The 144,179-nt window shown below is 41.7% G+C and overlaps 2 protein-coding genes across 3 annotated transcripts in view; both read right to left on the bottom strand.

Annotated features, from left to right (window-relative positions):
• LOC135786297 (von Willebrand factor A domain-containing protein 7-like) overlaps positions 1 to 9,981 on the bottom strand; it is a 15,117-nt gene extending 5,136 nt beyond the window's left edge. Inside the window, exons 1-9 of the mRNA XM_073814258.1 lie at positions 9,937 to 9,981; positions 8,944 to 9,156; positions 4,133 to 4,414; positions 3,413 to 3,503; positions 1,815 to 1,943; positions 1,490 to 1,676; positions 986 to 1,155; positions 378 to 490; positions 1 to 19 (exon numbers count right to left, since the gene is read on the bottom strand). The exon at positions 1 to 19 is cut by the window's left edge and continues 98 nt beyond it. Of these exons, the coding sequence (XP_073670359.1) occupies positions 1 to 19; positions 378 to 490; positions 986 to 1,155; positions 1,490 to 1,676; positions 1,815 to 1,943; positions 3,413 to 3,503; positions 4,133 to 4,414; positions 8,944 to 9,135 (1,183 nt within the window). The 5' untranslated portion in view covers positions 9,136 to 9,156; positions 9,937 to 9,981. The remainder of the gene's footprint in view (positions 20 to 377; positions 491 to 985; positions 1,156 to 1,489; positions 1,677 to 1,814; positions 1,944 to 3,412; positions 3,504 to 4,132; positions 4,415 to 8,943; positions 9,157 to 9,936) is intronic.
• A 23,127-nt stretch (positions 9,982 to 33,108) lies between these two features.
• On the bottom strand, positions 33,109 to 142,040 carry LOC135746600 (von Willebrand factor A domain-containing protein 7-like). 2 transcript variants are annotated; one of them, XM_065265217.1, is made up of 16 exons: positions 141,907 to 142,040; positions 118,930 to 119,136; positions 101,260 to 101,541; positions 63,678 to 63,771; positions 62,173 to 62,301; positions 61,843 to 62,029; positions 60,921 to 61,090; positions 60,344 to 60,456; positions 59,485 to 59,601; positions 59,145 to 59,348; positions 57,304 to 57,436; positions 56,969 to 57,121; positions 52,188 to 52,277; positions 51,689 to 51,960; positions 42,150 to 42,443; positions 33,109 to 34,813 (listed from the first exon to the last, which is right to left on the bottom strand). In XM_065265217.1, the coding sequence occupies exons 2-16, from the start codon at positions 119,113 to 119,115 to the stop codon at positions 34,349 to 34,351; spliced, it is 2,889 nt and encodes a 962-aa protein (XP_065121289.1). In that variant the 5' UTR covers positions 119,116 to 119,136; positions 141,907 to 142,040; the 3' UTR covers positions 33,109 to 34,348. The 2 variants fall into 2 exon arrangements, with proteins under 2 accessions (XP_065121289.1, XP_065121290.1); XM_065265218.1 differs by lacking the exon at positions 101,260 to 101,541.
• Between the last annotated feature and the right edge of the window lie 2,139 nt (positions 142,041 to 144,179).

Below are 144,179 nucleotides of genomic sequence, written 5' to 3'. Positions count from 1 at the left end.
GAGCTCCGCCCAGTGCCAGCTGAAGAACGAAAAAACAAACAATAAAAACAGAAAGTACAGGAATTTTAGCATTCTTTACTTTGAGACTTCATAACACATTATTTTAAAGTTAATTATTCGGCAGTTAAAATGCAGTCTTATAGTTGAGCGCCATAAAGCAATGTGAGATGCAGTGATGTGCTGGAATAAAGCCTGCTGGGTTATTGTTACTCAACCATGAGTTGAAACAACCCAGCTGGTGAGTTAAAGCAACCAAGCAGTTGGGTCATTTTAACCCAGCAGTATGTTCTGTCCAATGTGACCAAACCCAGAGTTAAAACATCCCAGCACTTTTTAGAGTTTATATACAGTACATACACACACGAGGAAATTCCCACCTGGAGTCCAGATAAGCACATTTCTGGTTCATCTCCTCCGCCACTAGCTACGAGGAAACTTATTGCATTTTTGAAATTCTCTGCATTCCGAGTCCTTGTAAGTGGTCCAAAATCTGTTTTAATCAAACATATACAATATTTCGTGAAAGTTTTACAATATCTCCTCAAGTGATATTATTACAGAAATAAAATTTGGATATACTTTGGAGTAGTCACAGGCAGGTTAGCATTTTGCTTATTACAGACCTGTGCAATTTTAGAATAAGTATTTAGTGTATTGGAGAGCAAACCAAGTTTCACTTAAAAATATACAAGAATTATATAGCCAAATTATTGTTACAACACACATTTCTAGTACACAATAATAGTATAGTACTAGTGAACTTTTATCAGTTTATGGAGCCGACTTCGATTTGACAGCAAAAATTCTGAAATTTAACACATAATTTTAGGAGTTTAATAGTAATGTTATATAACTGTGATAACCTCAAAACAGTGTGAACTTTATATGTACGTTTACACAACACATGACTAGACACCACCAAAGCAACACCGCCACACATTTTTGAAGTAGCCAGGTCATATATAAAATAGTTCAACAGGTCTACCTGGGTCATTAAATGGAACTAGGATAAATTCTGAAGGTTTCTCTGCTGATGCTATCCTGCTGTCAATAATGTTAAAGGACACTCTCTTTGCCTCTTCGATGTCATCAGACATACTGCCTGTGGTGTCAATAACAAAAGCCAGAACTGAGGTCATGTTCATCCCCACCAATCTGAGAGAAATAAAGTAGGAAATCAATTACTTTACACACAACAAAACAAAGTGTCATTTGCAAAGGTGAGAAAACTTTTTCTCCTTTACAATTGATATACTTCTATTTTTGTTTTGCTCTTAATTCTAAATTCTGTTTAATTAAATTGAGCATTTCTCAGAATCAGTGTCAATCTGTCTTGCGCATTTATTTGTGTATTTTCTATACATGCTACCGCATAATTCCACCACTACTGAAAAGATTAAAAGCTCAGAAATCAGATGATTTCATTAATTTAATAAAAAAATCATTATGGTTTATTAAAAATGAACATCTCTGAATAAGGGTCCCATACTGAAGAAAGGCCTGGTTGCCTTTGGCCAGTCGAATGTCTTCCAGCAATTCCATGGTGGCTCTTATTGCCACGTCTGCAGCACGCTGGTGATAGATGCCATGACTTGAGGTGATCTCATCTTTATTGATACCTCCAGTAGGTTCTTTTAAACTGGTCTTGTCACCTTTGCCACCGTGGCTACACTTGCCTGAAAAGAAATCGAAGGTTAAGTCTGTTCATCCTGAAATGTATTGATGTCATGAGTGTATTAAAGAATTTTATTGGCTGATGATATCCAGAGCAGCTCTAAACCCATACTAATATATTGGAGAAAACACTTTCTTACCGTCAGGTTTGGATGAGGATAACACACCAAAATATCCTGAGGTTATGAGGTTTTTCTCTTTTAATTCTGGGAGAATATTATCATTGCAATTATCTCCATCGCAGTTTCTGCATGTTTTTGTGTTGATACCTAGACATGTGTTTGTTTTGTAATAAAAACAATGAACACAAAAGTGAAACATTATTGAGATGTCACCTTCATTTAATTCAAAAGATGTACAATAATAATTGTTGACGGCTTTTGTGCTACATTGTCAATTTGTACCACAAGCTGTGCGATTGAGTAGAGGCGGGGACTAATTTGCATATTCATTGATCCACGTAAACTTAATAAGGCAAGGCTGTAGCGTTACTTTCAAGCTGTTTAAAAGCATAAAGAAATGACAGTCTCAGGAAAAAAAACTTTTACATATGCTATTATGATGCTCAAAGATGAGTTTTAAGTGATGAAATGATTACATGCAACGAGAACACTTTTGTGCACAAAGAAAACAAAATGAACGATTTTAATCAACAATTTGTTCTGCTCCTAAAGTGTTCTCTTTGATTTATAATATTATTATTGAACTACTGATGAAACATGAACTTTTTGCTTTTAGGCAATGTCTTTCATTCTTATCTGGGGAAAGAATTGTGAAACTAACTAAAGTCAACGGGGCAATAACACCTAAAAGAAAATTCTGAAACTGAATGAAATACTTCATATATTGTATGCAAGTAACTGTTAATTACCCATTTTAATTATGCCATTAACCAACGTTGTGTGTTTAGAACCAAAAAGGATTTTTATGTAAAATGTGAAAAATAAAAGTTAATGTGGGAACAATTCCCACTATACCTTAGCCTGGGTTTCCCCATGCTGCCTTGCGCGCAAATTTATTCACGCTCCAAGTCTAGCATGGAAACTCTGGCCCTTTTTTGCCCCTGAAATAGGGAACCAATCACAGAACGGGGGAGGCGGCAGCAAGACGATGACGACGTCTATGCGGCACACTGAGGCAGTTTTGTTATTTGTTATAATACGGCAACAGACGCGAAGTTACTTTTCAATGCCTTTGATAGTGTTTTTAGTAGTTTTAAACGCAAGTTTATTTAAAAAAGAGCAACTTTTGGCGTTAAACTGGGCTATTAAATATCCAAGAAGTATTTGTATATGGCAAGACATGATAAACACGGAGTTTTAAATAGGACCAACCTGCTAGGCATCGTCGTCGACGAAGTACATTTAACTGGTAAGTGGTATTTATTAATATCATTATCATTATGCGTGTACTGTGGTTGTCGTAGTGCCACTAAAATTTGTTGCTTTTCAATACAATATACAGCTACCTGTTTAGTTGCATAGCTTTCAGCTGCACTCGTACCCAATAAAATTAGTTTACTTTTGAATTGATGTCACTCTACATACGTCATCTGGTAAAATTTAAACGATTGGCTATGAGCTACATACGGGCACATTTGATAGACATTCGTAGCGCTCAATAAACGGCTCTGGGCATTCGTAAACCACGCCTCAAATACGAGAAAATTAGCATATGGTTCCCAGACCACGTCTCATTCTCTATGAGACTGGTCTGGTGTTAGCCAGGCTAACTATACCTGCTATGTTGTCGATTGCGTCCCTGTTGATGAGTTTGCTGAAAGGAACACTTTTATCCAGTTCCACCCAGTTACTGTGGCTGTAGAAATCCTGTACATAAAAAACACATTCATTTGCTGTTGCATTTTCAGAATGCAACAAATAGACATTATTTATTTGTTGATAGGGACTAGTCTGACATGTCTGATTCAAAGAGCAGTAAACTCATAGTTACTGTAGATATTAAAGTTATGCACTTAGTACTTTTAAAACCAATTAGAAAATTGCGTAAATGCAATTGCAGGAGTTGCATTTAAAAAAAAGTATAAACAAACCGGATTACAATATTTCTATAATTTCTGATGCTTACGTATTGTTGTTGTCTGTACTGTGCGTTGAAAATATCTCAGCACTTTTAGATTTTTTCTATCAAATATGTTTTACTGAATTTATTAGGACATTGACCGAATTTGCGAGCCTTTTCTCTTTATTAGGAAAGGACAGTGAAGAGTGACTAGAGACTTTTTTAGAAGTGAAGATCTTTGCATCTACTTAGTTTACTGTAGGCTACTTTAAAGTAAGTAAAATTTGTTAAATACCAATAAAATGATAACTTGCATGAACTTGCTGAACTTAAACATAAGAGCTTGATTAAATAATGCTCATTTACAAGAAAACATTCACTCAGGGTTTTGCATTTGAGCTCTTCATATATTCACACTGGTCTTGTTATACCATACCTGTAAAGTATGACATATTTTCCCCAAACTGATGCGGGCAAAAACATAGCTTTCCTCATCTATGTTGGTTTTCACTGATTTCAAGCCATCAGTAATAAGCTTCTGTGCTTCCTTGATTTTCTCAGCATCACAGTGCCGTTCAGGATGGAATTGATCTAAGTCCACAGCAGCATTCGCATAATAAGTACTGGAAATAGCTGATTGAAAGTCATTTGTGGAGTGGACAGAATGTAATCTTAAGCAGGCTTGCTGGACAGCAAATACAGTCAGGGTGTTGTCAATCTGAATATGGAGAGTGAAAACAATTGTAAAAATGCAAACTTACAAATATATATATAGGCTATATTATTAATATTTCTAATAAATATATAAATATCAATAATGCAAACTTGCATACAAATAAATAAATAAATACAGTGAGGAAAATAAGTATTTGAACACCCTGCTATTTTGCAAGTTCTCCCACATAGAAATTGTCATCGTAGGTGCATGTCCACTGTGAGAGATATAATCTTACAAAAAAAATCCAGAAATCACAATGTATGATTTTTTTAAACTATTTAATTGTATAAGTATTTGAACACCTGAGAAAATCAATGTTAATATTGTTAATATTGTTCCTCGCAGGTAACCAGCGGGGGACGGGTTGGGGCGGGTACAGAAATTATAACTTTAAAGATGCAATTTGTATTATCTGCGCCGCTAGATGGCGCCAGATCAAATCAATAACAATGACGTTGTTTAATGACGCTCTGAAGCAGCGTGGAATTATGGGATTTGTAGTCTTTAACTCAACCGCTGAAGTCCATCAATCAAATGGGAACGAGAAATCACGTTGACGGATAAGGTAATCAAGTCTTATAAATGTTGCGTTTGATAACATATTTTATTTCATTATGTAAGTTTATATGTGATGTTCAAAACGAAATTGTTAGTCATAGATGTTACAGTATTAGTCCAAATTCGATGGTTAACACAGAATTAAGTTTTCAATTTACAATCTACAATGATTTTTCACATAATGTATTGACAGTACAAATCTTATTGTGAAGCGTCTTAAAATTACCATTTATATTGCTGTACAATACCTCTTGATGTGCATATCGTCCACGGGAAGACGCGCTGATTACAATCTACACACTAATGTTGTGATCAATATAATGACATACGTTTTACCCATCGCGTAAAACACAAGCAGGATCAGAATCTCTGTCTAGTTAAATGTTGTCGCAAAGCTCTCTCTATCCAGATAATGCAACACCAAATTGATCCTCAATCTTTCTCTTGTTTTGTTCCAAACTCTTCTTGGGTCGTTTGGTTGGCCCGTACACTTACGGGAGCTGTCTTTGCTGACACAACCAGCGGCAGACGGTAAAGAGTAATCCATAAGTCCATAAGCAAGCTCGTAGTCAGACAGGCACTAAAGCATAGTTCCGCATTTGTTCACGACACTGGCGGCGTCCAAAAACTCAAGGCAGTGACTTGTTGCCCCGCTGCCTCATGAGGCCATGACTTCGAAAGGCATGAAGGCAGCTCAGAGAAAGGCTTTCAGATGCACTTCAAAGGCAGCATGTTTGATATATAAACAGAGATCTCCTTTGTGATAACTAATCACATATTTGAAAACTACAATACTTTACAATTTCTACAATTGTTACAATTTCTTGCTAGAAATGCAATTAAAATCTGTAAAAAGTGAAAATAGACCTTTATTTACACTAAATTTGTGCTCCAGTCGCTTCATTGGCCGCCATTTTATTTTTTCGAACTCGACCACTGTTGTCATGTGGTTTTTACGTCAGTAAAGGCGGTGACAAAGGGTCACATGGATATTAACCTCATTGACATGAGACTGCACTGCCCCGTGTCAATGTTTTGAATGGAAATTTTCTCACGATTTACAAGTAGTTGAAAACATTACAGATATTGATAGTAATCAGCTGGACAAAAAATATAACACTGGCCTAGTGGTTTTTGGACATTTTACTGCAAATATCTTACAAATTGCACCTTTAATGCGGGGTGGTTTGGGGTGGGTCATTAAAAACAAAATAAAAAGCAGGTATGTTATGTCTAATTCCCTGTAGCATTAAATATTATTGGGGAATATATATTTTTATATTTTATTACGTTCTTTGATAAGGTAAAAATACGAAGGCCTACGTGTCAACGTAACTTGCGCAACGTAACTTGATATCCCCAAACCTTTGGCATACGATGACCTACGATGACAATTTCAGACCCCTCCATGATTTCTAAGTAGGAGAACTTGCAAAATAGCAGGGTTTTAAATACTTATTTTCCTCACTATCTATCTATCTATCTATCTATCTATCTATCTATCTATCTATCTATCTATATATATATATATATATATATATATATATATATACACACACATTAATAATAAATGTTTTATAATAAATTAATTATAATAATAAATATCAGTTATAACTATATTTTTTTAATAATATTTATTACAAGTTCACTGCATTAATAAGGACATTGTTGATCAGAGAAAATAAACAGAAAAAAATGTGAAATTACATTTATAAAAATACATTTAGGAGACACTTTTATTCAAACAGACTTACAATGCATTACAAGATATAAATTTTATCAGTAGGTGTGTTCCCTTTTGAATGAAATCTCAATGCTGTGTCATAATAATGACATTTTGGAGAATGCTATGCAGTGTGATGCACGTGAATATTGTGTCAAACTAAGTCTATATATAGACGCAGGCGGATGAAGTCACCCGTGACGTTGCAACAGAACCAGAGACAGAACAGAGACAGAAACATTATTAATAAATAAAGCTTATATGGCCGTGGGTCACACTGGAACTTGCCTTCATAATATTGACATTCTCAGAGCATATCAAACAGATTTATTGGGGGAAATTAAGGATAAACCTGAATCCTGACATATTAGATGAGCTCAGGAGAGTGGCAAACCTTTCTCTCCTTGCTACTGAAGAAACGGCTCAATTGTTAGATATAAATTCTAAATTACATAGACAACTGGCTGGTATTAGTCCAGTCTCGAGATATGGCAGTTCGGCATTGAGATGTCGTCCTTGGCAATATGAAGCACCTAAGGCTACGGCTCAACGCCAAAAAGGGCATTTTAACCCCCCAGCAGAAAATATAATTTCTCGGGGTGACTTTGGACTCAGTAAAGATGCAGGCACATATGTCTCCTGCAATCACTGAGTCGATTCTGGCATCAGTGTCTAGGATCAGATTAGGCCAACTGTACACCATAAAGCACTTTCAAGAGTGTTAGGTCGGATGGCGACAGCATCCAGTGGGATAGGGAGGCCTGAGTTCGCACCCTCTATACAGACTGGTACACCAGGTTCTCCTTTGGTCTTACAGTTAATTTTTGTCACTTTGTCACAGAAGTGGTGATGGAGATCTGAAAAAGGTTTGGTCGAGCCAAAGCTGACCTATTTGTGTCTCGAGAGACGGCTCTTTGCACAATGTGGTGTTCCCTTTCACATCCCGCCCTGTTGGGTCTGGACGCTATAAATATATATATATATATATATGGTACAGACGTGGCTGAGGCAACGTTGGTAAGTTTTTCCCCCAAAAGCTCATCTAGCAGGTCAGCCATGGCAGATTCCCATCAGAAGGGACCTTCTATCTCAGGCAGGGGGCATGATATTCACCTCCCGCCCAGAACTTTGGAAACTATGGGTCTGGCCTCTAAAGGGGACCAATTTGTAAATTTGGGTAAATTCTAGAGCCCTCTCTACCAGAAAAAAAATATGGTTTAAAATGGAGAATATTCGCTACTTGGTGTAGTGACAAACATTTAATTCCAAACTGCCCAGTGGCTTCAGTTCTGGTATTTTTACAAAACCGTTTTTTCATCCGGTTTATATCCATTTACCATCAGAGTATATGCTGCCGCTGCCTCTGCCTTTAACCCCTTTTTGTGTGGTAACAAAATTTAGAATTTTTGAAGAAACCTACCCATATTTGAGAGGTGATAAAAAGAGAACAAATGAAGATAGGATGAAATGTTTGTTTAAAACAGATTGTTCTTTCATTTTTATATTTTGTATGTTTATATATTTTAAAAAGCACAGGAGAAGCTTGTGCAGTGCACCTTCCTGGACATGCCCTGGCACTCCCGAGAAGGCGCACCCCTCACTTTAAAGGTCACGTTCTTCCTGATCCCATTTTCCAAACTTTAGTTAGTAATAAAGCTCAAAGTTCATTGCCAGGCTATATATTTTCTTTAACAGATGTCCCCTTTCAAACCTTACGAAAGCTAACGACTGGTTTGGAGTAGTCTCTACTTCCTGGTTGTATGACATCAATATAAGAATTTTTGGCTAAATTCCACCCACAGGAATATGTCAGTCGCCAAATAAGCTCAAACGGCTCTGCTAAGCTTAGCTGCTGTTGAATGACAACACACTAAACAAGCTACACAATCAGAACTCATTACGTATTTCTGAAGAAGGGACTTCATAGAACAAAGAAGAAATCAGACCATTTTTAAGACAGTCAAAGCAGCCGTAAATATTGCGCACTGGAAACACAAACAGTCCAGCAGACAGTTTTTCTGACGGTGTGCACTGTGCTAGGGATTTTTGGATAGTTTATTCGAAAAATCTTAAATAGTGTGCCTTTAAACAATATAATAAAATTATTTCACAAATTCAGTTGAACATTCAGGCTTTAAACCAATAATGGTAAACAAATTTGGCTTGCTGTCAAGCTCCATCCCTGAGTTCTGAAATAACCAATACCCCTTGCATCTCAATGGCTTATACCCCTAAGTTCTGCTCTTACAGTTAGCTTGAAGTCTTGCCCCTCCGCATTGGCTATGTCACGGCACACTTCTGCAGTCTTGCGGAGAATGGCCTTCTCAGTGATTTGTCGATGGGTGAAGGAGCCCTTGGAAGTTAAGGGTTTGAAAGCTGTTGCCCAGGGGGGCTGAAAGGCCCCCCTGATGAGAAACAGGAAGAACAGCAACAACATCATGACTGTCCACAAGCGCAGGTCCTATGGGAAAATTTACAATTAAAACATATAGCATTTTTAGCATGCAGTTTCAATAAATCTACCAAGAAAGCAGCTTTAAATAAATGTCCACACTGGCTTTGCTGCAAGATTACTGGAGGATTAATTAGTCAACAGAAAGGTTCACAAACAGCATTAGGTCACTTACATAATAGTAATTAAATAAAAAAATAACACTTCATCCTTGGTAAATGAAGTAATGTAAACAAGACTTAACTTGATAAAAAATCTCAAAAATGGTCTGACACATGCCAAATGTGTGTGTTTACATAGCTTCTAGATCAATTAATATAGAACCATATTTACCTAAAGTATGCTTTATGTGCATTTGTGTTTGTTTCTGTAAAGTTTAAAGCCATCCGCTAACAGTTTACCTAATAGTCAATTCAATAGGTTACACGTTTATCACGGCTGAAAATGAGGTGTTGAAAACACAGATGATCTGCTTCCATCAAGATTTTTTTTTGTATGTAAATAGTCAATAAAATTATTTCAGTAAATAAAATAAAAGCATTTATATAATCTTTGTAATTTTGTTTATTCATTTTACAAGGTCTTGCGTCAACCAAGCTATATTTTTATAGAATGTAAAATGTGTAAATTGTTTTAAGTAAAAGATATCTTGGTCAAGGCTAAAAAAGTATCATTTTTACTTTTATATTTTAGGTTTTATTTTTCTATTTGAATCATGCAACTAAATCAGATATCATTACAAGCACAAAAATCATTTTTAGCCAATAAAATTTGATTAGGCTACATTACCTTCTGTCAGATGTTATGTGTAGAATATCCTAATCTGACTGCACACAGTAGCCTCTTTCCCAAACAATATTTATAGGGGATGAATGTCACAAATCTGGTTATGAGCCTGATGTACAGGAACTGCCTAAATGGAAATTAAAATAGAGCTGTGAATGTTTTGGAGTAAATAAGGACTGGTTTCCCTAATTAACATTTTCCTCATGTTAATCATCACAGGCCATGTGTTTTTAAAAATAAAATTTGTTACATAAGACTCACTCTTAAAAATAAAGGTGCTTCTCAAATCGTTAATTTCTTGTATTGGTGAAAAAAAGTTATTCAGATTATAAAAATGTGTTTAACAAATTGTTATCTTAGAACCTTAAACTAAATTATTCTTTAAAGGGACCAAAAAAGGTTCTTCTATGGCATCGATGTAAAGAACCTTTAAGAGTACATGATTTTAGTTAAATACAATAGTTGTACTCCTTATGCACAAACTTGTTAATAACTACAATAATTTTTAATGCACCTTTCAGTTTCAAAAGTCTCTAGTATATTTAAGCTCATTCCTAAAATTGACAAAGGCAACGAACTGCTTAAAAAATACTACACAAAAAAATGCAGGAAGTGTGTGTGTGCATGGGCTCGTGCATTTGTGAACAATAGAACCCTGCCCAACGGAAAAAATGTAATGGTTATAATGTATTGTATGGATACAAAAATTCATTATTCATTAAGCAGCGGTGGTATTTGCAGTACATTTAAAAAAAATGAAATGTTGGGTTTAATAAAAATATCGGATCAATGTCACCATGTTCTACGCAATTTGTTTAAGTTATCTTTTATAATTTAAAAATCTTTATTATCAAACAATAATTTAGTTCATTTTACAAAAGAAGTTTAAGTAAACGTAACAAACCTTAGAGGAGGCAACCAACAATAATTGAGTTAATTGTACATGAAAATGTAATTAATGATAACATTTGGATAATGCCATTTTAAAACTTCACACCCTTTAGTTAGGATTAAATAAGTGAATAACACCAAATCAATCAGAGTGCAGCTGCTCAATACAACTCATCATATAGACCCTTTTTTAATTACAGTTTATCAAACTTATCACAAACATAGTTGAAATGCAATGTTACATATCAAAATGTTTGTTTATTTGTTTGTTTTGTTCTAAAATATATTAAAACAAGTTCATTGACTCATACTTGCCCACTTATTACTCACGTACCTGTAAGACCGGATGTTAAACAATCAACTTTAAGTTTGTTTATGGAGAGACACTGTAAAGCAATAAAACTTCAGTGGGTGCAAATAACCTAAATTTGACTCTCAGGGGCTGTTTACACTTGGTATTAAGATGTGTTTTCATCGATCGGATCCCAAGTGGACGAGAGAGACACATTACGTTTACACCTGGTATTTAAATCTGTCTCTTTTGTCCACTTTCGACCGCATTTGTCCTGAATACTGTGAGGGGACGGTCCGTGAGAATGACTCTCTGCTGTCATTCAAACGCTAGCGGGAGTTTATATGGACGCAAACTAATATTATGTTGGAGTCCACTGCTTGTTTAGCAAGTAAACATGCTGCACAGTGTTTTGTAAGTTTTTATGTTGGAGCTTTCTCTGAATTTTCATCGCAATTGATGAAATATGATCGCGCAACTTTCACACGCTTTCAAAACGAAACTACGGAGAACACCCGCAGTAGTTTTATCAATGAAAGGCTAAAAATAGCGATGTTCACCGTATGTTCACGCCAGAAGTCAAAAAAAGACGTAAAACTTGTGTTTAATACCTCAGATAGATAAATGGGCGGAGAGAAGGTGGTCGCGTGTGGCTGTTCGAACACATTCAACCACATTTGCGTTCCGCAACTCCAAAGCGATCCGATCGAAAGTGGTTTCGACTACCTCTGGATGTGGTTGAAAGTGGTCGAAAGTGGACGTCATCCACTTGTGATCCGATCGACGAAAACGCATGTTAATGCCAAGTGTAAACAGCCTCTCAGGTGGAGCTGTTACAGACATGTTCTCCTAATCTCTTCATCACAAAGGTTTTTACCCTGAACAGTCTTCTTAGCCTTTAGGCTCACATCACTGGGTATCTGCTGAGAATATATGACCTAATGTATATATTAGGTAATTATAAGATTGTAATTTTATATTCATGTGTGTTTTTTTTTTAAAGGTCATGGTGCGATGGGTAAAATTGTCTAATTTCTGTTATGTTAAGATAAAGTGTATCAAAGTTTAGAGCTTAGACATAATCTGTACTCCTGTGAGAGGTGTCACCTTGTGGGGATGTGAGCAGAGAAAAAGGCAGGACACACTGCTTGCCATCACAAAAAGGGGATTTTTATTGTCTCCCTGAAACTTAACTGGGATCCTCCTCATGGAGAGACCTTAGTACAACAACCAAACCAAACAAACTGACTTAACCAAGGAGAAGGAACCCTTTATAACTAAGGGTTAAACCAATATACACACACATAAGGAAAATATACACAAACATAAGTTCAAAATTAATCTTAACATAAATAAACAATCCCCAAAACAAATATAAAAACAAACACAAAAATAACCAAAATACATTTCCAAAAATAATATTCCAGACAGACACAAAACAATGACTCACTCATATTGGATGGACTATGCCTACACTACCCATAATCCTCCAAGATAGCATATAATAGCCGTTTCTCAATGTCAAGGAAGGATCCTCAGAAGCCAGAATTTCGAGGATGCTACGTCATCGACGTCCGTCTAAGGACTGTTCCAATGTCGAGGATCCTCGAAATTTCAGCCAAGGACTGAATCCTTCATTCGAGAAATATCCCATATACAGGAAAGGACGCATATTTGTATCCTTCGCGCTCTTCACGCGCTGAAATCACCCACAATCCTATGCACGCAGCACCGAAAGCACACCTTTTTTAATAACGCAATGAGGTGCACTTGCTAGCCTGTTCCATTTAACGTGTTCTCCGAATGCTTAAGAGGAGCCTCGCCGAGCCTCTGAAGGAAGTGACTTGTAAGGACAAGTCCTGCCAAGGAAGTATCCTTGACATTGAGAAACGGCTAAGGAGGAACAGGAAGCCGCGCATCCTCTTATCTTTACTCCAGGAAAGATGCAGCAGTCATGCACCCTGAAAACCAAAAGGTAAGAGAAATACATCATCCAACCTTTAAATAAAATAAAATGAAAACTTTGTGTCCTTTCTTTGATCTAATGTGCACCCTTAGACCAGAAAGTAACAAATTTATTTTTAAACAACCAAACAAAAAGAAAGCATAAACATGTATTCAAACAGTAACCTAAACAATTACAAAACACAAAGACAATTTATGACATCCTCACACACCTCTTGAAGAGATAACAGATGGTTAACAATCCCATTTGGTGCTCCTTTAGGTCACGATAACCTGACCAACCAAATCTTGATTTGCAACTTTAAGAATTCTGGACTAATCTGTGTATATACTGTAAGGTGGCTTGGCAAGAGACTCTGGGAGGCATTCTGTAACCAGAAGCTCCCACACTTTGTGTGTGTATTCAAACATGATGGAAGAAATCTTTAACAAGAATCTTCCTACACCACTTGGTGTGTATTATATCCATTTTGGAAGTACTCTGTACTGTAGGGTCTATTGCCAGGTATGACTGTTGATCATTTTAAATCATTGGAATTGAATCATATTATGCATTGTATTCTTTATTGATGTTTGAAGCTGGAACCTGCCTGGTATAATAAATTGTTACATTTGATTCATTTAAATTCTTCAAAAATTGTAATAATTTATTTTAATTCTTCAGAAATTAATATTATTTCCAGTAGATTAGGAGGAGTCTGGTATTAACGCAAAATAAGTGTCAGGATTGGATCATACTAGAGATTTGATGTTGAATAGAGCATGTGGCACATTCGCCAGGACTATCAGATTTATCTCTATCAACTGACTTAGCCAGTTGCATGATCGTGACTAAAGTAACTCTTTTTATGATCAGAGCAGGCATGGGGCGGCAAGATGTAAAAGTATTAGTTTACCCGGCCACCTCTGACTAAGATTGACAATTTTGTTTCCGTGATATACATGCAACGGCCGACGTTTACTCTGTGCGATATCGGGTCCCTAATGAATGAATAACTAAGATCATGAGAATTTTTAAATAATCCAATATCTAAATTATGATCAAAGGATAATTGACATTATGTACTAAATTTCTATTAATTTGGAGTCAGATTATAATTTAAACACAGAGATTAAAGAAATAAATTGAAAACTAATACAAACTCTTTTACACACACACACACATATGCACAATCACCACCCAGTACCCACATCCCTCACCTTCGCCACTTTGTACCCCCCAGCCTGACAGGCGGGTCTATCTCCACCTCCCATTCCCCCCTAATGTGTTGCAAGTCATGTGTTGTTCATGTTGTACGGTGTACGTTTAGCCTTTATCAGACAGAGATACAGAATTTGAGGAATAATACATTGTTTGGAGATTGTTAATGGACATTTCTGAGTGGTAAGTTTCTGTGTGTGTTTTTTTTTCAGTATGGACCTGCAAAACATAACTTTAAAGAACCCTAAACCAACTTTTTTTAGTTAATGATCTGTAAGAATGATGCTTTATTAGTGCTGTTCATTGATTTTTGTAATTTTTTTGACATTTGGATATAAAGTGTTTCAATACTACAATATATGGTGTAAAAACGTCTGAGTGCTGCCCTCTTCAGGTTGAACGGTGGCTACTGCAGTTAAATTTTCCTATTGGATGTTGGGTCCAAGAAATGACTCGTGATGTAAGCAGGTTCAAGCTCACCACGCCCTTGTTACGATCTCACCACACACTTAGTTCGTCCCCTCTATCTCCGTTGGGATCTGCCCACTTTTCTTGCATTTTTCAAATATTGCTGTGGGTGGAGTCAGGCTCTGACCAGGGGTTTAGTTACTCTTTAACATCAAGAGTAGCCTAAACGCTAGTGTCACAGGTCGGGGCGGACCACAGATGTAAACAAGCTGCGCCCCTTCCTAGTTTCCACCTCGAGGAGGTCCCAAAGTCAACCCAATGACCAGACAACACAAGCGTAGGTATTCATTTAAAATGAACTTTATTTAATTTATTTAAAATGTAATAGGGAAGGGGGAAAGGGTAGTTAAAAGAAAGGGTCTCTGTCTGCTCTCCAGGTGGACCGTGCCAGAAGGGGGAGGGAAAAAGGAGGCCAGGTGCCGGGGGTCCAAATGGCACCACTGAGGACAGGGGGGGAAGGCAACGGGGCGAGGCTCCTATGCCTTGATCCCGTGGCTCCCTCCTTTTCTCCTGGAGGCAGATTAAAAAGACAAGAACAGTAAGTGGTGGCTTGGGGTCGTAGATGCCTGGGGGAACTCGTCCCTTAACACTTCCTGGCGACGGTATCAGGTAGGTCTTTCTCTAGCGGCCAGGTTCGCACCCTTTTCGTCCTCAGGCTTTTCACTATAAACACAGAGTATTTCCTGTCAGTCACTACAGCTCTTTCTCTCACCCAGGTGCCCGTGGCAGTGCACACCACCAACTCTCCACCAACGACGGACTCGGGCTCTCTCCTTCTGTGGCCTCCCCACGGTAAGTATCCCACAGCCGTTGAATTCAGGCTCTCTCTCCGTTTAGCTGTAACACAGAGGGTTAATTGGCAGACCTGGGACTTTTGCTCTCACCTCGTTGGCTCGTGGCAACATACGGTAAGTACTTCACAGGTACGGTACTCAGGTTCTCTCCTTCTGCAGGCTTTTAGCTGTGACACAGAGGATTATTTGCAGACACTGGGACTTTCACTCTCACCTCATTGACTCGTGACAACATGCGGTAAGTACTTCACAAGTACGGTACTCAGGTTCTCTCCTTCTGCAGGCTTTTAGCTGTGACACAGAGGATTATTTGCAGACACTGGGACTTTCACTGGTTACTCTGGCAGTGCATTACATAAGCAGAGGCAGGTTAACTTTAGCTGCTGTATCTCTTCAAATTTACTTCGATTGGTAACAACTTATGGTCATTCAACAGGCAATTACAACATCGACTACCACTCGTGGATGGTGGACTTACGGGGACTGCAACCCAAGTGATGGATACACTCCAAACCTCAAGATGGTGAGGCGTCATGGTACAGCCTTCCCAAAGGCCTCCAGAACTGCGAGGGGGGAAATCTCACACCGTCATGCCGAGCCGAACGCTGCCCTCTCCTCTCCTTCACCTCGACTACAGAGAACTGGACAGGGGCGCACCTTTGAAGAGGCTCCGTGACAGGTGAGATACGATCTACGCCACCCTTTCTACAACAGTACCGTGTTCTGCATACATACAAAGCACTTGTTAATCATTGGTTTACTCACAGCAGTCGAGGGCAGTCGAGGTCCTTCACCACCGTTCCACAGAGTCAGGCCGGATCCGAGGGATGACCATAAGAATACTACGCTTGGAGCTTCAATACAGGGGCACACACACAGCATAAACAGTAGGTTGGTTTACTGGCTCCCACAGCCTTTCGTTCTCCCACGGCGAATTCAGTGAAGGGCCGGGGCTACTGACAATACAAACACAGCATCACACTGCACTACTTCAAAGTGTACTCTCACAGCAAAGGCACAGACTCACCCAAAGCACTCGATGTGAACATTAAGGTCACCGCCCCGTCTTCCTTGAGTTACTCCGGGGACCGATTGGTGTTGTAAGTGTGGGCCAGTAATATACACGTCGCTGCGGCGGCCCCAGAGTCATCTCTTCCCAGCTCTCCCACCACTCTGCTCCGTGGCAGGGCCGTCAACCTATTTACTGAAGACTCCCAACACAAATTGAACAAGGTGACTCCACAGTACACACTGAATCAGACACTGAATACTCACAATAGTTACACAATTTCCTCCGTTTGTTCTCCTCTCCTATAAACAGATGAAATACTCTTCGCCTGTATACAAATACACTGCTCTTCCAGCAACACATACGGTGAGTCGTTCCTCTTCAACACTTGTCACACAGCAGTGATGCACATAAATTCGTTCATTCCTGAAATCTTCATATAAAGCACATACTCAGCCTCTGGCTCTGTTTCCTCTTCTGCTTCGTCTCCAGTAACCAGTAATTTCCTACCGCTACCAGCGTGACTGTACCCAGATTTTTCCCTCCGCAACACCGGAACGGTTTGTTGACACCACACGGCCACCACAACACCAACTAACTGCAACAACAAAAACGAACGACTTCTCCGTGTTTAAGGCGGTCTTTTTTATCCCTCTCCTCCTTCGCATCTTTCAATCCCCAGCCGCCACGTTTATGAGTCACTCCTGCGTTTAATCGGGCTTGATTTCGTCTCGCGGCGTTTACCTTCCCCACCTTTGGTTCTGCCCCCTTAAAGATCGTCACTGTGTGACACTAGCATATAGCAATAACTTAGCAGTCAAAACTTTGTTTTTAGCATTGTAACAACATTGTAATTAATATGTCATTAAATTTTTGGGCGTACTGTACATCTCGACTTTAACTTCACAGTCTAATGTATGTTGAGATTGGCTTGTTTTCCAGTGGTCATTTGCATGCACAAGGTTTACATAAGGAGGAGGAAACAATTGTGTCGGAGGCACTGTGAAAGAAGTACACAGATAAAGTGCAACTATACAATAGTTCTCAAAACACTACACAAGACCAATGCTGCAGACTGTGGAAAATTTCATTGATTTCTCTCCATATACCCAAATCAGTCAACATTTAGAATCACAACAAAACATGTACCAGTTGTCATGCTACTACAATAGTGTGCATAACACTGTTAGCTCAGCAAACAACACACAATCAAAAAATACTCTATCCAGTACATGCTACAATTCAGTGGCGAATTGTGGGTACTTCAGCTGGGCCTTCAAAATATGCAATGAAGTGCAAATGCCTCTACATCCATAATACTAGGCTATTCGTATTTCGTTAAATCATACAGAACGTGTAAAAATTCTGAGCACGCAAAGTTAAATTACAGAATGGGCATTGTCTGCCTTTAAATGCAGTTTTAAAGTTTAAAATTACTTTAATCTAACTGATAAACACAAATACAGACTCTGCTGCTCTGTAATGACAGGGGTTCTGTAAATTTGCATTTAACAAGCTTAAATTATGTTCTTTAATTTATTTTTTAATTTTTTGGAAATATATATATTTAGCTGTGTAGGATACCTTAATCTTTTTCATAAGGGTAAATATAGCACCCTGCGTTCTCAGTGCACCTCCTTGTGTTTTATAACTGTTGTTATAAGATATCCAGGGCTCGCAAAATCGCTAGCCCGAGCCCCGAGGTCCCGGGGCTATAGCGAATTCATGTCGAAAAATTTATCTCCGCCCTGCCCATCGGGTATATGGTGGAAAAAAATATTTGTATGTTTTCGCATTCTCTCAGATTTAGTTAGGAAATTATATTGTATGTAATTCGGCGTCGTCTGTCAGTCATTACTATCCTCACGTAACAAGTGAAACTGTCAGGAAGTAAAAGTATAATTAAACCCATTATTTTTCTCGTGTTCGCGTCATTCTCCTCTGCACGCGCTTCTCCCGGCAGTGCTCTTCACGAGTACGCGCTTAAGTAATTTCGTTTTTACCTCACCCCTATCAAGCTAGCCACAACGTCAATCACGTTTTCCGCCATTTACCTCAACCACTCTCACCGCAGAAATTTGGGCCATTAGACTGTATTAATATTAACGGTCTATGATCTTCGTTTTTGGTGTTTTACGGCAGCTCGCATCCAGTTTGTTGCATGCTTAGGACTTCATGAAGGCTTACAATGTTTTGTTTTTTACCCGCCCACTTGAAATCAAAACGTGATTGGTCAATTTGCCCGTCACTCTCCACACCAAAACACATAGCTTGGCCTTCCCTGGGATTCATGAAGTCCTAACCAATGAATGAGCCAGATAATCGGGCCTTAATAGAGACAGACGATTCTGATTGGATTAGATGTTTTCATGACATGAACCTGACAGTAAGCTTAACGTTAGAACATAGATGAGAGAAAATATATTACATGTATTGTATTAAATTGAATTAAATAGAAATTTAAAAATGTAAAAACATATTTTTATTGAATACTATATTATTTATTATTTATTTATAAAAAATCTTTTTATAAATTTTTTAAGGCCTTCTCTGAAGGCGTAGAAGGCCCTGAAGGTTCCCCACTGCTACAATTACAGTAAATAATAACAAACTGACAATCTTGTACAGAAAATCCTACAGTATACATACTATACATTATCTCTTCACCTAGCTGGATCTGATCAAAGAATTTCATCAACATCACAAGCAATATCCTCATTAATAGGACAAAGTGGGAGGACCGTCTTAAATGTCGAATCCATCCTTGCACAGCAGTGGCATCGACATGGTCACAGGCATCCTCCATATCCTGAATGAGGGGTACCTGAACTGGGGTTGGAGATCGTAAACCTTCCAACGCCGTGAAGAGAAAAACTCTTTGATAGGGTTAAGAAACGGTGCCTGTTCTGGACTAAAGCAGCGCGGTGGAATGACACATTGTCCTATATGACAGTATATTGAATCTGGTGCATTTCATTACCTGCTGTGATGATGTGGTGCAATCGGTCCAAACATTTAAAAAGTGAGGTGTTTTGTAAGGGCCCATACTGGCATGATGGTGGAGAACCCCATGCTGTGAAACGGCAGTGCAAAGGGTGATGTTACCCCCATACGTTGCCCTGTTACATTGATAATAGCCCTGTGGGCAATTATATTTCTGCCTCTCTTTCTTGCTTTTGTGAGGTTGATCTATGCCTCATCAATACAGTACAGTATATATAAATTCATGCAGGTTTTCCTCAGCATCAACCTGCCAAACTAAAATACAGTGAAAGAAAACATTGTGTAGTTCAGGATAGGTCTAGTATATTGGTTCACAACATGGTCCACTAGGGTTGCACAGATGTAATTAGATAAGTTTGGTGCTCTTCTTCTTTGTGCACGTGCCCCTCTTGCTTCAGGTCTTCCTCGGCCTCTTCCTCTACCTCCTTCTCCTCCTCTGTGTACTCCATTCTTCTTCTGACTCCTTCCATTTTGGTTAAAGGAAGGTGAACCTACCTGCTGCATTTTTAGTACTTAAACCTGATTGGTGTGTCTATAATTGGCAATCATGTGTTTGTGTACAAATCATGTGTACAATTTAGAAATCATGTGCATCTGATGTGTTTAACAGATTGGCTCATAGGTGTGGTAATTTGACAGTCAGTGCTATGGAATTGCAAGTGACATCATGATATACATCTGTGTCTGATTTATACAATTGTGTTTAGTGTTTTGCAACTTAATGTGTGTAATATTTTGCAAATAGTGTGAAGCTGACAATGTGCTTACAGTTGTGCAAATCTAGCCTTGTGTTTTGCTCAAATTACCACACTGTCAAATTAGGTGTGGTAATTTGACAGTCAGTGCTTTGGAATTGCAAGTGACATCATGATATACTTCTGTGTCTGATGTATTCAAGTGTGTTTTGCAACTCACTGTGTGCAATGTTTTCAAATACTGTGAAGCTGACAATGTGCTTATAGTTGTACAAATCTAGCCTTGTGTTTTGCTCCTTCAGTTTAAAATTTTGCTATTTGTGGGAAAAGTTTAATTTTAGTGTGTAAGCAATTGTAAAAAAAAAACTGTAAGCACCTATATTTTTAAGAGTGCATAGTGGTTTTAGTTAAATACAATAGTTGTAGTCCTCACACACATATTTGTTAGTAACTACACTCTTAGAACGGATGTGTTTAAAACAACACATTAGTGTTGATTCTTGGACAAGACACATAATGCGTTGTCCCAGAATCCACACATCTCTGTTATTATTATTTAAACAACTTACTTGTAACACAAAATCAACACAAAATAACACATGTGTTAAAAACATAACACAAAAAGATGTGTCAAAAATTAACACATACTTTCTTGGAGTGTACAGAACAATAATGTTTTTAAAGCACTTTCCAGATTCAAAAGTCTTTACAAATATTTTAACCACATTTAGGAAACGAATTGCCTAAAAAATACAACACTCTAAAAAATGCAGGAAGTAAAGGAGTGTATGCGTGGGTGTGCGTGCGTGTGCACGTGTGTAATAGGTATGTGCATCTTCATAATTGATTCCTATTCGATACGCATCCTGATGCATAGCCGATACATTAAAGATACATATGAAGCAACTACCAATGTGATGCGATTCATCCCTTTATGATGCAGTGCAGATGCAACTCTAAAAACAAATGGTGCTAAATAGCACTGAACATGGTTCTTGGCTCATAATCATAGAGGAACCATTTTAGTGCTATATAGCACCTGTGAAGCACCTATGAAGAACCATACGGGGGTCATATGGCACCACTATAGCACCACATATGGTTCTACACAGGTGCTACACAGGTACTTAATCTGTGCTATATGGCACTTAAAATGGTTCCTCTATGATTACGAGCCAAGAATCACTTTTTGTGCTATTTAGCACTGTTTGTTTCTAGAGTGTATGCAATTTAATATAGTACACTCTTAAAACGGTTGTGTTAAAACAACTCATTTTGTGTCTATGTAAGCACAACACATTTAAAGTGTTGTCCCTAACTAGACACATCTGTGTTATTATAGAAATTTTGTTCTGTTGTAACACATCTTGTGTTGTCATTTTATTTATTTTAACACAAAGTCAACACACAATGACACATATAGCCTACTGTGTTAAAATAACACATAATGTTTTAAATAGAATAACAAAACAATGTGTACAAAATTAATACCACGGTAATAAAAACAACTGTTTAAATATGAATACAAGGAAATGGCATCAATTACCAGTAAATGCTTTGGACCCACCCACATTTTTTTGCTTCTGATGCTCATGGATTTGTAATTATTTTGTGGAAAATAGCTCTACCTCTGTGTCACGAATTTCAGGAGAGAACCCAAGTGCAAATATAAAGTGCACCCCCAAGTGCAAAGATGAAGTGCAACCCCAAGTGCAAAGATGGAGTGCAACCTCAAGTGCAACCTGGCGTCCCTCAAGGGGACACAAAAGACAAGAACAACATCACAGATAACAACAAGACAAGACTATAAATACATCAACAAACTGCGCTGGCTTCGGCTGCGCAGGCCCTGGCTGGGTCGACTGCGCGGACCGCATCGACTGCAATTACGCAGCCTGCTCACTGATAAAATTGACAAAACTTTGCAAGTCAGCCTAAGGAACCAATCGAGCACAGTGGCAACCCTCCTGTGAGCCAGATCAGGCATGGCGATGGCTTTCCAGAGCTCAGCAAAGAGTGCTGAGCGTTCTTGATCTGTCAGCCAGGACGGAACAAGGTGCGCTGCAGCTTGCGGGGCTGACACAGACATCGGAGCTGGGTTCATTGTTGGCAGGTTCATTCTGTAACGAATTTCAGGAGAGAACCCAAGTGCAAAGATGAAGGGGTTAACAAAAGACTTTAATTATGAAACAAGGCAAAACAAAGGCCCATGTGGGGGCAAACAGTCTGGAGCAAACCTATAAACAGGCACAAAACACTAGACTAGACTGAAGACTTGACAATAAAACTAAACTAGATACCTGACTGGAATACACATGACTAAAAAACATGAACAATACAAAATGAACCTGCACAGAATTAAGGACACAATGACATTAAATAAGGAAATCTAAACAAGGTAACAAGGGGAAAACAGGCAATGGGAATGAACTAATGATTAACAATAAGCAGGAGATTGAGGGGGCGGGGACAAGAGACCAGACACAGAAGGCACATGAACAGATACGCAAGGCCATTAGCCTCCAAATAGGCCCTGTCCCAAATGGCACACTTCATCAGTACTTTCGGTCTCGTGGCCTTAAAATGCGCGTGATTGTTTAGTCTACAAGTCCGTAGAGTGTCCCATCTGCCATTTTTACGCTCCGAAGTGTGCTCATCAGTGCCCCCTTGAACCCTTGATGCAGTTTTTGGCGAAACCTGCACTGCAGCAGCCTTCGCGCACATTACCAACCCAGAAGTCCTTGCGAAAGAGAAATCAGACCAATCAGATGACGGAAGGGAGGAGTTCAAACTGCGTGACACTTAAGTCTGTCCCAAAATACAACTCTGGTGCACCCTCTTGGACTCGCGTCAAGGGTCTCTAGGGTTTACATGATTTCATCAAAGTGTGGACTCTGAGGAGGTCCACATGTCCGGAATGTGCGATTTGGGACAGGGCCATTGATTAGAATATGGGACTGCCAGAACCATATGAAATGACACTAAAAAAACAAAAACAATATTAAAGCTGCAAGCAGCGTTTACCGGGTTTCGAGCATTAAAGCACATACAACATGTCAGATGTCGTCGACCAGGCTGATACACCACATCGCATCCAGAAAAACGTAAGAGATGGTCAGAAACGGTTCAGACAGACTATGTAGCTTACACACAGGTGCACCTATAGGACAAACATGTCACATCCTTAATGTTAAGTCATTCTGATAATTTGTTAACGAGAATTAGTTTTTCAGATTTACACCGTAAAATACAATTCAGAAATGGCCGTGTTTAGTTGAATTACAAGGCCATTGAGTCGGGTTCAAGCGATTTGGGACCTTAAGACCTTTAAGGGCATGCCTGTGTAGTTTTGCTGAATTGTACAAAATAATTTATAAAAAATAAGCTAACTCACACACCTGTTCAAAGTCATCAGCAAAAAAGGTGCTATCATTCAGTGAAATGTCTCCCTCTCTTCTCACGAAGCATTGACAAATAGAACACTGAAGGAAATGTTTGTGGTGCTTACAGTGGCAAAACTTGGGTCACAAAATGTTAAAATAGTGTAAAAAAGTCAAACGAGCCGAACCCCATATCTCTACGATGTTCTGATACAAAGATACAGCTCTTGCTAAATGGTTGCTAGGGTATTCTGATTGGTTGCTAGGGAGTGAATTGCAATCCACCAATGATTATACTCAAAGCCATGAAAGGCATAATCCACGATGACTCATGATTTTAGATATAAGGTTGCAGTATTTTTAAGTCAAAATAACAAATAACCACTAGGTGGCGCTATGAAAAACTTGTGCATGCAACGTCATGAATGTGTTACATCTAGCTAGTATCATGGCTATACACTTAAGTTTAGTGAAAAAAACTGTTGTATGACCATTGTGCTAGCTCAACGTCAAAGGTTTTGTTCAATTATGAGGCCAACTAGTGGTGCAGGCATACCATTTTTTTTGTATTGCCTCAGACTCTGCTCAGACATCAGCGTATCAAATCTGGTAAAAAAATATCATTTCGTTGCGGAGTTATAACCATTTATGTGTAAAAAACACAAAATTTGGAGTAAATTTTTCGTTTTTTGCAATTTTCGGCCATTTCTGATGGAAATTTTAACATAATGCCAATAGAACTTTTTGTTCAGAAGGTAATACAATATTCTTCCTATGGTTGTTTCGAGTCGATCGGAGGAACCCTCGCGGAGTTATTCGCGCATGTTTTTTAAGCGCTATTTTCCTGTGCAGAACCAACCGTAAAGCAAAACCTGGCATGCTTGGTATCATTGGACTCGGCAACAATTCAGGACTCCAAGGAAAAACGTCGCATGAAAATACGTTAAACTCAGCCGAAGTTATAAGCATTATTCGATTCGTATGACCACTAGGTGGCGCTGTGACGAAACGATGCATGAAACCTCAGGCCATGACTCTCATCACAAGTACCAAGTGTCGTGTTGATACTTCATTCCTGTCCCCAGTTATAGCCAATAATGTTCTAGTGCCTGCCCACAATTCAGACGTGTGGGCGTGGCATGTTGACCGTGAGTCGAAAGTTCAACTTTTTTTTGATAATTATTGATATTCAAACTCCAAGGAACATTTTAGCACTGGAATGATTCCGATCGGGCGAAAAACCTAGGACTAGTTCGTTTTTATTTTTTTCGACAAAATCGAAAATGGCGAAAAAATTTGCATACCGGAAATGAAATCGGAGATATACAATTTTTAAGTTTGGAGCCAGGGATTACAATGATACCAAACACTTGAGTGTAGGATGTCCGGTTTAGGAGTTATGAGCCCCAACGCGTCGGGCATTGCTATAGCGCCACCTATGGGCCGATTTGGCTGATTCACTGTATCTGAGTAGCCTGCTAATATACAACCAGTTGACCAAGTGGCAAGTTTCTACGACTTACGGTTTGTGCTGGGCGACGCGTTTTATGGCGGAAAAATAATAATAATAATAATAAATATAGCTGCAAGCAGCAATTGCCGGGTTTCGAGCTTTAAGGCAACATCAAAAGCGTCAGACGTCGCTTACCAGGCTGAGCAGTTACACCCAAACACAGCCACAATGAACGATAGACCACCTCGTTCCAGAAAAACAAAAGAGATGTTCAAAAAAGGATCATACAGACAATGTATGCTTACACACACGTGCACCTATGAGACAAACATGTAATGTCCTTAATGTGACGTTATGAGGATAATTTGTTAAAGAGAATTAGTTTTTTAGATTTATAACGTAAAATACAATTCAGAAATGGCCGTGTTTAGTTGAACTACAAGGCCATTGAGTCGTGGTATGGTGCAATGGTGCAAACAGACTGCACACGTGTACATAAGACACAAACACAGCAGCGCAGCAGACCGCAAGGACCTACAGTGAACAGCAAACACAGCCGGAAAGATAATGCTTGTCTTATTTAATGTCTTCCTGAATTGTGTTATGATAACCCCAGGACTAAGCATAAGGCAAAACTGAGCATGTTTGGTATCGTTGGAGTCTACAACAATTCAGGACTCCTGTGATAAAAGTCCCATGAAAATACGGTGACTGCAGCCAAAGTTGTAGGCGTGTAAAATATGCTTCCGAAACTGCAGGCTCCCTCAGGTCCTGACTGCCATCAGAATTACTAAGTACCATGTCATTACGCATACGTTTGGTAAAGATACAACCTTAAATACATTAGTTATCAGCAAAAAACGGCTCTCATTCAGTGAAATCTCTCCATATAACCATTTATGTGTAAAAAACGACAAATATTGAGGTAATTTTTAGTTTTTTGTAATTTTCGGCCATTTCTGATGGAAATTTTAACATAACGCCAATAGACTTTTTTGTTCAGAAGGTAATGCAATGTTCTTCCTATGGTCGTTTCGAGTCGATCGGAATAACCCTCGCGGAGTTATTCGCGCGTGTTTTTTAAGCGCTATACTCCTGTGCAGAACTAACTGTAAGGCGAAATCTGGCATGCTTGGTATCGTAGGACTCGGAAACAATTCAGGATGCTAAAAAAAGCAACTCCCATGAAAATCTCTTGACCACAGATAAAGTTATAGGCGTGAAAGTTGTAACCATTGCATAATCACAGTATTTAGTGCCATTTTCCCCGTTATAGCGCCATCTAGTGTCCGATCGGCAAGCTTTTTATATCACGACCTTAGACCGATGGCCTACACATATGATTCAAGCCCCATGATGGTATCTCAAACGCCTCTCGAGTTATGGCCGTTTAAATGTTTTAAGCTCCGCCCAGTTCGGTTTTTGGCCACTCCTTGCGTGTTTGAATACAAATTTCAACTTTTTTTCGATAATTATTCATATTTCCACTCCACAGAATCAATCAGCTTTCGTTAGGTTCAAATCGGATGAAAAACCTAGGACTAGTTCGCAAAAGTAGGTTTGAACGTTATCGCCAATAACTAACGAACCGTTTGATTGACAGCAACGCTTCAAGAGGCAAAGTTTTTCGTCATGAACCGATCTATCATATGATGTCATGTTTGTGTATGTATGTCAAACGTCACGTGATACAGGCACCGAAATACGGTATTACGCCCCCTAGTGGCCAAATGACACCATAATTCTTACAGACCTTCTGGAGCAGTACAGGAACAAGCACAGTGAGTGTCGTTCCGATCGACCTTCGTTAACCCTGTCAAATCAGCCCTCACACTTCATTGGCCGATGACGGCCATGTTTTTGCAGATACGCCAATGTCCTTCTAGACCCTCATGGTACATTGCACAAAGACACACCATACCAAATATGAAGTGTATCGGGCTTACGGTTGTGTAGTGATAGCCATTTTCGACCCTCAAGCTTATTATAGCGCCACCTAGTGGCCAAAATCCGCGTATTTTTTCCTGTGACCCCGGAGTGAGCTGATACACATGTGTACCAAACCGCGTTAAGATATCTCTAACCGTTCACGAGTTATAGCCATTTTCCTGGAGATAGTCTACTTCCGGTATTGAATTTTGGCGCCCCTTAGTGACACTGAAGCGAAATTACACATTCTGTTCGATAATTATTTACCTACTCACTCCACAGATTTCTCCTGCGTTGGAACGATTCCGATCGGGCGAAAAACCTAGGACTAGTTCAGTTTGGCTTGAAATGCATATTATGCAAATTAGCGAAAAAATTTGCATACCGGAAATGAAATCGGAGATATACATTTTTTAAGTTTGGAGCCAAGGATTACAATGATACCAAACACTTGAGTGTAGGATGTCCGGTTTAGGAGTTATGAGCCCCAACGCGTCGGGCATTGCTATAGCGCCACCTATGGGCCGATTTGGCTCATTCACTGTATCTGAGTAGCCTGCTAGTATACAACCAGTTGACCAAGTGGCAAGTTTCTACGACTTACGGTTTGTGCTGGGCGACGCGTTTTATGGCGGAAAAATAATAATAATAATAATAATAATAATAATAATAAAACAGACAAATACAATAGGTTTTCAGCACTTCGTGCTCGAAACCCTAATAATTAAAGCTGCAAGCAGCATTTACCGGGTTTCGAGCATTAAAGCACGTCAGAGACGTCAGACGTCGTCGACCAGGCTGATACATCACATCGCATGCAGAAAAACGAAAGAGATGGTCAGAAACGGTTCATACAGACTATGTATGCTTACACACAGGTGCACCTATAGGACAAATATGTCACGTCCTTAATGTTAAGTCATTCAGATAATTTGTTAACGAGAATTAGTTTTTCAGATTTATACCGTAACATACAATTCAGAAATGTCCGTGTTTAGTTGAACTACAAGGCCATTGAGTCGTGGTATGGTGCAATGGTGTAAACAGACTGCAGACGTGCACATAAAACACACACACAGCAGCGCAGCAAACCGCAAGGACCTACAGTGGACAGCAAACACAGCTGGAAAGATAATACTTGACTTATTTAATGTCCTCCTTAATTGTGTTCTGATAACTCCAGGACTAAGCATAAGGCAAATCCAGGCATGTTTGGTATCGTTGGACTCTGCAACAATTCAGGACTCCTGTGAAAAAAGTCCCCTCAGGTCCTGACTTCCATCAGAATAACCAAGTACTGTGTCATTACGCATACGTTTGGCGAAGATACACCTTAAATACATTAGCTATCAGCAAAAAAACAGCTCTCATTCAGTGAAATTTCTCTGCTCTCTACTCACTTTTAAGTGAAAATAACAAATAACCACAGGGTGGCGCTACGACAAAATTGTGCATGCAACGTCAGGTCATGACTTTGTTACATCTAGCTAGTATCATGGCTGAACACTTTAGTTTAGTGAAAAAAACAGTTGTAAGACCATTGGGCTCGCTCAATGTCAAAGGTTTTGTTCAATTATGAGGCCAACGAGTGGTGCAGGCATATTATTTTTTGGGTATTGCCTCAGACTCTGCTCAGCCATCAGCGTATCAAATCTGGTGAAAAAATGTCATTTCGTTGCGGAGGTATAACCATCTATGTGTAAAAAACACAACATTTTGAGGTAATTTTTCGTTTTTTGCAATTTTCTGCCATTTCTGATAGAAATTTTAACATAACGCCACTGGACTTTTTTGTTCAGAAGGTAATGCAATGTTCTTCCTATGGTCGTTTAAAGTCGATCGGAATAATCCTCGCAGAGTTATTCGCGCATGTTTTGTAAGTGCTATTTTTGCTGTGCAGAACTAACCGTAAGGCGAAACCTGGCATGCTTGGTATCGTAGGACTCGGAAACAATTCAGGATGCTAAAAAAATAACTCCCATGAAAATCTCTTGACCACAGATAAAGTTATAGGCGTGAAAGTTGCAACCATTGCATAATCACAGTATTTAGTGCTATTTTCCCCGTTATAGCGCCATCTAGTGTCCAATCGGGGAGCTTTTTATATCACGACCTTAGACCGATGGCCTACACATATGATTCAAGCCCCATGATGATATCTCAAACGCCTCTCGAGTTATGGCCGTTTAAATGTTTTAAGCTCCGCCCAGTTCGATTTTTGGCCACTCCTTGCGTGTTTGAATACAAATTTCAACTTTTTTTCGATAATTATTCATACTCCCACTCCACAGAATCAATCAGCTTTCGTTAGGTTCAGATCGGATGAAAAACCTAGGACTAGTTCGCAAAAGTAGGTTTGAACGTTATCGCCAATAACTAACGAACCGTTTGATTGACAACAACGCTTTAAGAGGCAAAGTTTTTCGTCATGAACCGATCTATCACATGATGTCATGTTTGTGTATGTATGTCAAACGTCACGTGATACAGGCACCGACATACGGTATTACGCCCCCTAGTGGCCAAATGACACCATAATTCTTACAGACCTTCTAGAGCAGTACACGAACAAGCACAGTGAGTGTCGTTCCGATCGACCTTCGTTAACCCTGTCAAATCAGCCCTCACACTTCATTGGCCGATGACGGCCATGTTTTTGCAGATACGCCAATGTCCTTCTAGAACCTCATGGTACATTGCACAAAGACACACCATACCAAATATGAAGTGTATCAGGCTTACGGTTGTGTAGTGATAGCCATTTTCGACCCTCAAGCTTATTATAGCGCCACCTAGTGGCCAAAATCCGCGTATTTTTTCCTGTGACCCCGGAGTGAGCTGATACACATGTGTACCAAACCGCGTTAAGATATCTCTAACCGTTCACGAGTTATAGCCATTTTCCTGGAGATAGTCTACTTCCGGTATTGAATTTTGGCGCCCCTTAGTGACACTGAAGCGAAATTACACATTCTGTTCGATAATTATTTACCTACTCACTCCACAGATTTCTCCTGCGTTGGAACGATTCCGATCGGGCGAAAAACCTAGGACTAGTTCAGTTTGGCTTGAAATGCATATTATGCAAATTAGCGAAAAAATTTGCATACCGGAAATGAAATCGGAGATATACATTTTTTAAGTTTGGAGCCAAGGATTACAATGATACCAAACACTTGAGTGTAGGATGTCCGGTTTAGGAGTTATGAGCCCCAACGCGTCGGGCATTGCTATAGCGCCACCTATGGGCCGATTTGGCTGATTCACTGTATCTGAGTAGCCTGCTAATATACAACCAGTTGACCAAGTGGCAAGTTTCTACGACTTACGGTTTGTGCTGGGCGACGCGTTTTATGGCGGAAAAATAATAATAATAATAATAATAATAATAATAATAAAACAGACAAATACAATAGGTTTTCAGCACTTCGTGCTCGAAACCCTAATTACACAAACATTAAGTAGACAGTCATCACTCATCACCATGCTATAATTGATATGATAGGAACCCTTTCACGAATGGAAACCAAACTTTGTACGTGAACTTGGGACTCCAATGTGAAGATGCACAAGATAAAAAAACTAAATTGGCGGCACCAGAGCAAGCACACTTTGAGAGTTCCTCCGGAAATGCATTTTCTAGTTTAACCTATGCTGTTTACTTCAACCCATTATGCAAAACTTTCTGGGTTAATTTAACCCAATGGGTCCCTTTGTGACTCAATGTGGGTTAAAAATAACAGCATTTTACAAAGTGTTTTTTTTTTTTTAGTTTTTTAACTACCAACGAATCAGCTTTATTGTTGCACATGATAACAGGGAGGGACGGCTATAGAATTTCTCAGTTTTTTTCCCATATCGTACTAGCGCAGCATGCAGAAACAACACTCGAAAAACAACTTCTTTTACATGTTCGGTGACAGAAAGGAGCTACAAAATTAAACAATTTACTACATGTAGTACAACTAATGTAGTATTTCTGATCACATGTCCATGTAATAAACAATACGTTGGGAAAACGAATAGATCGATTAAAACACGCATGATTGAGCACAATAGTGCAATCAGACGTAAGGATGAGAAATCTTCGGTAGCTAGACATTTTGTTGAAGCTAACCATTCTCTATCTTCTCTTTCTTTCACTGTTATTGAACACATAAAAGCGGCACGTAGGGGTGGAGATATTGAAAAGAAACTTCTGCAAAGAGAATGTTTCTGGATCTCTACTCTCAAAACCTTACATCCGAGTGGTATGAATGAAGAATTGGATTTCACATGTTTTTTGTAAGAGAAATGTTTATTGATTGGTTACCTGTATGTATATATGCCCTGTTTTTTGCTCTGCTTTTCTTTTTCTTTTTCTTGCTCTATATTGTATTATATGATATATGGTTGATTATTGAGCATTATTTTTCACTTTTGTATTTTTCGCTTTTGGCTTATTTAGTTTTCTTTATGGTATTATTAGTGTATTTTGATATATAATAATTTTTTTTGTTTCTTAAAAATTTGAAGTTTACTATATTTTTGTCTCTCGTAGTACATTATACATCATGGTTTGGATTGATAGGATGTTCTATTGGACATGCTTACGTAATATATTCACGAACATAGCCAATGGTTGATTGCCAGTAATGATCATGGGTGTATCCTTTTCCACATACGGAGTGATTGGTGTAGGAACCTATAAGAGGCATTAGCGCCTTATGACGTGTTTCGAAGTTGTGACACTGATGATGGGCTAAGCCCGAAAAGTTTGTCCTTGTGTTTGTTATGCCATGGAACTTGCGCCCTTGCGTTTAAATGGAATGTTGGATAGCGTTCTGATTGGTTTATTTGATGTTACGCCCAAACCACACCTATGATGATATAATGAACCTACTTCAGACCAACCCCTTATTGATTTGCGCCTGGCGCAAGAGTTATATCTCCCGCAGGGAAAATAGCAACAGCGCCCAAGATCCGCCCACAAAGTCACTTGCGCTTTGCGCTTCGCACTTGCGTTTCAGATGGTTAAAATAGGCCCCCGAGTGTTAGAGCACAACACCTTATCAGGTTAGTTAACCCTTTTACGCGTAGGTTTAAAAATCCTATCTGTCCCCATGGTTTTCATGGCGACGCATCAAGCTCTTCACCATGTGCATTTACAAACAGTTTATGCTAGTTTGTACGGTAATTCATTTTTGTAAAAATTTGTATAATATCAGCATCAGTACATACAATAAACTCTCCAAAGTCAAACATTTTTACTTCGAATGTGCAGTAAATTATTAGCTATTATTAACTTTATTTTTTGATTATTTGCAAATGCTTTGAAAAGTGTTACTAGTTTAAAACACTGGTAAAACCGCATCACCGTTTTTCATTGATATGTTGACATTTCTCTGCATTTATGAACTCTACATTTTATTGTGTTGTTTGTGATACAAATAAGGACCATCTAATGCCTTAAAACACTGTATGAAAAGCGCTTTTAGTGAATATAAATGACAGGCACTTCAACCGCGTTTTCCTCACTGTGTGTCAAAAAAGCCGATTTAAGTATTTTTTCTTGTCTGAAGTTCGGTAAAAAACACATAATGGTTTTAAAATCTTGTTTAAGAATCTGTTGATGAGAATCTCTTCCAGCACACCTATACTGTATGTGTGTGCTGAGTTTGTCACTTTACATTCAAAAATCCCACACAAACATTACAGCGTAAATGCTAGGATTGAGATTGATTTTAAATATAACAGATAATCTAGATACATTAACCTAATAAGTTTTTTTAAAACATGGTAATGTTTTAATGTTTTGCTTTAGTGTTTAACAATCACTGAAATGTGGGAAAAATAAAGAGAAAGCAGTAGATAGCATCCTTCTTCAGAAAGAGTAGCAAGAAGCAGCCAAATGAATCTTAGTAAAATACATTTCAGTGGCCTACAAAATTGACATTATTTTATATATATATATATATATATATATTTGTCTTTCTAGTAAGCAAGTAACCTTGTTGACCTAAAGGATAGTGTATATTTAATAAAAATCTAGTTAAGTCTAAGTGTTTATATGGCAACATTTCCACAAATGGACAAGCAGGTGTTATGTCAGGATCAATGCATTTATTAATCATCGTTATCATACTTTTATTCCACTGATTTTTTATATATATTAATTAGACAAAAACAGAGACACTTTTTATCTGAATGATCACAAAAGAAAAATCTTTGATTATTGTACATTTAGATGAATGGGTAAAATTTTATACACAGAATTACATTAAAGTCATAACAGCCAGTGCTCTTACATCTAATCATGACAGACAGACAGTTTGTAAGAAAAAACATCCACAGTAAGTTTACTCAGCATGTTAACACTAATATTCTATCTTACAGTTTTTCTCAGTCACTCTGGTAAATTTCTCAGATCATCTTAGACATTTGCAAAACAGTGAGTGCATTTCTCAAAACAATTCGTACAAATAGCAAAACACCATGCATGGATTACCTGCAAAAATCCTCTTGTTTAAAATCCTTAGTTTATCTCATTTCAGTCAAATTAGTCATGTTATCAATATAACAGTTTACTCTGGAGGGATGTTCTGATATAACCTATAGATAAAGTTTTGATGACAAAAAAATAAAAATTAAATTATAAATTGTTACACCTTCGTGTATGTGGGAGTTTGATTGCAAGAGACTGGACAAAATTTACATTTATGCTTTTACTGTTTGTACTGTAATTTGTTGACAGACCATGTCATTGCGATACAGTAAGGAAAATATAGCACTGCATAGCACAAAGAAAATACTAGAAATGTGACAATAGGACAAGCTCCTTAGGGAGAACTGTACATGCAGTGCTGTAGGAATTGCAATGCAGTTTTCATATACCTCCTGACGTTGCTGTTTGTTAGAGAAAGTCAAGATTCACCTGGGAGCAATTTATAAATTCAGGACAGATTTAGAAAAAAAGTCTAATGGAAATGTATAGAAATATGCTTTGGCATGACAATTTATTTCACTTTTTTGCATGTAAAGACTTATGCTATCAACTTATGCCTAAATGTTGTGGGGGGTGAGACTATTCAACAGAGACCCATTAAAACACATTTTGATCAACATGAAACAATTAATAATGTAGGAAACAGCAGAGAATTGTACATAATCATTTGCATGAATTTTACAATCATTTGCAACTTCTTCAAAGAAAGGAGAAACTGCTTTATTGATGTGCACAAGTGACACGATGTGAAAATTTAACAGGTAGTTTTAAAAATTTAAATTCTGATCTGAGAAATGTACCAAAGCGACTGAAAAAAACTTTAGTATCCAGTATAGGCTTTTAGTTTCCCTTTACCATATAAAGAAAACAACTAAGATGAAAAGCAAAAAATACTTAGAGAATGACACGAAACCTCCGCTAGACATGGCGGCCACTGAGGGCTTTACTGTGGTGTTTGTGGCAGGCATTAGTGTGGTATTTGTGGTAGGTATTGCTGTGGTTGGATTTACAGATATCTTCTTAATAGAAGTGAAACATGTACCCACATTTCCCACCCCATCCACAGTCACTATCTGCACCTCCTGAGAACAGCAGGAAGCATTGTAGAAAGCTATGGTCACATTGGTGCCATTCTCACTCATTAGTTGACTTGTACTGAGAGAGCCATTGCCGATGTTTATGAACACTTTGGCTATGCCTGTACCATTACCATCCGTCAGGTTTGCAGAGAGTTCCCATGATGCATTGCTACACACCACAGGGCAGTCAGCTTTGATCCTCACTCTTTCACAAACAGGTTTAGAGACATCAGTTATCTGTCGCAAAACAAGAATAATTTAGGTGAATGAGTATATAGCAGTTGTGTTTGTTACGGTTTAAAAAAAATGACATGGTAAAAATTGTTAAAAAAAAAAAATGTAATGTCAGAAGGTACAGAATGCAAAATCTCACATAAAAACAACTTCAAGTCTTGTGGGTTGCACCAACAAGGATTAAATTAAGAGTTTAGGGATAATCTAGGGTTTGTTGATCATATTTTAATTTTAATTCAAGCTGTGTTGCACCACTTAAATTTAAACGTCACGGTTACATATGTAACAACTGTTTCCTGATGGAGGAAATGAGATGTTCTGTCGATGACGACAGTATGGGTGTGTGCTCTTGAGAGCTAATCTTGTCTGACTTGTATGTAAAACGCCAATGAAATTGCGTGAATGGTATTTGCATACCAGTCTCCTCCCACCATTCATTCGCTTGTGTCTGAGGAGCTCGATGAGGCTCAGCGGAATGAGCAGTGTTGTGGCACGTGGTTATACGTAACTGAGACGTTCCCTTTCTGTCATTCACTCGACGTTGTGTCGATGACGACAGTATGGGGTCCCTATGTAAAACGCTACAACTCTGTCTCATGTCTTGACCTCAAAAAGCAATCATAGGCAAGTACAACGTGCAATACTGTTGCTAAATGACATCAAAACCTTACAGTAAGGTACAAGGGGGTCCTCATCCGAGGAGGAGGAACTGACCCCTCACCGGTAACACCAGCGGGGCATTTTAAAGCAGATAGCATCAACTTAGCCGCAGGGTACACCTGTTAGGAAGAATCACATCACAAAAAATGTGTCAAGAACTCACACAGTGGATGAGACACTTGTGCGGGTACACCGCTGGGTAATATTATCCATGTGAGATAGTGGAGACAAATGACTGGATATGAATCTAAGTACTGGAATAATTCAGAGGATACTGAACCAATAAAGACCACTCTGCTCGGTCTATATAGGATAAAACCGCTGATGGAAAAGGTACCAACCCATTCGATAGAAGGGTATGTTGGTATAGGACCCTACTCACCTAAGCAGGGGAAAGCTTGCTATGCAAGTGAGACGCCTAGTCAGTCACCGGGCTAGTTGTTGTTTAGAGGCAACACCTCTAGTGGAGTGAACCCTCACTCCAAATGGGTACAGCAGCTCCTGGGAGCGATTGCTTCCACAATCCAGTGCGCTAACCTCTGTTTGGAGACAACATTCCCCCTCTGCTGTCCTCCAAAACAGACAAAGAGCTGGTTGGAAGTTCTTATGTTCAGTGTGTGATCCAGGTAAAGGTGCAGTGTGTGTACCGGACACAACAATGACAGGGTTGGGTCATCTCCCCCATTGGGGAGCGCTTGCAGGCTCACCACCTGATCCCTAAAGGGAGTTGTGGGAACCTTGGGCACATAGCCAGGCCGAAGTCTCAATAAGTAGCAACAGAGAGTGCCTGTAGGTCCCCCACCCCCAGGCCCAAAAGGACCACCGAAAGGTCCCAAGGGGGAAGAGGTGCGGTCTGGGTGGAGTTATCCTCCTTACGCCTCTCAGAAACCTACAAATCAGGTCGTGCTGTCCTAACGACCTACTCTCAACATAGAAGTTATGTGCTGCAAAAGGAGTCACATACACCTTGAGTGTAGAGGGAGAGAGACGTTTCTCCAACCTTTCCTGTAGGAAGGACAATACCACACTGATGGCGCACCTCTGTGGTTCCTCTCCATGACAGGAACACAAGGACGAGAAAAGACGCCACTAAAAGGCATAGAGCCGTCTAGTAGAGGGGGCTCTAGCTTGAGCGATGGTTTCAGCCATAGTGGGTGGAAGCCCCACTAGAGCGTATTCCCCCCTCCAGAAGCCAGACATGGAGGTTCCAGAGGTCCGGCCCCGGGGGCTAGATCGTGCTGGCCCCTGAGACAGAAGGTCCTGTCTCAAGGGAATCGACCATGGAGGAGCAGTCACTAGTAGAGAGAGCTCTGAATACCAGGTCTGGTTGGGCCAAAGGGACGCTACCAGAAGAACCTTGACCTTGCTCAGAACCTGAGCAATGAGGCTCACTGGGGGGAAGGCGTACCTCCTTAGATGACGTGGCCATGGGTGAACGAAGGCATCCATGCCCAGGGAACCCTCTGTCAGGGCAAACCAAAGCGGACAGTGAGTGTTGTTCAGTGAAGCAAACAGGTCGACCTGGGCTTCACAAAACGTCTGCCAAATGCTCCGGACCACGTCAGGGTGAAGTCTCCACTCACCACATGGCGTGACCTTTTCCGCAGGAGGCTTTGGCTGCTGGGGAGCAGACACCAGACGGAACTGCGACGGTCGAAAGGTGGCTGGGTCGCACCGGGGCAAGATGTGTAAATCGCCTCCGTCTGCTTCTTTACCATAGCGAACTGAAGAGCGAAGTCCTCTACAGTGTCACCAAACAGCCCTGCTTGCAAGATGGGGGCAACGAGAAAGCAAACCTTCTCGGACTCCTTCATCTGCACAAGCTTAAGCCACAGGCAAGATCTCCATGGATTCATCCTCTGAATTAGACAGCAGAATGTTGCCCTCCAATGCTGCAACACATAACTCATCCTCTGCCCTGCCCGGGATAGTAACGGTGAGACTGCTCGAGGACTGAAACACCGACTCATTTCCCGAGCTGAAGGGGGAAGACGAGCGTAGCGGGGGGCAAGCGGGCTGCAGGTATCAATCCGGCAACGAGTCGCTTGCACTGGGTCCCATATCGCCCGCGCTGCTCGCCGTAATGACGGGCGCTGAATGAACAGCAGCCCTGCCAGCATGGGAAGCAGATGCAGTGACCAGCGGCTTCATAAAGAAAACCACCAGCCATGACCATAACGTCTTCATGGGCATGCTCTAGCAATGAGAACATGCCCCCTCACCAAACGCTGCCTCAGCGTGCTGGCGACCCAGACAGCTAAGACAGCGACAGCAGGAGAGAGATAACTACCACATCCAAGAACACAGAGACAAAAAACATCCTTAAAAGGACGTTTCACTCTGTGTTGGAAATTCGCTCTTTTAGACACTGTGACTAAATTCTGCTGAAGCGCCAGGAGATGGTGTTTTCAAGACGAATTCGCTGCCACGCCGTATCACCAACAGTAGTTTTCTTCCTTTTTAACTGGAAAGAGAAAGATCACCAGCGAGCTCCGAAGAACAAGAGGGAATGAATAGGCACATTTTGTTTCCTTATACACGCAAGTGTGGGCAAAGACTGGTATGCAAATACCATTTGCGCAATTTCATTGCAATTTTTCTGCCGTTTTACACACAAGTCATACCAGATTTGCTCTCAAGAGCACACACCCATACTGTCGTCATCGACACAATGTTTCGTTCCCTCCATCAGGGAACCGTGATTACATCCGTAACAACAGAAAGGGAACAACAATTAACAAATCTTTGATTAAAACTTTAACCTAGTTAAAACCTTTATCTGCAATTTTATTTTGTTTGATGAATTTTCCTGTGTAATTAAACAGCAACAACGTTGACGTTGTCATTACAGTTTTTGCTCATTATGTCAAAACTCTACACACAAGCCATACAGATATAGCACATGGAGATTAACAACTCACATCTATGCCAAAGTGAAACACTGCAATCAAAACTTAACACTCCTTTCTAAAAATGAAATTCTTGCAACAAAACACACAAGCACCATTTGAATTACTCTTTCATATCACCAGCAACACACTGATTCGCTTTATATAAAACACTGCAGTCTTTGTGTCTCTATTTTTACAGTTTTTTACAATCACTTTGCTACTATTTTCAGAACCTTGATGTCATTTTTCACAACTCTAGATACAAAACTCAAAACGGTAATCACTTGTAACACAGGCTGTCTAGTGTTCAAAACATTGCATTGTGCATTCACATCTTTAAAGACATCTTGCACTTGCACAATCATTGTTTCAAAACACAAATTTACTGTGAAATACCATGGAAACATAACTATAGATCACCCACACACAAGCAACTGATAGTTTCACTAAGTCATTGTTTGTACAATCATTAAGTATTGTAGAACAAAATTGGTGATACAGATTTCATTATGGTACATGTAGAGCAAATACATATCTGTAAAAGTTCTGCAGTAGTAGAGAGAATACGACAGACACATTGGAATCATTGAACAAAGTTTGTAATGTATTGATGAAAACACTACAGTACAATCACAACATAGGTCACATCATTTCACAATCTGCACTCAATCATCAGTAACAAGTTGGCAGAATTGGACAAGCAATTACAAGGGCCTGCATCTATACAGTACAGTGATAATTGGTTCATGCTCCATGCTTATTGGTTACAATGAACCTCATTATCTTGAAACTTTCATGATTTTCAGTAAACATGGAAGATTCTTTGTCTGTTTCCATACAACTATTACGAATAATGCAACAGTTACTTATCATTTTGGGCAGTTGTATTGATTGATAGTTAGATCATTGTAAGAAAATGAATAGACACTTATTTGAAATGTGATGTGTGAATAGCCTTTTGAAACAGTAGTAGCCTACTTTGATGTTAAGTTGTGTCATATTGAACATGTGATTTTGGTTGAATGAACAAATGATCCAAGTTTTATGTGTATTGTATCCAAGCAATTGAGAAAAGAGTTAAGAGTTTTGAAAAATGTGCATTTTGATCTTTGGTTGTGAGTTTTGTGTCTAGAGTTGTGAAAAATGACATCAAGGTTCTGAAAATAGTAGCAAAGTGATTGTAAAAAACTGTATTGTACTTTTCTCGGACTCAGTCTACTGTAAAACTCAAAAGTATTATTTCTGCAGTAATCAAATAATCAAACAAACATTATTACAGAAATAAAGAAAATAGAATCACAAATCATCAAATTTAGCAACAAAGCAAGAGTAAAAACAAAAAACAAACTACTGGATAAATTGGTATTGGGGAAAACATAATTGTTTTGTGTATGTGTGTGAGTGTGTTTGTGTGTGTGTGTGTGCGTGTGTGTGTGTTTGGGTTGGTCTATGTGGTTTACGAGGACATGAATAGTGTATAATGATGACATGTTTATTATGCTATAAACGCGGTTTACGGGGACACAGAGAGTGTCCCCATAAACGGAAAAGCTAAAAAAACTTTCTTAATGGTAGTTTTTCATAGATTAAAGACTGGCAACAGGCTTTTGTGACATTGAGGTTAGGGATTGGGGTAGGTTAGGGGAATAGAATATAACAGTTTGGACAGTAAAATGCATTGCATCTATGGAGATGTCCCTGTAAACCACATACACCAACGTGTGTGTGTGTGTGTGTGTTGGAGGGGGCTTATGGATCCTGCCTTCTGTTCGGATCTGGCCACAAGACCTTGTCAACATCAGAGGCGATGTCCTCGTGGGCTAGGCTTCAGGGAAAATATCTTCTTGTGTGCTGAATCCACCCTTGGATAGATCTCACCTCAATATCTCTGCATGCCTCTTCCATTGCTTGCAGAAGAGTCATATGGGGTGTGGTTGCTGAACATATACTGCAAATACTTGTTGCTTTACTTAAAAACAACCAATCATGACTTTAGGAGTGGCCTATAAATAGGCCAAAGGTCAAGTAATAGCTTCTGGACAATGGATGCCCATGCCATTGTCCATGAATACATTTATGTGGATGAGGTGGGCTTTTATCTCAATAAAACCAGAAACAGGGAAAGGAATGTCATTGGACAAAGGGCCATTGTCAATATCCCTGGACAATGTGGCAGAAACATCACAATGTGTGCTGCAATTTCACAAAATGGTGTCCTGCACCATCATGCCACACTTGGCCCCAATAACACTGATCACATCATACAATTTCTGGAAACTATTCATGACATGCTTGTTCAGGGTCTGCAGAATAAAGACAAGGCAAGATTTGTCATCATCTGGGATAATGTCAGGTTTCATCATGCCCGTCAGGTCCTAAACTGGTTTGCTATTCATCCCCATTTTTCTGTCTACCTGCCTCCATATTCACCATTTCTAAATTAAGGAGTTTTTCTCCACATGGCGCTGGAAAGTTGGATATGCCATACAAGAAGGTTCTTTCCACGGTGTCTGGCAAGAGAGAATATAGCATGTGAAGTGGATGAAGTATTGTGGACGAACCAAGCCCGGTGAAAAGATGGAGATTCACCCAACCATTCCCACATGCAATCACATACGTTTGGTTTTACACTACATGCTACAACTACATATTTTAATTTTTTTTTTCAAACTGTGTACACTAATACTATACTTACAACCACAAAAAGCAAAAAATAAAAACATAAATAAAAAGTCTGGTTTCAATTTTGCTTTTGTTTTTACTTTATATATTCGACGGCTATCTCCGAATTACATTCAATCATATACATGGGAGCTTTTTAAAGAAGAGCTTTAGGTTTTGAATAACAGTGTGTATATGACTTATTAAAAAATATAACATTATGGTAAAGGTGTTTACAATGTTTGCTTTTTATTTTGACTGTGGTGTTTCATTTTGAAAGAGATGTGATGCATTTAGCATCTTGTGTACAATTCTTGAATTTGTGTGTTAAGTTTTGAAAAAAGGAGGAAAACTTTGGAAAATGTGTGTAAGCAGTTGAAAAAAAACTGTAGTAAAGGGGCAGGTATAAAAGTGTGAAATGGTTATGGTTGTTGAACTGTCATTGGTTAGGTTCCTTTACACATACAGTACAGTACTTTCAAACTGTACGCAGTACTGTAACATCACAATGGTATTCCTTTACATATACTTCACAGCACTACCTATATTTGTATGGTAGACTTAATACAGTAATACTGTAGAATGATACAAAATCATGTGACACAAACAGTATTTGAGCAATTCTGCGTGCAAAGTTCTCAAAATGGCTTACATAAGGCCTATTTGTAGTACTAAGGCTCAGTCCGATTGCTTTTCTGTTTTCTGTGCAAGTGATTTTATGTGTGTATGTAAGTGCCTACAATTGCCAGATGAGTTTAGCAGTTTAGTGTTTTCCCAATGATAACAGGTGATTTCCTTTTTGAACAAAGTGTCTAATGTAAGAAAACGTGTGTAGCGTTTCACAATAAGTGTGTTGAGTTTAAAATTATGGAGCAACATTTACTGTAAAATTAAACCTGGATCAAAATGACAATTTAAATGTTACCCTGATTATTTTTAAACAAGATTTAAAGTTGGTGCAACCGAATAATTAAATAACCCTTGATTTAAACCAGTTTTTAGCCTAATCCTTTTGGTGCAACCCACCCAAATCGATGTGGTTTGTACTAAGTGATTTAATTTAAATTACTGTATATCTACAGTAGCAGCTGTAAATGACAACTGTTGATTGTCATTCTTGTTTTTACCTCATCCATGACGGTGAGTCGCAGTGTCACATAATTCAGGTCACTGGACCCTGGAGCTTCTGCTTCAATGATGAGAGTGACATCAGTCCCAGACACTGTGTTGATAGGAGGGGTCAGCGTTGCGGTTCCCTGAGTGCTTCCTCCTTCCTCCACACTCAGGGAACTGGGGACAATGACGTTGAAACCACGGTCATTCCTGGCACGTATGGTGTAGATGCCTGCACTTCCATTACTGGCCAATGTGAAGGTGACATTCAGAGGGATTCCAGCCTGTAAAGTGCTCTGTGATTCGGCCTGATAAAGGTAAGAATGTTAGAATGTAGCGTCATATTTTGAAGTAACTGGATTTCACATTGTTTAGAAGTTTTAGATGATTCTGTAGGAAGTATATTTATGGTACACTTACACAACAATGATTGTCTGAAAAAACGGAAAAGTTCAACAAAAAAACATCAGGTGATTTTTTTGGATGTACAATGATGTAGATTTACGACTACAAAACCCCATTCACACAGCACTTTGATCCCAGAAAATTTCTGTAAAAATTGGCAGAGAGCCTGTGTGAACACAAACATGTCCCGTAGATGTTCTGGGATTGCTCCCGTAAAGGGGACCTAGTAACATTGCCGTAACATTTACGGAAGGAAGAAATATTGTCGTAAGAGGTGTGCCATAGTGAGGCATATGGAAGAAAAATAATGACAAAAGTTTTTGAATTAAAATAGCCTGTTGAATTGTACTACCTGAAAAAAATGCATTGTATTAACCGTACTTGAATTTTAATGCATTGTATTTTTATGTTTTTGAATTAAAACAGCCTGTTGAATTGTACTACCTGAAAAAAAAATGCATTGTATTAACCATGCTTGAATTTTAATGCATTGTATTTTTAGGTTTTGCATTTTTAAGGGCTGAAATTCAGCATGCGTGTATATTTTCTGTATTAAATATTCAATAGTCCACATTCACCTTTTAGATTTCACTTTAAAATATTCGGTCTGTTTAAAAATACAACGTAAAATATTCAGCAGGCAATTTTCAGTCCATTTAAATTCGCGTCCAAAAATTCAAGTCCAAAAATTCAGTCGTACAGATTTCAACATTTAACATCCGGGAACCGCAGGAAAAGCAGTAGAGTATCGAGTATAAACTCATCTGCTGTTAATCGATCTGGCCAGCAGGTGGTGCACGTGTTCGCCAAGACTTTGTACATGCAAAATTATTTATCCACTGCAGCAGTGATGAATGTTGGCTTTTATGTTCAGTTTTAGTAAAACAACTGTAATACACTCATACAGAGAGTGTGTTGTTTGGTTATGTTATTGACAGGATACTAAACGGGTTTTAAATGCCATATAAATTAAATAGGGCCTTTCTGCCTGCTATTGGCTTCGTTTCTCAAAAGCTAAGTTGATTGTAGATTTTATTGGTGGCAATCTACCTTCTTCTTATGCCTACGAGAAACGTACACGGTTTTCTAATTCGTCACCTCAGTTTATAAACCATACTCAGATTATTAAACTGTTCAATTTACAAATCGTGCGCGCGGATTAATAAACCATACGCACAATTAAACAATCAGTGCTCTCATTTGCAATCCGTATCCACAAATTCATAAACAATTAATAAACCGTGCACACGCTTTCGCAATGGTTTTGCAAACTGAGTCCACTAATCCAGAGGTCCCCAACCACCGGGTCGTGGACAAGTTGCCACATATCAATCCACTTCAATACAGGGTCGCGCTCCCTCTTTTTCTTTGTCTCTCTCTCTCTCTCTCTCTCTCTCTCTCTCTCTCTCTCTTCTCTCTCTCTTTCTCTCTCTACCAGCGCATCGGCGATCACATTGCTGTCATTAGAGTTCAAGCATACAGTACTTCTAAAACACAATCGATCAAAGAATTGCAAAGGTATGACTTAATGAATAAATGAAGACGTTCATTTGATATCGCAAATGAAACTAATTGCAGGCTTTTGAAAAACTTAAAAATTACCCTTAAACTCTTAATTAATTATACTTAAACTCTTTTACTGCCGTAATAAAATTTTAACAGATACACTTTTAATGTAGGTTTGAGAGGAACCTAAACAGTCATGTGTCAAACATCAAAAAGCATAAACGCGAGTCCCGTGCCTCCGCGCCCAACCGCAATTTTTCTGGCATCTCTCCTCCTCATCTTCTCCTTCACTGCACATTGTTTTCCTTCTGTTCTGTTACTTGAACTTGGGGCTCGAGCCAGACCAAGATTCGAGCTGCCTTCAAGAACAGCAAGCCAAGTTCATTTACCGTTATTTATTAAGACTAAATGGGCAGGCAAACTCGTGAAAAAATGAAAGTAAAGAACAGTGGCGGATGCAGAACGGGACATATGGGTGGGCATGGATTAAGTCCGAGTGGGGCTGAATCTATGGGTGGCACTTTTGAATAAGAAACTATAACAAGTCTATAAAATTTGTCAAAACTTCAGGAATCACAAGCGTATTGGTGAGAACACTAATTTAAACAGCATACACACACACCCGAACTGCACATCACATTTTTGACATTATTGATATACTTTAAATTGTAATGCAACATGACATTAATTAAGCCTTTTTTGTAAAAAAAAAAATATTGGACTGTCATAGCCTACAAAAAAAGAACCTGCACACAGTGACAAGAAATATAAATGAACAAAAAAAAAACTAATACTTTTTAAAATAGCATATTAAAACTGTTTAAATAAATTAAGCTACTAAATGCTTAAAATGGAGCTTCTAACATCATATTCTCTTCATGCAAATCACTAAAAATATATTTTCGTTCTCACATATTTAATTTAACTTACTAAATTGCTAGAATAATGTTAGACTCTGAAGTTAAACGAAATGACATATACTTTTTGATGAGCATAAGAGCAAGCGGGTAACCTACTCGTGAAGAGCGGAGCCGAGGAGCGCGCATATCAGACGTGAACACGAAAGGAGTAATGGGTTGATGGGCGCGGAGGCACGGGACTCGCGTTTATGCCTTTGATGTTTGACACATGACTGTTTAGGTTCCTCTCAAACCTACATTAAAAGTAAAAATATTATTACTGCAGTAAAAGAGTTTAAGTATAATTAATTAAGAGTTTAAGGGTAATTTTTAAGTTTTTCAAAAGACTGCAATTAGTTTCATTTGCGATATCAAATGAACGTCTTCATTTATTCATAAAGTCATACCTTTGCAATTCTTTGATCGATTGTGTCTCTAATGACAGCAATGTGATCGCCGATGCGCTGGTAGAGAGAGAGAGAGAGAGAGAGAGAGAGAGAGAGAGAGAGAGAGAAGAAAAAGAGGGAGCGCGACCCTGTATTGAAGTGGATTGATATGTTATTTGAAGTTGGCTCGTAAAGGACAAAACACCTGATTAAACTATAACGTAGCTATTATACATTTTTTCAGGATGTTCTTGCGACCGGTGGCAACTTGTCCACGACCCGGTGGTTGGGGACCTCTGGGTTAGTGGACTCAGTTTGCAAAACCATTGCGAAAGCGTGTGCACTGTTTATTAATTGTTTATGAATTTGTGGATACGGATTGCAAATGAGAGCACTGATTGTTTAATTGTGCGTATGGTTTATTAATCCGCGCGCACGATTTGTAAATTGAACAGTTTAATAATCTGAGTATGGTTTATAAACTGAGGTGACGAATTAGAAAACCGTGTTCGTTTCTCGTAGGCATAAGAAGAAGGTAGATTGCCACCAATAAAATCTACAATCAACTTAGCTTTTGAGAAACGAAGCCAATAGCAGGCAGAAAGGCCCTATTTAATTTATATGGCATTTAAAACCCGTTTAGTATCCTGTCAATAACATAACCAAACAACACACTCTCTGTATGAGTGTATTACAGTTGTTTTACTAAAACTGAACATAAAAGCCAACTTTCATCACTGCTGCAGTGGATAAATCATCTTACATGTACAAAGTCTTGGCGAACACGTGCACCACCTGCTGGTCAGATCGATTAACAGCAGATGAGTTTATACTCGATACTCTACTGCTTTTCCTGCGGTTCCCGGATGTTAAATGTTGAAATCTGTACGACTGAATTTTTGGACTTGAATTTTTGGACGCGAATTTAAATGGACTGAAAATTGCCTGCTGAATATTTTACGTTGTATTTTTAAACAGACCGAATATTTTAAAGTGAAATCTAAAAGGTGAATGTGGACTATTGAATATTTAATACAGAAAATATACACGCATGCTGAATTTCAGCCCTTAAAAATGCAAAACCTAAAAATACAATGCATTAAAATTCAAGCATGGTTAATACAATGCATTTTTTTTCAGGTAGTACAATTCAACAGGCTGTTTTAATTCAAAAACATAAAAATACAATGCATTAAAATTCAAGTACGGTTAATACAATGCATTTTTTTCAGGTAGTACAATTCAACAGGCTATTTTAATTCAAAAAACTTTTGTCATTATTTTTCTTCCATAGAGGCATGCATGTCATTGCAACAAGAAGTTAATGTTCAGCTCTTAGACACAGAGGATTTAAATGCAGCTCAACATTCACTATGAGAAATAACTGGACTAAAGCAGAGATCAGAGAGCTTGTCACTATCCACGCTCAAGCTGAGATCATTCACCAGCATAATAGAACAAAACGTCACACGCTCAATCATCTTATCATAAACAAAAATTCACATGTGTGGTTTCTCGAGAGAGAAGAAATCACGGGTAATAGATCAACTTTAGACCAGGGGTCTCAAACTCAAACTGGCTCAAACTCACTCATATTAAGATGAGTGAGCTGCATACATACTGTAGGCTACTTTAATCTTTTGCCCATTTCAGTCCAGGACTCTATATGTCTTTACGGGATTTCCAAAAAATCATTGGCAATGAGAATTAACCAAAATCAAACAATCCCTGGACAAATCCCGGACGCATTTCCCTGTATTTTCTGTAATCTGTTTGAAAAAAAGTTTGAAAAGGGCTTAAATGATCGTCAACTATACTGCCGTCCAAAGCCAAAGCGCAGTAACTACATGCTTGGTCAAAATTGAGTTAAGGCTTGAAATTAGCTTTATGACATCTGTTCTGTCTTGTGACAAAGTCTCCTGGTTAAATTTTGTCCCGTTTCAAAGAAAGAGGATGTCAAAATTGCAGTAACTACAAAATCCATGCTAATACCAAGGCAAACCGCAGTAAGTGACGTTACTGCATTCTGGCTTTGTTTCCCCGGCTTTGACACCGCAGATACTGTGCTTTGCCCCAATCGTAATACACAACAACAAACAAACCATGGCACAATGTCGCGTCCAAATGATGGTTGAACTCGCGTTAAAACGCAAATAAACAAATACGGGTAAGGAAGATAGCAAAATAACAACTCATACTAAGGCAAATTACAGCTTTATAAGTAGTTAACTATAGCCAGCTGCTAGCAAGTTTTGACCTACCTGTGCTTGTCCATTGAAGGCAATAGGGGTGTGCATTTGCACTGTCCTCACAATTCGATTCAATTACGATTCATCAGGTAACGATTCAATTCAATTTGATTCTACGATGCATTGCGATGCATCAAAATTCTACTGTACACAACAAGGCAAGTGCAACTATTCTTAACAAAAACGGAAGCTTAGAAGCTTTAAGACAATGACAATTATATACCTGAGATGAGAATTTACACACAGCATAAGTCTTGTCTAGTTGCCCATTAACTTCGTAGAATCCGAAATGTGCCCATATGTCCACTTTCCATGGAAAAGGGTGCGTTTTTATTTACCCGTCTATCACTGTCATCTCTCTCCGCCTCAGCCATCTTGATTGTTGTTGTTATGCCCCCGGAAGTAATTGAAACAACTTTATTGTCCACTCGAGGCCAGAAAATAAACAGTGACATACATAATCGATTATGGCACTTTGCTGCATCGATGCTGAATCGTGCATGCCCGCATTGCGATGCATTGCCGAATCGATTATTGTTGACACCCCTAGAAGGCAATATCCTCCGACAATAATGATATAATTAGATTCAGTAGCATTGGTGTTTGTTTATTCGAACATCTCTCCACTTTTTAGGCAGCTAATCCAATTGTATTGACAGGGGTTACTCCTTTGTTTGATAAGAGTCTGGTAAAGTTATATTGTTAGGCAAAGTTAACGGCGCCCAGTCAACCTGACGAGCGCAGCCGGGACGGCAGAAAGCACGCTAGATGAAAAAGTACACTTCCATAATAAGTAGGGATGTAACGATTCAATCACGATTCAATCACGGTCCCCATTAAAAATGCCTGTCTGAAATCGTTTCTGAATCGCAAGGCTGCGATTCTTTGTTTTATCCACAGCTTGTGCGTGTACTACAGCATTTGGTCAGTAGGAACTCCTAATCAATCTAAAGTTGTTTATAACGTGCATTTAAAAAGCAACACTCGTTAAGCAAAATCATTCAAAATATTCTTTATTATCATGAAAATACTTGAAACAATTTGAAGAACAGCGTATAAATATTCCTCTGTAGACATTTCCTGGAATAGTGTTTGCAATGATACTTCTTGTGTGGCACAAAGGGAGTTTCTGCATGAGAGCGCCCCCTGGCGTTCGGATGTGCCGGGATTTCACCGTAATTCATTCAAATTCATTCATTGAGAAAACGCGCATTTGCACGGTTAATCGTTGCACCCCTAATAATAACTGCTCTTTTTCCACGCAATAATTTTTTAGGCTACTTAATATTAAAACATTTTGTTCAGTACTTCTTAAGCTACTCTTCAGAATATCTAAGTTTACATAACTGTGCTACTTTGAGACAACATGAAAATTAAAATGTGCATACTGTTAGTTACAATAATGTCTTTGGGACAAACATGTTCTTCTATTTTTAACTTGTGTTAATTTGTAACTACTGTTTTTAAAGCAAACCTCGTCTAATGTAAATTAATAAATAAAAATTAATAAAATGAGTAAAATACTCTTTGTGGTAAAAGGAGCATCTTTAGCCTTCACAACATGCAAACATCAATAAAACTATTACAGTTATTAAAAACAATCTAAATGTATTAAGAAGCATGAGAAGAAGTTGAATGAACACAGTTAGTTCGTAGATACTGCACTTTGCTATTGCAATAGTGTTTTAGTTGTTAAAGGTCATTAGTGATGAGCGAGTCACTCGAAACTCGGATCATTTAACCCGATCCCTAAAATGACTCGAGAACCATGAGTCCTAGTGACCATTAACCCGAGTCAGTTGAGTCCTCTCAGATTTTGCATTAAGAATGAGAAATTGTATAAAACACAAAGCTCTTCAAATGTTTACAACAGAATTACAACAAATAACTCTACATAAGCTGCCATAGGTTCTATAACTTGCAACAACAAGTTAATTTACATCTCCAAATGTCAACTGGGGGTACCGAGTGAGCAAAAAGCTGCTATTCCGGATCGTAATTTCCTGCAGCTCCGAGTCCGAGTACAAAGGGATGCGTGCGCGCGACAATGAGTTGGTCGGCGGCTCGGGGATTCACACAGAGAGTGACTCAACTCAGAGCTTGAATCCTGGACTAGGAAAAATGAGCCTTGCTCGTGTTATTAACCCACTGACTCATGTAGGCTAATCTGTTGCAATATTTGACTGGCACAATGTTTTGGGTAGAAGCTGCAAATGTTTAAACATTTTAAATCCGAGGACTGCTGCTGGAAAGATCCGCCACCGACGGACATACACAGCTCCTCTTGTTGACTGAGTCACTCAGAGTGACGCGAGTGGTTCACTCACAGGACCCGTGCAGGAGCGGGCGTCTCTGTCTGGGACTCAATCACAAGATCATGTTCTTGCGTGGATGAGTGACTGTGTGGCTGCATTAACCGAAACCTATCGTGGATCTTTTAAGTCAATCTGAAACAGGACACGTTCCTCTCACATCCAAGTCAACAAAGCCTGACATCTTCTAAACGTGGTGTTGATATATTTGTCATTATGAAATGAAACTAAACACACCAAACTTTTACAATTATGTTATTGATAATGTTACCACGGACATGCATGTTTTTTACGAGTTCCCCAGCCGTTTTTGCGAGCAGAGGAGTCGTAGACTCGTAGCTGCAAGTGTGATCTGAGTTGCTTGGTTGGCATTAGTATGATTTAGCGATTGGAATTGGAAGTGACTCGAGTGACTCGCATAACCCGGATCATATTAGTGAGTGACTCAGAATAACCCGAATCCTTAAAAAGATCCGGGTTGACCATCACAAAAAGGTCATCCAAATGCAGAGTGCAGTATCTGCATTTTGGGAGTCAAGGGTCACATCGGTGGTCATGGTTTTTTCTATAAAAATTTCTTCCTAACAAGGCATTACATGAATAAATAAAGCAACAAAATTTTTTAAACTTTGTTGGAAAAACATTAATAATCTGGTATCTTGAGTATCTTGAGTAGTCTTGTTGGCCAACATCGTTGTTATCGTATGCCTGTAGACTGACCCAAAATCTGCATGGATGTGATTCCGTTTTTTCTTACAGATTTGCATTTTTGTTTTTTACACTATTGGCGGCCGATGCGAAGTTCATCACAACATGTATGTAGCCTGTAATGTGTGGTTCCTTTTTCAAAATATGCGTTCTGCGCATCGAGAGATCCTGTGTGCATCAAGTGTCTTGTCAAAATAAGTGCCTACTGCAGATGCGTCTAAAGGGTTTATGATAAAAAAGACGCTTGCGTTTGCAAGATACTCCCAATAATCTCATGCGTGATCAGAGTTTACTGTTAAGGGAGTGTCTTGCGTGTAGTTTGTGAACGTGAGCGTTTCTTTTATTATAAATGGTGTTGCCACGTGTGCAGCAGGCACTTATTTTGACAAAACATGTGATGCACATAGCTTACATGACACAACAAACACATACTGTATTTTGAAAACGCAAGCAACACACATGACACTCCGAACACTTATTTTGAATTAGCACCCCTCAGATGAGCAGTCACGGGCCACCACTGGTTTACACTGAAAAAATAATGGCATCATTTTCAAAAATGTGTACTTTGAAGCCCGTTTCCGAAATTTCACATTTTCAGTACACCAAAACACCACTGTGTGTAAGGGCCGATTCACACCGGCTGCGTGGCGTGAGCGTCTCATCTGCGTGGTGGCTCCCATATTAGCAAGTTTGACCGTGCACACCGCCTGCATGACACGCACGTCTACGCGAGCATGCTAGGAATAGGACAGACGCATATTTTTTTTACGCCACACGCAAGCGTCTTGAAAGCGTCAGGTCAGTTTATCAATAGGAAACATACATAGGCTAGCAGCAGCAGCGCCACGTCAGAAACGCTTCTAGTAAGCAAGGGCATAGAAAACGCCATGCAATGCAAAAGACACGCAACAGACACGCCACGCAGCCAGTGTGAATCGGCCCTAAATAAAACAAATGTTTGCATAAAAAAGTTTCCTGTTTTTGGTTGAAAATGTTGTTGTGTAAATGGCCCCTTAATTTCTTAACTGTGGTAAATTTGCTTTTAAGTCACATGCACAGTCGACAAACATTGTCTTTAAGCTCACCGTGATTTTTATGCTAGAGGCTCTTTGTTGAGTGGGTGACTGTCTCTGGAACTGGCCAGGTGAGGATCGAGTTAGGCCATTCAACAGACCTTTCAGTTGGACTACAAATGGCCATTCTGGGATTCTTTGTAAGTGTATCAGGTAGTCTGACCCACCCAATGATTCAATGGTTCCATTAACAGTATTCGACCCTGAAGCTTCAACTAGAAATACGTCAGTCACTGTGATCAATTCACCTCCAGTCACAGAGAGAAACAAGGTGCCATTTCCACCTGTGATGACAGAAACCAACTGAGCTAAATAAATAAAAAATGTTTACATCTGTCATAGTTTATTTAAATGACTGATGATGTCATATTTTTTAAATGCTTTTCAGGTTACATGAATTTATAAACTTACAGTATGCACAACCTGAAACTATGTAATAGTCAAAGATAAACTCTGTACGTTTTAAATTAAATTTTACTTTTAGTAATAAGAAAAGTAACAAAATCATTACCACTGATAGGGCGATTGTCTTTTGGCACAAAGTCCCCTTGAAGTCCTTCAGATCCCACAAAGTTAAAGAGAAAATCAAAAGAACTCTGACCTGTGTTGAAGTGTATAATGCAGATAAATAATGTGTCACATACTGGTGAACAGAAGGGTTACTTGAGTGTAACCTCTTTCCCTGAAAAAGCGGAACGAGATGCTGCGCTGCTAAGCGCTATGGGGGAAACGTCTTTATTTGTTAACGCACTGAATATAGTGTGTAAACACGTCAATGGAATTGACCTGGAGGTATATAGCCTCTGTTGATGACGACATCAAAGTGCACCCGATGCGAGGCTATAAAATAGATGAGCACCAGCTGTGTCATCAGATCTTTTGTTTGAAGACCAGTCCTGGGACATCTACTGTACGGCAAGACAGCGCAGCATCTCGTTCCGTTTTTTCAGGGAACAAGGTTACACTCACGTAAGCCCTCCGTTCCCTATCAAAAGCTTCTCTCGATGCTGCGCTGCTAAGCACTATGGGGTGCCCCGGATGGGCATAAGCCTGCTAACAGCTTTTCCTGCAGAAAATTCAGGACTGTAGCAATCTGGCAGTTAACAGGATCTGCATTATGTGTTGTGCACCATGCTTCAAAGACACCCCATTTAAAGGCATAATTCTTTCTAGTGGAAGGAGCCCTAGCACTCAAAATAGTGTCAATAACATCAGGCGACAAGCCTGTGTCCCTCAGTTGTTACCCTTCAGGGGCCAAACATGGAGATTCCACAGGTCGGGCCTGGGATGAGTTATCATACTCCCCGCCTGAGACAGAAGGTCCCCCCTCTTGAGGAGAGATATTATCTCTGAGAACCATACTCTGTTCAGCCAACGCTGTGCTATCGGTAAGAGGCAAGAGCCTTGCTGGCAAACTCTGGCTAAAACCTGCGGGAGCAGCGCAACTGGAGGAAACGCATAGAGGCGCTTGTCCATTGCGTCTAGACCCAGGGGGGATGTGGGACTCAGAGAGATGTAAAAGGGACATTGCACTGAAGGGAGATGCACATTGCATCTGAAAAGAGGCCAAGAGGTCCACTTCCGCTCTGTAAAATCTGTTCCATTTCTGAGACACTATGTCTGGGTGGGGTTCCCATTCCCCAGTCGATAATGTCTGCCTGGCCAGTAAATCCGCTCCTACATACAGGTTCCCCAGTATGTACACTGCTCTGCGTGACAGGGACTTGCCCTGAGCCCAGAGAAAAATCTGCCTCGCTATCCTGTTCAAATTGCAGAAATACAGCCATCAGCTCTAGGCAATTAATGTGCCAACCGAGCTGATGACCCTCCCATTCCCCTTGAGCTGGACGACCACCTAAGATCGCACCCCAGCCCGTCAGGGAGGCGTCTGTCATCAGCAGTCTGCGATGACAAGTTGCCCATAGCGTGGGACCCAAGGCAAGAAACCGGGGTCTTATCCACAAAGTTAGTGTATGAAGCCTGCGGCGTGTCACTTTTATTAGCATTTGAGGGTTGGCCCTCGGATGAGACCCTCTGGTTCTGAGTCACAACTGAAACGGTCTAATATGCAACAGCCCCAAAGGAATCACCATGGGTGCTGATTCCATGAGCCCTAATATCCTCTGATATTGTTTCACAGTGAGATCCTGGGTATGCTGGATGGTTGCGATTCGTGCGGGAGACAGATGTGCCCGCATCGTAATCGAATCCCAGACTATCCCTAAATAAGTCGTTCTCTGGGCAGGAGAAAGAATGCTTTTCTTGGCGTTGAGTCTCAACCCTAGATAAAGTAGATGTGCTAACACAATGTCTTTGTGTTGGAGCGCCACCTCTCACAATTTTTTTGTATTAGCCAATTGTCCATGTAATTTAAAATGCGGATGCCCCGGAGTCTCAATGGAGCCAGTGCTGCATCCATACATTTTGTGTATGTGCAGGGTGATAAAGCTAGGCCGAATGGAAGAACCAGGAAGTATCTGCTGTAATTGCCTGACCTTCTCTCTGGAAGGGGAACATGTTCTATGGCCCCTTTCATCAGTAGATTTCTCTTGCAACGGTACGTGCGTTTGTTCCGGTCTCACGGAAGTGAATATCATGGCACGAATAAATTGGTTTCTGTATCCTATGTGTACTGCGCTTATTCCCCAAGCAGAAACGCCTGGCAGAAGTTTCCACGCTGCCAGACCCTCTGATAATGGTATTAATTTTATTATTTCCTCTTGGGGGAATGCTAAAAAACCCTGCACCCTGAATGACAGCAGGAAGACGGGGGGCCTTTAACATTGACGACAGGGGGCCTTTAACATTTAGCTGGAAACCGCCACCCCCCCCAAGCCCAGAGGCAGCAGAGGTGGAGAGGCTTCGTAAAGGCAGCGGGACTGAGCGATCTGATGTAATATGATATGCCCACCCCGCCGGCGAGCCCTACTGTAGAGAGTGGAACCGTCGGGATTGTTTCTTTCCATAAATGAAAGTGCTGGGGTCCGCCCTTGGGGCTGCTGATTGTGACGAGTTGATCCCCAAGCTCTTCGCGGGGAGCACGATTCGTTACGCTATCCTTTTTAATGTTCCTCAGCTTTGAAGGACCGGGAAGAGGTTGGGTGACCGTGAGTGACAACCCCTCCCCTTGCGTGCTGCGAGGCAAAAACTGTGTGAATGCTTCCTCATACTTTAACTTCAGTGAATTTCGTGACAACACAGTCAACCGCATCACCAAATAAACCCAATGGGGAAACAGGGGCATCTAAAAGAAAACATTTATCCTTCGCATTTATGCCTGACAGATTTAGCCATAAATGCCTCTCTGTGCTTACCAGAGCAGACATAGAATTGCCGATAGCGCGAGCCGCTTGTTTAATGACACGGAGAGACAGATCTGTAGTAGGGGTGGGCCGATCCAATACTTTGGATCGGATATCGGGTCGATTCGGACCTTTTTTGCTGGATCGGGTATTGGACAAACGGGGCCGATCCAAATCCGATACTGTGCGTTACTTGTGGTTGTTACTGTCATGCTACAAAAAAGTCAAACTATTATAAAAGCACCATAAATGTTATTATACACTATATTCAAAATCTTCCTAATATATTCAACAGCCTTATGCGAAAAACGAATGCATTAATGAAGATATTTAAGGTTACAAAAACTGAATGGTCTTTCAAAGTCTTTCATGTTGTGGCAGTTTGCGCAATTAAGTTAAAATGTACTTGAACTATTTATTTGCTCAGTCATATGTCCACTCAAAAACAATTAATAAATATTTAAAAAACTTACATTCTTTTAACTTGTATCTAATTTTTAATAAAATTCACTTGACATAATATTATAATGGAAAAAGTGGATCGGCCCAGCCCTAATCTGTAGCCCTACACAACTGGTCAAATGTCTCTTTGTGTTGTCTCACCTGCACTCAAATCCTTTAACAGATCAGCCTGGTATGCCTGTAATATTGCCATAGTATGCAGTGCAGCACCAGCCTGAACTGAAGCTTGATAAGCTTTGCCCACGAGAGCTGAAGTTATTTTACATGGCTTCGTGGGCAGGGTAGGCTTCTTTAATGAGGATGCCGAGCCAGGCGAGAGATAACTCGCGAGGGTCTCTTCCACCTGTGATATTTCGGTATATCCGCACGTCTTCACACCCACGATAGTTGAATAAATTGACGCCGTAGGCATGAAAACACACGATGAGTATGGTCTTTCCCATGATTTATTTAATTCACCATGGAGATCCTCAAAGAAGGGGAGAGGCTCATGTTTCGGGAGGCTCATGCTCTCCCTTTTGTCACTAAATAGAAACCTATTACCTAGTTTGCTTTGTTTGGGGTTCTCTGGCTCGCAAGGCCAGTCAATCTGCAACCTTGCCACCGCCCGTGTTACCACCTCGAGAAGCTCCTCGACCAACTTTTGATCGTGCGAGAAACGCTCGGAGGCTGGTTTATCAAAGTCCGCAGAACCGAGAGAGATATCATCAATGTCATCATTATAATTATCTCCCACATGAACCGAAGAAACACCGGAGTGCGCTTCGGGATAACGCAAAGAAATATATCTTAAATTTGACGGTGCGGTCAGAAAATAATCACGGCGAACACTAAGCATTTTTATTGTGAATGATTCACAATGCTCGCACTCATCAGACTGTAAAGCTGTGACCGCATGCTCCTCCCCCAAATACACAATGCAGTAAGTGTGTGTGTCGTTCTTTGCCATAGAGAGAGAACAAACACAGGACTAAGACTGCTCATGGCTCTTCTTACTCATATGTTTCTTTTAACTTAAACTCTTTAAAAATTGGAAAGAGTGAAAATCTGCACTCTATCTTGTTGGAATCTAACTCCTCACAAAGATCTCAAGTGAAGTCAAAAGGTAAGAGAGAGATTTGTATTTCAGTGTAGCACACACACATTCAGTAGTTGGTCTAAAAAAAAAGACCTGATGACACAGCTGGTGCTCATCTATTTTATAGCCTCGCATCGGATGCGCTTTGATGTCGTCATCAACTGAGGCTATATACCTCCGGGTCAATTCCATTGAGGTGTTTACACACTATATTCAGCGGGTCAACAAATAAAGACGTTTCTCCCATAGCAATTAGCAGCGCAGCATCGAAAGAAGCTTTTGATAGGGAACAGGCAACAATTCATTTCAATTGGGAAAACAGACATTTTACGGCACTTAAAAAGCAGTATTATAACTGAAACTAATTGTCCTGAACCAAATTTAGGCAAGAAAAAAATTTCACCTTTTTTTTCAAATGTCATCTACAAACAAAACATGAATCTCTCTTACCAATGATTTTAATGGTGTAGGAGCTTGCAGAGTTAATACTGATGCTCCATACCCCGGTCTGATTCTCTGAGTTGAGTTTAATTCTCCATAGATTCCCCACAGTCTGAATGCTACCTAGAGGGCCATCTGTCACTGATTCTGACTGAGACACACCTGAAAGAGACAACATGCACAATTTAACTCTTTGATACATGCCATATGGTTTAAACTTGTGCCATATTTACTAAACAGGACAAATTAGCTTGAATGGTTTTCTTTAGAATTGCCTATTACTTTACAATTAATAATATGCAGTTAGTGTCATATTGTCAAAATATACAGTATGTCTAGCTCACCTGTTGGGTTGTAGAGGGTAAAGACTGGAGAGACCCCTGTGATATACATAGTCACATTGGACAGAGATGAATCCAACACAAAAGAAAAGTTTTCTGCCTTGGCTGGATTTCTCACTACCTGAAGAACAGTCACCTTCAAAAAATATTTGTAGGTATAATTCAAATTAATGGGTACTACATGTTTATTTAATGTAAATTACCATATTTAAAGTTTATAATTTAAAGGATAATTCCAGTATTTAACACTTTGAGTCTCATTTCTGGTTTGTTTTGGATGAACTACAGTGTTGGACACTGAAATTTTGACAATGGGTAATGTCTTGACTTTTTGACTCGTTTAGAAGCGTCTCTTGAATGCTTCAGAATGGAAGTCAGGGGCCATGCAAAAACTTGTCCTTTACAGACAAAACAGGGCAGTTCTTTACAGACAAAAGTATTTATTGATTGACACATTATTGAAATAGCTATTAGACAGTTACCTTGTGTTTTATGTGATGCTCAACGTTTTCATGATTAAAGATATCACACCTCTTATAATGCGTAAGTATGTTTACATCGCCATAGAACTATAATTACAAACTTAACGTTACATATTTAGACACACGTACATACCTGTATTTTAAAATAAGATTATTTTACATAAATGTAAAACTAGGACTCGTTATATTCTTTAAAATATTGTGTATATAATTAAATGGCGCATTAGGTAGATGAACGCTTTATTTGTAATTATCCTACTTCATAAAGTTTACTATTGCTTATTGATCTGATATTGTCTCGTCGTTAGATCGCTCATGTGCAGCCAACATAAACTTGAAGAGTAACACCGCGGATGGAGCAAACATCTCTATCTTCTCATCTTGGCTTTCACCGTGCAAACAGTTCAGTTATGTTCATTATGTTTGTTGTATGATGATGCGATATAACTCCCGTCTCCTGTCAGATTGAAGTGACTTCCTCACGGTAAAACAGGTGGAGTTGTGTGACGTTAGATCCAAGTAGGCGTATTAAGGGCGAGGTTTTCTGAAGCGCTGTGGCGCTATTGGCTTGACAATGCAAACGCGTCTTGATTTTGGCTACGCAGCTGGAGGTCGGAGGCTATTGGCTCCGTGAGGCCCGTTTGAAGCCCTGGCTCGCACAGGCTTGATAGTGCAAAAGCGGCTATTGCTCGCTGATATATCACTCCACCACCGGAAACGGAAAAGGGGTCTGTTTACATGTGGTTGTAGTTTTTTCGCTCGGTTTCTCTCGGAAGAAATGTTTCCCATATTTGATGAATCAGTGACCAGCCTTAGGTTTGAAGTTGAGCTCGATTGTGACTGTCTATACGCTAGACACTGAGTTCCGTTCAGCGTCCTTGTACGGCAAAGTGGTTGTCGCCATCAAGTGGTCGAGAGTGTGATAACGCTTTAGACTCAAATATAGAGTGGAAGTATATACACGGTTGTGAGGTATCTGAAAAAATAGTTCCACTATAGCAAATAACACGGATTGAAATCATACATTGCGCCAATATATTTGTTTTTAATCATCAACGAACACCACAAACCACTCGGTGAGTAGCATAGTTTTGAAAATGAACGTTAAGTGTGTTTTTTGCAAGGCCCTTGACTTCCATTCTGAAGCAGTCAAGAGACGCTTTTAAATGAGTCAAAAAGTCAAGCCATGACCCATTGTCAAAATTTCAGTGTCCATCACTGTAGTTCATGTAAAACAAACCAGAAATGAAACTCAAAGTGTTAAATACCGGAATTATCCTTTAAATCCACAAACCTAGATTTTGCTAAATAACATTTATGTACTATACTGTATTTATACATACTGTGATTATTTTAACATACCAGAGCAGATGCAGATGAATCAGTAATAACTGCAGTGGCCTGAGACAGTGTACCCTTAGTGACCTCTATTGCCTGTCCACCAGAAACATCTGCCAAGTCTCTGTACAGCTGTATTTCTGGTTGAGAAATTCTTGTTAAGGAACGCTGAGATTGTGAGTCTCTTTTTTTGCGGGATAAAAAGGGTTTTGTCAGCATAAAATTTACCTGGGTTTTTGGAGCACACAAAGAAAAATACAGATAGAAATATACAGATAAAACAAAAATGTAACAGAGTTGATGCAACAGAGTTGATGCAACAATTAGGGCAGTGGTAACGCATGAATGAACTGCAGGCACTTACTCTTGACTTGGTGTTTTCTATCATGGCTCGAATTGTGCTTTCTAATTCAAAGTCTTTGGCTCCAGCATCGGTAAACACATAAATGTCTGAAGATGGAGGAGCTCCACCCAGTGCCAGCTGAAGAACAAAAAAAAAAAAAACAGAAAGAAACCTACAGAAATTGTATCATTCCTAACTTTAAGACTTTATAACACATTCTTTTAAAGTGAATTATTAGGCAGTTAAAATGCAGTCTTATAGTGGTTTCACACTGGGCACCAGTGCCAGGGGGCGTCTGAAATACCAGATAGTAAATGCATATAATTCCTCCAGCTAGAAAATACATATAGCTTTGCTACATCCCTTAAGTTTTAACGCGTTATAAACAATCATCTCTGTAATACAATCTCAAAAACAACAGCTATAGTGAGCAACGTACAGAGCTCTGAACACTACTATATACAAAAAAAATAAATAATAAAAAAATAAATAAACGCATATCTGACCTTACATATTGGAACACAACTCATTTGAAGTTCAGACCCAGAGGTAGTGGCAGTTGCTGTTTCTTTTTTATCCATTTTCGAATGTCCGTGAAATTAGTTAATGCAACAATTATGAAATGTTCGTACTTGCTTTCCGCAGTGCAAGAAATTTTACATAAATGTACGTATTTTATGTGCTGGGATTTAACCTGCTTGGTTATTGTTACTCAACCATGAGTTGAAACAACCCAGCAGGTGGATTAAAGCAACCAAGCAGTTGGGTCATTTTAACCCAGCAGTATGCTCTGTCCAATAGTGACACAACCCAGAGTTAAAACAACCCATCACTTTTCAGAGTTTATATACAGTACATACACACACATGGAAATGCCCACCTGAAGTCCTGATAAGCACATTTCTGGTTCATCTCCTCCGCCATCAGCTGTGAGCAAACTGATTGCCTCTTTGAAATTCTCTGCATTCCGAGTCCTTATCAGTGGTCCAAAATCTATATTCATCAAACATATACAATATCTCACGAAAGTGAGTACATCCATCACATTTCAGGAACCATTTTACAATATCTTCTTAAGTGATATCACTACAGATATAAAAATTTGGATATATTTTGGAGTTGTCACAGGCAGGTTAACATTTTTTACTTATAACAGAGCTGTGGTGATCTGTGCAATTTATAGAATAAGTGTTTAGTGTATTGGAAACTCGGTTGGGGCAAACCAAGTTTCACTTAAAAATATTAAATTATGTAGTCAAACTATTGTTTCAACACAAATTTTTTAGTAGTCAATACTAGTACAGTGAACTTTTATTAAGTCGAAGCTTAAATATAACTGTGATAACTACAACACAATGTGTACATTTACACAACACATGACTAGACACCACCAAAGCACCACCGCCACGCATTTTTGAAGTAGCCAGGTCATATATAAAATAGTATAACAGGTCTACCTGGGTCATTAAATGGAACTAGGATATATTCTGAAGGTTTCTCTGCTGATGCTATCCTGCTGTCAATAATGTTAAAGGACACTCTCTTTGCCTCTTCGATGTCATCAGACATACTGCCTGTGGTGTCAATAACAAAAGCCAGCACTGACGTCTTGTTCATCCCCACCAATCTGAGAGAAATAAAGTAAGAAATCAATTACTTTACACAGTTTTTGTAAAAAAAAAAGATCAAATGTAATTTGCAAAGGTGAGAAAAGGTTTTCTCCTCCTTTACAATTGATATATCTATAATTTTATTTATATATATGCCAACAGCTATTATATAGTAATTATATATATTATATATAATTATAGGCTCTTAATTTTAAATTCTGTTCAATTAAATTGAGAATTTCTTAGAATCAGTGTCAATCTGTCTTGCACATTTATTTGTGTATTTGCTGTCCAAGCTTAACCTGTGCATGCTAACTGCATAATTCCACCACTACGGAAAAGATTAAAAGTTCAGAAATCAGCTGATTTCATTCATTTCATTAAAATCGGTAACACTTTACAATAAGGTTGTAAGGTGGATGCCATTAGTTAATGTATTAACTAACATGAACAAACCAATACATTTGTTACAGTATTTATTCATCTTTGTTAATGTTAGTTAATAGAAAAAAAGTAATGTTAGATAATAGCTTTGATTGTTTGTTCATGTTAGTTCACAGTGCATTAACTTAACAAGATTTTAATAAAGTATTAATAATTGTTGAAATTAACATTAACAAAGATTAATAAATGCTGGATACGTGCAGTTCATAGTTCATGTTAACTAATGTAGTTAACTAATGTTAACTAATAAACCTTATTGTAAAGTGTTACCAAAATGTAATTATGGTTTATAAAAAATGAACATCTCTGAATAAGGGTCCCATACTGAAGAAAGGCCTGGTTGCCTTTGGCCAGTCGAATGTCTTCCAGCAATTCCATGGTAGCACTGATGGCCAGATCTGCAGCACGCTGGTGATAGATGCCATGACTTGAGGTGATCTCATCTTTATTGATACCTCCAGTAGGTTCTTTAAAACTGGTTGCGTCACTTTTGCCACCGTGGCTACACTTGCCTGAAAATAAATAGAAGGTTAAGTTAAGTCTGTTCATCCTGAAATGTTTTGATGTCATGAGTGTATTAAAGATTTATATTGGCTGATGATATCCAGAGCAGCTCTAAACCAATACTTCTGTGTTGGAGGGAAAGCTTCCTTACCTTCAGGTTTGGATGAGAAAAACACACCGAAATATCCTGAGGTTAGGAGGTTCTTCTCTTTTAATTCTGGGAGAATATTATCATTGCATTTATCTCCATCGCAGTTTCTGCATGTTTTCGTGTTGATACCTAGACATGTGTTTGTTTTGAAATAAACACAAAGAACACACAGTAAAAAAATCATTGAGATGTCACCTTTGTTAATTTTAAAAGAACAATAATAATTATTAACAGCTTTTGTGGTACATTATCAATTATGTTAAAGTCCTCCTGTGGTCTGAGCTGTGCGATTGAGTAAATGCGGGGAATAATTTGCATATTCATAAATCCAGGTATACTTAATGAGACAAGGGTGAAGAGTTACATTCAAGCTATTTAAAAGCATAAAAAAATACTGTCACAGGAAAAAAACTTTAACATATTATGATGCTAAAAGATGAGTTTTAAGTGATTAAATTATTGACTACATGGGGACTTTAGTATCAGTATTTTAGTCAATGATTTTACATTGATTTCAGTCGTTGACATGTTATTACTCAGTCAATATTTAAAGGAAACCTACTGTCCGATTAAAGATTTTTCATTTCCTTTTGTATGTAAATGGGTATTAGTACGTTAACAATATACAAAATTAGTTATCGTCTCCAATGTAAATCTATTTTCTGGGACTACAACAAACACACTGATTGTAGGCAAATAATTTACTTCCTGGGATTGGTGATGACAAGACCAACATTATTATAATTCCTCCCGCTTGGACTCACAGCCTGTAAGTTAACTCCTCTTATACTACGGCTCCGTTGAATGCTTGAATCCGATTGGCTTATGAACGTTCTGAGGTGTGCAATTATTTTCTGGGAAACGCACGTCAAACGTAGTTCCAGGCAGCTCTCTTGACCGCATTACAGTTCCATATCACTTTGCATAGTTAACTGTAATAACGAACTAACAGAAACAACATTACAGACGATTTTCCGAGGTAATAACAGCGCTGTTTAGAAATGCACAGAGGTAGCCTTGTTCACACAATCTCTCTCGCTCGCCCTCTCTCTCTCTCTCTCTTTCTTTCGTTCTCTCTCGGTGTCTCTGTCGCTCTCGTTCTAATAACTTTAATAACTGCATTAGAATGCTATCAACGGCTCAAGCCGGAAATCTGGAGCTACAAAAATGTACGTTATGTGGAAAATAATGTGTTTTTTGAATCATAAACCACGCAAACACATTGTATTATACCAAAAACACAGAAATTGCATGTGACAGGTTAAGTGTGTGTTTTACAGAAAAATAATCAACACCCATGGAACATTTCGCAACCAATCAGAATAAAGCATTCAACTGGCCCATGGTATAATCTGAGATAACAACATTCCTCATATATTGTATGAAAGTAATTGTTAATTACCCATTTTAATTATGCCATTAACCAACTTCGTGTGTTTAGAACCCCAAATATTTTAATGTAAAATTTAGAAAAAAAATTAATGTGGGAACAATTCCCACTATACCTGCTATGTTGTCAATTATTGCGTCCCTGTTGATGAGTTTGCTAAAAGGAACACGTTCATCCAGTTCCACCCAGTTGCTGTGGCTGTAGAAATCCTGTACATAAAAAACACATTAATTTGCATTTCGTGTTGCATTTTCAGAATGCAACAAACAGACATTATTTATTCGTTTGACTAGTCTGACATACAAAGTTAAAGGTATTTAAGTAATGCACTTAGTGGTTTTTTTTATTGCAAATTGTGTAAAAGCAATTGCTGGAGTTGCACTTAACAAAGAAACAATAAAAATTAAAACTGCAAGCAGTGATGGAAGGGCCCTCGCACACCTGACACCGCCACGCCGTGGCATGAGAAGAATTAAAGGGAACAGTAGTAAATAGGCATTTAAGCATGTAAACATAGGTGAACCATTTAAAAGTGTAGTATAATGTGCCACATTTCCTGTTGCTAATTACAAATGACAGCGAGGTAGCATCGTGTAAGATAGCATGAGAGAGAGAGAGTGAGTGAGCGAGTGTGTGTGTGTATGAGTGACTACATGTAAATATTGGCACGTAGATGTGTTCTGTCCAGGACTCTTATCAATCATGTAAAGTTTGGGACAAATCCGACATTGCATTATCATTGTAAACATGTTACTTCCTGTTACCAGCTGGTGGCGCTATGACCGTAACTGACTATTGGCATCATAAGTGACTATCAGTGATGGGAGTAACGCGTTACTGTAACTCCACTATTTTTTTAAATCAAGTAACGCAATTACAATTACTGAAATTTAAATGAGATCGTTACGCGCGTTACTCTATTTTGTAAAAAATAGACAAGACATATCTGACGTCGCAGGACTGTAGTTGGCGGCGCAATGATTCATTACACTTCATCATAGCTGACAGTGCATATAGAATGAACATGAAAAATCTAAACGGGACAACATACCTTTGTTTAAAAATTGTGCGCAAGTCATAATCCATCCGGTCTCATGTTTGTAAATTATCTTCACCAAGCAATCGCAGTATGACATCAACTTGCATTTGTAGTCCACAAAGGTAATAAATCTAAGAAATGATCATATATTCTTAGATGTTTACATCGGCTTCATGGAAGAGAACGATCCGCGATTGTTGTTTCCACTAAAATATTCACACTGCGGTGTACACCCGTGTTAAAACTCCATAGTATGTGTGAGCTCGCTTTTAGTTTTAGTTTCAGTCTCTCCGTATCCGAACAAAAAATCCACTCGCTCTGTGTCCATCTGACAAAACAATCTACTCGCTCTGTGTCCGTCCGACAAAACAATCCACGTAGCCTACTCCGTTTTCTGAATAAATATCTTCCTTTAATCCTGTGTATCATTTAAATCCAACAGAAAACAAACAATATATGACCAAAGAGCGCAGTCCCTGTGGCAAGCTTCACAAGCTGTGTTCCAATTCAAGTGCTGCACCCTACTAAGCATGCAATAAAAGGTGAGCACTTGCCCATTCAAGGCGCTCAGAAGTTCGCGAAGAGAACTGAAATGAGACGGTCTAACCTTCGGAGGACCCATAATTTGCCTCATCTGCTGCACACGGATCGTGCCTGTCAGCAGGACACAGCGGAGACGTTTCTAACTTATTAAAATAAATATGAAATCAGAAAAATTATAATTTATTTTAGAAAATTTGACATGTTGACACAATTGTCTCCAAATTTTTAAAGAGACACTACACAATTTTAACACATTTTATATTTTTGTAAACATGCAGAATATTTGTCTAAATGGTCTAAATGATATACATAAATAAACTAAGTTTAAATATTAAGATAATTTCTAACAAAAATATTCAAAGGTTGAATCTAAAGCAAAATAGGCTCCTACAGTATGTGATATATTAGAGTCTTACGTGTAAAATAGCCCATCCATATCATTTTACTCAGGGCCGGCCCTGGGCATAGGCGGAATAGGCAAATGCTAAGGGCGCCGCCGACCCCTTGGGGCGTCCGTGCGCCAAAATTATATATTTTTTTAATATATGTATATAAACATTTAACTATAAATGTTTAATTTTGCACAAGAAAACAGCAGTTATTAATGAATTATTAGTAGCATAGTATCTCGGAAGATCATGCTGTTAAATAGCTCTGTGGCTATACTGCACTGAAGCGGCAGTTTAAAATATAAACCCAGAAATCAGCCAACGTCAAGAACAAGAAAACGGAAACAACAATCAGACAGAGACGCGGAATTTACATAATGTTACACAGACCATGTTTAAATTTCAATGTTTCTGCAAAGAAATACCAACTTGTTCACTTTGTTTGGTATTAATAAGCTGCGCATTGGAGTGCTGGCCGCGGTGCTGAAGACGCGCACGGACGGAGTACTGGTGGCAGCACAGATATTTACGTGCAACCTATTGGAAACTATTATTCGTTATTATATAATTATTATTCGTTATTTTACTTTATTACTTCCACTTTAGAAGAGTTCAGCACTTTTTTATTTTAATATTTCTCTTTATATAAATACTATTTTGTACTTAAATCTATAATTTCATTATTTTACTAACCCAACTAACTCATCTGCGCTTTCCGATAGGTTGCACGTAAGGGGAAAAGTATAGCTTTCTTCCCATTGAGAAGAGTTCTGCACTTTTAAACTTTAAAAAAATATCTCTTTACAAAAAAACTTTTTTCTTATATTTAAAAGCTGTAATTTCGTTATTTTACTAACCCAATTAATGACTCCTCCGCTTTCCAATAGATTGCACGTAAATATCTGTGTATATGTGCCATCACGCGTCTTCAGCACTGCGGGGAGCAGCCAGCACTCCAATGTGCAGCTTATTAATACCAGACAAAGTTGGTATTTTTGTCCAGAAACATTGAAATTTAAACCATGGTCCGTGTAACGTAATTTAAATCCCGCGTCTCGGCCTTATTGTTTTTTTTTTTTGTTCTTGACGTTGGCTGAATTCTGGGTTTATATTTTAAACTGCTGCTTCAATGCAGTATAGCCACAAAGCTATTTAACAATGAGCACAATCTCCCGCGACACTACAACATGCTACTAAGAATTCATTTATAAGAGCTGTTTTCTTGTACAAACATTAAATATTTTAAGTTAAATGTACAGTAAAAAAGACAAGATTTTAACAATGTCAAGATCAAATGCCTGAGTAACAGGGTATTGTGTGTATGTGTGCATGTGTGTGTTTACAGAATATTTATTTAAGTTTATGAACAAAATTATTGGAACACAATTATGATTCTGTGATTCTAAAGGGCACCAGGTGAAATCTTGCCTAGGGCAGCAAATTGGCCAGGGCCGGCCCTGATTTTACTGTTTGACTGTTCAGTACTGTTCATATTTACATTTAAAAAGCAGACATAAAAGTAACTTAAAAGTTACTTTTCTAAGTAACTAATTACTTTTGATATACAGTAACCGGTAGAGTAATTCAGTTACTTTTAAAAGAAGTAATTAGTAACTGTAACTAATTACAAATTTTTTAGTAACTTGCCCAACACTGGTGACTATTGACATGTAGATGTGTTCAGTCCAGGACTCTTATTAATCATGTGAAGTTAGGGAAAGATCGGACATTGCATAATCAGTGTAAACATGTCACTTCCTGTTGTCAGCTGGTGGCGCTATAACCATAAGTGACTATTGACATGTAGATGTGTTCAGTCCAGGACTCTTATTAATCATGTGAAGTTTGGGACAGATCAGACATTGGATAATCATTGTAAACATGTCACTTCCTGTTGCCAGCTGGTGGCGCTATAACCATAAGTGACTATTGACATGTAGATGTGTTCAGGTCATGACTCTTAAGGGCCGGGTATACTTTTTTTCCGCGTCCGCGTCCGGCTCGCGCGCACGCGTCCGCGCAGCTTTCCGGGTATAGTCCCCGCGGCTACACGCGGATGGCCGCGTTCGACACTATACGCAATACAAATGATTTCTTATTCAAATTATTAGTCTAACATGCTGTCAGGGCAGCACTGATTTGGCGACATTTACAGTACATTAAAACATTAGGATAGGTAAAGAAAAGTAACTGATCCACCACTGCAAACACAGTTTAGAACAAACAAGAAGACAACAAAGAACAGGAATCAAACAAACATGCTCCACAGCTTTCTGTTCTTGGAAGAAGTAAAAGTTAAAGAAGAAAAACCATAGTGTGTGTGCAAATGCTGTCTATTTCCTTTGTATAATTGTTTATAGTGGAGTGTCCTGTCTAAATATTTTCACGCGCATTCGCTGTCGTACGCGGACTGTACGCGCACTGTCCGCGCGGTCTCAAATTTTGGGCTGCACGCGGACGGTCCGCGCGGCCGTCCGCGGACCCTCCTGATGACGAAAATGACGTCATGCGGACGGCGCGCATACGCGGACGTCCCGAGTATACTTTCGGCTTTAGCAATCATGTGAAGTTTGGGACAGATCGGACACTGAATGCCTGAGTTCCAGCAACCTGTTTCATAGCGAAACATCAAACTTTGGCTGGCCGAAACAGACACAAATTTTAATATAGAATCAAATCCTTCGCAATTTGGCATCACAAAGGCCTTAAGATGACACTCGCCAAATATGATGATGATCCGACGAAAACTGTAGGAGGAGTCAGGTAAAGTATGACTGCTGGAAATGAGAAAAACTGAGCCAAAATCTGAGAAATAATTCAAAATAGCTGACTTCCTGTTTGGTTTAGGGCGTTGCTCCAAGAGACTTTTTTGTAGGGCTTGTAATAATACATGAGCATACCGAAATTCGTACATGTAAGTTAAACACAGTCCAAGGGCTGCTTCATTCAATATTTGAAAGTGGCGCTAAAACATGTTCCTTCAGGTTGCCAGCTGGTGGCGCTATGGCTATAAATGAAAATTGTTATGTAGATGTGTTCAGGTCAGGACTCTTAGCAATCATGTGAAATTTGGGACAGATCGGACACTGTATGCATGAGTTCCAGCAACTTCCTGTTTCATTGGAAAACATCAAACTTTGTCGGGCCAGAACCGACACAAATTTTTACGTAGAGTCAAATCCTTCGCAATTTAGCATCACAAAGGCCTTAAGATGACACTCACCAAATATGAAGATGATCCGACGAAAACTGTAGGAGGAGTTAGTTAAAGTATGACGCCTGGAAATGACAAAAACTGCGCCCAAATCACAAAAATAACTCAGAATAGCTGACTTCCTGTTTGGTTTACGGCTTCGCTCCATGTGACTTTTTTGTAGGTCTTGTCATGCTACAGACGCGTACCGAATTTCGTAATTGTACGTCAAACACAGTCCGAGGGCTGCTTCGTTGAAAATTTGTAGGTGGCGCTATAGAGCCATTTTCTCACGCCTAATTCTAAAGCATACACCACATGTAAATTTTCATCACTCTTGACATCTGTGCAAAATTTCATGAGTTTTCGAGTATGTTTAGGCCCTCTAAAGTACCGCTGAAGTCGGAGAAAAAGAAAAAAAAATAATAAATATAGCTGCAAGCAGCAATGGCGGGCCCTCGCACGTTTTTTTACCGCTACACGGTGCGTCCGAGAAAACGATGCACGGTGGGCAAGGGCATCAAGTGGATAAATATCAGTGGGCTATTTAATGTTGTTACTGAGCCATTTGGGGACTGTAGGTAAAAGAAACCCCACATTTTAGACAAACGGGAGCGCTAGTGAGCCACTTAAGAGACTATGTCTTACCTGTTTGTGCACACTTAACAGCTGACAATTCTGATGTGTGTGCTGACTTTTAGGTTAATCTAAGCACGCCAAGAGCCCTAAATATGCCTGAAATAAAAGTAAAGTTTGGGGCGTTGCCATGGGACCAGCGTTTGAGATATCAAAAATCCCTTCGCAATTTATCATCTACAATGTCTCGGCATCATGTTGACCACTTCTGGTGTCAATCTCATTAATATTCTAGAAGGAGTATTTAAAAGAACATCGGCGTCAACTTAAAGGCTTAAATAAGCCTTTAAAATGAAAGTAAAGTTTGACGCGTTGCCATGGGAACAGCGTTTGAGATATCAAAAATCCCTTCGCAATTTATCATCTACTATGCCTCAGCATCATGTTGACCACTTCTGGTGTCAACCGCTTGAATATCCTAGAAGGAGTATTTAAAAGAACATTGGCGTCAACTGAAAGGCTTAAATATGCCTTTAAAATGAAAGTAAACTTTGACGCATTGCCATGGGACCAGCGTTTGAGATATCAAAAATCCCTTCACAATTTATCATCTACAATGTCTCGGCATCATGTTGACCACTTCTGGTGTCAATCTCATGAATATTCTAGAAGGAGTATTTAAAGGAACATTGGCGTCAACTGAAAGGCTTCAATATGCCTTTAAAATGAAAGTAAAATTTGACGCGTTGCCATGGGAACAGCGTTTGAGATATCAAAAATCCCTTCGCAATTTATCATCTACAATGTCTCGGCATCATGTTGACCACTTCTCGTGTCAATCGCATGAAAATCCTAGAAGGAGTATTTAAAAGAACATCGCATGCAACGGAAAGGCTTAAATATGCCTTTAAAATGAAAGTAAAATTTGACAGGTTGCCATGAGAACAGCGTTTGAGATATCAAAAATCCCTTCGCAATTTATCATCTACAATGTCTTGGCATCATGTTGACCACTTCTCATGTAAATCGCATGAAAATCCTCGGAGGAGTATTTAAAAGAACATCGCATGGAACTGTCAAAAAAAAAACACCTTTGTGACTGACACACTTCCTGGCGCCTGGTGGTGGCGCTATACCCGGGAGTCACAATAGGCACATCGATGCGATCGGAATCTTCAGACGAACAAACACCCCGCGTGTCATCACAATAAGACATTTTTTGCCTTAGATATTAGACACTTCCTGTTTCCCTGAATTCGCCATAAATTTGTCGCCTCGCCATGGCAGAACCGTTCAAGATATCAAAAATCCCTTCGCAATTTAGCAAGTCCAATGTCTCGACATCATGTTCACCACGTTTGGTGTCAATCCCATGAATCCTCTAGGAGGAGTATTTAAAAGTTCAACGCATGCATTTTTTAAACAATCCAAAATAGCTGACTTCCTGTTGGGCGGAGCTTAAATGTTAGAGGGCGAAAGTTGTTTGGGTCAATGAGATCTATATGTGTACCAACTCTCGTACATGTGCGTAAATTTTTGCCCGATCTGTGCCCTAATGTTTGTTTTTGCATTACAGGGGGCGCTACAGAGCCCCCTTGCCACGCCCGAGTTCTAGCCTTTGCCGGGTCCTAATGGCCGACGACTCTGACGTCTCTGCCAATTTCCAAGAGTTTTTGAGTATGTTAAGGCCCCCAAATTGCCCCAAAACGGAAAAAAAAAAAATAAAAAAAAAATAAAAATATAGCTGCAAGCAGCAATGGCGGGCCCTCGCACGTTTTTTTAAACGCTACACGATGCGTCCGAGAAAACGATGCACGGCGGGCAAGGGCATCAAGTGGGTAAACATCAGTGGGCTATTTAATGTTGTTACTGAGCCATTTGGGGACTGTAGGTAAAAGAAAAACCCCACATTTTAGACAAACGGGGGCGCTAGTGAGCCACTAAAGAGACACGCCTTTGTCTGACCTATTTGTCCACTCTGAACAGCCGACAACTCTGATGTTTGTGCCGACTTTTAGGTTAATCTAAGCACGCCAAGAGTCCTAAATATGCCTGAAATAAATGTAAAGTTTGGGGGGTTGCCATGGGAACAGCGTTCGAGATATCAAAAATCCCTTCGCAATTTATCATCTACTATGTCTCGGCATCATGTTGACTGCTTTTGGTGTCAATCTCATTAATATTCTAGAAAGAGTATTTAAAAGAATATCGGCGTCAACTGAAAGGCTTAAATAAGCCTTTAAAATGAAAGTAAAGTTTGGCGCGTTGCCTTGGGAACAGCGTTCAAGATATCAAAAATCCCTTCGCAATTTATCATCTACAATGTCTCAGCATTTTGTTGACCACTTCTGGAGTCAATCACATTATTTCCCTAGAAGGAGTATTTAAAAGAACATCGCATGCAACTGTCAGGCTTAATTTAACATTTAAAATGAAAGTAAAATTTGACGCGTTGTCATGGGAACAGCGTTCGAGATATCAAAAATCCCTTCGCAATTTATCATCTACAATGTCTCGACATCATGTTGAACACTTCTGGTGTCAATCTCATGAAAATCCTAGAAGGAGTATTTAAAAGTTTCCTGCATGCAACAGAAAGGCTTAAATATGCCTTTAAAATGAAAGTAAAGTTTGACGCGTTGCCATGGGAACAGCGTTTGAGATATCAAAAATCCCTTCGCAATTTATCATCTACAATGTCTCGGCATCATGTTGACCACTTCTGGTGTCAATCTCATGAAAATCCTAGAAGGAGTATTTAAAAGAACATTGCATGGAACTGTCAAAAAAATCCACCTTTGTGACTGACACACTTCCTGGCGCCTGGTGGTGGCGCTATACCCGGTAGTCACAATAGACACATCGATGCGATCGGAATCTTCAGACGAACAAACACCCCGCATGGCATCACAATAAGATATTTTTTGCCCTAGATATTAGACACTTCCTGTTTCTCTGATTTCGCCACAAATTTGTCGCCTCGCCATGGCAGAACCGTTCGAGATATCAAAAATCCCTTCGCAATTTAGCAAGTCCAATGTCTCGACATCATGTTCACCACGTTTGGTGTCAATCGCATGAATCCCCTGGGAGGAGTATATAAAAGTTCAACGCATGCATTTTTTAAACAATCCAAAATAGCCGACTTCCTGTTGGGCGGAGCTTAAATGCTAGAGGGCGAAAGTTGTTCGGGTCGATGAGATCTATAAGCGTACCAAGTCTCGTACATGTGCGTACATTTTTGCCTGATCTGTGCATCAATGTTTTTTTTTGCATTACAGGGGGCGCTACAGAGCCCCTGTGCCACGCCCGTGTTCCAGCCTTTGGATTTCTGCGATGACGGACGACTCTGACGTCTGTGCCAATTTTCAAGAGTTTTCGAGTATGTTAAGGCCCCCAAAAAGTCCAAAAGTGTTAAAAAAAAAAAAATAATAATAATAATAATAATAAATATAGCTGCAAGCAGCGATGGCGGGCCCTCGCACGTTTGTTTACCGCTACACGTTGCCTCCGAGAAAACGATGCACGGTGGGCATGTGCATCAAGTGGGTATATATCAGTGTACTATTTCATGTTGCTACTGACCCATTTAGGTACAGTAGGTAAAAGAAACCCCATATTTTAGACAAACGGGGGCGCTAGTCAGTCACTAAATAGACACGCCTTTATCTGACAATTTTGTCAACACTTAACAGCCGACAAATCAGATGTGTGTGCCAAATTTAAACTTAATCTACGCTGCCAAGAGCCTGAAATATGCCTGAAATAAAAGTAAGTTTGACGCGTTGCCATGGGAACAGCTTTCGATGTGTCAAAAATTCCTTTGCAATTTAACGTCTTCAATGTCTCAACATCATGTTGACCACTTCTGGTGTCAATCGCATGAATCCCATACGAGGAGTATTCAAAAGTTCACAGCATGTAACTGTCAGCCTTAAATATGCTGGAAAATGAAAGCAAAGTTTGACTCGTTGCCATGGGAACAACGTTTGAGATATCAAAAATCCCTTCGCAATTTATCATCTACAATGTCTCAGCATCATGTTGACAACTTCTGGAGTCAATCGCATGAAAATCCTAGAAGGAGTATTTAAAAGAGCATTGCATGGAACTGTAAGGCTTAAATATGCCTTTAAAATGAAAGTAAAGTTTGACTCGTTGCCATGGGAACAGCGTTCGAGATATCAAAAATCCCTTCGCAATTTATCATCTACTATGTCTCGGCATCATGTTGACCACTTCTGGTGTCAATCTCATGAATATCCTAGAAGGAGTATTTAAAAGAACATCGGTGTGAACTTAAAGGCTTAAATAAGCCTTTAAAATGAAAGTAAAGTTTGACACGTTGCCATGGGAACAGCGTTTGACATATCAAAAATCCCTTCGCAATTTATCATCTACAATGTCTCGGCATCATGTAGACCACTTCTGGAGTCAATCGCATGAATATTCTAGAAGGAGTATTTAAAAATACATTGGCGTCAACTGAAAGGCTTAAATATGCCTTTAAAATGAAAGTAAAGTTTGACGCGTTGCCATGGGAACAGCGTTTGAGATATCAAAAATCCCTTCGCAATTTATCATCTACAATGTCTCGGCATCATGTTGACCACTTCTGGTGTCAATCTCATGAAAATCCTAGAAGGAGTATTTAAAAGAACATTGCATGGAACTGTCAAAAAAATCCAGCTTTGTGACTGACACACTTCCTGGCGCCTGGTGGTGGCGCTATACCCGGGAGTCACAATAGGCACATCGATGCGATCAGAATCTTCAGACGAACAAACACCCCGCGTGTCATCACAATAAGACATTTTTTGCCCTAGATATTAGACACTTCCTGTTTCTCTGATTTTGCCACAACTTTGTCGCCTCGCCATGGCAGAACCGTTCGAGATATCAAAAATCCCTTCGCAATTTAGCAAGTCCAATGTCTCGACATCATGTTCACCACGTTTGGTGTCAATCGCATGAATCCCCTGGGAGGAGTATATAAAAGTTCAACGCATGCATTTTTTAAACAATCCAAAATAGCCGACTTCCTGTTGGGCGGAGCTTAAATGTTAGAGGGCGAAAGTTGTTCGGGTCGATGAGATCTATAAGCGTACCAAGTCTCGTACATGTGCGTACATTTTTGCCCGATCTGTGCATCAATGTTTTTTTTTGCATTACAGGGGGCGCTACAGAGCCCCTGTGCCACGCCCGTGTTCCAGCCTTTGGATTTCTGCGATGACGGACGACTCTGACGTCTGTGCCAATTTTCAAGAGTTTTCGAGTATGTTAAGGCCCCCAAAAAGTCCAAAAGTGTTAAAAAAAAAAAAAAAAAAAAAAAAAAAAAAATAATAAAAATAATAAATCCGAGCAAAAACAATAGGGCTTCGCACCTACGGTGCAGGCCATTCTGGCCTGCTCCTCGGTGCTCGAGCCCTAAATATAGCTGCAAGCAGCAATGGCGGGCCCTCGCACGTTTTTTTTACCGCTACACGGTGCGTCCGAGAAAACGATGCACGGTGGGCAAGGGCCTCAAGTGGGTAAATATCAGTGGGCTATTTAATGTTGTTACTGAGCAATTTGGGGACTGTAGGTAAAAGAAACTCCACATTTTAGACAAACGGGGGCACTAGTGAGCCACTTAAGAGACACGCCTATGTCTGACCTGTTTGTGCACACTTAACAGCCAACAACTCTGATGTGTGTGCCAACTTTAAGGTTAATCTAAGCACGTCCAGAGCCTTAAACATGCCTAAAATTAAAGTAAAGTTTGACGCGTTGCCATGGGAACAGCGTTCAAGATGTCAAAAATTCCTTCACAATTTATCATCTACTATGCCTCAGCATCATGTTGACCACTTCTGGAGTCAATCGCATGAATATCCTAGAAGGAGTATTTAAAAGAACATCGGCGTCAACTGAAAGGCTTAAATATGCCTTTAAAATTAAAGTAAAGTTTGACACGTTGCCATGGGAACAGCGTTCAAGATATCAAAAATCCCTTTGCAATTTATCATCTACAATGTCTCGGCATCATGTTGACCACTTTTGGTGTCAATCGCATGAATAGTCTAGAAGGAGTATTTAAAAGAACATCGGCGTCAACTGAAACGCTTAAATATGCCTTTAAAATGAAAGTAAAGTGTGACGCGTTGCCATGGGAACAGCGTTTGAGATATCAAAAATCTCTTCGCAATTTATCATCTACAATGTCTCAGCATTATGTTGACCACTTCTGGAGTCAATCACATTATTTCCTCAGGAGGAGTATTTAAAAGTTTACTGCATGCAGCTGTAAGGCTTAAATATGCCTTTAAAATGAAAGTAAAGTTTTACACGTTGCCATGGGAACAGCGTTCGAGATATCAAAAATCCCTTCGCAATTTATCATCTACAATGTCTCGCCATCATGTTGACCACTTCTGGTGTCAATCGCATGAATATCCTAGAAGGAGTATTTAAAGGAACATCGGCGTCAACTGAAAGGCTTAAAAATGCCTTTAAAATGAAAGTAAAGTTTGAAGCGTTGCCATGGGAACAGCGTTTGAGATATCAAAAATCCCTTCGCAATTTATCATCTACAATGTCTCGCCATCATGTTGACCACTTTTGGTGTTAATCGCATGAATATCCTAGAAGGAGTATTTAAAGGAACATCAGCGTCAACTGAAAGGCTTAAATATGCCTATAAAATGAAAGCAAAGTTTGACGCGTTGCCATGGAAACAGCGTTTGAGATATCAAAAATCCCTTCGCAATTTATCATCTACAATTTCTCAGCATTATGTTGACCACTTCTGGAGTCAATCACATTATTTACTCAGGAGGAGTATTTAAAAGTTTACCACATGCAGCTGTAAGATTTAAATATGCCTTAAAAATGAAAGTAAAGTTTGACAGGTTGCCATGGGAACAGCGTTCGAGATATCAAAAATCCCTTCGCAATTTATCATCTACAATGTCTTGGCATCATGTTGACCACTTTTGGTGTCAATCGCATAAACATTGTAGGAGGAGTATTTAAAAGAACATCGCATGGAACTGTCAAAAAAAATCCACCTTCGTGACTGACACACTTCCTGGCGCCTGGTGGTGGCGCTATACCCGGGAGTCACAATAGGCACATCGATGCGATCGGAATCTTCAGACGAACAAACACACCGCGTGTCATCACAATAAGACATTTTTTGCCTTTGATATTAGACACTTCCTGTTTCTCTGATGTCGCCATAAATTTGTCGCCTCGCCATGGCAACACCGTTCGAGATATCAAAAATCCCTTCGCAATTTAGCAAGTCCAATGTCTCGACATCATGTTCACCACGTTTGGTGTCAATCGCATGCATCCACTAGGAGGAGTATTTAAAAGTTCAACGCTTGCATTGTTTAAACAATCCAAAATAGCCGACTTCCTGTTGGGCGGAGCTTAAATGTTAGAGGGCGAAAGTTGTTCGGGTCGATGAGATCTATATGCGTACCAATTCTCGTACATGTGCGCTCATTTTTGTCCGATCTGTGCATCAAAGTTTTTTTTTGCATTACAGGGGGCGCTATAGAGCCCCCGTGCCACGCCCGTGTTCCAGACTTTGGATTTCTGCGATGACGGACGACTCTGACGTCTGTGCCAATTTTCAAGAGTTTTCGAGTATGTTAAGGCCCCCAAAAAGTCCAAAAGTGTTAAAAAAAATAAAAAAATAAAAAAATAATAATAATAATAATAATAATAAAAATAAATATAGCTGCAAGCAGCAATGGCGGGCCCTCGCACGTTTTTTTACCGCTACACGATGCGTCCGAGAAAACGATGCACGGTGGGAAAGGGCATCTAGTGGGTAAATATCAGTGGACTATTTAATGTTGTTACTGAGCTATTTGGGGACTGTAGCTAAAAGAAACCCCACATTTTAGACAAGCGGGGGCACTAGTGAGCCACTTAAGAGACACGCCTTTATCTGACCTTTCAGTGCACACTTAACAGCCGACAAATCTGATGTGTGTGCCAAATTTGAAGTCAATCTAAGCACACCAAGAGCCTTTAATATGCCTGAAATAAAAGAAAACTTTGACGCGTTGCCATGGGAACAGCGTTTGAGATATCAAAAATCCCTTCGCAATTTATCATCTACTATGCCTCAGCATCATGTTGACCACTTTGGTGTCAATCGCATGAATATATTAGAAGGAGTATTTAAAGGAACATCGGCGTCAACTGAAAGGCTTAATATGCCTTTAAAATGAAAGTAAACTTTGACACGTTGCCATGGGAACAGCGTTTGAGATATCAAAAATCCCTTCACAATTTATCATCTACTATGCCTCAGCATCATGTTGACCACTTTTGGTGTCAATCGCATGAATATATTAGAAGGAGTATTTAAAGGAACATCGGCGTCAACTGAAAGGCTTAAATGTGCCTTTAAAATGAAAGTAAACTTTGACGCGTTGCCATGGGAACAGCGTTTGAGATATCAAAAATCCCTTCGCAATTTATCATCTACAATGTCTCTGCATCATGGTGACCACTTTTGGTGTCAATTGCATGATCATTCTAGAAGGAGTATTTAAAGGAACATCGGCGTCAACTGAAAAGCTTAAATATGCCTTTAAAATGAAAGTAAACTTTGACGCGTTGCCATGGGAACAGCGTTTGAGATATCAAAAATCCCTTCGCAATTTATCATCTACAATGTCTCGGCATCATGTTGACCACTTTTGGTGTCAATCGCATGAATATCCTAGAAGGAGTATTTAAAGGAACATCGGCGTCAACTGAAAGGCTTAAAAATGCCTTTAAAATGAAAGTAAAGTTTGACGCGTTGCCATGGGAACAGCGTTTGAGATATCAAAAATCCCTTCGCAATTTATCATCTACAATGTCTCGGCATCATGTTGACCACTTTTGGTGTCAATCGCATGAATATCCTAGAAGGAGTATTTAAAGGAACATCGGCGTCAACTGAAAGGCTTAAAAATGCCTTTAAAATGAAAGTAAAGTTTGACGCGTTGCCATGGGAACAGCGTTTGAGATATCAAAAATCCCTTCGCAATTTATCATCTACAATCTCTCGGCTTCATGTTCACCACTTTTGGTGTCAATTGCATGATTTTTCTAGAAGGAGTATTTAAAAGAACATAACATGGAACTGTCAAAAAAAATCCAACTTTGTGACTGACACACTTACTGGCGCCTGGTGGTGGCGCTATATCCGGGAGTCACAATAGGCACATCGATGCGATCGGAATCTTCAGACGATCAAACACCCCGCTTGGCATCACAATAAGATATTTTTTGCCTTAGAAATTAGACACTTCCTGTTTCTCTAAATTCGCCATAAATTCGTCGCCTCGCCATGGCAAAACCGTTCGAGATATCAAAAATCCCTTCGCAATTTAGCAAGTACAATGTCTCGACATCATGATCACCACGTTTGGTGTCAATCCCATGAATCCACTAGGAGGAGTATTTAAAAGTTCAACGAATGCATTTTTTAAACAATCCAAAATAGCCGACTTCCTGTTGGGCGGAGCTTAAATGTTAGAGGGCGAAAGTTGTTCGGGTCGATGAGATCTATATGCGTACCAACTCTCGTACATGTGCGTACATTTTTGCCCGATCTGTGCATCAATGTTTTTTTTTGCATTACAGGGGGCGCTATAGAGCCCCCGTGCCACGCCCGTGTTCCAGCCTTTGGATTTCTGCGATGACGGACGACTCTGACGTCTGTGCCAATTTTCAAGAGTTTTCGAGTATGTTAAGGCACCCAAAAAGTCCAAAAGTGTTAAAAAAAAAAAAATAAAAAAAAAAAAAATAATAAAAATAATAATCCGAGCAAAAACAATAGGGCTTCGCACCTACGGTGCAGGCCATTCTGGCCTGCTCCTCGGTGCTCGGGCCCTAATAATCCGAGCAAAAACAATAGGGCTTCGCACCTTTCAGTGCAGGCCATTCTGGCCTGCTCCTCGGTGCTCGAGCCCTAAATATAGCTGCAAGCAGCAATGGCGGGCCCTCGCACGTTTTTTTACCGCTACACGATGCGTCCGAGAAAACGATGCACGGTGGGCAAGGGCATCAAGTGGGTAAACATCAGTGGGCTATTTAATGTTGTTACTGAGCCATTTGGGGACTGTAGGTAAAAGACAAACCCCACATTTTAGACAAACGGGGGCGCTAGTGAGCCACTAAAGAGACACGCCTTTGTCTGATCTATTTGTCCACTCTGAACAGCCGACAACTCTGATGTGTGTGCCAATGTTTAGGTTAATCTAAGCACGCCAAGAATTCCTAAATATGCCTGAAATAAAAGTAAAGTTTGGGGCGTTGCCATGGGAACAGCGTACGAGATATCAAAAATCCCTTCACAAATTATCATCTACAATGTCTCGGCATCATGTTGACCACTTCTGGAGTCAATCACATTATTTCCTCAGGAGGAGTATTTAAAAATTTACCGCATGCAGCTGTAAGGTTTAAATATGCCTTAAAAATGAAAGTAAAGTTTGACAGGTTGTCATGGGAACAGCGTTTGAAATATCAAGAATCCCTTCGCAATTTATCATCTACAATATCTCGGCTTCATGTTGACCACTTTTGGTGTCAATTGCATGATTATTCTAGAAGGAGTATATAAAAGTTCACTGCATGCAACTGTAAGGCTTAAATATGCCTTTAAAATGAAAGTAAACTTTGACGCGTTGCCATGGGAACAGCGTTTGAGATATCAAAAATCCCTTCGCAATTTATCATCTACAATGTCTCGCCATCATGTTGACCACTTCTGGTGTTAATCGCATGAATATCCTAGAAGGAGTATATTAAAGGAACATCGGCGTCAACTAAAAGGCTTAAATATGCCTTTAAAATGAAAGTAAAGTTTGACGCGTTGCCATGGGAACAGCGTTTGAGATATCAAAAATCCCTTCGCAATTTATCATCTACAATGTCTCGGCATCATGTTGACCACTTTTGGTGTCAATTGCATGAATATCCTAGAAGGAGTATTTAAAAGAACATAGCATGGAATTGTCAAAAAAATCCAGCTTTGCGACTGACACACTTCCTGGCGCCTGGTGGTGGCGCTATACCCGGGAGTCACAATAGGCACATCGATGCGATCGAAATCTTCAGACGAACAAACACCCTGCATGGCATCACAATAAGATATTTTTTGCCTTAGAAATTAGACACTTCCTGTTTCTCTAAATTCGCCATAAATTCATCGCCTCGCCATGGCAGAACCGTTCGAGATATCAAAAATCCCTTCGCAATTTAGCAAGTACAATGTCTGGACATCATGATCACCACGTTTGGTGTCAATCCCATGAATCCACTAGGAGGAGTATTTAAAAGTTCAACGAATGCATTTTTGAAACAATCCAAAATAGCCGACTTCCTGTTGGGCGGAGCTTAAATGTTAGAGGGCGAAAGTTGTTCGGGTCGATGAGATCTATATGCGTACCAACTCTCGTACATGTGCGTAAATTTTTGCCCGATCTGTGCATCAATGTTTTTTTTTGCATTACAGGGGGCGCTATAGAGCCCCCGTGCCACGCCCGTGTTCCAGCCTTTGGATTTCTGCGATGACGGACGACTCTGACATCTGTGCCAATTTTCAAGAGTTTTCGAGTATGTTAAGGCCCCCAAAAAGTCCAAAAGTGTTAAAAAAAAAAAAAAAATAATAATAATAAATATAGCTGCAAGCAGCAATGGCGGGCCCTCGCACGTTTTTTTTACCGCTACACGGTGCGTCCAAGAAAACGATGCACGGTGGGCAAGGGCATCAAGTGGGTAAATATCAGTGGGCTATATAATGTTGTTACTGAGCCATTTGGGGACTGTAGCTAAAAGAAACCCCAGACTTTAGACAAAAGGGGGCGCTAGTGAGCCACTTAAGAGACACGCCTATGTCTGACCTTTTTGTGCACACTTAACAGCCGAAAACTCTGATGTGTGTGTCAACATTAATGTTAATCTAAACGAGTCAAGAGCCTTAAATATGCCTGAAATAAAAGTGAAGTTTGCAGCATTGCCATTGGAACGGCGTTTGAGATATCAAAAATCCCTTCGCAATTTATCATCTACAATGTCTCGGCATCATGTTGACCACTTCTCGTCTCAATCGCATGAAAATCCTAGAAGGAGTATTTAAAAGAACATCGCATGGAACTGACAAAAAAATTCACCTTTGTGACCTACACACTTCCTGGCGCCTGGTGGTGGCGCTATTCCCGGGAGTCACAATAGGCACATCGCTGCGATCGGAATCTTCAGATGAACAAACACCCCGCGTGTCATCACAATAAGACATTTTTTGCCTTAGATATTAGACACTTCCTGTTTCTCTAAATTCGCCATAAATTTGTCGCCTCACCATGGCAGAACCGTTCGAGATATCAAAAATCCCTTCGCAATTTATCATCTACAAGGTCTCGGCATCATGTTCACCACGTTAGGTGTCATTCGCATGAATCCTCTATGAGGAGTATTTAAAAGTTCACCGCATGCATTTTTGAAACAATCCAAAATAGCCGACTTCCTGTTGGGCGGAGCTAAAATGTTTGAGTGCAAAAGTTGTTTGGGTCGATGAGATCTATATGCATACCAACTCTCGTACATGTGCGTACATGTTTGCTCGATCTGTGCCCCAATGTTTGTTTTTGCATTACAGGAGGCGCTACAGAGCTCCCTTGCCACGCCCATATTCCAGCCTTTGCATGAGCCTAGTGGCATGTGACTTTTACATCTGTGCCAAATTCCCGGTGTTTTCGAGCATGTTAAGGCACCCAAAGTGCACGCCAAGAGCTTAAATATGCCTGAAAATGAAAGTAAAGTTTGACGTGTTGCCATGGGAACAGCGTTAGAGATATCAAAAATCCCTTCGCAATTTATCATCTACAATGTCTCAGCATCATGTTGACCACTTTTGGTGTCAATCGCATGAAAATCCTAGGAGGAGTATTTAAAAGTTCACCACATGCAACTGTCAAGAAATCCACCTTTTGTGACTGCCACACTTCCTGGTGCCTGTTGGTGGCGCTATACCCGAGACTCAAAATAGGCACATCGATGCGATCGGAATCCTTGGCCGAACATACACACTGCGTTTCATCCCAATAAGAAATTTTTTGCTTTAGATATTAGACACTTCCTGTTTCATTGAATTCGCCATAAATTTGTCGCCTCGCCATGGCAACACCGTTTGAGATATCAAAAATCCCTTCGCAATTTAGCAAGTCCAATGTCTCAGCATCATGTTCACCACGTTTGGTGTCAATCGTATGAATTCCCTAGGAGAAGTATTTAAAAGTTCATGACTGACATACTTCCTGGCGCCTGGTGGTGGCGCTATACCCGGGAGTCACAATAGGCACATCGATGCGATCGGAATCTTCAGACGAACAAACTACCCGTATGGCATTACAATAAGATATTTTTTGCCTTAGATATTAGACACTTCCTGTTTCTCTGATTTCGCCATGAATTTGTCGCCTCGCCATGGCAGAATCGTTCGAGATATCAAAAATCCCTTCGCAATTTAGCAAGTACAATGTCTCGGCATCATGATCACCACGTTTGGTGTCATTTGCATGTATACCCTAGGAGGAGTATTTAAAAGTTCACCGCATGCATTGTTGAAACAATACAAAATAGCCGACTTCCTGTTGGGCGGAGCTTAAATGTTAGAGGGCGAAAGTTGTTCGGGTCGATGAGATCTATAAGCGTACAAAGTCCCGTACATGTGCGTACATTTTTGCCCGATCTGTGCATCAATGTTTTTTTTTGCATTACAGGGGGCGCTACAGAGCCCCTGTGCCACGCCCGTGTTCCAGCCTTTGGATTTCTGCGATGACGGACGACTCTGACGTCTGTGCCAAATTTCAAGAGTTTTCGAGTATGTTAAGGCCCCCAAAAAGTCCAAAAGTGTTAAAAAAAATAAAAATAAAAAAAATAAAAACAAAAAAAAAATATAGCTGCAAGCAGCAATGGCGGGCCCTCGCACGTTTTTTTACCGCTACACGGTGCGTCCGAGAAAACAATGCACGGTGGGCAAGGGCATCAAGTGGGTAAATATCAGTGGGCTATTTAATGTTGTTACTGAGCCATTTGGGGACTGTAGGTAAAAGAAACCCCACATTTTAGACAAACGGGGGCGCTAGTGAGCCACTAAAGAGACACGCCTTTGTCTGACCTATTTGTCCACTCTGAACAGCCGACAATTCTGATGTTTGTGCCGACTTTTAGGTTAACCTAAGCACGCCAAGAGTCCTAAATATGCCTGAAATAAATGTAAAGTTTGGGGCGTTGCCATGGGAACAGCGTTCGAGATATCAAAAATCCCTTCGCAATTTATCATCTACTATGTCTCGGCATCATGTTGACCGCTTTTGGTGTCAATCGCATGAATATCCTAGAAGGAGTATTTAAAGGAACATCGGCGTCAACTGAAAGGCTTAAATATGCCTTTAAAATGAAAGTAAAATCTGACGCGTTGCCATGGGAACAGCGTTTGAGATATCAAAAATCCCTTCGCAATTTATCAACTACAATGTCTCAGCATTATGTTGACAACTTCTGGAGTCAATCACATTATTTCCTCAGGAGGAGTATTTAAAAATTTACCGCATGCAGCTGTAAGGTTTAAATATGCCTTAAAAATGAAAGAAAAGTTTGACAGGTTGTCATGGGAACAGCGTTTGAAATATCAAGAATCCCTTCGCAATTTATCATCTACAATATCTCGGCTTCATGTTGACCACTTTTGGTGTCAATCGCATGAATATTCTAGAAGGAGTATATAAAAGTTCACTGCATGCAACTGTACGGCTTAAATATGCCTTTAAAATGAAAGTAAAGTTTGACACGTTGCCATGGGAATAGCGTTCGAGATATCAAAAATCCCTTCGCAATTTATCATCTACAATGTCTCGGCATCATGTTGACCACTTCTGGTGTTAATCGCATGAATATCCTAGAAGGAGTATATTAAAGGAACATCGGCGTCAACTAAAAGGCTTAAATATGCCTTTAAAATGAAAGTAAAGTTTGACGCGTTGCCATGGGAACAGCGTTTGAGATATCAAAAATCCCTTCGCAATTTATCATCTGCAATCTCTCGGCTTCATGTTCACCACTTTTGGTGTCAATTGCATGATTTTTCTAGAAGGAGTATTTAAAAGAACATAGCATGGAATTGTCAAAAAAAATCCAGCTTTGTGACTGATACACTTCCTGGCGCCTGGTGGTGGCGCTATACCCGGGAGTCACAAAAGGCACATCGATGCGATCGGAATCTTCAGACGAACAAACACCCTGCATGGCATCACAATAAGATATTTTTTGCCTTAGAAATTAGACACTTCCTGTTTCTCTAAATTCGCCATAAATTCGTCGCCTCGCCATGGCAGAACCGTTCGAGATATCAAAAATCCCTTCGCAATTTAGCAAGTACAATGTCTCGACATCATGATCACCACGTTTGGTGTCAATCCCATGAATCCACTAGGAGGAGTATTTAAAAGTTCAACGAATGCATTTTTTAAACAATCCAAAATAGCCGACTTCCTGTTGGGCGGAGCTTAAATGTTAGAGGGCGAAAGTTGTTCGGGTCGATGAGATCTATATGCGTACCAACTCTCGTACATGTGCGTAAATTTTTGCCCGATCTGTGCATCAATGTTTTTTTTTGCATTACAGGGGGCGCTACAGAGCCCCTATGCCACGCCCGTGTTCCAGCCTTTGGATTTCTGCGATGACGGACGACTCTGACGTCTGTGCCAATTTTCAAGAGTTTTCGAGTATGTTAAGGCCCCCAAAAAGTCCAAAAGTGTTAAAAAAAATAAAAAAAAAAAAAAAAAAAAAAATAAAAATAATAATCCGAGCAAAAACAATAGGGCTTCGCACCTACGGTGCAGGCCATTCTGGCCTGCTCCTCGGTGCTCGAGCCCTAAATATAGCTGCAAGCAGCAATGGCGGGCCCTCGCACGTTTTTTTACCGCTACACGGTGCGTCCGAGAAAACAATGCACGGTGGGCAAGGGCATCAAGTGGGTAAATATCAGTGGGCTATTTAATGTTGTTACTGAGCCATTTGGGGACTGTAGGTAAAAGAAACCCCACATTTTAGACAAACGGGGGCGCTAGTGAGCCACTAAAGAGACACGCCTTTGTCTGACCTATTTGTCCACTCTGAACAGCCGACAACTCTGATGTTTGTGCCGACTTTTAGGTTAATCTAAGCACGCCAAGAGTCCTAAATATGCCTGAAATAAATGTAAAGTTTGGGGCGTTGCCATGGGAACAGCGTTCGAGATATCAAAAATCCCTTCGCAATTTATCATCTACTATGTCTCGGCATCATGTTGACCGCTTTTGGTGTCAATCGCATGAATATCCTAGAAGGAGTATTTAAAGGAACATCGGCGTCAACTGAAAGGCTTAAATATGCCTTTAAAATGAAAGTAAAATCTGACGCGTTGCCATGGGAACAGCGTTTGAGATATCAAAAATCCCTTCGCAATTTATCAACTACAATGTCTCAGCATTATGTTGACCACTTCTGGAGTCAATCACATTATTTCCTCAGGAGGAGTATTTAAAAATTTACCGCATGCAGCTGTAAGGTTTAAATATGCCTTAAAAATGAAAGTAAAGTTTGACAGGTTGTCATGGGAACAGCGTTTGAAATATCAAGAATCCTTTCGCAATTTATCATCTACAATATCTCGGCTTCATGTTGACCACTTTTGGTGTCAATTGCATGATTATTCTAGAAGGAGTATATAAAAGTTCACTGCATGCAACTGTAAGGCTTAAATATGCCTTTAAAATGAAAGTAAAGTTTGACACGTTGCCATGGGAATAGCGTTCGAGATATCAAAAATCCCTTCGCAATTTATCATCTACAATGTCTCGCCATCATGTTGACCACTTCTGGTGTTAATCGCATGAATATCCTAGAAGGAGTATATTAAAGGAACATCGGCGTCAATTAAAAGGCTTAAATATGCCTTTAAAATGAAAGTAAAGTTTGACGCGTTGCCATGGGAACAGCGTTTGAGATATCAAAAATCCCTTCGCAATTTATCATCTACAATCTCTCGGCTTCATGTTCACCACTTTTGGTGTCAATTGCATGATTTTTCTAGAAGGAGTATTTAAAAGAACATAGCATGGAATTGTCAAAAAAAATCCAGCTTTGTGACTGATACACTTCCTGGCGCCTGGTGGTGGCGCTATACCCGGGAGTCACAATAGGCACATCGATGCGATCGGAATCTTCAGACGAACAAACACCCTGCATGGCATCACAATAAGATATTTTTTGCCTTAGAAATTAGACACTTCCTGTTTCTCTAATTTCGCCATAAATTCGTCGCCTCGCCATGGCAGAACCGTTCGAGATATCAAAAATCCCTTCGCAATTTAGCAAGTACAATGTCTCGACATCATGATCACCACGTTTGGTGTCAATCCCATGAATCCACTAGGAGGAGTATTTAAAAGTTCAACGAATGCATTTTTTAAACAATCCAAAATAGCCGACTTCCTGTTGGGCGGAGCTTAAATGTTAGAGGGCGAAAGTTGTTCGGGTCGATGATATCTATATGCGTACCAACTCTCGTACATGTGCGTAAATTTTTGCCCGATCTGTGCATCAATGTTTTTTTTTGCATTACAGGGGGCGCTATAGAGCCCCCGTGCCACGCCCGTGTTCCAGCCTTTGGATTTCTGCGATGACGGACGACTCTGACGTCTGTGCCAATTTTCAAGAGTTTTCGAGTATGTTAAGGCCCCCAAAAAGTCCAAAAGTGTTAAAAAAAATAAAAAAAAAAAAAAAAAAAAAAATAAAAATAATAATCCGAGCAAAAACAATAGGGCTTCGCACCTACGGTGCAGGCCATTCTGGCCTGCTCCTCGGTGCTCGAGCCCTAATAAATATAGCTGCAAGCAGCAATGGCGGGCCCTCGCACGTTTTTTTACCGCTACACGGTGCGTCCGAGAAATTGATTCACGGTGGGCAAGGGCATCAAGTGGGTAAATATCAGTGGGCTATTTAATGTTGTTACTGAGCCATTTGGGGACTGTAGGTAGAAGAAACCCCACATTTTAGACAAACGGGGGCGCTAGTGAGCCACTTAAGAGACACGCCTATATCTGACCTGTTTGTGCACACTTAACAGCTGACAACTCTGATGTGTTTGCCGACTTTTAGGTTAATCTAAGCAGGCCAAGAGCCCTAAATATGCCTGAAATAAATGTAAAGTTTGGGGCATTGCCATGGGAACAGCTTTCGAGATATCAAAAATCCCTTCGCAATTTATCATCTACAATGTCTCGGCATCATGTTGACCACTTTTGGTGTCAATCTCATGAATATCCTAGAAGGAGTATTTAAAAGAACATCGGCGTCAACTGAAAGGCTTAAATATGCCTTTAAAATGAAAGTAAAATCTGACGCGTTGCCATGGGAACAGCGTTTGAGATATCAAAAATCCCTTCGCAATTTATCATCTACAATGTCTCAGCATCATGTTGACAACTTCTGGTGTGAATCACATTATTTCCTCAGGAGGAGTATTTAAAAGTTTACTGCATGCAGATGTAAGGTTTAAATATGCCTTTAAAATGAAAGTAAAGTTTGACAGGTTGCCATGGGAACAGCGTTCGAGATATCAAAAATCCCTTCGCAATTTATCATCTACAATGTCTCAGCATCATGTTGACAACTTCTGGTGTGAATCGCATTATTTCCCTAGAAGGAGTATTTAAAAGAACATTGCATGCGACTGTCAGGCTAAAATAAGCCTTTAAAATGAAAGTAAAAAGTTTGACGCGTTGCCATGGGAACAGCGTTTGACATATCAAAAATCCCTTCGCAATTTATCATCTACAATGTCTCGGCATCATGTAGACCACTTCTGGAGTCAATCGCATGAATATTCTAGAAGGAGTATTTAAAAGAACATTGGCGTCAACTAAAAGGCTTAAATATGCCTTTAAAATGAAAGTTAAGTTTGACGCGTTGCCATCGGAACAGCGTTTGAGATATCAAAAATCCCTTCGCAATTTATCATCTACAATCTCTCGGCTTCATGTTGACCACTTTTGGTGTCAATTGCATGATTTTTCTAGAAGGAGTATTTAAAAGAACATAGCATGGAACTGTCAAAAAAAATCCAGTTTTGTGACTGACGCACTTCCTGGCGCCTGGTGGTGGCGCTATACCCGGGAGTCACAATAGGCACATCGATGCGATCGGAATCTTCAGACGAACAAACACACCGCGTGTCATCACAATAAGAATTTTTTTGCCTTTGATATTAGACACTTCCTGTTTCTCTGATGTCGCCATAAATTTGTCGCCTCGCCATGGCAACACCGTTCGAGATATCAAAAATCCCTTCGCAATTTAGGAAGTCCAATGTCTCGACATCATGTTCACCACGTTTGGTGTCAATCGCATGCATCCTCTAGGAGGAGTATTTAAAAGTTCAACGCATGCATTTTTTAAACAATCCAAAATAGCCGACTTCCTGTTGGGCGGAGCTTAAATGTTAGAGGGCGAAAGTTGTTCGGGTCGATGAGATCTATATGCGTACCAACTCTCGTACATGTGCGCACATTTTTGCCTGATCTGTGCATCAATGTTTTTTTTTGCATTACAGGGGGCGCTATAGAGCCCCCGTGCCACGCCCATGTTCCAGCCTTTGGATTTCTGCGATGACGGACGACTCTGACGTCTGTGCCAAATTACAAGAGTTTTCGAGTATGTTAAGGCCCCCAAAAAGTCCAAAAGTGTTAAAAAAAATAAAATAAAAAAATAAAATAATAATAAAAATAATAATCCGAGCAAAAACAATAGGGCTTCGCACCTTTCGGTGCAGGCCATTCTGGCCTGCTCCTCGGTGCTCGAGCCCTAATAAAAAATATAGCTGCAAGCAGCAATGGCGGGCCCTCGCACGTTTTTTTACCGCTACACGATGCGTCCGAGAAAACGATGCACGGCGGGCAAGGGCATCAAGTGGGTAAACATCAGTGGGCTATTTAATGTTGTTACTGAGCCATTTGGGGACTGTAGGTAGAAGAAACCCCACATTTTAGACAAACGGGGGCGCTAGTGAGCCACTTAAGAGACACGCCTATGTGTGACCTGTTTGTGCAGACTAAACAGCCGACAACTCTGATGTGTGTGCCGACTTTTAGGTTAATCTAAGCAGGCCAAGAGCCCTAAATATGCCTGAAATAAATGTAAAGTTTGGGGCGTTGCCATGGGAACAGCTTTCGAGATATCAAAAATCCCTTCGCAATTTATCATCTACAATGTCTCGGCATCATGTTGACCACTTTTGGTGTCAATCTCATGAATATTCTAGAAGGAGTATTTAAAAGAACATCGGCGTCAACTTAAAGGCTTAAATAAGCCTTTAAAATGAAAGTAAAGTTTGACGCGTTGCCATGGGAACAGCGTTCGAGATATCAAAAATCCCTTCGCAATTTATCATCTACAATGTCTCAGCATCATGTTGACCACTTATGGTGTCAATCGCATGAATCCCATACGAGGAGTATTTAAAGGTTCACAGCATGTAACTGTCAGCCTTAAAAATGCTGGAAAATGAAAGCAAAGTTTGACGCGTTGCCATGGGAACAGTGTTTGAGATATCAAAAATCCCTTCGCAATTTATCATCTACAATGTCTCGGCATCATGATCACCACGTTTGGTGTCAATTGCATGAATATCCTAGAAGGAGTATTTAAAAGAACATCGCATGCAACTGTCAGCCTTAAATATGTGTAAAAATGAAAGTAAAGTTTGACGCGTTGCCATGGGAACAGCGTTTAAGATATCAAAAATCCCTTCACCATTTATCATCTACTATGTCTTGGCATCAGGTTGACCACTTTTGGTGTGAATCACATTATTTACCTAGAAGGAGTATTTAAAAGAACATCGCATGCAACTGTCAGGCTTAAATATGTGTAAAAATGAAAGTACAATTTGACCCGTTGCCATGGGAACAGCGTTCGAGATATCAAAAATCCCTTCGCAATTTATCATCTACAATGTCTCGGCATCATGTTGACCACTTCTCGTGTCAATCTCATGAAAATCCTAGAAGGAGTATTTAAAAGAACATCGCATGGAACTGTCAAAAAAATTCACCTTTGTGACTGACACACTTCCTGGCGCCTGGTGGTGGCGCTATACCCGGGAGTCACAATAGGCACAAAAATGCGATCGGAATCTTCAGACGAACAAACACCCCGCTTGGCATCACAATAAGATATTTTTTGCCTTACATATTAGACACTTCCTGTTTCTCTGATTTCGCCATAAATTTGTCGCCTCGCCATGGCAGGACCGTTCGAGATATCAAAAATCCCTTCGCAATTTAGCAAGTCCAATGTCTCGGCATCATGTTCACCACGTTTGGTGTCATTTGCATGAATCCCCTAGGAGGAGTATTTAAAAGTTCACCGCATGCATTTTTTAAACAATCCAAAATAGCCGACTTCCTGTTGGGCGGAGCTTAAATATTAGAGGGAGAAAGTTGTTTGGGTTGATGAGAGCTATATGCGTACCAACTCCCGTACATGTGCGTACATGTTTGCCCGATCTGTGCAACAATGTTTGTTTTTGCATTACAGGGGGCGCTACAGAGCTCCCTTGCCACGCCCGAGTTCTAGCCTTTGCCGGGTCCTAATGGCCGACGACTCTGACCTCTCTGCCAATTTTCAAGAGTTTTTGAGTATGTTAAGGCCCCCAAATTGCCCCGAAACGTAAAAAAAAAATAAAAAAAAATAAAAAAAAAAAAATAAAAAAAAAAAAAATAATAAATTCGAGCAAAACCAATAGGGCTTCGCACCTTTCGGTGCAGGCCATTCTGGCCTGCTCCTCGGTGCTCGAGCCCTAAATATAGCTGCAAGCAGCGATGGCGGGCCCTCGCACGTTTGTTTACCGCTACACGGTGCCTCCGAGAAAACGATGCATGGTGGGCATGTGCATCAAGTGGGTATATATCAGTGTACTATTTCATGTTGCTACTGACCCATTTAGGTACAGTAGGTAAAAGAAACCCCATATTTTAGACAAACGGGGGCGCTAGTCAGTCACTAAATAGACACGCCTTTATCTGACGTTTTTGTCAACACTTAACAGCCGACAAATCAGATGTGTGTGCCAAATTTAAACTTAATCTACGCTGCCAAGAGCCTGAAATATGCCTGAAATAAAAGTAAGTTTGACGCGTTGCCATGGGAACAGCGTTCGATGTGTCAAAAATTCCTTTGCAATTTAACATCTTCAATGTCTCAGTATCATGTTGACCACTTCTGGTGTCAATCGCATGAATCCCATACGAGGAGTATTCAAAAGTTCACAGCATGTAACTGTCAGCCTTAAATATGCTGGAAAATGAAAGCAAAGTTTGACTCGTTGCCATGGGAACAACGTTTGAGATATCAAATATCCCTTCGCAATTTATCATCTACAATGTCTGGGCATCATGTTGACAACTTCTGGAGTCAATCGCATGAAAATCCTAGAAGGAGTATATAAAAGAGCATCGCATGGAACTGTAAGGCTTAAATATGCCTTTAAAATGAAAGTAAAGTTTGACAGGTTGCCATGGAAACAGCGTTCGAGATATCAAAAATCCCTTCGCAATTTATCACCTACAATGTCTTGGCATCATGTTGACCACTTCTTGTGTCAATCGCATGAAAATCCTAGAAGGAGTATTTAAAAGAACATCGCATGGAACTGTCAAAAAAATCCAGCTTTGTGACTGACACACTTCCTGGCGCCTGGTGGTGGCGCTATACCCGGGAGTCACAATAGGCACATCGATGCGATCGGAATCTTCAGACGAACAAACACCCCGCATGGCATCACAATAAGATATTTTTTGCCTTAGATATTAGACACTTCCTGTTTCTCTGATGTCGCCATAAATTTGTCGGCTCGCCATGGCAGAACCGTTCGAGATATCAAAAATCCCTTCGCAATTTAGCAAGTCCAATGTCTCGACATCATGTTCACCACGTTTGGTGTCAATCCCATGAATCCACTAGGAGGAGTATTTAAAAGTTCAACGCATTCATTTTTTAAACAATCCAAAATAGCCGACTTCCTGTTGGGCGGAGCTTAAATCTTAAAGTGCGAAAGTTGTTCGGGTCGATGAGATCTATATGCGTACCAACTCCCGTACATGTGCGTACATTTTTGCCCGATCTGTGCATCAATGTTATTTTTTTGCATTACAGGGGGCGCTACAGAGCTCCCTTGCCACGCCCATATTCCAGCCTTTGCATGAGCTTAGTGGCACGTGACTTTGACATCTGTGCCAAATTTCCGTTGTTTTCGAGCATGTTAAGGCACCCAAAGTGCACGCCAAGAGCTTAAATATGCCTGAAAATGAAAGTAAAGTTTGACGTGTTGCCATGGGAACAGCGTTCGAGATATCAAAAATCCCTTCGCAATTTATCATCTACAATGTCTCTGCATCGTGTTGACCGCTTTTGGTGTCAATCGCATGAAAATCCTAGGAGGAGTATTTAAAAGTTCACCATATGCAACTGTCAAGAAATCCACCTTTTGTGACTGCCACACTTCCTGGTGCCTGTTGGTGGCGCTATACCCGAGACTCAAAATAGGCACATCGATGCGATCGGACTCCTTGGCCGAACATACACACTGCGTTTCATCCCAATAAGACATTTTTTGCTTTAGATATTAGACACTTCCTGTTTCATTGAATTCGCCATAAATTTGTCGCCTCGTCATGGCAACACCGTTTGAGATATCAAAAATCCCTTCGCAATTTAGCAAGTCCAATGTCTCAGCATCATGTTCACCACGTTTGGTGTCAATCGTATGAATTCCCTAGGAGAAGTATTTAAAAGTTCATGACTGACACACTTCCTGGCGCCTGGTGGTGGCGCTATACCCGGGAGTCACAATAGGCACATCGATGCGATCGGAATCTTCAGACGAACAAACACCCCGCATGGCATCACAATAAGACATTTTTTACCTTAGATATTAAACACTTCCTGTTTCTCTGATTTCGCCACAACTTTGTCGCCTCGCCATGGCAGAACCGTTCGAGATATCAAAAATCCCTTCGCAATTTAGCAAGTACAATGTCTCGACATCATGATCACCACATTTGGTGTCATTCGCACGAATCCCCTAGGAGGAGTATTTAAAAGTTCAACGCATGCATTTTTTAAACAGTCCAAAATAGCCGACTTCCTGTTGGGCGGAGCTTAAATGTTAGAGGGCGAAAGTTGTTCGGGTCGATGAGATCTATAAGCGTACCAAGTCTCGTACATGTGCGTACATTTTTGCCCGATCTGTGCATCAATGTTTTTTTTTGCATTACAGGGGGCGCTACAGAGCCCCCGTGCCACGCCCGTGTTCCAGCCTTTGGATTTCTGCGATGACGGACGACTCTGACGTCTGTGCCAATTTTCAAGAGTTTTCGAGTATGTTAAGGCCCCCAAAAAGTCCAAAAGTGTAAAAAAAAAAAAATAAAAAAAAAAAAAAAAAAAAAAAATTATAAATATAGCTGCAAGCAGCAATGGCGGGCCCTCGCACGTTTTTTTACCGCTACACGAGGCGTCCGAGAAAACGATGCCCGGTGGGCAAGGGCATCAAGTGGGTAAACATAAGTGGGCTATTTAATGTTGTTACTGAGCCATTTGGGGACTGTAGGTAAAAGAAAAACCCCACATTTTAGACAAATGGGGGCGCTAGTGAGCCACTAAAGAGACACGCCTTTGCCTGACCTATTTGTCCACTCTGAACAGCCGACAACTCTGATGTGTGTGCCGACTTTTAGGTTAATCTAAGCACGCCAAGAGTCCTAAATATGCCTGAAATAAAAGTAAAGTTTGTGGCGTTGCCATGGGACCAGCGTTCAAGATATCAAAAATCCCTTCACAATTTATCATCTACAATGTCTCGGCATCATGTTGACCACTTTTGGTGTCAATTGCATGATTATTCTAGAAGGAGTATTTAAAAGAACATCGGCGTCAACTGAAAGGCTTAAATATGCCTTTAAAATGAAAGTAAAAAGTTTGACGCGTTGCCATGGGAACAGCGTTCGAGATATCAAAAATCCCTTCGCAATTTATCATCTACAATGTCTCAGCTTTATGTTGACCACTTTTGGTGTCAATTGCATGATTATTCTAGAAGGAGTATTTAAAAGAACATCGGCGTCAACTGAAAGGCTTAAATATGCCTTTAAAATGAAAGTAAAATTTGACGCGTTGTCATGGGAACAGCGTTCGAGATATCAAAAATCCCTTCGCAATTTATCATCTACAATGTCTTGGCATCATGTTGACCACTTCTGGTGTCAATCTCATGAATATTCTAGAAGGAGTATTTAAAAGAACATCGGCGTCAACTTAAAGGCTTAAATAAGCCTTTAAAATGAAAGTAAAGTTTGACGCGTTGCCATGGGAACAGCGTTTGAGATATCAAAAATCCCTTCGCAATTTATCATCTACAATGTCTTGGCATCATGTTGACCACTTCTGGTGTCAATCTCATGAATATTCTAGAAGGAGTATTTAAAAGAACATCGGCGTCAACTTAAAGGCTTAAATAAGCCTTTAAAATGAAAGTAAAGTTTGACGCGTTGCCATGGGAACAGCGTTTGAGATATCAAAAATCCCTTCGCAATTTATCATCTACAATGTCTCGGCATCATGTTGACCACTTCTGGCGTCAATCGCATGAATATTCTAGAAGGAGTATTTAAAAGAACATCGGCGTCAACTGTAAAGGCTTAAATATGCCTTTAAAATGAAAGTAAAATCTGACGCGTTGCCATGGGAACAGCGTTTGAGATATCAAAAATCCCTTCGCAATTTATCATCTACAATGTCTCAGCATTATGTTGACCACTTATGGAGTCAATCACATTATTTCCCCAGGAGGAGTATTTAAAAGTTTACCGCATGCAGCTGTAAGGTTTAAATATGCCTTAAAATTGAAAGTAAAGTTTGACAGGTTGCCATGGGAACAGCGTTCGAGATATCAAAAATCCCTTCGCAATTTATCATCTACAATGTCTTGGCATCATGTTGACCACTTTTGGTGTCAATCGCATAAACATTGTAGGAGGAGTATTTAAAAGAACATCGCATGGAACTGTCAAAAAAAATCCACCTTTGTGACTGACAGACTTCCTGGCGCCTGGTGGTGGCGCTATACCCGGGAGTCACAATAGGCACATCGATGCGATCGGAATCTTCAGACGAACAAACACACCGCGTGTCATCACAATAAGAAATTTTTTGCCTTTGATATTAGACACTTCCTGTTTCTCTGATGTCGCCATAAATTTGTCGCCTCGCCATGGCAGAACCGTTCGAGATATCAAAAATCCCTTCGCAATTTAGCAAGTCCAATGTCTCGACATCATGTTCACCACGTTTGGTGTCAATCCCATGAATCCCCTGGGAGGAGTATATAAAAGTTCACTGCATGCATTTTTTAAACAATCCAAAATAGCCGACTTCCTGTTGGGCGGAGCTTAAATGTTAGAGGGCGAAAGTTGTTCGGGTCGATGAGATCTATAAGCGTACCAATTCTCGTACATGTGCGTGAATTTTTGCCCGATCTGTGCATCAATGTTTTTTTTTGCATTACAGGGGGCGCTACAGAGCCCCCGTGCCACGCCCGTGTTCCAGCCTTTGGATTTCTGCGATGACGGACGACTCTGACGTCTGTGCCAATTTTCAAGAGTTTTCGAGTATGTTAAGGCCCCCAAAAAGTCCAAAAGTGTTAAAAAAAATAAAAAAAAAAAAATAAAAAAAAAAAAAAAAATAATAAATTCTAACAAAACCAATAGGGCTTCGCACCTTTCGGTGCAGGCCATTCTGGCCTGCTCCTCGGTGCTCGAGCCCTAATAAATTCTAACAAAACCAATAGGGCTTCGCACCATTCGGTGCAGGCCATTCTGGCCTGCTCCTCGGTGCTCGAGCCCTAAATATAGCTGCAAGCAGCAATGGCGGGCCCTCGCACGTTTTTTTACCGCTACACGGTGCGTTCGAGAAAACGATGCACGGTGAGCAAGGGCATCAAGTGGGTAAATATTAGTGAGCTATTTAATGTTGTTACTGAGACATTTGGGGACTGTAGGTAAAAGAAACCCCATATTTTAGACAAACGGGGGCGCTAGTGAGCCACTTAAGAAACACGCCTATTTCTGACCTGTTTGTGCACACTTAACAGCCGACAACTCTGATGTGTGTGCCAACTTTTAGGTTAATCTAAGCACGCCAAGAGCCCTAAATATGCCTGAAATAAAAGTAAAGTTTGGGGCGTTGCCATGGGAACAGCGTTCGAGAAATCAAAAATCCCTTCGCAATTTATCATCTACAATGTCTCGGCATCATGTACACCACTTCTGGAGTCAATCGCATGAATATTCTAGAAGGAGTATTTAAAAGAACATCGGCGTCAACTGAAAGGCTTAAATATGCCTTTAAAATGAAAGTAAAGTTTGACGCGTTGCCATGGGAACAGCGTTCGAGATATCAAAAATCCCTTCGCAATTTATCATCTACAATGTCTCGGCATCATGTACACCACTTCTGGAGTCAATCGCATGAATATTCTAGAAGGAGTATTTAAAAGAACATCGGTGTCAACTGAAAGGCTTAAATATGCCTTTAAAATGAAAGTAAAGTTTGACGCGTTGCCATGGGAACAGCGTCTGAGATATCAAAAATCCCTTCGCAATTTATCATCTACAATATCTCGGCATCATGTTGGCCACTTCTGGGGTGAATCACATTATTTCCCTAGAAGGAGTATATAAAAGAACATCGCATGCAACTGTCAGGTTTAAATAAGCCTTTAAAATGAAAGTAAAATTTGACGCGTTGCCATAGAAACAACGTTCGAGATATCAAAAATCCCTTCGCAATTTATCATCTATAATGTCTCGGCATCATGTTGACCACTTTTGGTGTCAATCGCATGAAAATCCTAGAAGGAGTATTTAAAAGAACATCGCATGGAACTGTAAGGCTTAAATATGCCTTTAAAATGAAAGTAAAGTTTGACAGGTTGCCATGGGAACAGCGTTCGAGATATCAAAAATCCCTTCGCAATTTATCATCTACAATGTCTCGGCATCATGTACACCACTTCTGGAGTCAATCGCATGAATATTCTAGAAGGAGTATTTAAAAGAACATCGGTGTCAACTGAAAGGCTTAAATATGCCTTTAAAATGAAAGTAAAGTTTGACGCGTTGCCATGGGAACAGCGTCTGAGATATCAAAAATCCCTTCGCAATTTATCATCTACAATATCTCGGCATCATGTTGACCACTTCTGGGGTGAATCACATTATTTCCCTAGAAGGAGTATATAAAAGAACATCGCATGCAACTGTCAGGTTTAAATAAGCCTTTAAAATGAAAGTAAAATTTGACGCGTTGCCATAGAAACAACGTTCGAGATATCAAAAATACCTTCGCAATTTATCATCTACAATGTCTCGGCATCATGTTGACCACTTCTTGTGTCAATCGCATGAAAATCCTAGAAGGAGTATTTAAAAGAACATCGCATGGAACTGTCAAAAAAATCCAGCTTTGTGACTGACACACTTCCTGGCGCCTGGTGGTGGCGCTATACCCGGGAGTCACAATGGACACATCGATGCGATCGGAATCTTCAGATGAACAAACACCCTGCATGGCATCACAATAAGATATTTTTTGCCTTAGATATTAGACACTTCCTGTTTCTCTGAATTCGCCATAAATTCGTCGCCTCGCCATGGCAGAACCGTTCGAGATATCAAAAATCCCTTCGCAATTTAGCAAGTACAATGTCTCAGCATCATGTTTACCACGTTTGGTGTCAATCGCATGCATCCTCTAGGAGGAGTATTTAAAAGTTCAATGCATGCATTTTTTAAACAATCCAAAATAGCCGACTTCCTGTTGGGCGGAGCTTAAATGTTAGAGGGTGAAAGTTGTTCGGGTGGATGAGATCTATATGCGTACCAAGTCTCGTACATGTGCGTAAATTTTTGCCCGATCTGTGCCCCAATGTTTGTTTTTGCATTACAGGGGGCGCTACAGAGCTCCCTTACCACGCCCGAATTCCAGCCTTTGCCGGGTCCTAATGGCCGACGACTCTGACATCTCTGCCAATTTTCAAGAGTTTTTGAGTATGTTAAGGCCCCCAAATTGCCCTGAAACGTAAAAAAAAAAAAAAAATAAAAAAATATAGCTGCAAGCAGCAATGGCGGGCCCTCGCACGTTTTTTTACCGCTACACGATGCGTCCGAGAAAACGATGCCCGGTGGGCAAGGGCATCAAGTGGGTAAACATCAGTGGGCTATTTAATGTTGTTACTGAGCCATTTGGGGACTGTAGGTAAAAGAAAAACCCCACATTTTAGTCAAATGGGGGCGCTAGTGAGCCACTAAAGAGACACGCCTTTGCCTGACCTATTTGTCCACTCTGAACAGCCGACAACTCTGATGTGTGTGCCAACGTTTAGGTTAATCTAAGCACGCCAAGAGTCCTAAATATGCCTGAAATAAAAGTAAAGTTTGTGGCGTTGCCATGGGAACAGCGTTCAAGATATCAAAAATCCGTTCACAATTTATCATCTACAATGTCTCGGCATCATGTTGACCACTTTTGGTGTCAATTGCATGATTATTCTAGAAGGAGTATTTAAAAGAACATCGGCGTGAACTTAAAGGCTTAATTAAACCTTTAAAATGAAAGTAAAATTTGACGCGTTGTCATGGGAACAGCGTTCGAGATATCAAAAATCCCTTTGCAATTTATCATCTACAATGTCTCGACATCATGTTGACCACTTCTGGTGTCAATCTCATGAATATTCTAGAAGGAGTATTTAAAAGAACATCGGCGTCAACTTAAAGGCTTAAATAAGCCTTTAAAATGAAAGTAAAGTTTGACGCGTTGCCATGGGAACAGCGTTTGAGATATCAAAAATCCCTTCGCAATTTATCATCTACTATGTCTCCGCATCATGTTGACCACTTCTGGTGTCAATCGCATGAATATTCTAGAAGGAGTATTTAAAAGAACATCGGCGTGAATTTAAAGGCTTAAATAAGCCTTTAAAATGAAAGTAAAGTTTGACGCGTTGCCATGGGAACAGCGTTTGAGATATCAAAAATCCCTTCACAATTTATCATCTACAATGTCTCAGCATTATGTTGACCACTTCTGGAGTCAATCACATTATTTCCCCAGGAGGAGTATTTAAAAGTTTACCACATGCAGCTGTAAGGTTTAAATATGCCTTAAAAATGAAAGTAAAGTTTGACAGGTTGCCATGGGAACAGCGTTCGAGATATCAAAAATCCCTTCGCAATTTATCATCTACAATGTCTTGGCATCATGTTGACCACTTTTGGTGTCAATCGCATAAACATTGTAGGAGGAGTATTTAAAAGAACATCGCATGGAACTGTCAAAAAAAATCCACCTTCGTGACTGACACACTTCCTGGCGCCTGGTGGTGGCGCTATACCCGGGAGTCACAATAGGCACATCGATGCGATCGGAATCTTCAGACGAACAAACACACCGCGTGTCATCACAATAAGACATTTTTTGCCTTTGATATTAGACACTTCCTGTTTCTCTGATGTCGCCATAAATTTGTCGCCTCGCCATGGCAACACCGTTCGAGATATCAAAAATCCCTTCGCAATTTAGCAAGTCCAATGTCTCGACATCATGTTCACCACGTTTGGTGTCAATCGCATGCATCCACTAGGAGGAGTATTTAAAAGTTCAACGCTTGCATTGTTTAAACAATCCAAAATAGCCGACTTCCTGTTGGGCGGAGCTTAAATGTTAGAGGGCGAAAGTTGTTCGGGTCGATGAGATCTATATGCGTACCAATTCTCGTACATGTGCGCTCATTTTTGTCCGATCTGTGCATCAAAGTTTTTTTTTGCATTACAGGGGGCGCTATAGAGCCCCCGTGCCACGCCCGTGTTCCAGACTTTGGATTTCTGCGATGACGGACGACTCTGACGTCTGTGCCAATTTTCAAGAGTTTTCGAGTATGTTAAGGCCCCCAAAAAGTCCAAAAGTGTTAAAAAAAATAAAAATAAAAAAAATAAAAACAAAAAAAAAAAAAATAATAAATTCGAGCAAAAACAATAGGGCTTCGCACCTTTCGGTGCAGGCCATTCTGGCCTGCTCCTCGGTGCTCGGGCCCTAATAAAAAAAAAAAAATAATAATAAATCCGAGCAAAAACAATAGGGCTTCGCACCTTTCGGTGCAGGCCATTCTGGCCTGCTCCTCGGTGCTCGAGCCCTAATAATAAATCCGAGCAAAAACAATAGGGCTTCGCACCATTCGGTGCAGGCCATTCTGGCCTGCTCCTCGGTGCTCGGGCCCTAATAATAACTCCTTGAAGAACAATAGGGTCCTCACACCCCGGTGTGCTCGGGCCCTAATAACACGGATTAGAATATTTCTATACAATTTCTATTGCTTACATGTTGTTGTCTGTACTGTGTGTTGAAAATAACCCAGCATTTTTAGAGTTTTGTACCAAATATATTTTTCATGAATTTAGTAGGACATTGATTCGAATTGTTGAGTCTTTTTCCTTTATTCAGAAAGGACAGTGAATAGTGACTGGGGACTTTATTTAGAAATGGAGATCTTTGCATGTACTTACAGCAGTAGTTTACTTTAAGAAATTAACATTTGTTAAATACCAATAAAATGACTAAAGTAACATTTTTGAAAATAAGGTATTTCAATTACTAATAACTAATTTCTAATAACCTTTTCATTGTCATAAAAGTGAACTTGCTGAACCTTAACATAAGAGCTTGATTACAAAAATGCTAATTTACAAGAAAACATGCACACAGGGTTTTGCATCTAAGCTCTTCATATATTCTTATCATAACATACCTGTAAAGTATGACATATTATCCCCAATCTGATGCGGGCGAAAACATAGCTTTCCTCATCTATGTTGGTTTTCACTGATTTCATGCCATCCGTAATAAGCTTCTGCGCTTCCCTGATTTTCTCAGCATCACAGTGCCGTTCAGGATGGATTTGATCTATGTCCACAAGAGCATTAAAAATATAACTACTGAAAATAGCTAATTGAAAGCCATTTGTGGAGTGGACGGAATGTAATCTTGAGCAGGCTTGCTGGACAGCAAATACAGTCAGGGTGTTGTCGATCTGAATATGGAGAGTGAAATTAATTGTAAAAATGCAAACTTTCAAATATATATATATTAATAATATTACTAATATAAACAATTTCTAATATATATATTAATATTTATTACAAGATCACTGCATTAATAAGGAAATTGTTAATTAAAGAAACTAAACAGATACAATGCTTCCCACACATTAACATTAAATAACATTTACACAAATACACTTAGGAGACACTTTCATTTAAAGTGACTTGCAATGCATAACAAGGTATACATTTATCAGTAGGTGTGTTCCCTGGGCTCAAACTCATGACATTTTGCACTGCTAATGCAATGCTCTACCACTGAGCTATACTAGAAGCACATTACAACAATTAACTATAGAAAAATTTACCATATTTACTGTAGTCAAATGTCTTGGTTACGGATGTAACCCTCGTTCCCTGAAGGAGGCAACGGAGACGTCACGTCATGACCAATGAATTGGGAACTCGCTTAGAGAGACCAATCTGCTTCAATATACTACTAAAACGCCAATGAACTTGGCATTGAGGTACTTGAATAATGCTTGCGCCGCCACGCCAGGTGCGTATATAAGCCGCAGCTGCAGAATACGAAATTAGCTTCTTTTCGCTGAGAAAGCCGGAAGAAAATGACCGGCCGTGACAGCAGGGAGCAGCACCTGTGGCGACGGGACGTGACATCTCCGTTCCCTCCTTCAGGGAACGAGGGTTATATCCGTAACCGAGACATTCCCTTTCAGTCGGTCACTACGACGTCACGTCGTGACCGACGAATTGGGAATCCCTAACAAAACGCCACTAGGAGCTGACCTCTTCCAGTGTCTGCAAAAAGCCCTCTGATTCCACTTAAGGAGATGGAGAAATAGGATTAAGGCAGAAGGCCGGGCACTAGATGTTCCTTTAACCCCACAGTAGTGCCAGCGACTGGGAAGCGCCCTACCTGAGCGGGATAGGAACGCTGCGGAAACCACCACCCTGTTTAAGGGCTAATGGTGGGCAAAAGACAACCTTAGTTGAAAAAGGACAGCCGTGGCTGTGTAAGCAAAGCAGAGCTATGCTGAGGGAAACGTGGGCTAGTAGAATTAACCCCACGGATAAATACTCACAAAGGAACCCCGCTTAGGGGACACAATGTGGAGCCCGAGCCAAACTCGTAGGTTCGCGAGGATACAGCTAGTGAAAGGCTGACAGCCAATGCTCCGCAACATAAGCGGCCAAGGCAGCGGAGGAAGAACAAATCAAACCATTACGCATTTTTGCCCTGATGGCCTTCCATACTGACACTTATTGTGAAGCACCAGTCGGAGGCTGCAAGCCGACTTGCGAGTCTGTTCTCCATGCATGCTCCCCCTGATGAGGAAAGAACATGAGAGGAGACAGGCTCGATACGAACACTGTAAAATCTAATGAACGTATTAGGTGTCGCCCAACCAGCAGCTCTGCAGATGTCTGTTAGCGAGGAACCATGAGCGAGAGCCCAAGATGAGGCCACACTCCTAGTGGAGTGTGCTCTCAATTAAATGGACAAGGAATCCCCTGCAGATAATAAGCCAGGGTGATAGTATCAACTATCCAATGAGACATCCTCTTTTTGTGCTGGCCGACCGATCTGCCGTTCATTAGAGAGTGATGTGCAGATATGGCGGCAATATCAAATTTAATGGTGGAGGGTGACAGCCTACGCTCCAACCACTGTTGAAGGTTGAGAGCACGATATTAATGGGGCATTCTCAGGGGTCTTTGCGTTGCGAAGAGCACCAGATGACGAACAGGTTATTTAAGCAGTTACGCGTGTCTAATAGACGGCACTCGCGGTGCAGAGATAGTGTTAGATACCGTTGCGATAAATCACCTAAACCTGCCAGGGAATCCGTCAAGGAGGGGCTGTCGAGAGGGGCATCAGTTCTGGAACCAATTCCTGGTCGTCCAGTAAGGCGCGACCAGAGAAGGCTCTCCTCTTCCTGCCTGACTTTGCACAGAGTCTGTGCGATTAAGCTCACTGGAGGGAACGCATATTTGCGCATCCCCAGCGGCCAGCTGTGTGCCAGCGCATCCACGCCGGGGCTGCCCTCGGTTAGTGAATAAAACAGGTGACAATGGGTATTGTCTGGCGACGCAAACAGATCTATCTGCGCACGACCGAACTTCTTCCAAATAGCTGAACCGTCTGGGGGTGGAGTTGCCATTCGCGGGGGGGGGGGGATGGGGCGCAGCTCGGGAAAGCGCGTCTGCTGCTGTGTTGAGCGAAGGAGCATTCAGGAAGTTGTTCTTGTCTGCGTCCGTTGTGTCAGCCAGACACAGCCAAAGGTGTCGTTCTTGGACCACTGTGGTGGACATCGCACGACCAAGGGTCGCATTCTCCCTCGTGCAGAACTCTAAAGCCTTGGCAGCGAGGGAGGTGAAGGGTGAAGGCTGAACGGCCGTAGACGGCCGCAAATTCCATGTTTGAGTCAGCTCTTCATGCTGTCGGGAAGAAAGGCACAGGAGGTGAGGACCGAGAAGCCTGAGCAGCTCCGAAGTACCAATCACGCAGACGGGCTGGTTCGGAAGGAGGGGGGTTAACCCCTCCAACCCTACCGGTTGCGCCGCTCAAGCGGGCACGGCCGCCATCTCCGGGTTGAAGTCCGCCTCGGAGGGAAAAGGGGGGCACCCCTGTGATGCTGCTGAAGTGGCGGGACCAGAAGGAGGTCCAATGGATTCGGCAGAAATCATAGAACACGACTCTGCGGTCTCCACCGGAGCCTCAACCGGCTGAGGACGAGAAGGCTGGAAGGTGGAGGACGCATCCCCCGACCTAAGCACTAAGACAGCGCTCGTGACCGTCTCTGGAACCCCTGTACTTCTCTCATCCAAGATCGCACGGACGAAAAACTATCCTGAAAAGGACGCTGATCTCCGAATATACGAGAGAGTGGCTGTCTTTAAAAAGACACAGAGCTCTCACGTATCACTCTTTCAGGGAAATCACTCTATAGGTGCTCAGCTGATGATACGCACAGGGAGAGGCAACGCACACACTAAACTCAAAACAAAAGAGATGCAGAGCAGTGGAATACTGCGAGCGTCAGCTGTGTTAGTACTGCTTGTCAACCAAATTCAGCAACCATTCCCAGAAGAGCAAGTAGCTTCTCAGTAGCAGATACTGCCGGCTTTCGAAGCGTAAAAGCTCATTTCGTATTCTGCAACTGCGGCTTATATACGCACCTGGCGGGGCGGCGCCAGCATTATGCAAATACCTCAATGCCAAGTTCATTGGCGTTTTAGTAGTATATCGAAGCAGATTGGTCTCTCTAAGTGAGTTCCCAATTCATCGGTCACGACGTGACGTCTTAGTGACCAACTGAAAGGGAACCATGGTTAAGCCAATAACCAGTTTAAAAACAGTTTATTTCTATAAGGGTAGATAACTTTCATGATCCTGTTGTTCTGTCATAGTAATTCATAGTTGTTCATAGTCATGTGGTAGGATCATGGCCTCCATAGCATCTCTCACAGACAATCTGTGTTCACTCTTTAAAGGGCGGAGATGACAGTTTCCGAAGTTTGTTGCATTACATTAGGTAGGTAGATTCATTGCATTACGTCAGTTGCTGATAAGCTGAAGTAATTTGGTAGTTTGCTTTTGTATTTCTGTCAGTAAGTATTTGCTCTCAGTCTTCTAAAAGTGCTAACAACTTAGCAAGTAAATAACGACTCAATATCCACATTCTTAGAATTACGGTGCTTGTCTAATCAAAGAAATGTACACGATGAGATCTAATATAAATAACAACAAATTTGCTGTTGTTGGCACACTTTGTAGACAAAAATAAATAAAAATACAATGTTTTCACAAAAAAGAAGACAGATTCAACAGACAGAATGCAGTTCAACATTGTAAACATGGATTCAAAGCTCCAGGAGGTATATGGGGCGATTTCCGAACAGGGTTTAAAAACCATCTATTTGCCGAATTGCCAACGTCCTTAGCACACCCTCTGTGAAGCCTAATGTGCAAACAGTACTGTTGTTCAAGACGCAGTTTAGTTTTGACGTTGGTTTCGACGTTGCCTTATGCAATTTTTGATCACAAGCAACTTCGCGACCGTTAGTGTTTGCCACATTGAAAACAACAAAATACGGACCGTGGATTTTAAAGGTCACGTTCTTTCTGATACCATTTTTAAACTCTAGTTAGTGTGTAATGTTGCTATAATAGCATAAATAATACATGTTAAATCATAAAGCTCAAAGTTCACTGCCAGGCGATATATTTTCTTCAATAGAATTCCTCTTTAAAAGCCTACAACGAACGGCCGGTTTGGACTACAGCCCTCTATTTCCTGCTTTAATGACGTCAGTAAAACAGTTTGTTGACTAAACTACACCCGCATGAATACGTCAGTCACCAGCTTTGGCTCAAATGGCTCTGCTAAGCTAAGCTGCTATCGAATCACTGCACACTAAACAAACTACACAATCAGAACTTATTACGTATTTCTGAAGGAGGGACTTCACATAAGAAGGAAAACATCAGCCTGAAAACAGCGCTACACAGATAAGTAAATTGTGTGAAAAATACAGCGTTTTTTTACACGTGAAACATGAACACATGTTATATTGCCCACTATAAACACAATCAAAGCTTCAAAATCACAGACAGAACGGGAGCTTTAAGGACGTGGATTGTTTGCAAATAGACACTGAGCTCGCAGCGCGCCACAGGTATCTTCTTCTTTCTCTCCGAGTTTACCAGTATTACTGGTAAAAAGACGGAACGTCACTGCGTGTGTGAACAGCACATTTTTGTATTTACTGGTAAATTCATTATGGTAAATTCATTGTAATTTACTGAAATTACTGTGTGAAAAGTATTAAGTTTCTGCACGAGAGCACCCTCTGGTTTTTGGATCTAGCGGCACTTTACTGGTAATTTTAGAGGCATGGCAAGCATCATCAGCCGATTTATCGGCCCAATACTAGTTTTAAGACTTAAGACTTAGAAATAAGATATATTAGCAATGCATGTAATTTAAATTACTTCATTCAAATGGCATCAATGCGTTTGTAGTGGATTATTTATTATTAAATAAGTACATGTAGGGGATGTTAGTAGAAAACGGGATAAGCTAGACTAGGACAGGCTGAGGATAACATTAGCAACACATAACAAACCATGAGCAGCCATTTATGGGGAATTTAGTTTTCTTAATTCAGATTCATCCATTATTGTGTAATTACAGATACAGGCTATTAAACGCGATACCGGTACATAGTGCATATTCAGGAACTTCGTAACATGGCTGCATTAGAAGCAGTGATATTACGCAGCAGCCGAAATAGTTCCGCTTACCCTTACGAAAATTGACCATGGTTTTACTACAGTTAAAACAAAATAACCATGGTTTTCAAAAACCATAGTTAAACCATGGTTTTGCTGATAGTAATCAATATAACAAAAAAACATGGTTACTACACTTTTACCACACTAAAACCATGGTTAATTTTCGTAAGGGTAATAACTTTCAACGGCAGGGGACTATTTTCGGGCAGTGCGTAATATAATTACGCCTCCTGCAGCCATGTTACAGCAGCAAAGTCCTTGATTATTAGGTCAGAATGAATAAAGTTCCTAGCCATATCTGCATAAAAAAACAAACAAAACTTCAAACCCGAGGTGACTAAATTACCATATACAACACAGTAGGCACACATCAGAATCTAAATCAAGAGTCTCTTCACATCATGCCTGTATAGCCAGAGTCTCTTCAAGTCATGCCTGTCCCGCCAGAGTCTCTTCACGTCATGCCTGTCCAGCCAGAGTCTCTTCACATCATCCCTGTACAGCCAGAGTCTTTTTATGTTATGCCTGTCCAGCCAGAGTCTCTTCACGTCATCCCTGTCCAGCCAGAGTCTCTTCACGTCATGCCTGCAGATTTGTCCCCTGTTTGCTACCAGTGAAGGCTACAGCAGGGTTCCCCAAATCTTACCCTGGAGGGCACTGCAGAGTTTAGCTCCAACCCTAATCAAACTTACCCACCTATGATCATGAAGACCTTAATTAGCTTGCTCAGGTGTGTTTGATCAGGGTTGGAGCTAAACTCTGCAGTGCCCTCCAGGGTAAGATTTGGGGAACCCTGGGCTACAGCTTTGTGGTGTGTTTGAGCCATACACTGTACAAAAGTTACAGCCAAGATGGCCGCTGCCATGCCTGAAGCTACAGCCAAAATGGCACCCACCATGCCTGAAGCTACAGCCAAAGAACTTAGGCTGTTTCTCAATTCCAAGAATGCAAAGTACGGACTTGCGTTCTCGTGAAGATTGGTCTTGCCGGGCGACCTTGGAAAGCAAACTCAGAAGGTCGCGAGAACACAGAACGCACTTGTGAGAATTGAGATGTGTGCGATCTTCCTGTTGGTCACCTGACCTCCCCAGATTTCAGCGCGCAAGTCTGCACTCGATGCATCCTCGATATCAAGAACACATCAATTTTCATGCGTCCTTTGTACTTGCTTTCTTGAGAATTGGAATTGAACTTCGCCGGTTAATGATGACGTAGAGCGAGAACACAAGGACGCAAGATCGCTGAAGAACGCATATTGAGAAACAGCCTTATATTGATAAGAAGTGAAAGCCAATGGAACGTTCCATTGCAACACCAGTGCCCAACAGCAGACCTACAAATCCGCCATTTTGGAATGAGAATGACCTGGGAGTCGACTAGAAGTGATGTGTCATTTGCGAACGAGCGATTTCCCAACACCATCCACTAGCTTCTTTTTTATATAAATATATAAAAAACATACACTCTCAGAAATAAAGGTACACAACTGTACCTTTTCTGTCACTGGGGCTGTATTCTTTCAAAAAGTACAGCTTTGCACCTAAGGATATAATTTTATTATCTCAGAGGTACATACTGGGAACAAAGAGAGACATTAGTACCTCAAAAATACATATTAGTATTTCAAAGGTACATATTGTTACTAAATGTTTACATATCTGTACCTAATGGTCCATACAATTGCCTCCTTAAAGGGTGCTGCCCCATTGACAGCTAGGGTACATATTTTGACTTTTGTTCTAACAATGTAGGTCCTTAATTGTATTCTGTTTTTTATTCATGTTAAGGTACCAAATGGAAACTTAGGGTACAGCCCCAGTGACAGAAAAGGTACAGTTTTGTACCTTTATTTCTGACAGTGTAGAATACATCTCCCATATACATATATACCTACCGATATAAACTCATCCACACATAATATAAGCTCCATATAAATACACATATACACACATATACATCAGAATTGCTTGAAATGGATTAAGTAAAAAAAAACACAGCCACTGTCCAAAAGTGGCAATTATAGGATAACAGACAGATGCATCATGTTCTATAAGATTATCATGTTTGTAGCGGGATCCAGGGGATTAATATGTACAAAATATATTTCATACCTAGTGCAGGTTGGTAACTAATAATAGTAGTAAATGTGTAAAGTAGCATAAATTAGAATTACATAATAAAGCAAGAAAAAAACTACCTCAAATGTGTATCTATTTAATGATTAGATTCCACAACTTTTAACAACAACACAACACATACATACAAGACAATACAGCATTTACTGTAGGTGTAGCAAGTGAACAAAATGTATTGATGGCTTAACTTAAGAAACTTCCTATTGCGCTTCTGATTTGGCTGTAAGATTTGCTGAGAATGAATTGAGAATGGTTTGGCTGTGAGAATTTTCATTCCAAAATGGCAGCCGCGCTGCCGAAGGGCCACCTAGGGGCTTTTGCCAAAACTAAAAGTTTCACCTCTTGTTCTTCTATACTCTTTGCTAAAGCCAAGATGGTCGCCGCCATGCCTGAAGCTACAGCCAAGATGGCTGCTGCCATGCCTGAACCAGTACCGAAGATTGCTGCCGCCATACCTGAACCAGAACCCAAGATAGCTGCCACCATGCTTGAACCAGTGCCCAAGATGGCCGTCATCATGTCAGAGTGCACAGCCAAGATGGTCAAGCCCCTAAGTATTTTTGGGGGGGAGGGTAAGAAAGGTTGAGTCCGAGAAACCCGCCATGGCTCCACGACCCAGGGCCGCCACTGCTCCATGACCTGGGGCCACCACTGTTTCACGACCTGGGTCCGCCATTGGTCCACGACCTGGCCCGTCATTGCTCCACAGCCGAGGCATACTATTGCTTTTTGGCCGAGGCCCGTCTTTGATTCACGGCCCTGGCTCACTCGCCTACCCATGGACTTGTTGTTGGGAATATTGGTTGGTGGGCGCCAGGAGTCGCTGGTAAGAGGGGGGGCTCTGAGGGTTTGTCATGTGTTCTTGTTTTGTAATATTCTTGTCTTTTATTTTCAAGTTTTCATGTTTGTGTCTTTCATTTTGATATCAGTTACTAGAGTTCTGAACGGGCCTGAAAATTACAACCCGACCCGACCCGGCCCGTGGCTTTTAAAGCCCGGACCCGATGTAACCCGACACATCAATGTGAATTTTCTGTCTGAACCCGACCCTCATACATGTAGGCTATTATCATGACTAGCAGACGGTAATTCAAATCAAGCTTTAATGTTCACGCCTTTTAACAATACAAACAACTGAAACAATAAACTTTAAATATAGACTATATAAATATGACTTAAATAAAAATCACACAATAATAAATAAAAAGAACTCAAACATGTACCCAGCCAGCGGCTTTTTCCTCCTGTAGTAGCAAACAACAGTGAATTCACCTGCGGCAAGTTTACTTTTCTCCATCTCTTCTTCTCCAGACAACAGGCGTGCACGCAGTGATAGCAATAAGCTCCGGGGCGGATCCGCAACGGATCCGCTCTGAAACCGGAAGCTCCGGTCTGGATCTGTTGCTGATCCGCGCCGGAGCTTATTTCTATCCCCCGCCCCTCTCTGTGATGCACGCAGCAGCCAGACCAGACTTTCTTTACGGTGAACAGCAGTGATGATTAATAATTTTTTCACGAAGCGTAAAAGATTAAGCCCGAGGTCCAACCTGACCCGACTCATTTGCTTATATTTTTGACCCGAACCCGGCCCGAATCTGCGGGTCCCGTCGGGTTTGTCGGGCTGGCCCGACCTGTTGAGAACTCTATCAGTTACTGCCATGTTTGTCTCTGGTTTCATGTGTTTTGTGTTCATGGGTTCCCTGCTACATGTGTCATGATCTACACATATACACCGTATTACACCGGGAAACTACCCCTTTATATTTAATGAATGTTTTAAATGTTTATGTCACAGGTCGGAGCGGACCACAGACTTTGTGAGTCACGCCCCTCCCTAGGTTCCACCTCGAGGAGGTCCCAAAAGCACCCCAATGACCAGACACACGAGTGAGATAAGTAAAATATATGTCAATCTTTATTAAATTATTTAAAATGAATTGGGAAATGGAGAAAGGGAATCTAAAATATTGCTCTCTTCTTTCCAGGAGAAGATGGGGGTCCAGAGAATGGAAAAGGGGGAGATCCAGCCGACACAGGTAAGGGACTGCAGGGAAAGGACAGGACGGAGCTCCTTCGTCTCTGGGTCCACCTCCTGCGTTGCTGTTGTTGCCAGGGTTTAAATTGGGCCGGGGCCGTCCGGGGCTAAGCCCCGGCACATAGGCTGAAGGTCGCGCTCTGCTCTTGCCAGTGTACTCGCTGCGCTGGTGCGTGTGCATGACGCGAAGGGAATAACGTGTTTTCATTCATTATGGGGCATACTTACCAAAGCAAGTTCAACGATTTGCGCGAGCAGATTACATACAAAGTCAATGCAAAGACTCAACCGGGCGCGTCCTCGCACGAGGCGATGAAAATGACGCGAATTGGGCGCAGTAATTGCTGCGAAAACACGCGATTTTCCCTTTAAATGCGTCTTCGTGCAAGTTATGCACCTCAAGCGAAAAAACTCAGAACTTCGAGAACGCGCTCTCACGCAGGATCATTTGACGAGAGAGAGAGAGAGAGAGAGAGAGAGAGAGAGAGAGAGAGAGAGAGAGACAGAGACAGAGAGAGAGAGAGGTAATAATGGTGCCCACGTTGAGAAAACTTCATAGAAGACTAGAAACGTGTAAAGGATTAAAGTATGTATGTCACTCATCTAATTACATTATGTTAAGGATAACACTGGATATAACTATTGTATAGTTTAATAAAATAATGTATTTTAATTACACAAATCAAACCTAACTATATGATTGTTTTAGCTGCTGACCAGCATAGGGAATCTCTATGGCTAATTTATAAGACATGTTGATGATACAGTACTGTGTGTTGTACCTTTTCTTGTTAATTTAGTCTTTTGGGGGAGCCTATCTCAGTGTTTCTCAACCCTGGTCCTCAAGGACCCCCTTCCAGAAAGTTTTAGATGTCTCCTAATTTAAAACACCTGAACTAACTCATCAGACTCCTTCTAGAATGTCTCCCTTACAAGCTAATAATTTAAATCAGGTGTGTAAATTAAGGAGACATCTAAAACATTCTGGAAGGGCGTCCTTGAGGACCAGGGTTGAGAAACACTGGCCTATCTTATGCCTAGAATTATTCAAGGAGGTTGATTCTTTTAACTTCCTTTAAAGTTTGATCAGTTGTGCATAATGACATGTGGAACAAATGGATATAGGGTGTCAAACTCATAGATTTGCATCATTTAAAATTCAGATGCTCTTTTTAAAATATTTTGGGTCAACCTCTGGCACAGCTTTAAAGCTGAACCTTATCAAATCCTATCAGAGGTCCAGAATGTCATTGAAACACACCAGTGGCTTTGCTATCATCAGTATTAAACATGTTACCCCTTGAAGTACCCCTCCCCGCAGAGCCCCCCCACATAACAACCTCTCGGGCCTGGCTTCTTTTGCTCCAGTGATTTCTGTGAGGGTAGGTAGGGAACAAAGGTGAGTTAGCTGAAACTCAGCGAGATAGATGAATCGTGGCTGGCCTTACGGACTCTTCGCCCCGAGTTACAAGACACACAAGGTAGGTTTAATCTAGACTCAACAGGTAGGTAAGTATCATCACATTCACAGGCTCTTCACGAGTTTCTCGGAGTGTGTATGACTTCACTCAACGTCAGGTAAGTAACACACTTTCACAGGGTCTTTCGGGGCTTACAAGTTTTCACAGAGTGGATTTAGCTCTATCTCGGTATAAGGTAAGTATCACACTTTCACAGGGTCTTTCTGGGCTTACGAGTCTCCGCCGAGTGGGTTTAGCTTTAGCTCGATGTAAGGTAAGTATCACACTTTCACTGGGTCTCTCTGGGCTTACGAGTCTTCATAGAGTGGGTATAGCTTTAGCTCGGTATAAGGCATCAACAGTGGTAGGAACAAAACCATACGTCACCACTGGGCCTCGTGCACGGATGAGGGGAGGGAGAGCTTTTACCAGCGTCCGGCTGTGGCTTATAAGACCAACGTGGCCGATGTCACCTCGGTGGCGGGATTCAAATGGAGCAGCCACCGTACATCCGTCCTCCTGGTCTAACACGTCCTCCTCCCTTCCTCCTATGGACAGGCGAATATCTAGACAATCGGGTGAGCAGCTCAACATACACCACCACACACAAGGTACACACAGCAATTAGTTTTTATACAGCACTCCCAACAACTCCTTCTGACATTATGTTTCCACACACAATGTTATCACAGTACCTCACTCAACGGATCCAATCCACTTCCTTTGGGCTGCGGTTGATCATGTAGTTGAAAAGTTGGTGTCCACCGTTTCGGCAGCTCCCGCTTGTCTCCACAGAGATCCACCTAGCCTGGGGCGAGTAAAGACAACAAGAGACACGGCACAACACTGCAAAAGCTTCAGGTGCACTCACGTCAAGACAGACTCACACACTGCACGACACACACTTCAGTGAATAATAAGGTCCGTACTCTTCACCTGGCTGGATCTGCCCTGGGGGAGACCCGAGTTCGCTAGGCCGAGCAATGTCCTACCCAGTCGTGGTAGCTCCACAACACAACACCAATTCGGTCTTCAATACTTTGGCTCACCCACCCATCCCAACACGCACGGTGGGGCCACTAACAACAGATAACACTCCCACACTGTTACTTGAATCCGTCACAAAGGATGTCTTTTAATTGGTACTCACGATCTCTTGTGTCATTAACCGGTCTTTCCTTCCGTTCTTCTCTCCTCAGGTGACCCACAGAATGCACAATAACAACGTTCTACTTCGCCCAGACCTTCAGTGAAACACACACATTTGGTAAGTATCAACTTGCTCTGATGTTGCTTTTCTCACCCTCCTTCAGGTCCTTGTTCTCCTCTCCTCTTATTCGCAAAGCGAATTCCACGATGGTTTCAGCCTATATCTTTCCCACACTCGTATTCCAGCCCTTTGTTTCCTCACAGCGTTCTTTCCCAACACACAGCGCACCTCTTCCTGTATTTCCACTCCTCCTTTTATACTCCTTTTCCTCGTATGGATCACCCATTCAGCGATCGCCACGTCGTTTACACACCTGCAGTTTAGCTTGATTTGGGGGTTCCCGGGGATACCCGGAAGTGACGGTGTTTGTAGAATTCGGTCCGGGCGGAACCTCTTCTCTCACTTTTGGTTCCACCCTACCGAGTCACTCCGTGACATTTATTTTTTAATATTTAGCTGTTGTATACAGCAGTTACAGGCATACAATAAATCTTAAGATACCCTAGGTTGTGAAGGATCCATTCGATCTATCCTTTGCAGCCCGGAGAAAGAAATGCGGTGGGCGCGTACAGCAGGTGAAGCAACTTATGGATCCTCCGAAAGCTAGACCGTCTCATTTCAGTTCTCTCCTTGGATTTGGAGGCTGTGACCTGCATAGACAGAGTCCTCGTCTTCAAAGGACACGTCTTTCGAAAGGGTCCAGCCTTTCAATTGGGGCACAGCTAGAGTGGAGCTTACACAAGCAAAGATCAAAACAAATACATCTAGTCCCATTTGAGTAATTCTAAACTGAAAGATAAACAAAATACATTTTGGGATGGTCTTCCTCTGCCTTTTCTCTGCAATGTGACTGGAACGGAGAAACAGCGCACTTAATTTACAGTTCCTGGCCTGTTTTGATCGCAAATTTGCTGCATACACTTACAAAAATATTTTTTTAAAATATATTTACTGTATGATATTTACTTAATATCTTCATGGAACATGATCTTTATAGAATATATTATTGATTTTTGGCATAAAAGAAAAATCTATAATTTTGCATGCAATGTATTTTTTGCTTTTTCTACAAATATACCCATATGACTTAAAGGGATAGTTCACCCAAAAATGAAAAGTATGCCATAATTTAGTCACCTTCATGTTGTTACAAACCTGTTTTCCATTTTTTGTTCTGATGAACACAAAGGAAGATATTTTACGAAATATTTGTAACCAAAGCATTCGTGGACCCCATTTTTTTCCATAGTATTCTTTTTTCCTACTATGGAAGTGAATGGTGTCCACGAATGGAACATTTCTCAAAATATATTCCTTCATATTCATCAGAACAAATAGAAATTTATATGGGTTTGTAACAACATGAGAGTGAGGAAATTATGACAGAATTTTCATTTTTGGGTGAACTATCCCTTTAACGATTGGTTTTGTGCTTCAGGGTCACATACTGTACAGTACTTGACTTATTTATAATGGGACCATGCACAAGTTTTAAGATAAATTTTCCATTTCATGTATTGTACCGGATTTAGCCAAGGGCTTATTTTCATCCGTAGTCCCCATTAACTGTTTTGCTCACCAGCCAAAGTGGCTAGTTGTTTTTCAAAGTTACTAGCCACTCAACATTTTTACTGGCCACAATTTTGTTGTTGGTAAAATACATTTTACATTTTACAGATCCACTAACCGGCTGATTCGCTTGGATCAGCCGGAGCCGGTTAGTGGATCTGTAGAGCGAGTCTCATGTCCATGGTCTGTGAGTCTGCAATGTTTCCGGCTCTGAGAATCTCGAGTCGCGTGGATCAGTCGGTTACAAGTGGGTCTGCACTGAGCAGTGATGGGCAGTAACGCGTTAGAAGTATAAATCCGATTACTTTTTTCAAGTAACGAGTAAAGTAAGGGATTACAATTGCAAAACGAGTAATTAGATTACTGTTACTTCCCCGTTAGCAAACTGCGTTATTTTTTCATCTTGATTTTTTTTCGTGAGACTCTCTCGTGTCGTGACGCGAGTCGAGTGACAATGACGTATGAGCGCCGCGCCGTCAGTCACTGTGTTGTTGAACGTGAGAAGACAACATGGAGCGCGGAAGAGAACAAGACTATGCAGCGTTTAATGCTTGGAAGTACCGACATTACTTTGAGTTTAACCCAGCAAAAGGTGACAAAAACATCAGCGTGCGCTGTACACTCTGCGTGGGAATAAAACTTTTATCCACAGCGAAAAATTCCACCTCAGATCTAAGCAAACACCTAGCAAGCCGGCACAGCAATATGAAACTTACTGAAAAAATCCCTGAACCCCCAGCTGACATGACCGCTGCGGCTCCATCTCATACACGTTCACGCGAAATCTGATGTAAAACAACAGACTATATATCTGTATTTCATGGATTATACGCATTTGTGGACAAGCTGACGTGACTGCTGCGGCTCCATCTCACGTTCACGCGAAATCTGATGTAAACAACAGACTACTATATTTCATGGATTATAAGCATTTGTGGACAAAAATTGGGTAACACTTTATTTCGATAGTCCACTTTAGACATTTTACTAACTATAAGTAACTTTGCAACTACTTATCAACTACTTATCAACTACCAATCTTTAGATAATTAGTAAACTGTTTGCTTAATATCTACTAACACTTGATTGCGATGATATCTCAACAGACATTCAACTGTCTAGAAGTATCTTTGCATGTGCATGTCAACTTATTCCACTAACCCAAACCTCTTCCCTAACCCCAACCCTTACAGTCTACTAATACTCTAATGACAGTTAGTTGACGTATAGTTGCAAATTATTGAAAGTTAGTTGACATGTAGTTGCAAAGTTATTTATAGTTAGTAGAATGTCTAAAGTGGACTATCAAAATAAAGTGTAACCAAAAATTGTCATTTGATGAATTTTATTAGACTGATTTTATGGGTTATTCACACAACTGAAACAGACCAGATTCGACTTGCGATCGTTATAAGGTAAGAAGTCCCGTTTAGATTCTGCATGTTGTCTCTGGACTTCTGTAACAAAATACTACATTTATGATGCTAGAGCATGTCTCTCAAAACAGAGACCCTCACCATACACTGATGCTAAACCCGTAACGTTAGACCTTTTAAACGATGTATAGTAATGTTGATATTAATATTATTAATGTTTGTAGACAGTATGCTATATAGATATTGTTAGTAGGCTTAAAAAAAAACGACGCCATCACGCCCACGAATTAGTGCGCGTCGAGAGGTTAAAACAGATAATGTTTCATTTGATTCAATTTCAGATGATGGAATATGCAGAAAGAATAGAATTAGGCTGAAAGGTCTTGGCCCGGTTGCATAAAGCACCTTAAGTTTTTCCCTTAAGTATGACACTAAAGGGGTAAATTCCCCTTACCTACAGTAAGAGAATAATTTAAGGGTGTTGCATACAGTATAATCCCTTAAATGGTTCTCTTAGGTAAGGGTAATTGTTAAATGTTTCACGACAGCGACCCAGGTTTATAAAATACTATTGTTGCCATGGAGATGCAACAGAAAAAGCTTAAGGGTTTTTTTTGCAACAACCTTAAGTTTAAATGAAACATAAGGGTGAATTTAAGGGAAAATTACACTTAAAGGGATAGTTCGGCCAAAAACGATATTAAACCCATGATTTACTCACCCCCAAGCTGTCCGAGTTGCATATGTCCATCGTTTTTCAGACAAACACATTTTCGGATATTTTAGAAAATATTTTAGATCTTTCTGTTCATTAAATGTAATGTCACGGGGTCCAGCAATAGTCCACGACCTTCAAGTCCAAAAAAGTGCGTCCATCCTTCACAAATTAAATCCAAACGGCTCCAGGATGATAAACAAAGGTCTTCTGTGGGTAATCCGTGCGGTGTTGTTGTAGAAATATCCATATTTAAAATGTTATTAACGTTATAAACTACCTTCCGGTAGCGCCGCCATCTTGGAGTGATCCGCATTCAGGATGAGAGCTTACGCAGCGTACAGAGTTTCTCTGCTGCTGCTCTGTGCCCCCGCCCTCCGAATTTGTCATACGTCACTAAGAAAAGTGCGTACACTACGCTAATACTCTCTCCTGAGTCTAAGATGGCGGCGCTACCGGAAGGTAGTTTATAACGTTAATAACATTTTAAATATGGATATTTCTACAACAACACCGCACAGATTACCCACAGAAGACCTTTGTTTATCATCCTGGAGCCGTTTGGATTTAATTTGTGAAGGATGGACGCACTTTTTTGGACTTGAAGGTCGTGGACTATTGCTGGACCCCGTGACATTACATTTAATGAACAGAAAGATCTAAAATATTTTCTAAAATATCCGAAAATGTGTTTGTCTGAAAAACGATGGACATATGCAACTCGGACAGCTTGGGGGTGAGTAAATCATGGGTTTAATATCGTTTTTGGCCGAACTATCCCTTTAAGGTCCTTTATGCAACCTGGCCCTGTAGCATACTGTAGCATATTCAGGTCGTGCATCATGTTTTTTAAAAGTAATTAGTAAAGTAACTAGTAAAGTAACTAATTACTTTTGAAAATAAGTAATCAGTAAAGTAACGGGATTACGTTCTTAGGGAAGTAATCAGTAATCAGTAACTAATTACTATTTCCAAGTAACTTGACCAACACTGGTACTGAGTTTCCTTGGCAATTTAGCAATACTGACTCAAGTGACTCACACAACACGGATCACTTTAGTAAGTGACTCACAATAACCCGGATCCTTAAAAGGAATCGAGTTTGCCAGGCCTAGTTGAGAACATTACTGACATACACATATACTGGCAAGGCTATAGTATTGCTGTTTTGTGAACCAGGCCAAATTTGTTAGCTTATTGGGCAGGAGAAGCTTGTGCGGTGCACCTTCTTGGACATGCTCTGGCACTCCCGAGAAGGCGCACACCTCATTTTAAAAACCACAGTCCAGCAGACAGTTTTTCTGACAGTGTGCACTGTGCTAGTGATTTTTAAATATTTTATTCCAAAAATCTTAAATAGTGTGCATTTAAACAATATAAGGGTGAGTATAAATGACTTAATATTTATTTTCATGAAATTATTTCACAAATTCTGTCGAACATCCTGTCTTAACATTAATAATGGCAAACAATTTGGCTTGCTGTCAAGCTCCATCCCTGAGTTCTGAAATAATCAAAACCCCTTGCACCTCAATGGCTTACACCCCTAAGTTCTTACAGTTAGCTTGAGGTCTTGCCCCTCAGCAATGGCTACGTCACGGCACACTTCTGCAGTCTTGCGGAGAATGGCCATCTCAGTGATTTGTCGATGGGTGAGGGAGCCCTCGGAATATAAGGGTTTGAAAGCTGTTGCCCAGGGAGACTGAAAGGTGAGAAATACAGCCACTACCATCAGTGACATCATGATTGTCCACAAGCACAGGTCCTATGGGAAAATGTACAATTAAAATATAAAGCAATTTTAGCATGCAGTTTCTATAAATCTACAAAGAAAGCAGCTTTAAATAAATGTCCACAATGGCTTTGCTGCAAGATTATGGGAGGATTAATTAGTCAACAGAAATGTTCACAAACAGCATTAGGTCACTTACATAATAATAATAATAATTGAAGAAAAAAATAACACTTCATCCTTGGTAAATTGGTTGTGTCAGGGTTTCCCACAGAAAATGTGTTAGTTAAGGTGGTAGGGTTGGGTGGGTGGTTTTGTGTCTGGGGGTGTGGCAATCAAAGGGGCAGAGCGTACACATCATGATGAAAATTTTAATATTTTTATTTAAAACAGTCAAATAAAACCTAATTTTGAAGAAACTACAACAGAAAATTAACACATCCTAGATTATTAATGAATTAAATGTTTTTAACAGATACCTCTAACAGGAATAGCTGCATGATGAAGTGAAACTAAAGGGTTAATAAACACAAACTAAAGCAGATTTTGAATGTCTGGCGAATGCCATTGCAAAAATTGTAAAAACTGATTTTTTTCCCACTATTACTAACATTATCTTAAGATAACGTGAGCAAGAGCGCTCAACAATTATATCTAATCAACAGGCACGTAAAACCTAGCTAGCAGGTTGCTCAAACAACAAAATCTATTCTCCGAGATGTTTTATCAACTGGCTAGTTATCCTTCAGACAGTGACAGTCCAGACCACGGCTGAATCCGAAACCGCATACTGCCATACTATATAGTAGGCAAAAAGCAGTAGGCGAACGAATAGTATGTCCGAAACCTCAGTATACGTAAAAGGGTAGGCGAAAATTTGCGGGATTTTGGACTATTTCTCGCGAGATTCAGAGGCACGTGTAGTTACGTATTGTCCGAAACCGCCTACTTACTGAAAATGTAGTAGGGGAAACAGCACGTGAACAGAGTAGTACGTCCGAATCCTCAGTATCCATAAAATCAGTAGGCGAGAAATCCCCGGATGCCCTACTGAGTCCGCCCAAATTCTGAAGCGTGCATCGGATGGACACTTCTATCCCAGCTTTCCCATGATGCCACAGGAAAGCAAAGCAATCGACCGGAGATCAGCCAATCGGGTGATTTCGATACACACAAAGGGCTGTTCCTCAGCACCCAGACTTCACGCACAGACCCTGGATATACCACAATTAAAGTGCTCAGCTGATTCATGAAAATAAAGCTGTCGAATTGTCAAAGCTGTGTTGAGCTGACAGTAAATATGTGATGGTTTGTTAGTGTCACAAGCCAGGGGCTGGCTGCTAGTGGTTAAGCCACGCCCCTTCTAAATTCCCACCTCGAGGAGGTCCCCAAAACCAACCCAATGACCAAACAACAACGAGGAACAGGTAAGTATAAAAAAATATTCTTTATTTGTTTAAATATTTAAAAGATTCGGGGGATTGGGGAAAGGGAAATTAAAACTAATGTCTGAATCTGTCCTCCAAGGGTCCACGAGCAAGTGAGTGACAGGGGGGTGAAAGTTGCGTCGGGGAACGGGCTCCCGCCTCTGGTTCCCTCTGCCCGTGGCGCGCTCCTCTTCCTTCCTGGAGGCAGAATAAAATCACAATGAATATGGGTATGTACTGTTTCCCGTCAGTGTACCTGCGTGTAGTTCGCGGCACTCCGCCGTCTTCCCACGCAGCTCCTTGGTTGTCGACTCACTCTCCTTTCCTGTTCCTCTTTCTCTCCACAGGCTACCGCTGGGACCCGAAGACACAGTGGATCGTTCTCCCGAGAGTCTCCTCACCTCTCCACCGACTACAGCTGCTGGGTAAGTATGAATTTTCCTCCTCGACTCGTTACTTTGGTGCTCACACTTGTACTCTCTCTTCTCCCACAGATGACAGCTCGTCGCTGATTACAGCTTCTGGTACGTATGGTTCTCCTTCACAACGGGTCTCCTTGGAGCTCACGCTGGTTCTCTCTCTCTTCCTCCACAGACAACAGCTGGGACACAAAGGCACAGTGAATCGTTCTCAGTTAGTTCTCTCACCTCCTCGCTGATTACAGCTTCTGGTACGTATGGTTCTCCTTCACAACGGGTCTCCTTGGAGCTCACACTGGTTCTCTCTCTCTTCCTCCACAGACAACAGCTGGGACACAAAGGCACAGTGAATCGTTCTCGGTTAGTTCTCTCACCTCTTCGCTGTTTACAGCTTCTGGTACGTATGGTTCTCCTTCACAACGGTTCCCCTTGGAGCTCACACTGGTTCTCTCTCTCTTCCTCCACAGACAACAGCTGGGACACAAAGGCACAGTGAATCGTTCTCAGTTAGTTCTCTCACCTCCTCGCTGATTACAGCTTCTGGTACGTATGGTTCTCCTTCACAACGGGTCTCCTTGGAGCTCACACTGGTTCTCTCTCTCTTCCTCCACAGACAACAGCTGGGACACAAAGGCACAGTGAATCGTTCTCGGTTAGTTCTCTCACCTCTTCGCTGTTTACAGCTTCTGGTACGTATGGTTCTCCTTCACAACGGGTCTCCTTGGAGCTCACTCTGGTTCTCTCTCTCTTCCTCCACAGACAACAGCTGGGACACAAGGCACAGTGAATCGTTCTCGGTTAGTTCTCTCACCTCTTCGCTGATTACAGCTTCTGGTACGTATGGTTCTCCTTCACAACGGGTCTCCTTGGAGCTCACACTGGTTCTCTCTCTCTTCTTCCACAGACAACAGCTGGGACACAAAGGCACAGTGAATCGTTCTCGGTTAGTTCTCTCACCTCTTCGCTGATTACAGCTTCTGGTACGTATGGTTCTCCTTCACAACGGGTCTCCTTGGAGCTCACACTGGTTCTCTCTCTCTTCCTCCACAGACAACAGCTTTCTTCCCTATTGATGGACAGACTGAACAGGTTATGCTCTACTTCTCGGGGTGGCGGACTTACGATCACGGCTAGGCGTACTGCATCGACCGACAGTGGTTTCCAAGATAGCGCCGGGGACCAAACCCTCTCGGCTGACTCGTTGGTTCCCCAGAGGGGCGGGAGTGTCACGCCGTCCCACCGGGTCGAGCGCTGCCCTTTCCTCGACGCCCGTTGGCAATCGAACACCGGACCGGGGCGCCCCTTTGTAGAGACCTCGGGGCAGCGGATCTCCTTCGCCTCTGTCTCTGTGATGATAAACGGCACACGGGTAAAGTAGCAATGAAACTGGTAATACTCACACCGCCTGTCGTACAGGTCTTCACCGCCACTCCTAACACAAGTCCGCCAAGCGTCTGGCTACGAAAGTACTTCAGGAACTACTCCGTGGTTTTCTAAGGCTGAAACACACTCACAGCATAATCGTACACAGGTTTATTCTAGGATCCGTTTTCCTCTTCAGCGCCCCTAGCGAGTGACTGGAGGCGGGGTACGTCAGACACGACACAGCAATCTCACTGCAAGATACACAGCACCACTTCAAAGTGAAATTTCTACATCCAAGACTCACCCACCACTCTCAGTGCACACAATAGACGCCCGTCTTCCTTCGCCTCGCTCTGGGCAAGAATGTGGAGATGGTAACACGGCCTAGCAGTTGTTTTCCGTCACTGTGGCTGTCTCACACAAAGATCCGGTGGCTCACCCACCACGCTGACTCAGGGGCAGGGCCACCCACTCTTGCTGGAAAGCGCTTAAAAGATATCCAGGTCAAGTATATACAAGGTACACTCAATGAATGAATTCGTTTACTCACGACTGTGGTGCTTCGGTTATCTCACGTTTCCTTAGGTTAACTCCTCCGTATGATAATTCCAGCTACACAGATAACGTTTTCTCCAGTCGTCAACACCACCACTACACAGATGGGTACTCACGATAGCACGTTCCGTCTTCTTTCACTTCATTCCTACAAGGTCAGTCTCCGTTTACTTTCCAACCCGTAAGGTCTTCAATATCTGCATCAGCCGAAATCCCACGATGCACAAAGAGAGAGAGAGCGAGTCCAGTAATCCGACTGGCGTACCCGGTGAGTTTAACTCAGCGCTGCAGCACACACCAACACTCGTCCTAACAACAACAACAACTGTGGTTTAAACTGCTCTTAAGTATCTGCCTGGGTGTTGCCTTCGTCCAATCACCCGGCGCTCTTGTTAATAACTCACAGCTGTCCGTAGTTTGGCTGATTACAGCCCTCGCGGTGCTACCGGATGTCCGGTGTTTTCTCTTCCCGGCCCGGGCGGAAACATCCGGGCGGAACCAAAACTTTCCAAATTTTTGGTTCCGCCTAAAAGATCGTCACTCCTGTGACATCCTCCCCCGCCAATGCATTCTAGTCCCTGGAATGCCTCGGTGTCGTCCACTCACCGTACCGGGCCGGGGGGCGTCGTTGGTTCTCCCGTTGGGAACGTCTCACGGGTGAATCGGGTTCAACGGGCTCGGGTGCTAACTCTGGTTGCCTCTGGGCAGCTGGAGGTTCGGCCGGTTCAGGCGCCAGCTCTGGCTGCATCTGGGCAGCTGGAGGTTCAACCGGTTCGGGTGCCAGCGCTGGTTGCATCTGAGCCGCCGGGGGCAGCGCCACCACAGGTCGACCCGGTACTGGTTCCATGGGCCCTTCCTTCGCAGCCTCGGGGTAGTTCGGGCAGGGGCGAAGCATGTTTCGGTGTACCACCCGCTCGGGCCCAGGTTTTCCCTCGGGCCGGATGGTATACACCGGTTGTCCCGGCCTCTGCTGCTTACAGACCACATACGGGATAGCCTCCCAGCGGTCGCTCAGCTTTCCTTTTCCCTGTCGCCGGTTATCCCTCGCCAGGACCCTCTCACCTGGTAACAGGGGGGCATCTCGAGCAGTCCGATCGTACAACCGTTTGTTCCTTTCTCCCGCTGTCTGTATCTTCTTTGACACTTGCTCATATGCAAAATGTAACCGCTGGTGGTGGCGCCCCACCCACTCCGTCACACTCACTTCTTCCCGGTCCGCGGCCACTCCCAGGACCAGGTCAGTGGGCATCCGGACGTGTCTGCCGAACATCAGGTAAGTGGGGGCATACCCCGTCGTGCTATGAACACTGTTATTGTATGCTTGCAGAAGATTTGGTAAAGCACTCACCCAGTCGCTCTGCTGTCGTTGATCCAACGTCCCCAGTAGTCCCAATAGGGTCTGATTAAACCTCTCACAGCTTCCATTTCCCTGGGGATGATATGATGTCGTATGGGTTTTAGTGCATCCATACAACTGGCACAACTCACGGATTACTTTAGATTCGAAAATGGTCCCTTGGTCGGAGTGCAGAAACTCGGGACATCCAAATGTCTGGAACACATTGCGCCATAGAGCTGTGGCGGTGGTGTTGGCTGTCTGATCAAGCGTCGGGACCGCCCAGGCGTACTTAGTAAACAGGTCTGTGATCACCAGGATGTTCTGATAACGGTCCTGGGGACGGCCCAGCGTCAGGAAATCCATTGCCATTATGTGGAGGGGGGCCTTTGCATGGATGGGTACCATCGGCGCTCGGGCCTCTCGTCTAGATTTAAACAGTGTACACCGGGGGCAGGCTTGAATTGAGTCATGCACAGACGCCTCCAGCCCAGGCCAGTAAAAAAATCTCCGTAGTAGGGATACGGTCCTCTCCTGTCCCTGGTGTCCCAACTGGTCATGATAGGCTGTGACTAATGCGTTTACCTGGTCGGCGGGTACCACGATCTGGCTCACTTCCTCGCCCGACTTCGGGTCGCGGGTCTTCCTACAAAGCACTCCTTCCTGTAGCTCTAACTTCTCCCACTGCCCCAGTAATCTTCTCCCAGTCTCCGTCTGGGCCAATCTTTCCGCCGACGTTGGCCGTTTGCTCTGCTCTACCCACACTTTCACCTGGCACACGTCCCGGTCCTGGGCCTGCCTCTCTATCCAGCGGCGGGGGTCCCACCCCCAATTCCCTGGTGCAGCTTCCTGCTGACCTCCTGGCGCCTCCACGGCCCCGATCATGTAGCCCTCCTCACGGCTATCCTCCTTTTGATACCCCTGGCGTCTGGGGCTCTTTCCCTCAGGTAGTCTTGAGAGGACGTCCGCGTTCGTATGCTCTCGTCCCGGCCGATACTGCAGCTTATAATCAAAGTTGGCCAGCTGAGCCACCCATCGCTGTTCCACGGCCCCCAGCTTCGCCGTCTGTAAATGTACTAGAGGGTTGTTATCGGTGATGACTGTTACCTTAGCTCCCCAAAGGTAGTCCTTGAACTTTTCGCTCAGGGCCCACTTCAGGGCCAGCAGTTCCAGCTTGAAGGAGCTGTAATTTGCGTCGTTCCTCTCTGCCGGATGGAGACTCCGGCTCGCATAAGCGATCACCCGCTCTGTTCCTTCTTGCCGTTGGGCCAATACTGCCCCCAATCCCAGGTTGCTCGCGTCTGTATATAAGACAAAAGGTTCAGAAAAGTCAGCATACGCCAAGATGGGGGCCTGTAACAACTCCTGCTTCAGCCTCTGAAAAGCCATCTCACACTCATTGTCCCAGTTAATAGAGGGCGATCCATGGCCCCGGCTTCGTCCCGTGCCAACCAGCAACTGGTTAAGGGGCTTGGCAATCTTCGAAAAATCCTTAATAAAGCGCCTATAATATCCCACGAACCCCAGAAAGGATCGTACTTGCCTCACAGTCTTAGGCGCGTCCCAATCCTTAACTGCGGAGACTTTCTCGGGGTCCACGGCCACCCCCGCTGCGCTGACCACATGGCCCAGGAACTTCACTTCTCGCCGCAACAGGTGGCATTTGTCCGGCTGCAGCTTCAGCCCGTACCTTTCCATGGCTCGGAAGACTTCCTCTAGGTGCTGGAGGTGGGAATCGAAATCTGGGGAATACACAATCACATCATCCAAATACACCAGTACTGACTCCATCAACTGACCTCCAAGACAGCGTTGCATCAAGCGTTGGAAGGTGGCTGGAGCGTTGCAGAGTCCGAAGGGCATCCGGTCCCATTCGAATAGTCCGAACGGGGTCGTGAAGGCGGTCTTCTCCCGGTCGGCCTCGGCTACTTGCACCTGCCAATATCCACTGGCCAGATCTAAGGTGGAGTACCAGGCTGACTGCGTGAGGCTAGCAAGGGAGTCTTCGATTCGAGGTAAGGGGAAGGCGTCTTTCTTGGTTACCAGGTTCAGCTTGCGATAGTCCACACAGAACCTCCAGGCTCCCGTCTTCTTTTGTACGAGCACGATGGGGGCCGCCCAGGGACTGCTACTCTCTCGGACAATGCCCCGGCCCAACATGCCCTGCAGGAGTGTACGTACTTCCGCATACAAGGTAGGTGGAATCGGTCGATATCTCTCCCTACTCGGCCCTGCATCCCCGGTGGGGATGTGGTGTTCCACCACCCTGGTGCACCCGTAGTCCTCATCGTGCCTCGCAAACACATGTTGCCACTTTCGAAGGAGTGCCTGCAGTTTCTGTGTCTGTACCTGTCCCAGGTTGTCCCCTTGCAGTGACTCACCCGCTAGGTGTCTGGGCACACCTCCCTCCTGGCTACTCGCCGGGGCATCCAACTGGGTCAGGGCCACCTCGATCACAGTGGGGCACACCTGACGAAAACTGACGTCTCTCTCTTCCCTCACCTGGTGGGGTGTGACCGTCGTCAGCCGAGCCAGTCGTTGATGCCGGTGTAGCTGTACTGCATAGGGGTGCTCGTTCCGTACCCTTACCGGGATTCTCCCCCGGTGGACCGCCGCTAGTCCCCGTGCTACCTCCACTTGTGGGCAGTCTGTATGTGGCTCTACCAACACCCACTCCTCTGGGCTCGCTTCTCGAAGGGGCACTCTTGCCCATACGATAGCCTCACTCCTAGGGGGAATAGACAAAGCAAAACGACACATTACTCTTCCCACTTCCTCCCGATTTCTACGCACCTGGTTCATTTGGACCCGACGGCAGTCGGCCACTACACGCTCCCACTTGGGTCTCTCAGTGGGTGAAATCCTCGGACCAGGCCTAGCCTGGAATATCTCCTCCCAGCATTCGGAGAGGACATTCATGCCCAATAGGGCTCGGTGGGCGCCCAAACACCTATCTTCAACAATGATCACACCTTTCTGGGGGACGACCACCCCATGCACTTCAAGATCCGCCAGGCGATAGCCAATGTAGGGGATTTCTAGGCCATTAGCGCCTTTCAACGTCAGCCAGGGGGCCTCTGTTCCTCGTGTTCCTTCCTGTCCGAATATCTCCTTGGAGAGGCTTTCTGCGAACATCGTTACCTGTGAGCCCGTGTCTACCAGGCACTGAATCCATTTGCCACACACTTTTACTTCTGCCACCGGGCTATGCCCGATCATCTGCTGCCTAGAGCTGTCCCTCCTTCCCGGGTCTTCTCGAGGGGTCCCGGCCACACGACCCACTGTGGCCGGTCGTCCTAAAAACCCCCTTCAGATGCCCTGCGAGGCCCACACTGACGACTGTAATGTCCAGGCTCCCCACAACGATTGCAAATTGGTCGTCCCTGGTCATCCCATTCGAAACGGGGTCGATTATAACGGTTTGGGCGTCCCGGCGGCTCTCGGCTCCTCTCCGAGTATACTCGCTCCCGGGGTGCCGGCCTTGGCTCCTCCCGCGCCCTACCTTGGCGCAGCTCTCCCAGAAGAGTTCTAGATAATTCTGACATCTGCTCCCGGACATCCTTCAACAGTTCGACTTTTAGAGCCTGCTTCCAATCCGTGCGTTCTGGTGGTGGTGGCACACTCTCATTTACCGCTGCACATACTGGGGTCTCACTCACCTCGACCTCGTCGCCCTCCAAGGCTAACGCCTCCTTCCTTAGATCTTCAAATGTGAGGTCGGGGTCTCTGCGAAACTGGACCCTCAAACTCTGTCTCACGGGGCCCTCTTTCATCCCCAGGAGGAATTGGTCGCGCAGCAAAGTCTCGCCATCTCCCAATCCATGGTCGCGGCGGGCCTGTAGCCGGGTGAACTGTTCTCGCAGTCTCAGGGCAAAAGCTCTAATGGGTTGTCGGGGGCCTTGTTTACTGTTGAAGAATTGGGAACGGAGGACAGCTACGGGGGTGTGGTCACCATATTGCTCGGTAAGGAACTGAAATATAGTTTGGGCACTGGCTCGGACAGCTTCAGGGGCGGCCTGTACTTCTCGCCGCGCTTCTCCCTCTAAGGAGTTTAACACGAACTGGAGCCGCTGGGCTACACTAAGGCTTTGCAGGTCGGCTAAATACTCCAACTGGGCCTTCCATTCCGTTAGTCGTATTCCCGACTCTATCCCTCCATACTTTTGGACCCAAGGGCTACCCATAAAGACAGGCACCGCACGGGGTTGGGCTGCGGGCCCCGCGTTGTCGGTCATTGGGCTAGTCTGGTTACTCAACTCGAGGTGGGGCCCTGCCGACTACGCCAAAATCTGTCACAAGCCAGGGGCTGGCTGCTAGTGGTTAAGCCACGCCCCTTCTAAATTCCCACCTCGAGGAGGTCCCCAAAACCAACCCAATGACCAAACAACAACGAGGAACAGGTAAGTATAAAAAAATATTCTTTATTTGTTTAAATATTTAAAAGATTCGGGGGATTGGGGAAAGGGAAATTAAAACTAATGTCTGAATCTGTCCTCCAAGGGTCCACGAGCAAGTGAGTGACAGGGGGGTGAAAGTTGCGTCGGGGAACGGGCTCCCGCCTCTGGTTCCCTCTGCCCGTGGCGCGCTCCTCTTCCTTCCTGGAGGCAGAATAAAATCACAATGAATATGGGTATGTACTGTTTCCCGTCCGTGTACCTGCGTGTAGTTCACGGCACTCCGCCGTCTTCCCACGCAGCTCCTTGGTTGTCGACTCACTCTCCTTTCCTGTTCCTCTTTCTCTCCACAGGCTACCGCTGGGACCCGAAGACACAGTGGATCGTTCTCCCGAGAGTCTCCTCACCTCTCCACCGACTACAGCTGCTGGGTAAGTATGAATTTTCCTCCTCGACTCGTTACTTTGGTGCTCACACTTGTACTCTCTCTTCTCCCACAGATGACAGCTCGTCGCTGATTACAGCTTCTGGTACGTATGGTTCTCCTTCACAACGGGTCTCCTTGGAGCTCACGCTGGTTCTCTCTCTCTTCCTCCACAGACAACAGCTGGGACACAAAGGCACAGTGAATCGTTCTCAGTTAGTTCTCTCACCTCCTCGCTGATTACAGCTTCTGGTACGTATGGTTCTCCTTCACAACGGGTCTCCTTGGAGCTCACACTGGTTCTCTCTCTCTTCCTCCACAGACAACAGCTGGGACACAAAGGCACAGTGAATCGTTCTCGGTTAGTTCTCTCACCTCTTCGCTGTTTACAGCTACTGGTACGTATGGTTCTCCTTCACAACGGGTCCCCTTGGAGCTCACACTGGTTCTCTCTCTCTTCCTCCACAGACAACAGCTGGGACACAAAGGCACAGTGAATCGTTCTCAGTTAGTTCTCTCACCTCCTCGCTGATTACAGCTTCTGGTACGTATGGTTCTCCTTCACAACGGGTCTCCTTGGAGCTCACACTGGTTCTCTCTCTCTTCCTCCACAGACAACAGCTGGGACACAAAGGCACAGTGAATCGTTCTCGGTTAGTTCTCTCACCTCTTCGCTGTTTACAGCTTCTGGTACGTATGGTTCTCCTTCACAACGGGTCTCCTTGGAGCTCACTCTGGTTCTCTCTCTCTTCCTCCACAGACAACAGCTGGGACACAAGGCACAGTGAATCGTTCTCGGTTAGTTCTCTCACCTCTTCGCTGATTACAGCTTCTGGTACGTATGGTTCTCCTTCACAACGGGTCTCCTTGGAGCTCACACTGGTTCTCTCTCTCTTCTTCCACAGACAACAGCTGGGACACAAAGGCACAGTGAATCGTTCTCGGTTAGTTCTCTCACCTCTTCGCTGATTACAGCTTCTGGTACGTATGGTTCTCCTTCACAACGGGTCTCCTTGGAGCTCACACTGGTTCTCTCTCTCTTCCTCCACAGACAACAGCTTTCTTCCCTATTGATGGACAGACTGAACAGGTTATGCTCTACTTCTCGGGGTGGCGGACTTACGATCACGGCTAGGCGTACTGCATCGACCGACAGTGGTTTCCAAGATAGCGCCGGGGACCAAACCCTCTCGGCTGACTCGTTGGTTCCCCAGAGGGGCGGGAGTGTCACGCCGTCCCACCAGGTCGAGCGCTGCCCTTTCCTCGACGCCCGTTGGCAATCGAACACCGGACCGGGGCGCCCCTTTGTAGAGACCTCGGGGCAGCGGATCTCCTTCGCCTCTGTCTCTGTGATGATAAACGGCACACGGGTAAAGTAGCAATGAAACTGGTAATACTCACACCGCCTGTCGTACAGGTCTTCACCGCCACTCCTAACACAAGTCCGCCAAGCGTCTGGCTACGAAAGTACTTCAGGAACTACTCCGTGGTTTTCTAAGGCTGAAACACACTCACAGCATAATCGTACACAGGTTTATTCTAGGATCCGTTTTCCTCTTCAGCGCCCCTAGCGAGTGACTGGAGGCGGGGTACGTCAGACACGACACAGCAATCTCACTGCAAGATACACAGCACCACTTCAAAGTGAAATTTCTACATCCAAGACTCACCCACCACTCTCAGTGCACACAATAGACGCCCGTCTTCCTTCGCCTCGCTCTGGGCAAGAATGTGGAGATGGTAACACGGCCTAGCAGTTGTTTTCCGTCACTGTGGCTGTCTCACACAAAGATCCGGTGGCTCACCCACCACGCTGACTCAGGGGCAGGGCCACCCACTCTTGCTGGAAAGCGCTTAAAAGATATCCAGGTCAAGTATATACAAGGTACACTCAATGAATGAATTCGTTTACTCACGACTGTGGTGCTTCGGTTATCTCACGTTTCCTTAGGTTAACTCCTCCGTATGATAATTCCAGCTACACAGATAACGTTTTCTCCAGTCGTCAACACCACCACTACACAGATGGGTACTCACGATAGCACGTTCCGTCTTCTTTCACTTCATTCCTACAAGGTCAGTCTCCGTTTACTTTCCAACCCGTAAGGTCTTCAATATCTGCATCAGCCGAAATCCCACGATGCACAAAGAGAGAGAGAGCGAGTCCAGTAATCCGACTGGCGTACCCGGTGAGTTTAACTCAGCGCTGCAGCACACACCAACACTCGTCCTAACAACAACAACAACTGTGGTTTAAACTGCTCTTAAGTATCTGCCTGGGTGTTGCCTTCGTCCAATCACCCGGCGCTCTTGTTAATAACTCACAGCTGTCCGTAGTTTGGCTGATTACAGCCCTCGCGGTGCTACCGGATGTCCGGTGTTTTCTCTTCCCGGCCCGGGCGGAAACATCCGGGCGGAACCAAAACTTTCCAAATTTTTGGTTCCGCCTAAAAGATCGTCACTCCTGTGACATTAGAAAAATACATTTGAATAAAGTTTTTTTTTTTCGTTTCATATGGGATTCACTTCTATACGTTTTCATTTATTGTGATGGTTTTATACATTCATTTTTTATTCATGTTTCATGTTGTTTTAAGTAAATACAAGAGATTGCTTCACTAAAATGTATATAACGTTAATCACATTGCCTGCATTGTCTAGTTTGTATTCAAGCACAGCTGTCATCTGACAATAGATATTAAATTACAATCTGCTTGTTTTACTTATTTTGTCCACTACAAAATAATGTGCAATGTATCTGTAACACTGTTACAGATCAAGTTACTGATGCAATCAGGTGTTAGTGCACCTGTCCCTCATACACACGCATACGTTTTCATGTCTGTTATTAGGTTTGTTCGAGTTTATGCACCGCTGTAAGAACCAACAGCTGGATGACATCAAAGTACCGTGAGAGCGATTCCAGATACGGAGAAGTCTGATTTCGAATTGCTCTCGCGGTATTGTGATGTCAATCTCCTGTCGGTTCTTGTGGTTCCGCATGAACTCGAACAAGTCTACTACGTCATATGTCACATGATAACGTCAACATGGCGAATGCTGTCCATACTTAACGCGAACGTACATACTGCCTTAGCGCACGTTAAGTAGGTACCCAGTGAAATTCAGTACCTACACAGTAAGTATGCGATTTCGGATTCAGCCCCAGTCTTTCTCATTTCGGCCGTGTGGCGCGCGCATGCCCCCTCGCGGTGTGAAGCGTGTCCGCGCTATTCTCTGAGATGCACTTGATGGCCTTTTGTGCAGCGAAATTGTTTTATACATTTTTTTGGACGACCTAGTTAAGGCGATAGGGTTTCCTAACTTAAGCCGAAGGTATAGTAGGGATGTCCGCATATGAGCGCCATCCGCATGACGTCATTTCGTCATCAGGAGGGTCCGCGGTCATCTGCGTGGACCATCCGCCAGCAGACAGTGCCCGTACAGTCCAAGTACAACAGCACATGCACGTGAAAATATTTAGAGACAATTATACAAAGGAAATAGACAGCATTTGCACTCACACTATCGTTTTTCTTCTTTAATTTTTACTTCTTCCAAGAATAGAAAGCTGTGGAGCATGTTCGTTACCATAATGTTTGATTCCTGTTCCTTGTTTGTCTTGTTGTTTGTTCTAAACTGTGTTTGCAATGGTGGATCGGCTACTTTTCTTCACCTATCCTAATGTATGTCACGGGGTGACTATATAGGGCGGAACCAAAATGAAGGAGATCGGTTCCGCTGGAAGATGGTTTCCGCCCGGACCCAATTTTTAACACTCTTTTACTTCCTGGTTGTCTGGGGCAATACAATCAGGGCTTACAAGAAACAGGTGTGCGGACTTAAAAGTGGCAGTTGTGATTGGAGGAAGAATGAAGAGGAGATAGATAAATAGGCCCATAGAAACATAGTATGCGTGCGGTTGACTGGAGAGTTGATTTCGGGGTAAGCTCCGCTCCGCCAAGGGCGGATTAAACATCCACTCCTCCGAAGGTGCCGTTGATCGCTAAAGCGAGCGGAAAGAAGACGGCCAAAGGAACTGAAAGGAAGGAGTGGAGATCGTTTATCTCAGGAGCACCAGTGTGGTTCGTTTTGCCCATCGGGTTTGTTGTGCTGGCTGGGGTCATTATATTCGGTGGTTGCTGTTATATGTGGTGGTGAAGTGGATACTGTGCTACTGTGGTGTACCGACGGAGGATTAAATGAGACGCAAGCTGGAAACAGAAGAAGAGGAGAAATCGTTGGCTGAGTATATTGAAAGTAATTGATGCTGCGAGAGTATTTGACATGCACATCCTTTGTGAAATCGTTGGATAAATACGACTGGATTGCATACAACGAGGAAGGAAATGTGGGCACCACGGAGACCAAGGGAGAGAGTGTGGCAACTTACCCGAACGAAGATAGCTGCCCTGTCACGGAGCAGAGTGGTGGGTGAGCCGGCAGTGCAGCATTATAAGGAAGGAGGATCATTGCAATAGCTACTTTCAACCATCAGCCTTCGATTACAACGCCCTGCCGGTCCACAGCCGACTCCGGGAAGATCTTGGCCTGAGCTTACTATTTGTCACTTGAAGTGTGTCGTGGGTGAGTCTTGACTTTGCTGAGTGTGTACACTTGATGTCGTGCAGTGTTGTGCTGTGTATTTGTTGTCAGGAGCCATTATAGTGAGTCGGCCGTGAGTGAAGACGCCGTGCGGTGGGCGGAAGTGCTACTAAATCATATGCTGTGCAGTGTTTCAGTGTGGAGACGGGCGTGGCATCAAGAGCCCCTGTTGTGGAGATAGTGAAGTCGGTGGTGGATTATACAGAAGACCCAGACCTTTGCGTGAGTAGAGATTCGAATGCTGATACATATGTGAAGGATAGCACAGTGTGTGTAGAAGTGTAGCGTGTAGTAACCTGTCTGTCACGGAGCCTCTTCAAAGGTGCGCCCCTGTCCCGATCTCTAGAGCTACACGTACGGAGAGGAGAGGGCAGCGTTCGGCTCGACGGTGACAGTATCCTACCCCCTCGTTGTGACTGAGGCCTTGGAGGTCAAGACCACAAGTAACCATCTCACCACGGGAGGTCTGTCAGTAAATCCATCCACTGCATACACCGTAGGCTATCAGAAGTCCCATCTAAGTACAAGTTAGATACCTGCAAAAGTACTCACCGTATCCACTGCTACCAGCCCACCTGTAAGAGAGAGAGAAAGTCACAGTTAAAGGTGCCGTGTGAACTTGTGTTACAGCCCTGAGCCCTCTAAAGGAGGAAGACCACAAACCAGTTATCCGAAGGGTCCTCACCGTATCCATTGTTGCTAGCCACCTGTAAGAGAGAGAGAAAGTCACAGTTAAAGGTGCCGTGTGATCTTGTGTTACAGCCCTGAGCCCTCTAAAGGAGGAAGACCACGGACCGGTTATCCGAAGAGTACTTACCGTATCCATTGCTGCTAGCCACCTGCAAGTAAGAGAGAAAGACACAGTTAAAGGTGCCGTGTGATCTTGTGTTACAGCCCTGAGCCCTCTAAAGGAGGAAGACCACAAACCAGTTACCCGAAGAGTACTTACCGTATCCATTGTTACTAGCCACCTGCAAGTAAGAGAGAAAGTTGCAGTTAAAGGTGCCGTGTGATCTTGTGTTACAGCCCTGAGCCCTCTAAAGGAGGAAGACTACGAACCAGTTACCCGAAGAGTACTTACCGTAGTGTACGGATACCAGTTACCTGCAATTCTGCCTCCAGAACGGAGGGCGCCACGGATAGAAGAAACCCCAAAAGGCCTGTCCCCTCCCCTTTTTTTTTAACTTTGCCTGGAGGCCAGAAGAGGCCTTTATTTTAAGTCCCCCTTCCCTGACTATTTCTATTTTAAATAATTTAATAAAGTTTCATTTTAATTTCACTCGTACCTTGTGTGTCTGGTCATTGGGGTGGCTTTGGGAACCTCCTCGAGGTGGAAATGAGAAAGTGGCGTGACCTCATAGTATCTGGGTCCGCCCCGACCTGTGACATGTCCTGTAAACTTTAGTGGTGCCCTGAAGGCCTGCTAGATTAATAATAATAATTTGAATAAGAAATAATAGAAAGAATAATAAGAAATAATAATAATAATAATTTGAATAAGAAATCATTTGTATAGCGTGTAGCCGCAGGGCGTATACTTGGAAAGCTGCACGGACGCGGATAACATTTTTACCCCAGCCTTTGGGCGGCCCGCCTGAACAGCAAAGTGCTGCGGGAAACCCTGAGTGTAAACAAGACTTGACTTGATAGAGCATCTCAAAAATAAGGCCAATGGTCTGACACATTCCAAATGTTTCACTTTCAGTTCTTTACATAGTTCCAGATCAAATATATGGTATATTAATTATATTAACCATATTAACCTAAAGTATATGTCACAGGTAGGGGTAGACCCAGATGTAAATAAGGTCACGCCCCTTTCTCCACCTCGAGGAGATTCCCAAAGCCACCCCAATGACAAGACACACAAGGTAAGCATAAATTAAAATGTACTTTATTTAATTTACTTAAAAATAATAAATAGGGAAGGGAAAAAGGGGAACTTAAAATAACGGCCACTCTAGGCTCTCCTCCTTCACCACCAACTGGATTTTCACACAGTTCATTTCCTTAGCGTGCACGTGGGCTCTCCCTCTCTCCACAGACGACTCTCTGCTGGCTACAGCTTCTGGGTAGGTATGGCTCTCTCCACAGCTTAATATCTCAGTGTTCACGTTGGCTCTCTTTCTCTCCACAGACGACTGCTGGGATACAGGGACACAGTGAATCGTTCGCAAGGCTTTCGCTCACCTCTGCGCTGGTTACAGCTTCTAGGTAGGTATGGCTCTCTCCACAGCTCAATATCTCAGGGTTCACGCTGGCTCTCTTTCTCTCCACAGACGGCTGCTGGGTTACAGGGACACAGTAATCGATCTCAAGGCGTTCGCTCACCTCTGCGCTGGTTACAGCTTCTATGTAGGTATGGCTCTCTCCACAGTTCAATATCTCAGTGTTCACGCTGGCTCTCTTTCTCTCCACAGCTCTCACAACTCACTCACTTTCCTGTCAATCAGCAGACATAACAGGTTATATGGAAACTTACAGGGTGGCGGACTTACGCTGGCTGGTTCTGCAATGCGTCGATTTGGCAATGATTTGTAATGGGACGCCGGGGGCCAAGACCCTCTCGGCGAACTCGTTGAATGACAGAGGGGCGAGAAATCCACGCCGGCACACCGGGTCGAGCGCTACCCTTTCCTCGAGACCCGTTGGTCAATCGAAAACTGGACCGGGGCGCCCTTTCGTCGAGACCTCGGGCCAGCGGATCTCTTTCGCCTCTACTCTGTGATGAGGAAAAGGCCACAGGTAAGGTAACAATAGTAGGTGTAATACTCACACACGCTGCCACTCGCACAGTTCTTCGCCGCCACTCTGTAATTCTGTGAAACTGAAAACACACTACAGCATTATTGTACAGGTATTCTCTAGCGCCGTTCTTTCCTCTTCGTCGTCCCGGGACGAGTGACTGAAGGCGGGGTTACGTCAAACAAGACACAGCACTCACACTGCAATACACGGCATTACACAGCACCACTTCAAGTGAAAATTTCCAAAGACTCACCCACCACGCTCAGTGCACACAATAGACACCCGTCCTCTTCCACTTCGCTCTGGGCGAGAATAGGGAGATGGCAGACGGCCTAGCGTTTGTTTGTTGTCGTCGCTGTAGCTGCTTTCACACGAAACCTTCGGCTCACCCACCACGCTGGTACAGGGGTAGGGCCACTCAATCTCTCTTAAGAACACTCAAACGATGTATAAGTCAAATATGTACAAACACCTACTTCAAGGGATTTGGTTACTCACAATCTCTGTCTTTCTTCGTCCTTGGTTGTCTTCACGCTAATAATAACTCCAGGTACCTAGACAGGGCGCTTTCCAGCCACCAACACCACTTTTCCACAGATGTATACTCACAACGGTAAGTTTTTCCTCTCCTTCCGTTTCTCTCATCCAATGTCAGTGTCCGTCTAGCACTTCACCTATAAGGTCTTCGACATCCTCATTTACATCGATCTATGATCCAAACATGGAGAGAGAGAGCAATACAACGATCCAAATATAGCGTATCAGGCGAGCCCAACTCGGCGCTACAATACACACCAACACAACAGTGGATAACATCAGCCACATGCACTCTTCGGGGTGCTCCTTTCAAAAGATCCACAGCTTTCCTTCCTTTCGCCTCCTATGGCTCTGTCCTCTCTCCGCTCGCTTTAGCGATCCCCGGATCAACAGAGCCTTCCGGCTCTTCAGAAGGTGCGTGTCTTTGTGTTGCCTTCAGCAAAGGAGCTCCCCCGTGTCAGTCCCCTCTCGTGTACATCGCTCTCGTGTCAATCGCGCCCTTTCTGTGTTCCAACAGAGCTATTTAAGTGCTTCATTGTCCCCCAGCCTCCAATCACACTTTGCCTAAACGATGCCTCATACCTGTGGCTCGTAAAGCCCTAACAGCGTCGCCCTGGAAACCAGGAAGTAAAAAGGTCCGTCTTCATATGCGGCCCGGTGGGGAAAACTTCCGGGCGGAACCAAAACTTCCCTAACTTTGGTTCCGCCCTTAGAAAGATCGTCACCTTGTGACATCCTCCCCCGCCAATCCGTTCTCGTCCCGAGAACACGTTGTTTGGGGACTGATAATGTGTTGACGGGAATTTTAGGTTTTTAAAAAAACGTGGTAGGCCATTGGGGGACCTTGGTCTCAACCCGAGGTGGACTGCCGACTACGCCAAATCTGTCACAGGTAGGGGTAGACCCAGATGTAAATAAGGTCACGCCCCTTTCTCCACCTCGAGGAGATTCCCAAAGCCACCCCAATGACCAGACACACAAGGTAAGCATAAATTAAAATGTACTTTATTTAATTTACTTAAAAATAATAAATAGGGAAGGGAAAAAGGGGAACTTAAAATAACGGCCACTCTAGGCTCTCCTCCTTCACCACCAACTGGATTTTCACACAGTTCATTTCCTTAGCGTGCACGTGGGCTCTCCCTCTCTCCACAGACGACTCTCTGCTGGCTACAGCTTCTGGGTAGGTATGGCTCTCTCCACAGCTTAATATCTCAGTGTTCACGTTGGCTCTCTTTCTCTCCACAGACGACTGCTGGGATACAGGGACACAGTGAATCGTTCGCAAGGCTTTCGCTCACCTCTGCGCTGGTTACAGCTTCTAGGTAGGTATGGCTCTCTCCACAGCTCAATATCTCAGGGTTCACGCTGGCTCTCTTTCTCTCCACAGACGGCTGCTGGGTTACAGGGACACAGTAATCGATCTCAAGGCGTTCGCTCACCTCTGCGCTGGTTACAGCTTCTAGGTAGGTATGGCTCTCTCCACAGTTCAATATCTCAGTGTTCACGCTGGCTCTCTTTCTCTCCACAGCTCTCACGACTCACTCACTTTCCTGTCAATCAGCAGACATAACAGGTTATATGGAAACTTACAGGGTGGCGGACTTACGCTGGCTGGTTCTGCAATGCGTCGATTTGGCAATGATTTGTAATGGGACGCCGGGGGCCAAGACCCTCTCGGCGAACTCGTTGAATGACAGAGGGGCGAGAAATCCACGCCGGCACACCGGGTCGAGCGCTACCCTTTCCTCGAGACCCGTTGGTCAATCGAAAACTGGACCGGGGCGCCCTTTCGTCGAGACCTCGGGCCAGCGGATCTCTTTCGCCTCTACTCTGTGATGAGGAAAAGGCCACAGGTAAGGTAACAATAGTAGGTGTAATACTCACACACGCTGCCACTCGCACAGTTCTTCGCCGCCACTCTGTAATTCTGTGAAACTGAAAACACACTACAGCATTATTGTACAGGTATTCTCTAGCGCCGTTCTTTCCTCTTCGTCGTCCCGGGACAAGTGACTGAAGGCGGGGTTACGTCAAACAAGACACAGCACTCACACTGCAATACACGGCATTACACAGCACCACTTCAAGTGAAAATTTCCAAAGACTCACCCACCACGCTCAGTGCACACAATAGACACCCGTTCTCTTCCACTTCGCTCTGGGCGAGAATAGGGAGATGGCAGACGGCCTAGCGTTTGTTTGTTGTCGTCGCTGTAGCTGCTTTCACACGAAACCTTCGGCTCACCCACCACGCTGGTACAGGGGTAGGGCCACTCAATCTCTCTTAAGAACACTCAAACGATGTATAAGTCAAATATGTACAAACACCTACTTCAAGGGATTTGGTTACTCACAATCTCTGTCTTTCTTCGTCCTTGGTTGTCTTCACGCTAATAATAACTCCAGGTACCTAGACAGGGCGCTTTCCAGCCACCAACACCACTTTTCCACAGATGTATACTCACAACGGTAAGTTTTTCCTCTCCTTCCGTTTCTCTCATCCAATGTCAGTGTCCGTCTAGCACTTCACCTATAAGGTCTTCGACATCCTCATTTACATCGATCTATGATCCAAACATGGAGAGAGAGAGCAATACAACGATCCAAATATAGCGTATCAGGCGAGCCCAACTCGGCGCTACAATACACACCAACACAACAGTGGATAACATCAGCCACATGCACTCTTCGGGGTGCTCCTTTCAAAAGATCCACAGCTTTCCTTCCTTTCGCCTCCTATGGCTCTGTCCTCTCTCCGCTCGCTTTAGCGATCCCCGGATCAACAGAGCCTTCCGGCTCTTCAGAAGGTGCGTGTCTTTGTGTTGCCTTCGGCAAAGGAGCTCCCCCGTGTCAGTCCCCTCTCGTGTACATCGCTCTCGTGTCAATCGCGCCCTTTCTGTGTTCCAACAGAGCTATTTAAGTGCTTCATTGTCCCCCAGCCTCCAATCACACTTTGCCTAAACGATGCCTCACACCTGTGGCTCGTAAAGCCCTAACAGCGTCGCCCTGGAAACCAGGAAGTAAAAAGGTCCGTCTTCATATGCGGCCCGGTGGGGAAAACTTCCGGGCGGAACCAAAACTTCCCTAACTTTGGTTCCGCCCTTAGAAAGATCGTCACCTTGTGACATATACTTTTTTGAGTATGTGCATTTGTGTTTGTTTCTGTAAAATCAACTTAACAGCTCATTAGCCTACAATGCTCAAATCAACAAGAAGTGCAATGGTGGCAGTAAGAGTAGCTCTAGTAAAGAGGAGTGGCTGAATGACATTGAGTGTGAAGTGAAAGTAAAACTAACACGTTTAAAGTTTAAGTCATTTCTGCCCCTTTTAAAATTAATAAACCCACAAACAAAACATATAGCCGAGTATGAAAGTTTGCATACAGTTTCCATTCCCCTGACTCTTAATGTATATTGCCTTTTTAAGCATGAGTTATATAGCCTGGTTAGCCAGACCTACATCAAGATGTCTGGCAACTCTTCACACAAACGGCTCAATGCAAGGGGCGGGATATAAGTTTGTCCCTCAAAATGCCTCTGCACGCAATAGGATAGCGCTATGACCAATCAGAGCAACGAAGAAGGTGACGTAGTTACCGTAACCAGTCGGCAAAACTCCAAACACATCTTTCTTGCTTAAAAAGGACTTCAGTAGGGTTATTTGCTCTTCTCTCAAAGAAAAACATAAGTCTAAGTCCTCCAGAGTCGCGGCCAAAGCCGCTTCAAAAGAAAGCTGTTCGCCAGCAGCAGCAGCCATTCTTTGTTTTCAAGTAGGAACCGTTGCAGCTCTGTCGTCATCATGTTAAGCCCGCCCCACAGACGCTACACACGATGTGATTGGCCTGACCAAATTTTGGTTTTTGGAGCTGTTAAGTGTATTGTGCCTAGACTAAACCCTGGCAGCAAATATATTTTGCGGCCACTAGGGTGCGTCTAGATTTCTAGGCTATGAGTTATAGACTGTGGGCTGACAATTCCTAAAAGTTAACTGTTATTTTTTTTAAAGAAAGATATATATATGATTTATTCACAGAGCTTCCTTTTGCCATCAATTCTTTAGGTTCCGTTTATCGCCGCTGAAAATGAGAAGGATATAATCTTTGTCCAGAAAGATTTTGAATTTGTTGCCAACATTCTCCTGTTAGATAATTATGCTAGCAGACTAATACAAATGTGATAATGTGAAAACCAGTTTCAAATGTAAGTGTGAGATAAAGAGCATTACAGTTTAATTTCAAACATTTATATAACTATGATTTTTAATTGCTGACATGAACAACATGAAGTCAATATTAAAGATATCAAGGTTATATTTTTGCAGAATGTTCTTTACATTATGTAGGAAGATTTTATGTAGAAAACAGTAAACCACAAATAAATACTTCAGATGGGTTTTCACAGGCAGGCTATCTTGTGTATTTTGGCCCCTTCTACAAAAAAATAAATGAGCAATTCAGAGGCATGAGGTATGCCCCATAAGTTATGCCACAATATCATAATACACTGACATACACATGCATAGGTAAGTAAAACAAGAACAATCTGTTTTTTTTAAATAACCAAAATTATATAAATTTAAACCAACTAAATAAATATAAAAACATCTATATAGACCCTGCATAGTATGCGAATGATTATACTACAGTAGGTGGCAAAACACAGATGATCTGCTTTCATCAAGATATTTTTGTATGTAAATAGTCAATAAAATAATTTCAGTAAATACAATAAAAGCATTTATATAATCTTTGTCATTTTGTTTATTGATTTTACAATGTCTTGTGTCAACCAGGCTACGAACTTAAATGTAAAATGTGTAATTTTATGTACAATAATTATATAAGAGATATCTTGGTTGAGGCTAAAAACTTATAATTTTAACTTTTTTATTTTAGGTTTCATTTTTCTATTTGAATCATGTAAATAAATCAGATATCATTACAAGCACAAAAATCATTTTTATCCAACACAATTTAATAAGGCTACATTACCTTCTGTCGGATGTTATGTGTAGAATATCCTAACCTGGCTGCATACAGTAGCTTCCCAAACAGTATTTATGGGCATACAGATTTTTACAGTAATGGGATGAATGTCACAAATCTGGTTATGATCCTGATGTACAGGAACTGCCTAAATGGAAATTAAAATAGGGCCGTAAATGCATAAGAGTAAATAAGGGCTTGGTTATTTTCAATATTGTCAAAAAGGGACAACCCCTAGCTTAACCTACGCTGTTTTTTTCAACCCATAATGCTGGGTTGCTTTAGTTCATTAAAAAATTCTGGGTTAATTTAACCCAATAGGTTGGGTAAGTCCCTTTTTGACTCAATGTGGGTTAAAAATAACACAGCATTTTACACAGAGTGCAGTAGTTTTTTGACTACAAACTAAACAGTTTTATTGTTGAGCTTAACAAGCGGTATTAACCTTTGTTTACAGATGTAAAGATAAATGAGAGTAGGACAAAGTAATAATGAAAGAGAAACTGCTTATACGGTGACATTTTTTGTTTGCTAAATAGAAACTGATAAAACCAGTTTAAGGTTAACTGATACAATAGGACAGTGGTTCTCAAACTTTTTACACCAAGTACCATCATAATGACCAAAGTTAAATTCCAGAAGTGTAGTAAGCTTAACTATTCAGAGCTATGCACAGTTCAAAAACTAAGTTTTATTCCTATTAAAAAATATTTCTTATTTTTTTCCTTATACAAATATTTACTATTGTCAGCCAACCATTACAGAGTTTGAACATTAACAATGCACTGTGCTTACAAGTAGCTTAAATAAATAACTTAAATAAGAATAATGATTAAATTAAAATGTGCCCAAAAGTTAAATAAAAACTGTACTGTACTTAAATTTTAAAAAGCTGTATTTAAAGATATTTTCAGATTGATCACACCCTACTTGTTAATTTGCTAAATTAAAGGGACAGTAAGTAGGATTTTCCCCATCTAGTGCTGAAATTGTATTTTGCATTCAAACGGATAGTGCTCTCTAGCACCTCGCTTTTCCAAATGTGTGTTGCAACTACAATAGCCGTTATGTACTCACTGATCTCCTTGTCCATTTCGGCTGGTTCACGTGTTTTAAACGAAAATTATTTAATAAAACACTTAAAATCCTACTTACAGTCCCTTTAAGAATATACTAATATTTTTTAATAAACATCATTTACTATATGCCACAAACCATCAGACAAAACAAATTCAGTCACTTTGTGCATTTAAATGTAAATACATCAATGTGGTACATTTTGAAAGTAAAAATAAGTCACTAGATTTATGAGGAATTGTATGTTCTTGTAAACAATGTGTTGCTCTATTAGTATACTCTTTGGTTGCATATATGAATGGTGATAATATGACACACAAAATTATAGAATAATTAGTGGGATCATTTAATAGATTTATTATTGATTACTAAACTCCACAGCAACTTTTGCTCCCTGCATTTAAAGTGGATACTGTAACATGCATAGTTGTTTTGGCAAAGCATCTGTCACATTCAGAGCCCCACGCTTCATACACGCAGACAAACCACATCCATGCGCAAGGCTACCACCTCCATAGTTGATCCAGTACCAACCTGTTTGTTCAAAGCATGGTTTTCTTGTTTTGACCATGTAGTGTTGAACATTGTAAATTACTATCTTGTACCAGCAGCTTTTAAAACAGATTCTATAATTACAACCCCATCTTAACTCTTTCACCGCCAGCGTTTTTTAAAACGCGTATTGCGGAAAGATGGAAAAACTCGTCATTGGCGGGGAAGCGTTTTCTCTTGATTGACGAGATATCTCGTCAATGGCGGGGAAAGAGTTAACAGTAATTTACCTTTCTCAGTCAAAATTCTCAAACAAACTGTCGCCGCTTAATTGTAAACTCACCTCACAATAAATAATTTGTTTGAACCTCTTCAATCCGGGTTCCGTATATTTCACAGCATAGAAACTGCTTTAGTCAGTTACTGATGACCTTTTACTTGGTGCTGATTTTGAAAATCGGTCTTGTAAAAATTCCAGAACTGAAGCCACTGGGCAGGCTGGATCTTAAATCTTTGTCACTACACCAAGTAGTAAATAATCTCCCTTTTAAACTATCTTTTTTTGTTAGAGAGGGCTCTAAAATTTAGTATGGTCTCTACAACCTTGGTTGAGAGATCCTGATTTACAAATTGGTCCCCTTCAGAGGCCAGACCCATATTTTCCAAAGTTATGGGTGGGGGTGAAATATTGCGCCCCTTGCCTGAGATAG

This window comes from Paramisgurnus dabryanus, chromosome 4 (genome assembly GCF_030506205.2).
Source record: "Paramisgurnus dabryanus chromosome 4, PD_genome_1.1, whole genome shotgun sequence".
NCBI classification, from domain to species: Eukaryota; Metazoa; Chordata; class Actinopteri; order Cypriniformes; family Cobitidae; genus Paramisgurnus; species Paramisgurnus dabryanus.
This window is presented reverse-complemented; position numbering and strand designations above follow the sequence as displayed.

What these genes read in the sequence shown, in the direction of transcription:
- LOC135746600 (XM_065265217.1), bottom strand. Translation starts at nt 119,115, where the DNA reads ATGATGTCACTGATGGTAGTGGCTGTATTTCTCACCTTTCAGTCTCCC. An exon ending in TAATATGTCATACTTTACAG is followed by an intron (nt 63,772 to 101,259) that starts GTATGTTATGAT and finishes TTTTATGTACAG; the next exon opens with GATTTCTACAGCCACAGCAA. An exon ending in TAGAAAACACCAAGTCAAGA is followed by an intron (nt 59,349 to 59,484) that starts GTAAGTGCCTGC and finishes CCAAAAACCCAG; the next exon opens with GTAAATTTTATGCTGACAAA.